The sequence below is a fragment of the Acanthaster planci genome, unplaced genomic scaffold (genome assembly GCF_054643075.1).
Source record: "Acanthaster planci isolate LZ-2023a unplaced genomic scaffold, COTS_SCS Contig30, whole genome shotgun sequence".
NCBI lineage: Eukaryota > Metazoa > Echinodermata > Asteroidea > Valvatida > Acanthasteridae > Acanthaster > Acanthaster planci.
This window is the reverse complement of record NW_028257654.1, coordinates 1-125,967: the sequence shown is the minus strand read 5'-3', so window position 1 is coordinate 125,967 and position 125,967 is coordinate 1. Positions and strand designations below refer to the sequence as shown.

The 125,967-nt window shown below is 41.8% G+C and overlaps 6 protein-coding genes, 2 long non-coding RNA genes and 1 pseudogene across 22 annotated transcripts; 3 read left to right on the top strand and 6 right to left on the bottom strand.

The window, feature by feature from the left end:
- The first annotated feature begins 3,054 nt into the window (after positions 1 to 3,054).
- On the top strand, positions 3,055 to 20,111 carry LOC147795436 (uncharacterized). The gene is made up of 6 exons (XM_087131919.1): positions 3,055 to 4,318; positions 5,738 to 5,838; positions 6,905 to 7,070; positions 8,243 to 8,453; positions 18,150 to 19,032; positions 19,718 to 20,111. The coding sequence occupies exons 1-6, from the start codon at positions 4,302 to 4,304 to the stop codon at positions 19,975 to 19,977; spliced, it is 1,638 nt and encodes a 545-aa protein (XP_086988045.1). The 5' UTR covers positions 3,055 to 4,301; the 3' UTR covers positions 19,978 to 20,111.
- A 2,477-nt stretch (positions 20,112 to 22,588) lies between these two features.
- On the top strand, positions 22,589 to 53,517 carry LOC110983333 (uncharacterized). 10 transcript variants are annotated; one of them, XM_087131915.1, is made up of 14 exons: positions 22,589 to 27,142; positions 41,706 to 41,768; positions 41,882 to 41,950; positions 42,068 to 42,130; positions 42,249 to 42,314; positions 42,434 to 42,499; positions 42,624 to 42,689; positions 42,808 to 42,873; positions 42,986 to 43,051; positions 43,164 to 43,232; positions 43,347 to 43,433; positions 43,550 to 43,627; positions 43,923 to 44,030; positions 53,382 to 53,517. In XM_087131915.1, exons 1-14 carry the CDS (start codon positions 25,633 to 25,635, stop codon positions 53,480 to 53,482), a joined length of 2,478 nt encoding a protein of 825 aa, XP_086988041.1. In that variant the 5' UTR covers positions 22,589 to 25,632; the 3' UTR covers positions 53,483 to 53,517. The 10 variants fall into 10 exon arrangements, with proteins under 10 accessions (XP_086988041.1, XP_086988040.1, XP_086988039.1 ...); XM_087131914.1 differs by having other exon boundaries at positions 43,550 to 43,636; XM_087131913.1 differs by lacking the exon at positions 53,382 to 53,517 and adding an exon at positions 45,765 to 47,219.
- Positions 38,301 to 53,448, bottom strand: LOC110983335 (uncharacterized). Of its 2 annotated transcripts, none has more exons than XR_015423909.1 (4): positions 52,464 to 53,448; positions 41,852 to 41,935; positions 39,851 to 41,604; positions 38,301 to 38,856 (listed from the first exon to the last, which is right to left on the bottom strand). It is a non-coding gene; the product is annotated as an uncharacterized LOC110983335 (long non-coding RNA). The 2 variants fall into 2 exon arrangements; XR_015423908.1 differs by having other exon boundaries at positions 39,851 to 39,953; positions 52,464 to 53,358.
- Positions 53,518 to 63,630: 10,113 nt separating the features above from the next.
- On the bottom strand, positions 63,631 to 71,582 carry LOC147795435 (uncharacterized). Its single transcript, XM_087131911.1, has 7 exons — positions 71,349 to 71,582; positions 70,509 to 70,580; positions 69,805 to 69,849; positions 68,244 to 68,297; positions 66,239 to 66,298; positions 65,819 to 65,927; positions 63,631 to 64,930 (listed from the first exon to the last, which is right to left on the bottom strand). Exons 1-7 carry the CDS (start codon positions 71,461 to 71,463, stop codon positions 64,915 to 64,917), a joined length of 471 nt encoding a protein of 156 aa, XP_086988037.1. The 5' UTR covers positions 71,464 to 71,582; the 3' UTR covers positions 63,631 to 64,914.
- On the bottom strand, positions 71,582 to 74,325 carry LOC147795434 (uncharacterized; annotated as a pseudogene).
- A 2,617-nt stretch (positions 74,326 to 76,942) lies between these two features.
- LOC147795433 (uncharacterized) lies at positions 76,943 to 84,722 on the bottom strand. The gene is made up of 3 exons (XM_087131912.1): positions 82,433 to 84,722; positions 80,561 to 80,685; positions 76,943 to 80,079 (listed from the first exon to the last, which is right to left on the bottom strand). Exon 1 carries the CDS (start codon positions 84,702 to 84,704, stop codon positions 82,446 to 82,448), a length of 2,259 nt encoding a protein of 752 aa, XP_086988038.1. The 5' UTR covers positions 84,705 to 84,722; the 3' UTR covers positions 76,943 to 80,079; positions 80,561 to 80,685; positions 82,433 to 82,445.
- A 4,771-nt stretch (positions 84,723 to 89,493) lies between these two features.
- LOC147795432 (uncharacterized) lies at positions 89,494 to 93,973 on the bottom strand. 4 transcript variants are annotated; one of them, XR_015423905.1, is made up of 4 exons: positions 93,834 to 93,967; positions 93,129 to 93,290; positions 92,491 to 92,684; positions 89,496 to 92,045 (listed from the first exon to the last, which is right to left on the bottom strand). XR_015423905.1 is itself a non-coding variant. In XM_087131910.1 (3 exons), the coding sequence occupies exons 1-3, from the start codon at positions 93,836 to 93,838 to the stop codon at positions 91,828 to 91,830; spliced, it is 414 nt and encodes a 137-aa protein (XP_086988036.1). In that variant the 5' UTR covers positions 93,839 to 93,973; the 3' UTR covers positions 89,494 to 91,827. The 4 variants fall into 4 exon arrangements, 2 of the variants coding, with proteins under 2 accessions (XP_086988036.1, XP_086988035.1); XM_087131910.1 differs by lacking the exon at positions 93,129 to 93,290 and having other exon boundaries at positions 89,494 to 92,042; positions 93,834 to 93,973; XR_015423904.1 differs by lacking the exon at positions 93,834 to 93,967 and having other exon boundaries at positions 89,495 to 92,045; positions 93,129 to 93,808.
- A 546-nt stretch (positions 93,974 to 94,519) lies between these two features.
- On the top strand, positions 94,520 to 98,502 carry LOC147795431 (uncharacterized). 2 transcript variants are annotated; one of them, XR_015423907.1, is made up of 2 exons: positions 94,520 to 95,089; positions 97,373 to 98,502. It is a non-coding gene; the product is annotated as an uncharacterized LOC147795431 (long non-coding RNA). The 2 variants fall into 2 exon arrangements; XR_015423906.1 differs by having other exon boundaries at positions 97,370 to 98,502.
- An 11,516-nt stretch (positions 98,503 to 110,018) lies between these two features.
- LOC147795430 (uncharacterized) lies at positions 110,019 to 112,102 on the bottom strand. Its single transcript, XM_087131908.1, has 3 exons — positions 112,081 to 112,102; positions 110,487 to 110,820; positions 110,019 to 110,367 (listed from the first exon to the last, which is right to left on the bottom strand). Exons 1-3 carry the CDS (start codon positions 112,100 to 112,102, stop codon positions 110,019 to 110,021), a joined length of 705 nt encoding a protein of 234 aa, XP_086988034.1.
- Between the last annotated feature and the right edge of the window lie 13,865 nt (positions 112,103 to 125,967).

The following is a 125,967-nucleotide window of genomic DNA, read 5'->3' as shown; positions in this document are numbered from 1 at the left end:
CCCTTGCACACGCATTATTTTTTTTCTGTGGGAGAGGCCAGGATGCGGTCCACCCAGCAGTTCCGAAGGTCTGATTGTTCGAAAATTCCTGCGCCACAATGCTTGATAGTTTGAATGTACAAATGTACCATAACGTGGGTTCATTAATCTGCCCCCCCAAAGATAATAATAAATAGGCCATGTTAGTCCAAACATTCTAGGTAATGATCCCAAAGTTCATTGGTTTAAAGGTTTCTGAAGGTTTGATGCAGTCCCGATTAGCTCCTCTTTGCATAAGGTTTGACTGTCGGAAAGAGATACAGGTTTTAACAGTCATTATTACTCATTAATCAAATTTCTTTATTCATAATCAATGATAATGTCCGACAGCCCGTATCGGTGATCAAGTAAAAAAAAATGTGTGTGCTATCTGCAGTGAGTAATTATACAGGAAAGGTTTCAAAAGGTTTTTTAAATCTAATTCCTACGAATTCGTTGATCCTGCGGATAAAATAAACCTGAATAAATTGTTCAGTAAAGAAAGGTACCCTAAAAGTAAACGAGAGTGTTCAATCCCCATCCGTTTTTCTCCACAGTGTGCAGTGTTTGCTTGCTTACTCGTTTCTCTCACGTCGTATTGTAATAATATTTGTACAAGATGACCCAATCTTCCCCAAGATGTTCGCTGCAGCCGCTTTAAAACCTTGAGTGGTATTCACAGCGACTTGTAATCGACGATGAATACCAAATTTATCTTCGTTATGAAGACGACACCCACAAGCCTCAGGAAGTGATCTGCGAACCATAAGAAAAGGAAGTGACAGGGCGGAACTTAAAATGAACATCAAGCAGACGGAAGGAACTATGACTGCAATGAGCTCCTGCACAAACATCATCATCCACACATTTAACAGCCTGCTAGGAAAAAAAATTCTCATCATACATGTAACTAACTTCATGCTTACACAGAACCCAGGAGAGGATCCAGGGGGTGTGGAAGACGCATGCCCCCCTTATAAATAAATTATTTAAAAACACACACACGCACACACAGGAACGGAGAAAAAAGAGGGGGCATGCTGCGTAAACTTGCACCACGAAACGCTTAACTCCCCTCCCCCCAAAATGCCCTGGACTCCCGTCGTAATGACTTGCGGGCATTTGACAATTGTTGCTTTCGTCCCCCCCCCCCCTTTGGAAAATCCGGGATTACCCTCTCCCCCTGGGGCTCACCCCTGGCACCGGCGTGTTGGCACACCAGATAATGCTGCCCAAGAGTAACAATATCTGAGACTGAATGTTGTAACATGCTGGAAGACTTTGCCGTCACGGTCCGGTGGTGACCATAGAAGAAAGGGGGCGGTACCGGACAACTTTATAACAATGTCAGTGGAAGCAGAAACAGCGAGGGGAGTGATAAGCAGGACTCATTAGCTTCGGTGAAATTTGCCAGACTCATCCTCATAAAATGGAGCGAAGAGAAGTTCACATTATTTCTAAAAAAAAGTCACGCTTTCAATAAATTCGTGGATCGTGACGTTATCCTCAAGCCATTTTCATGGGGTGGGGGCTAGTCCTTTAGCACTTTTTAACTTTTGTTACTGCTCGCTCTTTCACTTATTTTTGCATTTTGGCATGGGGATAGACGCAAGTTGGGGGGGGGCTACACGCCCTGTAGAACTACGTCTGGTAACGAGAGCGCAATGGAAGCAATTATTATCACAACGTCAGTTATGGAGAGTTAAGCAAAAAAGCACTAGAATTAAAGAACGCAGGAAACGAAAAAATGGAGTTGTGCTGGCCATCCAGAAACAAAGAAGGATAGACAAGTAGTGTAATGACGTCATATCAGGAAGAGCTGGCAGAAAGTGTTTCCAAGAGGAAATCCAAGTCCCCATCTGCCGGGCACCCCCTGAAAAGCAAACATATTCAGTGCCCCCTCGAAAACGTGTCCACCTCTTCTGAATTAAAAATCCTAGATCTCAAAGATGGAAAATCAATGAAAATTTTCTCCCAGCCAGTGGTTTTGGTTAATGTATTTTTCGAAGTAGTAGGCTTACATGCGTTGGCAGTCCTGTCAGTTATCCCGTCACTCGTACGGTCTATGTAGGATTCGTGCCTCTTATCTTACTTTTGTAAATTTAAAGTTAAGGGCTATGTCATTGTTGGTTTTTAATACAGACTGGGCAAATATGGATATACTGTTCATATTAAATGAAAACTCCTGAAGAAATTCACAGTTTCCAAATTTTGTATTACAAAATTAAGCTTCTGAGACACTACTACCCCATACGGGGTATGTGTATACCCCTTCTAGGTAGAATGAGCAACTGAATCATCTCCAACTTTTGTGATGAACAAAAAATAAAGCAGAATGTTAAGATTTCTTATGATTTCCAAAGACTAAAATATTTGAAATATCACTGAAAAGTGACAAATGTTAAAAGCCATAAATATGCCATCCTGGAGTAGGCGTAAGATTCCGCATGAATGGGATACGCATTACAGCCTGATGTACATCTTTATCATGATCATCGCCCTCATGGTGTCCCCCCCCCGCCCGTGGCCAGGCAAGTCATCCCCCACCTTTGCCATCCCCATCACCCCCGGCCCAATTTCAGCACAAATTTATTCCACTGACCCTGCTTCTTTCAGTGTGTCCGGTAAGACAGTTTTGGGATCAAGTACATGACATCCATCCGGGACAGTTAATTTGACCAACTGCAGACGGGTTGGAATTTAGACGAAATCGGTGTACACCTCATGTCTAACTTTGATCCTTTTGAAAAAAAAAAAACAAACAAATCTCCAGAGGCACGATTACGGCAATTGATTCATGTCCAGGTCCTTCGGAATGTTATTAAACCAAAAAGAGAACAAAAATATTACGGGCGTATGCACGGTGTTTCATCTGGTACATGTACTCCTGGGATAACGCTGGGATTTCACTGTGACCTCTGACCCATAACGTACGTTATCTAGTTCGTCGGCCGGAACTTGCTTACAATGTATAACATTTTTTGAGAACTTCGCATGCATAGCGCCTGCGAACGGCCGCATGGCGCGGCCTGGAATCGGGCCCAATTTAGGGTCTCGGTTTGTTGACCCTGTCTTTTTTACAGTCAATAAACGAACGATGCAGTTCCATCTGGGAAAGACTGCTCGGTTTATAACACATTTCCTAAATTTCTGGCTGTTTTCTTCTATTCAGCGTGAGCTAGCATGTTGAGGTGGTCCCTGCGTTAGAGGCTTCAAAATCTCACTACCGTATAAGTACCTACAGAGGCATGGGCCTAAATCCGAGTCCCGGGCTGGGATTGAGGGGGAAGGGATGTGTATTCCCCTTAATTGTAGGGGGGAATCGGCCCCTTCCTACCTCAATACACGAACGATGCAGTTCCATATGGGAAAGATTGTTCGGTTTATGACATTTCCTGAATTTCTGGCTGTTTTCTTCTATTCAACATAAGCTAGCATGTTGAGGTGGTCCCTTTAATTATGTACTGCGTTACTGGCTCCAAAACCTCACGACCGTACAAGTACCTACAGGCATGGGCCTAAATCCGAGTCCAGGGCTAGGATTGAGGGTGAGGGATGTGTATTCTCCCCTCCTTCCTCCATGATTGTTGGGGAATCGGCCCCCGCACACATATGTTTTTGTGATGAGTATCAAAAAGTAATTGTGAAGAAGTCGTCTGCTTTCCAAGGATAGCAAGTATTTAATACCTCATCAACACCACTTGAAAAGTTCAAGTAATTTCAAAAAGCCCTATGACAACTGTACGCTGTTCCCATTAAGCATGCAGTTAATACATCAATATCGTGGACGTTACCCCCTCCATAAAGATTCATGTAAGACTAAGAGTTTTGCAAGATCCCCCCAATCTCTCACTGTTTTAAAGTTAGTTTAATTTGACATCTGTTTAGATTTTAAGTTGTTTTAATTAATTCAACTTGATCAGTAGAATTTTTGAAAGTTTACTGCAGCTACATAACTGCAGAGCCCGCAGTTTGAAAATAATACCATGTAAGGAAATTTGAGAACCAGGGACTTCCAACGGGCAGTGGGTGTGTTCAGCCTAATTGGCCGAATTAGCTTTGGTTGCGTTAAATTACATGCACCTGTTACGGGCTTTGTTAACTTTCCCTTTGGGCTTACCTCCCTAAAAATGGATAGCGCCAACGGCTGGGGCGCGGCACAGACAGTGCCTATTGTATGTACACATCCATGTAAATTGTACATCTGGGATTATTATACCGTGCGTACCGTCACGGTAGCCCAAGGTCTAAAATTACACAATTTGTAGAGGAATAGTGGCGCCATGGATCGATGTCGCAGGTATGTACCGGTACATCATATAAATGTGTAACGTTAGCGCATATGCAAAATTTTTGAACGTAATCAACCAAAACAAGCAGGATCGGATTGCTGGTATAACTTGCAAAGTTATGATAATATTTTCTGTTACATTGTAATTTTACTTTGGAGATTTGAGAAGTTACCATGGGGCAACACGGTCAGTAACTTTACTACACTACCGTCTGTCATCCCGAAAGGAATGCCAAATAACATCAAAACTATACCTGAGAAACTATTGAAGTATTAATCTCATTAATATAGGGTAGGCTAATCAAAATAAAAATGGAATTGAAAGATTTGAAAACAAGATTGACAAGTTGTAAGTTGGTAGGAGGCGCAGAAAAACTGGTCTAATAGGGCCAATGACAGGATCAAATTGGAAAAGGATTAAATAACTATAAATCCGGGACGGGGGAAAAGGGGTGAATTTAAAATGAGGAAGTTGCTTTACAACACAACTTAAGCCATCATCACTTTGTGCTATGATTAATAAAAAACAGCAATTGAAAATGAATTAATGTGTCAACACATGCTGATGAGGGAGCAGTCTCAAAACTGCTTTTTTTCTTTCGGATCTGCGTGATGTACACTGAAATGATGCCTAAATCGACTTTTATATTGCAGTTTTTCGTTAAATATTTGAATCTGAGACATAATGAAAGGTTAACTGACCTCTTTTTAGGTAATGCATGCATTTGTGTAGGAAACTTTCAATGAGGTATAAAGAATACTATCACCATGTTACAATAGCACATGTTGTATTGCTACCTAAGTTCAATGCACCGATTGACCTTCAACAGTAGAACCGCTTTCCAAGTAATGAGCCTCACTTAAGGAATGACTAGTTGAACCACAAGGCCCTTGGGGAGGAAAGCAGGGCTGGACGGGATGGGTCGTGAGGCAGCCCACTGGCCTTATAAGGAAAAGTCAGTGTTCATTAATTTGACTAACCCTACCCTCAAATCCAAATGAACCAAACATATTCATGCACGCTGTATTAATATTCAAAGAATAGTAGCTAATACCTAATAAGGCAAGGAAACTTGTATGATGGATGAAAAATGGAATGTCCAGCAAATGTATAAAATCCCTATGAGTTCTGGCAATTGGGCAGAGAGCCGCACATCGAGCCAGCTGAATAAACCACATCAACTACAGTACAACTTTGTCTCAAGTCATCCTCTTGTGTCGATTCATATAACCTGTAGGGTTATAATACACTGTTGCACAGGTCAATATTAGATGCATTAGATATCTGACTGAACATGATGAGACTGTTTTTGTTGTTAAATGTTTGTTGTTAAATGTAGAAAGTTGCACTTTTTGTCTAGTTAATTAAATTTAGAAATACCTGCATGTAACTCTGTTAAACTCAACTATCTTTTTTTTCTGTGATAGAAAAACCAAAAAAGCATGCATGGATTTGAAAGAAGCTATTTCATCAGTGAATCTGCAAAAGGACCCTGATGGACTTGTTGAGAAAATGACAAGTTCAAAAGGTATACACCACATAGTATTCCAAGAAATAGAAATTTACATGAATGCATGGCCACACACTTGTGAGACTGAAGCCGAGGCACCCGTGTTTGGCAATGAAAAGATATTCCATAATGGCATAAGCAACACAGTTCACCAAATGAAAAAAAAAGTGCATTGTGTTCCTTTGGGGTGTCCGGGCAAATTGGTTCCCCAATTCCAGCATTTTTTGAAATTAAATTTTTCACTTTTCATTATTGGTAGCTGTATGAATTAAATGTGAATGAATGGCCTGGAAAAAGATGTTTTCTGCCAAAAATAATGTGGAACTGCATGTGCCAATACTTCCCCTGGATGTAAAAAAACAAATGATGTGCCATTTTCATTAACTTTTGTCACAAAGAAAGTGCACTGCTGAAGTTAGTAAAAGGTTGTCATGTCACCCTGGCAAGACACTGTTCAGCTTTGGGGTTGAGTGTTGAAATGTGAACACAAAATTTCTCCATCAAAAACCATTTTAAGTGAAAAAGGGTTACTTACACTGAAGTGCACTAAGAACAGGAAATTTAGGACGGCAAATATCCATAATGCTTTGTGCTTAATACCAATATACGCACATTATGTCCACTGTGAGAGTGCACCTCATAAGGATTTGCTAAAGATCACTGCACTGAACAAAACATGATTTCAGAGTGAAATGGAAAGTCTATCATCCAGCAGTTGAGTTAATAACTTCTCTACTTTTTCCATTGTCGTTAAAAATTTATCTTTTAAATTTTCGAATATTCAGTTTTACACAAAACTCATGAAAGGATACTGTTTCCCAGCGTTTCAAGTGAGCATAAAATTGCAGAACAGCTTACCATTCAAACATTCAGAATGCACTGAAGCTAATTCAAAGGGGAGGAGAGGGATACTACGGTTGGCGCTGAACCCTATGCCAAGGCTTCCTTCCTGCATTCAGACATTTTGATCAATTCTCTTCAAGTTCAAATTTTTGAACTTGGAGGACACTGATTTGCGCAATGTACATGAATATTATGTGTAAATGCAGTGCAGTAAAATACATTATTTTCTTGTATGCAACAGGCAGAGGTGTATTTGCCCGTCAAACATTTGAAAAAGACGATTTTCTCCTTATTTACCATGGGGAGAGAGTAACCGGAAAGGAGGGATTGCTGCGAGAGGAAAAAACACCAAGTGTGTTTCGCTTTTTCTTCACACATAACTTCAAAGGGAAAGAACTTAGATTGTGGTAAGTACAACTTCTCTCTGTTGTGGATAACGAGTGCAGTCATTATGACAGTGAGAGTAAATGTGAGCAAAATGGCAATCATTATCAAAGTCCATGGTAAGATGAGGCTTGTTTTCATTGGTCACCCATCCTGTGTTACTTAAACCAAATTGACTTCATTCTATTTGTTACAGGTAGATTTACTTTATACATGTACTTAGAATTTTATCTTACCCACTAAAACTTTGGGGTGCTTGAAGACAGTGTAATAAGTTGAAATAAAAGTTATTCAATCATGGTTGGAGATGAGAGGATGACATGCTTTGATGGCTTTTAATATGTAATTCCAAGAGTGCGCTTGCATGTTCTTACATGTAAAGACACAATTTGCTTGCTTTATCTCTACTGCTAATGGGACTTTTAAGGGTAGGCTCAACTTTTCCAAATCTCCCCTAAATGTCACACCAGTGAACATAATATTAAATTGTGACCATTCTGCAAAAAAATGCAATCCGATTTTTATAATTAATTCTAAATGTTCAGTTTTGAAATAATTTGGAGAATCTTTTTAGCTGCATGGGCTACACTACATGCACATGTACCATTGCAAATTATCAGTGCAGTCCGTGTTATATTATGTTCATAATTTGTGAAATGCCACCTTTCCCAACAGGAATCTTAGGCTACACCAAGTGCAATTAGCACTCACCCAAGCTTTTCAAGTGTAGAAATGAAAAAAGAACAGAGCACTTCCATTTCAGAGCTTACAGGCATGTTTGTCTGATTAAAGCTTTTTGGCATGTCTTTCACATTTTACAATTGTTCTTTTTGTCTAAAATTTGAATTTTTTACACAATAAGCTTAAAGGTTTAACAACCTACACACATTCTCAGTTTGTGATTTTGTGAGTTTGTCAAAGTACACTGTACCTCAGTTTGTTCATCAGACAGAACTTTGATGTGGTAGGGTGATGCAAAAATAAGTTTCACTTCAAATCACAACGTGGCCTTTAGTGTGTATCAATGTCACATGGGTAACAGGGGGTTGTTCACAACCACATTCCTCTATTTTTTATTTTACAGGGATAAAAAAATTTCATTTCTCTCCAACATTATTTACATGCACGCCCTTGTAATAGAATTGGCCCATGCATTGACCTACATGTAATTACATCTTCTTTTAATTTAATAAAGCATTGATGCTACAGAGGAACCACAAGAAGGGCTTAGATTGGGCAGGCTCGTCAACCACGGTGACAGATATTTAAGAAATGCTAAGATAAAAGTTATAGAGGTAGATGGCTCTCCATATCTAGCACTGTTTGCCACCAAAACCATTAGACGTGGGGAGGAGATTTTATATGATTACGGAGTTCCAGAGAAGGACTTGCCGTGGAACAAAAAGGTAGAGAGTTTTATGTATTCAATTCATTTACATGTACTTGATCTTACAATTATCACCAAATATATTATTTCTACTCATTGTGCAAATTGTGTGCATGCTAAAATTTGATTTTTTTTTCAGTATTCCCTGAGTGATAATTAACGCATCAAAAATTAAAAAAATGCTCTCAAAATGTTTGGACAATTTCCCATACTGGAATATATCCCAGTGGCTTTGCTTGTAACCTTGTGTAGTGCCTGACTGCAGTTTAACATTTCCTAGACACATTTCGCAGGTTATATCTACAGGTTTTTCTACTTATGGAAGATTGCTGCTGTTATTAAAGAAATGTTTGCCAACTGAGCTTCTTGGTAGCATTGCCCACGCCTTTATAATATCGCAGTTAGACTTTTGTAATTCCTTGTATTTTGTTCTTCCTCAATACGAGATAAGTCGCCCTCAGCAACTTCAGAATTAGGAAGCTAGATTCACGTACTAAAGTGAATGATTATCACATTTCCCCAGTTCAATGTACTATCTACATTGGCTCCTGATTCAGCAACGGATTAATTTAAACTTTTAATATTTGCTTCTAAGGCTGTTTGGGGCCCTATCCTGTTGATCTCAACCTTCCACTCAAACGATTTCAACGAAAAACAAGAGCCAGTTTAGCTCAAACAGTGGAATGGAAATAATCCAGAAACGTCACTGCTGGCAACAGCTTTGTAATTAGTGTCACATTACTCGGACACTCTCGATAGAAGCGACATTAAATTGATTGTACACGGACCATCGGTACCGATGGTCCGTGTACAAACCAGAATGGACCAATCAGGAAACAGCGCCCATGGCTTGTGTACTGCCAGAACGTAGCCAATTAGAGCGCACATGCTCACCTTGCATGCTCCACACCCGTTGGCCTTCCCACTCGAGAATTACAAGCACATAAACAGTGGCTGACCACAAGGTTTTATGAGCGCTGTGAGAGCATGTTGTTTTGTGATTGACCACTAATTGACCTTTAAAGTTCCAAGCTTTTCAAACCGGTGGTTGGGCATTGGGCATGTGCATTATCATATTCGTCTGGGAAAGCTATCTGCAGGTTATACTTCCCAAATTATGTAGAGGTCTACTGCCTGTATAATAAATAGTGTACATGTACATGTAGACAACACAAGAAACCAGTGTTCTAAAATGCGCAGTCGGAGCTCACAGAGAAAAATAATACAGTTTTTATTGAGTTTGAGAAAGCTCATCGTTTTCTGGGACAAGATAACCGAAGAAAAAACAAGGGTTGGGGTCCGTTCGAAAAGTTTCTGACTGAATAAAACCTTAAAGCGGGGCTGATATTCTTCCGATAACTCGTTTCATTTCCACAGTTTATTTCTGTTTACATATACATTTCAAAGTATGGTTACTTTTGTTCCAATGAACAAACCTGAAAAAAAAAAAACTTTATTTGGCCACTTTATTTGAAGCGATTTTGTCTCGAAACCAGAAAACAAAGGTCACCGCGGTTTGAGCGCTGTGTACATGTGACGTCATTGTTTGGAGTCGTGTGCAGACTAGTCTAGTGTCCAGTGCGCGTGTCAGCTCAGTGATAAACACAGCACAACATACAGTACATGTACAGTACGTGTACATACATGCGCTGCTCAGCATGCGTTCGTATGATGGCGGAATCGGATAGCGACAACTCTTGGGAGACTTACAGCGTTGATTCTGAAGGATATTCTGATTAAAGTAGCTCACCATCATCAAACGATAGCGATATAAAAAAATCCTATTAGCTTTCTTCGTGTGCACATGAGGCTAGAGGACACTTTGCTATATAAATTCGAGCCCAATTTTCGTACATCGCCGATTCGAATTTTGGGTGAAATTTCATGACTTTAAAATCGTTCACCAAGGATTCAACTTGATGTGTGATGAAGTTAATTCTATCAGTATTTAACCAACCAAATTCAGAGGTTTATAACAAAGAGGTTTGGTCACGCTATGCGGAGAAATTCAAGCGATCGTTCAAGTGCGTCACGGCGTTACGTGGGACTCACCGCACAGGTCACGGCAAGACGACTGAGTCTTTCTCACCCTATGCAAACCTTCCAAAAATTGATAAAAATCACAAGTGTTAGGCCTATGATATTAATGTATATGCCTACACGGGCCTTTTCTCTTTTGGTGAAGGCTCCCCCTGACTGTCGTCCACGCAACGCATTACTGAGCATTGGCAGTGGTACTAGGCGACGGACATGACGGACCCCCGGCCGATTTGGCTGGGTCACGGTGTGGTTCACGGCCGACCTCTGACGGCCCCGTTGTAGCGGCCGGTGATGGGACAACCAACCCCGACAATGTTGGGGATTTGAGGGTTGGGACCGATCCTTCCTTGAGTTTGAATCGTCCTTCGAGACCGAGGGGTTTTTCAGCTTGTAAGTCTTGTCCACGCAGTCTTCAGAGAAGTGTGCAGAACACACTTTTAAAATCCTCTGAAATCTTAAAATCGGACCTCGTGGTGTTAACACTGTCTGCGAGTAGCTGGATTTCGGGGGAAAGACAGCCAGAAGACGTCTCGGTTTTTATCCGCGTTTCTTGTACAGCCACCAACAACACAAGACACAGGCATATTCAGGATTTCGAAATTAGAATGACTCTTTAAACTAACATTTGACAGAAACAAGGTTTTGGAATGAAACAATCAACCGTATTACAGTACGAAGTTGCGAACTTTACATGCAGTCCGTTCATACCCGTACCCAGCTTGCTTGATACATGTTCACTTGGCATCGCCATGCTATTGAAAGGACTCCAAACAATGACGTGTCCGGGGTCAATGAATACATTATGACGTCACATTCGCGTTTTGTTTTAGCTTTGTTTTCAACGATGGAAGGGTCGGTTTTCGACGTTATTTTTCACGGCGGAATATGCCACATCGAGGTGAAATCGAATTGTAATTTAGTCTGTATACCAGGAATCATTGGGAAATAGGGAGTTTTGATAGATTGGAGCAGCAAAGCAGCTGCACTTTAATGTTCAGAGTCATATTATCAAATCTGGCAATTACATGAAAGCTTTGTCCTGTGACAGACGGTAATACACGTACACCTGTCATAAAAATGTGATTCTAAAATATAGTAACATTGAAGTTTGATCGAGCAACAATCTGGCTATGAATTTTAGTTCATTAAGAAATCCATTTGACATTGACGATGATGCTTGAAAAGCGCTGTTTCCCGTCTTATAAATGTGAACCCGTAACATGTCAATCCAATAAAACAAAATCTCAAGACCAAGGCTTAAAGTCGCCGTTATCAAAATACATGTACTCGATCTGCTTTTTTATTTTGCAACAAGCTCCAGCGAGTACTTTGAATTTTACAGCTGCAAATCAAAACATTTGGGAGGAGTGGCGTGCATTGCCAGAGGAAGAAAAGGAAAATTACAAAAAAACCAAACAAACAAACAAACAAACAAACACCCCAACACCCCAACAAACAAACAAACAAACAAACACCCCAACAAACAAACAAACAAACAAACAAACAAACAAACAAACAAAAAAGCTATAGCTGCTGAAAACTAAAGGACTGATGTTCCGGGTATGTATTTGGGTAACATTAAGTTGCAACAACGAAAGTGACGATCCAACAAAGCAAAAAAAACTGACTAACTGACAGACCAACAACCACCCGCTTAAAAGATAGTACCACATGCAGTCCCTTTAATTGTTCTTTTTCTCGACAAACGTGAAGACACAACATGCTGCAAATTGCGCCCGCACCCCTTCCCTTCCGCTCTCGCACCCCGCTTTTGACTTAACAAGACTCAAGACACTTCAAATTCGTGCCCGCATCCCACTTTTCCCTTCTCACGCTCCACTTTTGCCTTCTCGCACACACTTCCCCTTCTCGCAATTTTCCCTTCTCGCGCACCCCACTTTTCCATTCTCGCACCCTTCTTTTCCCTTCTCACACCCAACGTTTCCCTTCTCGCACCCCTCTTTTCCCTTCACGCACCCCTCTTTTCCCTTTACGCACCCCGCTTTTGACTTGACAAAACTGAAGGCTCAATACGCAGCCAATTTGCTCTCATGCCCCACTTTTTTTCTTTTCGCACCCCTCTTTTCCCTTTTCGTACCCCTCTTTTCCGCTCTTGCACTCCGCTTTTAACTCAACAAAATTGAATACTCCCCACACTGCAAATCCACATCCGCACCTCTCTTTTCCCTTCTCGCAACCCACTTTTCCCTTCTCGCACCCCTCTTTTCCGTTCTCGCCCCCCTTTTGACTCGACAAAACTGAATACTCTGCACACTGGAAATTCGTTCCTGTACCCCACATTTACCTTCTCGCACCCCACTTTTCCCTTCTTGCACCCCTCTTCTGACTCGACAAAACTGAAGGCTCAACACGCTGCAAATTGGGGCCCGCACCCCTCTTTTCCCTTCTCGCACCCCTCTTTTCCTTCTCGCACCCCACTGTTATTTCTCGCCCCCCTCTTTCCCGCTCTCCAACTCCGCTTTTGACTCGACACAATGGAATACCCCCGCACACTGTACATTTGTTCCTGCTCCCTTGCCCCCTTTTTTCTTTTCGCACCCCACTTTTCTCTTCTCGCACCCCATCTTTTCCTTTTGCACCCCTCTTTTCTGCTCTCGCTTTCCGCTTTTGACTCTCGCTCCCGTGCCCCACTGTTTTCCGCTCGCACCCCACTTTTCCCTTCTCGCACCCCTCTTTTGACTCGACAAAACTGAAGGCTCAACAAACCACAAATTCAATCCCTTGCCCCTTTTAAAAATCTTTTTGCACCCCTCTTTTCCCTTCTCGCACCCCACTTTTTCCTTTTCACACCCCTCTCGTTTTCCCTTCTCGCACCCCACTATTTCCTTTTTGCACCTCTCTTTTCCGCTCTCGCACTCCGCTTTTGACTCGACAAAACTGAATACTCCCCACACTGCAAATCCACGTCCGCACCTCTCTTTTCCCTTCTCGCATCCCACTTTTCCCTTCTCGCACCCCTCTTTTCCGTTCTGGCACCCCGCTTTTGACTCGACAAAACTGAATACTCCCCACACTGCAAATCCACGTCCGCACCCCTCTTTTCCCTTCTCGCACCCCACTTTTCCCTTCTCGCACTCTGCTTTTGACTTGACAAAACTGAATACTCCCCACACTGCAAATCCACGTCTGCACCTCTCTTTTCCCTTCTCGCACCCCACTTTTCCCTTCTCGCACCCCTCTTTTCCCTTCTCGCACCCCACTTTTTCCTTCTCGCACCCACTATTCCTTTTTGCACCTCTCTTTTCCGCTCTCGCACTCCGCTTTTGACTCGACAAAACTGAATACTCCCCACACTGCAAATCCACGTCCGCACCTCTCTTTTCCCTTCTCGCACCCCACTTTTCGCTTCTCGCACCCCTCTTTTCCGTTCTGGCACCCTGCTTTTGACTCGACAAAACTGAATACTCCCCACACTGCAAATCCACGTCCGCACCTCTCTTCTCCCTTCTCGCACCCCACTTTTCGCTTCTCGCACCCCTCTTTTCCGTTCTGGCACCCTGCTTTTGACTCGACAAAACTGAATACTCCCCACACTGCAAATCCACGTCCGCACCTCTCTTTTCCCTTCTCGCACCCCACTTTTCCCTTCTCGCACCCCTCTTTTCCGTTCTCGCACCCCTCTTTTGACTCGACAAAACTGACTACTCTGCACCCTCGAAATTCGCTCCTGTACCCCGCTATTACCTTCCCGCACCCCTCTTTTCCCTTCTCGCACCCAACTTTTCCCTTCTCGCATCCCTCTTTTCCCTTCTCGCATCCCACTTTTCCCTTCTCTCACCCCTCTTTTCCCTTCTCGCACTCTGCTTTTGACTTGACAAAACTGAATACTCCCCACACTGCAAATCCACGTCCGCACCTCTCTTTTCCCTTCTCGCAACCCACTTTTCCCTTCTCGCACCCCTCTTTTCCGTTCTCGCCCCCTTTTGACTCGACAAAACTGAATACTCTGCACACTGGAAATTCGTTCCTGTACCCCACATTTACCTTCTCGCACCCCACTTTTCCCTTCTTGCACCCCTCTTCTGACTCGACAAAACTGAAGGCTCAACACACTGCAAATTGGGGCCCGCACCCCTCTTTTCCCTTCTCGCACCCCTCTTTTCCGCTCTCGAACTCCACTTTTGACTCGACAAAATGGAATACCCCCGCACACTGCAAATTTGTTCCTGCTCCCTTGCCCCCTTTTTTCTTTTCGCACCCCACTTTTCTCTTCTCGCACCCCATCTTTTCCTTTTGCACCCCTCTTTTCCGCTCTCCCTCTCCGCTTTTGACTCTCGCTCCCGTGCCCCACTGTTTTCCGCTCGCCCCCCCCTTTTCCCTTCTCGCACCCCTCTTTTGACTCGACAAAACTGAAGGCTCAACACACTGCAAATCCACGTCCGCACCCCTCTTTTCCCTTCTTGCACCTCGCTTTTCCCTTCTCGCACCCCTCTTTTCCGTTCTCGCACCCCTCTTTTGAATTGACAAAACTGAATACTTTGCACCCTCGAAATTCGCTCCTGTACCCCGCTATTACCTTCCCGCACCCCTCTTTTCCCTTCTCGCACCCCTCTTTTCCCTTCTCGCACCCCACTTTTCCCTTCTGTCACCCCTCTTTTCCCTTCTCGCGCCCTACTTTTATTTCTCGCACCCCTCTTTTCCCTTCTCGCATTCTGCTTTTGACTTGACAAAACTGAATACTCCCCACACTGCAAATCCACGTCTGCACCTCTCTTTTCCCTTCTCGCACCCCACTTTTCCCTTCTCGCACCCCTCTTTTCCCTTCTCGCACCCCATTTTTCTCTTCTCGCACCCCTCTTTTCCCTTCTCGCACCCGCTTTGGACTCGACAAAACTGAATACTCTGCAGACTGGAAATTTGCTGCTGTACCCCACATTTCCCTTCTCGCACCGCACTTTTCCGTTCTCACACCCCTCTTTTGACTTCTCAAAACAGAAGGCACAACACATTGCAAATTCGCGCCCGCACCCTTCTTTTTCCTTCTCGCAACCTGCTTTTTAATCGACAAAACTGAGTCAACACACTGCAAATTTGCTTCCATGCCCCACTTTTTTTCTTTTTGCACCCCTCTTTTCCCTTCTCGCACCCCACTTTTCCCTTCTCGCACCCCACTTTTATTTCTTGCACCCCTCTTTTTCCTTCTCGCAGCCCGCTTTTTACTCGACAAAACTGAGTCAACACACTGCAAATTTGCTTCCATACCCCACTTTTTTCTTTTCGCACCCCAAGTTTCTTCTCGCACCCCTCTTTTCCCTTCTCGCACCCCACTTTTATTTCTTGCACCCTTCTTTTTCCTTCTCGCAACCTGCTTTTTAATCGACAAAACTGAGTCAACACACTGCAAATTTGCTTCCATGCCCCACTTTTTTTCTTTTTGCACCCCTCTTTTCCCTTCTCGCACCCCACTTTTCCCTTCTCGCACCCCACTTTTATTTCTTGCACCCCTCTTTTCCCTTCTCGCACCCCACTTTTCCCTTCTCGCACCCCACTTTTATTTCTCGCACCCCTCTTTTCCCTTCTCGCACCCCACTTTTATTTCTTGCACCCCTCTTTTTCCTTCCACACATGTACACGTAAACAGAGTGTAAACGTCATCATAGAGATCAGTACATAGGTCCATTCTCCGTGAAGGACACAGCCAAGTGGGTATTCTCGACGGGTGGATCCAGCCCCATTAAAATAAAGGAATATGATGGACAGGCCGGAACAAAACGGGGCCATGGAACCCTCACAAAAAAACAGCTCATACACATGAAAAACACTGGGGACATTTTGGTAAAGCAGTTCACATTGACTTCATTATTTCAGCACTGTCTTCAGGACAAATTTTACTGTGATTGTACAGTTGTACAGTACATGGACATGTGTATAATTAGCCTGGCACGTGCCTAGTGGAAACCAGTAGGTGATCAACTGATAATATTCAGATATCTCAACAGAATGAAAAACAAAAGACTAATGAAAGCCATCTAAAGATGTCCCCGAAGATGTTCCGAATAAAGAACGAAATTTTAAATCATCATGATTTTTATCAGTCTTTCTGGATTCTCATATTGAGTTGCCCAGTGGAATCAACAGAGTATACCTAGTTTGCAATGGTTCAGTTCCGTCATACAATACACTGTCCAGTTCAAAAATTGAAAGCCCACCCAGGAATATATTCTCGGGGAGCTGAGTTTTCAATATCGTTGCCTTAAAGCCAATTTAATAAGTGTGCATTACTCTATTTCGTTTTGCTACGACTTCCACCAGGCAGTTTGCAAATTTTCCCCACTGCACTGTTCTTTCTTTTTCCTTACTATTGCTGACTTTATGTTTTAATATTTGGGTGCTTGACAAACCCAGTCACCACCTTGAAGGTCAGTGCAGTGGTAAATCACGAAACCACATGCTGTCAGCGCTCGTAAAACCCTGTGGTCATCCCGCTGTTTATGTGCTTGCAATTCTGGATCTTGAAGGCCACTGTGGGCGTGGAGCAATGTGAGCATGTGCACTTTTATTGGCTACGTTCTGGCAAAACACAAGCCATGGGCGCTGTTTTCTTATTGGTCCATTCTGGTTTGTACACGGACCATCGGTACCGATGGTCCGTGTACAACCAATTTAATGTCGTTTCTATCGAGAGTGTCCAAGTAATGAGTACCCCTCAGCTTTGGAACAAATTGCTGGTGTCAATTAAGACAAGCTTTCACCGATTTTTAGACACATCTCAAAACCCATCTTTTTAAAGAACCCTTTGCTACGTTCTGCTAAAGTTGTAATGTGTATTTTTGTCCATTCTTTACAACAGGCATTTCACAATAGAGTGCCTCCAAGAGTTTGGTAGTGCGTTGCCAATCAAAATGTGCAAAACCTGTTGACCCAATGTGTGTTTGGCTTCTTGGAGGCGCGCTTGTGAATCGCCTGAATTATTCATTTTCTGTGTATGTTTTGATATTGTAAATGCTATTGTGTAACTGACTTAAGCAAATTTTTCACTGACTTTGTTCTGATCATTTGGTAGCCTTGGGCAGAGTTTTGACGTGTATTTTATCATTTACTTTTGATCTTGTATTTTCTTCTCGCATGTTTTAATGTTGTAAAGCACCACTGATAATCAAATTTAAAGTGACACTATATAAATGTAATTGTTACCAGTATTATTACACCATTAAATGTTTAAACATAATTTAGCCCACACTTCCAGTTGCTCCACGTACCGTGATGCTTTCAAAAATGCATAATTATATAGTGTATATAAAAACATTAAAGAGTCATACATTAAAATACAAGACACAAAATGCAGTATTTTTTATTCAGAATAGCAGATTTAGCAGACACGTTGGTACAACTGTGTCATTGAAAATTTAAACACAATCAATTGTATATAATGTAAAAAACTTACACAAAGTTCCGGTGGTAAATTCATGGTTTTCCTATATGTGACCAAGCAGTAAATGTTACGAAAATCAGATTACATTTTACAGGCACCGTGTACAATAAAAATGAATGCAAGACTGCATCAATCAAAATGCCACACCGTCAAATAGCTAATAAGGGGTGATTCTGTGTAAAAACGTTTGGGAAGATCTGTAAACTGATAGGAACTTTTTTCACACGTCTAAATGTGAAATGCCTCACCCTTACCATTTACCCTTACCCTTGTTGGCTATAGCTACCAGTACCTGCCCAGACCCATTCTACGGATGCCACCACTGAGGACTGTTGTGGAGATACGCGTACTGCACCTGAGGGTCAGTCTGGATATGCTGCAATTGAGGACCATTCTGGAGATTTTCCAGCTATAGCTCATTCTGGAAATGCTCTAACTGAGGCATACTCTGGAGGTGTTACAATTGCGGTCAACTGTGGAGGTGCTCCAGCAGAGGCCCATTCTAGAAATACCGCCGCTAAGGCCCAGTCTGAAGATACTCCAATTAAGGCCTGCTCCAGAAATCCTGCAGATGATGGTCAATCTGGAGATGCTGGAGCCAAGGCCTATTGCCACGATTATCCAAACGAGACCCACTCCGGAGATGCTGCTGCGGAGTCCCACCTTGGAGATGCTCCAATTGAGGCCTGCTCCAGAAATGTTGCAGTTGATGGCCAATCTGGAGATGCCAGTGCCAAAGCCTATTGTCAAGATGCTCCAAATGAAGCTCGGCCCAGGAATGGCGCAGCTGCTGAGCCCTATCATGCCTATTGTAGAAATACTTCCATTGTGACCAGTTCCAGAAATGTCAGTGATTCCCACTCAATAACTGCTGCTGCTAAGGACCACTCTGGGGATGATCCCAGTGAGGATTGCAAAAAGTCATACAGGGATGTTGTGTTACGTGATGACGATACAAGGGATGTAAAAATGCTGTCTGGAGACTCCAAGGATGTGCCCTCTGATAGTGAGTCTGGGAGTTTGTCCTGTGAGAGTAGCTCCAGAGAAGAGCTCTCTAACGGTAACTCAGAGGAAATCTCAGAGGAAATGCTGTCTGACAGTGATTCCAGGGGTGTGCTCTCTGATGTGGACTCAGAAAATTCTGCTTCTGTTGACCCAGTGGAAGGTATTATTTTTACTACATATTTCAGATGGTCAGGACAAAAGGCTTTATCTATGATTTGATTTCTTGTGTATTGAAAAATGTAAAATACTACTATTGCTGTTGGTGCATTTCAAGGAAGGAAGACAAGTTTAAAAGCTACAAGTACCTGTAATATAAAATTGACAGAGCCAGTAGGTTTCTTTGAAAGCCTTCCTGTCTTAGTTCGACAAATCCAGATGTGTACGTACAAGTGCCTCCAAAGAGAAGTAGATCAACTACACCGTAGCTCAATATGCAGGTTTCAGTGTATGGTACCGCTAATGCATGCAAATGTGTACGTTTGGAAATTAACATTCTGTGCACAGCCAACCCATGAACAGTACGTACTTGTACATATTGAATTAATGCAATTTCTGTGGCAATATTAAGTCTCGCAGACAAGGTTAATTGCTATATCCGTCAGTTTTCTGCTACCATGCACTCTTGGGATGAAAGTTATTTGTGGAACTCAATTGGTTGCCTACAGGTTGAAACTGAGGAATCGTATACACGTAATTATGCTGCACACGAAAGCTTACCCGAACAAGGACTGGTTAAAAAATTGGTTAGTCTGTGTCTGTGCCAGGATTTACATACTTAAGTACAAAAATTTCCAACTAGTGTCTATAGTCACATCATTCTATTCTTTTGCAATTCTTTTCTTCAGGATTTTTAACACAAAAAGGAGTCCATCAGGGCTGTCATGACCCCCCTAAGGCTTCCACAAGACCCGTTGAGTCCTACTTTGCAGATGCTGTCAATGAAGCTATCACATCTGCCACTAAGACCCGCTGTCAAGGTGCTCCAGTTGAGGCTTTCTCCAGAAACCCTGCTGCTGCTCTTACCCATGCAGAAATCTGTTCTCGAGATGTTGCTACTGAGACTTGCTCCGGTTCTGTGGACTCAGTTGTGGGTATGTGTATATAAACCACTGTCAAAATTGTTTTTGTTTTGTCATAGGCCTATGGTTGTTAGAAGTGATGAAATTGATTTCCAGAATGAAGATAAATCACATCATGGCTATAAAGACCATAACAAATATAATTGCTCATGCAAAGAACATACTATCAGTACCTAATCTGTTCTCAATAAAACATGCCTATGTTGGTAGTTAAAGTGTCAACAGGGTCACTTTTGACTATATTTTTCATTTTACCATCTGCTTGGTAAAACTCCTTGGGAAAAAATCCAGTGTAAACATGGCTTTGGTGGCCAATTATAAGTGGAACATATAAACAATGTCCAGATCAATTTTTCACTGGCCGTTGGACCAACGTGAGACCTGTACCCTGCCATTTTATTTGATAATTATAGGCAGTGTTTCTTAGAGATGTAATTAGTAGACATGTGTAATATTTTGTCATAGGCACTCCATACACATGTACTTGATGATATAAGAGGTCACGGATTGACCTCAACTCATCAAGCAACGCGTAACTGAATGCTGCACTATGGCATACTTCAATTCCTCTAACAAAACTGAACTACTTGTTGACGCTAGTCCGGTGGGATTGGGTGCCATGCTCACACAACGTGACTTTTGCAACAACACATCCGTTGTAGCTCTTGCCAGCAGAGCCCTCACCCCAGTTGAACAAAGGTACTCACAAACTGAACGCGAGGCACTAGCCATAATGTGGGCAGTCACCCACTTTCACCTGTACTTGTATGGTGGTTCATTTGAGGTCATCACCGATCACAAGCCCTTAGTGACATTGTTCAACAGTTGCAACTCCAAGCCTCCCCTCCGTCTCGAGCGATGGATTTTGAAACTTCAGGCCTATAACTACTCAGTTGTGTATCGTCCCGGCAAACACAACCCAGCTAATTATATGTCCAGACACCCGCAGAGAGTGAGCCAGTCTCCTTCAAGCAAACAAACAATCGCTGAAGCACACGTCAACTTCATAGCCGATCACTCAGTGCCGAAACATGTCACTCGCGCTGAAATCGCTGATGCTACTACCCGCGATCCGGCTCTCCAACTCTGCATGACAGCTGTCGAACACAGTAACTGGGATGAGCTAACGCAGACAAAGAACAGAAAACTGAGCTGACCAGTTTCCACAGTGTACCTGACGAACTCACAGTGTCTCAAGATTGCAAACTCCTCATGCGCGACCATCGCCTTGTCATACCCCAAACACTCCGTAAGTGAATCGTAGACATAGCGCAGGAAGGACACCAGGGCATCACCAAAACAAAAGCCCTCCTCCGCGAAAAAGTCTGGTTTCCGTCCATTGATCGCATAGCTAACGCAACAATCCGGGAATGTCTCCCCTGCCAAGCAAACACAATTGAACACACCAAAGAACCACTCAAGATGTCACCCCTCCCAACCAGAGCATGGTCAGAGATCAGTATTGATTTTGCTGATCTGCCCTCTGGAGAACATTTGCTGTTAGTCATAGATGACTATTCACGCTTCCCAGAAGTAGAAATTGTGTCATCAACATCAGTCCAGCAGGTGATCCCCAAGCTTGATCGCATCTTTTCCAGTTTAGGTATCCCAAACATCGTCCGCACTGACAATGGTCCGCCCCTCAACACTCGCGAATTTTCCAGCTTCGCCCAATATCTTGGATTCGAGCATCGTCAAGTTACCCCTCGTTGGCCCCAAGCAAACGGTGAAGTCGAGCTCTTCATGAAAACTCTCAAAAAAGCATACCGCTCTGCATTCACCGAAGGCAAACCATGGAAACAGGAGCTGTATAAATTTCTTCACAACTACCGTGCCACACCACATTCCACAACCGGTGTTTCACCTGCCAAACTTCTTTTCAGCAGATCATTCCAAACACGCTTACCTGAACCAGAGTTCACTCCGTTGCCACAACATACCCCTGTCCAAGAACGCGACCAACACAAGAAGTCCCAGATGAAAACCTATGCCGACAATTGCCGTACTACTCGAGTCAAAGACATTGACATTGGTGACCATGTTCTCGTCCGTCGTCATGGACATGTCCCCAAACACATGTCACCGTACATCCCGCAGCCCTACACTGTGACGAGCAAGCATGGATCCCTAATCACAGCCCAACGCAGCACGCACACGATCACACGCAACTCATCCTACTTCAAGAAATACACAGGACCGCTTCCACAACACCCTGACAGTGATGATGAAAGTGGCATTGTCACCCCCTCTCAGGATACATGTACACCACCCCAGCCAAACCAGCCCCGTCGCAATCCACCTCGCAATTGTCAGCCACCCCCACACCCACGTGACTTTGTTTCATAAATCAGGACACAACTCTGACAGCATGAACAGAAATAAGGAACACTTATGCTGTTATCCAGACTCTAATTTTTTTTTGGTTATCATCAAAATTGTTGTCACCCTTTATCCATACAGTTTGGCTTCATTGTTTTCATTTTTTGAAACATGTTAAAATTATGCAAAGTAGTTATTTCACTCACAATTATCCTCTCAGTCAAAACAAAAAAGGAGGAAAGGAAAGTATCCCAAAACAATGCTTTTCTCTTGATAAATTGCAAAGAATAAAAAAACAGTGGCTTTCTTTTGTTAAATTGCTTGTAAGAAAGTTGTGTTGCTAAATCTAAAAGTTGATTGAGATTGAAGTTGATTGAGATTGAGAAGGAAACAATCTCCCTCGTAATGTTATAAAAAGTTTGTTTCTATAACGGCTGACACAAAAAGACAAAACCAAAGAAAGGCTCTGACACAGGAAGTATTACATGTGATAGAACCCATACTTTCTCAGTTTAATGCTTCTTTATAAACACACTTGTTTGAATTATGGCCCAGTACTCCATTGCAAAACTTTAATTCAGTTTTTGGACTTTCAGCAAGCAAGGTGGAAAGGGTTGTAATATTGTGTCATACGCACTCCATACACATGTACTTGATGATATCATAGATCACAGATTGACCTCCACTCAGTCGTTCATTTCCAATGTTAAATACTACAACATGCAAACAACCTCTTGAATAGGCCTTTACTTTCAAATTTGAATAGAAAATTGAGCAATTTCTTTTCGTCTTGATGTTTAAAGATCCTGCAAATTTCAGCAATTGTGATGACGGCAGTGGAGATGAAGAGGCTGACGTAAGTTTTGCTTGTACATGTAGTTACCAGTATTTACCAAGCTTTTTGTTGGTAAAATTTCTTTTTGTTCGTGTGCAGTGTAGATACAGGTTTATCACGTTTTTTTCATTTATTTCTACTATTTCACATATTTTTAAGCATTCACAAGAGTGCAAAACTTAGTGTGAAAAGTGAATTTCCAAGAGAAACATTTTAACATAGTAAGACAAAGGACTTTTTTCTTTTAGTACAATTAAAATTTCCCCTTTTGTCAGAAGAAAAAAGAATCAGCCAAAAACCCCGCCTCCAAAAAAAATATGGATGCAATTTACAGTATACACAACTTGAATTACAAACCACCAAAATAACTTACATGTACATGATGTATAAACATGGTGTCCCAAGAATATCAAGGAAATGCTGTATTTTTTTCCAGGGGCATACGCGTTGCATTTTGTCTGAGTAGGTGAGATTCCTCGATCATCATTGGACCAATAAACCAGCAAAGGAAAAGGAGGAAAGACATCATATCTTGAAAATAGTTTGGGAAAAAGTTCCGCATGTGGTCATTTAAAACCGGGTGCACTCCGTATAAGACTTGTCTAAAAACTACCTGGTGTTTCTAAGTAAATATTTCAATATTTTAAGAATTAAATTGAACTTTTAGGAGACCGACACTTATGTTATCTTTTTCTGATGGCTATACCGCTGCAAGGGACAAATTTATGCCATTCATAAATGGAAAATTAATTCTGACAGAGCTTTGCATGTTTCAAGAGTATTTTATACAGCATACATGTACACCCGAGGAGCTATCTACAGCGAATGAGACAGCACTGGGGGAATATAAAAAAGCCGATCCTTAATTTGCAGTTCCACTCAAAAGCCACTGCTTGTGTTTACTTGACTTGAAACTAGACATACCCATGCAGTGACTGGGAAAGTTTAAGAGAATTTTGGTAAATATCAGCCATCAATGTATTTTATTTGCCGAGACTGGGATTTTGGTATTCTGGAAAAGGCGAAGGGCTGAAAGCTTAATCATGGCATTGTGCCTTTTTCATTTGTTGCGTAGTTCTATCTGAAGACAAATCCATTTTAAGATTGCAATTTACCTACTGGCGTGACTGGGATCATAAGCTGTTAATTGTTTCGAGTCAGATGTACATATAGACATCCTGTAAACCAGCTCGACATGAAGAAAAGAGTTCACTATTTTGCTTTATAATCCTATGAACCTAGCACTTGTAGGCCTACATGTGCACATTATCAGCAGGCTCGACCCTCTTAAAATCCACAAACAAAAAAGATCCACATGTACATCTTCAACAGCATACAAGTGATGTTTTTATTCCGTAGCTTAGAATTCAGCCAACATGCCTGTGACAATTTTAGTTGCTTTTCTGAAGACAAAAGTGACAAATACTTGAGAAATAGCTTATACCACGTATGCATGCATGTGTGATTATTAAATTATAGAAAAAATAATAGTAAATTAGCATGCATGCATCATTAAACTTATGTGTTTGTTGTTAGTAGAGTGTGCATTAGTACAGGTACTCGGGTAATAATTTAAGTATGTATTGTCTTTTATTCTCCCTTAATTTGCTTGAACAATAACCCAGTTTTGTTTGGTGCGCACTGATTTACTAAGTTTCATCCATGCTGACAAAGAAAAGGTTCAACTTACCAGTAGTTTTACATGTTTAAGCTAATAGTTGAGCATGTACATGTACATGTAAGCAACTATAAGAAAAACGTATACTTGTCACTGGCTGCATCACGAAGTGTACAGGTGTGTTTTTCGTGTACCATGAAGTGATGTACATGTATTAAGACTTTGTACACACGATGACAGTTTATGGTGCACCAACTGTCCATGACACGTCAGTTCATGTGCAGCCGGTGATGCACATGTATATAAACTGTTCTTTGCAGTTTGGAATGATTATACAGTGTCATTTCTGTGCAGTGCAAAAGTGGTATGTGACTGAAATATGTGTACTAAAGGATGCATGCATGCATATGCATGTACCTAAGTCAAATTTTGGACAGTAAAATGTTTGGAATGAAATGGAAAAAGGATTTAAACCATTACTTTGTATCATTGCCAGTATCCTTGTAGAAAAATTTCCCTCAATGAAACCGAAGGATACAACTTAATCTAAGGAAATATTAGGCCATGTGCCACTTTAATATACATATACATTTAAAATTGAAAGCTCACCAGGAGCATTGACTTCATCCACATGCAAGTGTACACATGTACATTGTATGTTCCATTGCAATGATGATGCCACAATGTCACAAACTTGTACCAGTTTTTATTTTCAAGAACTCAATGAGCACCTTTTACTGTTTGCTGTTATTCATGTAGGTTGAAGAACAACGAAAAGTACCAAAATTTCGGCCCAAACGTCCATGCCTATACTGTGGAGAACCACAGGCCCAACTCAGCCGCCATCTCAAAAGAAAGCACAGGGAGGAGCATGAAGTAAAGCTTGCACTGGAACTCCCTAGGGGAGAAATGTTGAAGGCCATGGCACAAATAAAAAAAGATGGGATTTTTCAGGAAAACATGAAGAGAATCAAGTCCAACTGCTCAAAGAAGCCAGGCGAACCATCACACCCTTTAATTAGGGAAAGACAACAGGGTTCTGCAGACACTGTGATGTGTGGAGAGTGCCGCGGCTTTTATAGTCAGACACGAATATGGCAGCACAAACAAATCTGTCATAGTACAGCCATTGTTAAGGTGTGTTCAGTGCCTGCCAAATCCCTGAAAAATACTTCCAACAGTGAGGATCAGAAATTTCAAGTTACAGTTCTTGATCGTTTTAGAAGTGATGCCATTGGAGAGGTTTGTAGAGAAGATACCATGATAAAAGAAGTTGGCAAAAAACTGTGGGCGAAGTCCATAAGAAGAGAAAAGTCGATAATTATGAATGACATGAGAAGGTTGGGCCATCTGGTTGTCAAGATGAGAGAATTGGCAGAAAAAGAAACACTCTGTGGGGAGGACGTGTTCAAAAGGCAGAATTACCACTTACTAGAACAGACCTTGGACACTCTTACAGAAAAACCTGATGATGGAGTAAAGGCAGGATTGAAGATAAGCCTTGGTTACTTGCTCAAAAAAGGTGCCAAAGTGATGAAGGCAGTGTACATCTTAAAAGATGACATGAAGGCAGCTGAGGAGATTGACAGATTCCTCTCTGTTCTGTATTTGAATTGGGAGTACTTGTTCAGCAGAAGCTCGTACATTATTGAAAGCAAGCGCCAGGCTGTATTGCGCAAGCCTCAACAAATGCCTTTTGAAGAAGACATAACTACACTACGAGAATTAACCATCAATTCCCTGCAGGAAATTGTTCGGGGACAGCATCCGTCAAATTGCAAGATCTTCAGAAAACTAAGAGCACTGATTGTAAGTCGGCTCACAGTTTTCAATGCAAGGAGAGGTGGTGAGCCATGCAGGCTTAAAATCACAGAGTGGGAAGATGCGGCAGATCAGAGATGGGTCGATCCAAATCTTGTTGAAGCCATCGATGATCCAATGGAAAAATATCTCCTCAGTTCTTTCAAGCTTGCATACCAGAGGGGCAAGGGCTCTCGAAAACTTGTACCTGTCCTAATACCACCTGACACTGTGCAACCAATCAAGCAACTAATGAAGATGCGGCATGCTGTGGGAGTGTCAGATGACAACAAGTATGTGTTCCCCTATACCCAAAGATCCCTAGAGCATGTCAATGGCTGGGCAGAGCTGAAGAAAGTGACAAAGATGATCCCAAATCTTAAGGATCCTGAAAAAGTGACTGCAACCAGATGTCGACATAGAGCTTCAACACTGTATGCCCTGTTGGACATTCCTGAGCGGGATCGTGAAATTTTCTATCGCCACATGGGGCATTCGTCGGAGATTAATGCCCATATATATCAGTGTCCATTGGCTGTAAAAGAGATCACTAAAGTTGGACGATACCTCTTGGATATAGATGGAGCTCCACACACATCTACTTGTGCTGGCACACAGGGTAAGTGTTGAATCTAACTAGTGTACATGTACTCCTGGTACATGAACAGATTGTCTTACTGAATGGTTCACTGAGTACATGAGCAGCATCTTAAATTGTTTCAAGTGATAATAAAGTTAGAATGTACTACACTGCTGTAACTCCGACCCAGTGTTTAAATCCAGTTCATTTTCAATTGGTAAAATTTCAAATACCTCTGCCTATAACTTTTGGTTGATGTTACATAATTGCCTTGCAACATGTACATTTGTAGCAGCACACCTCCATGTACATGTACGGTCATTGTTCTCACAGTAATTAACCAGCAGTGCTCTATAAAATATAGTCCTTATGCCTCAATAATCCAAATAAATGTACATTAACTTCCTGAAGGAATTAAGCATTCTAGTGAACGTACTGAAACTAAAAAAATCAAATTGTGACCTTACCCTTGAGCTCTCATGCTATATTGAGTAATAGGCTTTCCCAAAGACATGCAGAAGCCACATTTGGATAAAAGGGGATATATATACCTTTGACGTTTTTGCCTAAAATAAAACAGGCTCCAGTTCACCAAGAGTAATGCTGAACATAAATTTTAATTTGCTGGAGCCAATCTTAATTGCCCTGAAAGCCAAGATGTGAAAAGTACCAGGTATGCGTGCATGATTTTTTGTTTATTGGCCAGTTTGGGATATATGTTTTGATCTTGTTTATTAAATCAACATTAATATTGGGACTGCCTAAATTTCAGGATAGCCTGACAATGGTATACAGACTTGTAGCACTTATCGATAGGGGCCTGATGTGCACACAACAGTACATATTCATCCAACCACAGACCATTTACCCAGGGATGTGCAACTTAAGCTCAGAGCTGGTTCAGTGCGTGTTACGGCCGGCACAATATCAAAGCAGAAATTCAATTGGATTATCTCTAATAATGAAACATATATTCCTGTCTACCACTTGGTTTTCTTGTAATATTTTAAGTCAGGGCACACCCTTTCTAAAAATATGCTGCTCAATATATTTCATCTAGATACATTCTGAGAAAAGTGTACCACAAAATTGGGGAATTTTTCTCATTAAAACTTCATTTCTCCTTGAAATCGATAAATGAAGAAGATTTATTCGTCAAAGCGAATACATTTAAGCACCGCGTCGGCACGTCGTCTCGGCATAACCACGGCTGCACTGTACATGCTGCATGCTGCAACGCGTGTCATGTGGTCGCGAGCTTTTTCAAGAAAGTCAAGAGCGGCCTGCGGGGGTAAAAACAATCCGTAACAAGCATGGAACCAAGGTCGCACATGTGTTTGCACTGGGGCCGCTCGCGGTTGCATATTCCTGGGTAAATGATCCGTGATACAACATACAACATTGCTTTCCACTTCAAGATTGTGTAGTGGAGACAACTTTAACTTGGGTGATTTTTTTTATTAGTACTTGCAGCCTGTATTAAGATAGGGGTGGCACCCCTTAGTTTACCCAGTTGGAGTTGCAGTGTGTGCCCCCCCTGGTGTTTATTTCAAACTTAAGTCCATGTAGCATAGCTAAAGCTTCAGTAGCAGGTCAGCTGGCAGAGAGTAAACACTCATGTAACCTGGCATCCAAATCTGCCCTTGCTGTATTTAAGAATCGACCTGCAGTGGACTTGGTAAGTTTCTCCCCTTTTCCTTTTTTGTGAACATGATCATGTGCCGCTTTACTTTGTTTTGACATATTAAGGTTTAGCTCTATAGTCAAGTCAGCAGTTTTCCCTTGACAGAGATATATTTTTTTTTAGGCTCTCCTTTTGATCCATTTTTGGAGGTCTGAAGATACTTGCTGACTTTTCCCTAGAGATGCAGAAATAATCTGTAGTTTTGCAAGTGTTTTTTACTTTAATCTGAGGGCGTCATGTAACTTTTCATGTTTTTGCTGAGGCTTATCTTTTGAAACAGAGTGTATTGTTTTTTTAGTATCCGTGAAAAGTTTCCGCTCCTTTTTCAGTTGTTGATTATCCCAGGCACTTGTAACTTTTGGAGTTCATGGTTATTGGAAGTGTTCCTATTACATGTATTGCTTGTGGTTTTCCTTTTTTTTCTTTTTATCTTTTTGCTGGAAGTGCCATGAAGTTGTTCTTTATATAAGGTTGTTTTGTTTAGTAGACTAAGTTTTTTTTAGCTTCGGAAGTCAGATGATTGGAGTATGTAGGATCGAGAAGTTGGAAACTTTGTGCTGTTTAATACTTGAGATGCTTGGACACATTTTTTCTTTATCTTTTCCTATTTTTTTGTATTTTAGTTTGAAATTTTAGGCATGGAATACACTTGTTCATATTTCGACCATGTGATTTTTATCTTGTGTAAGGCCAGTTTCTTTGTTCTCTATTCCTTGCCACATGGTTGAGGCAGCAGCTCTTAGTTTATGACTAGGGAAGTAGGGATTACACATAGGATTAGAGTGTCCTGCCTTCCAAGAAGAGGCCAGAGTCTTTTGTTTACTACTTCTTAATTATTCATGAGCTGAGTGTCAGTAGCATTACCTACCCTCCTTCCTCCCATGCTAGAAGTTTATGACGGATTTAAGTTTTACCTTAAGTACATGTAGCATGGCTGTGCATTGCTAGGTTATTATATGAAGATGTTTTTTGTTGTTGCGTAACATTTCATTTATAAGTATCCATTTTTTTCTTTCTTTGCAGGTTGTTAAAGCTGTTTGTGTAATCGATTTGTACTTTTCTTGATACTGTGTTGGCTTTAAGGTTACAGTTTGAATATTGTTGGCTTATAGTTGTGGTTTGACTTGGCTTTGAGTTATAGTTTGAAAGTTGGTTTGCTTTTGGTTAGTTCCGTTGGTTTTGGTTTCTGGTCATGGTTTAAATTTTCCTTGGTTTGGCCCTTTTCTTTTGATTTTTGGTCTGGGTCTATAGGTCTTTTGAGTTGGTTTATGGTCATGTGAAGGTTGGTCATTATTTCGGTCCGTTGGTCTAACCGTCGAGGATTCTTTTTAGGAAGATTAATCACTGTATCTGACGCTTTCTCTTTGGAGTTATTTTTTATTTCTTGTTAATCTCTTGCCTTTTTTTTTGAATAAATCTCCTTTTGATTGGTTGTTCCGGAATTGAAGAAATTTTCTCTGTGTTATTTTTTTTACAAAGATCTCGCGCCTGTCTTTACCCGATCCCGGATTGTTTATCTTTTTGTGCTAATCCCCAGCGAAAGATTTTTTTGTATTTTGCAAGCGAGTTTCCCCCAGTGTCTAAAGTTTTCTTAGGTGTGTCATTTTTCCAGGCTACATTTTTTTCTCTCTTTTGGTGGAGAATCCGGGTAGGGACACTGTTTCTTTAGGAACTTAGCTAGATCTTGTCTTGTTTTTTTTTGGTCCATGGTTAAGTCTGGTCAAGCCAACACAGTATTTAGAGGGTACTTTGAAATTGCACAATGGCAGAGACGCCGAGTCCACCGAATCTAACTTTCATGATGCCACCCACACCACCCATGGAGACACCTTACTCAGCGGTGTCATCTACACCATGCCCAGCAGTGCAACCCCCACATCACCAGCTTACGCCACAACAACTCATCGGGTTCGATCCCATCTCCAGAGACACTAACCCAGTGAAGAGTAACTCCCCAAGGACGATCACAACCCACCAAATGAAAGGAGTACCGACATTCACCGGCCGGGAGAAGAGCATGCGGGTAGAAGACTGGATACGAGACATGCGCTACCTACTAGAGGCGAAAGGCAGTATTTCAGAACGGGTCCAATTCCATGAAGTGGTGCGAAACACAGGAGGGAGGGCGCGAGATGTGGTGTTGAATCTCGAGAGTCGCAACCCCTCAGGAGTGACAGCAGAGGCAGCATTTACCGAACTGTTGGAGGAGTTCGGTGAGGACAACCCAGCTTCTTCACCGATGACGCGATTCTATGCCAGAGTCCAGAAATCAGGCGAATCGGCAAGCGAGTACGCTATCGCACTGGAGGCACTGTTGAGGCGTATTGAGGAGAGGGGAAAACAGCAAGGGTACCACAATCTATTTGGCGACAACCGGGACAGCATCCTAACTACACAGTTCATGACGGGTTTACAGGATGACCGATGCAGACAGCGACTTGCACCAATGCGTCCTCGTGACATGAGCTTTAAAGAACTCCGTGCTGAGTTGAGAGTGGTGGCCGAGGAGAAGCACCAACAGGAAGAACGGATGAGACAGCACTATCAGCTGATGGCACACGTACCTACTAAGCCAGACACCCCAAGGAGCTCCACACCGTCCATGGCTGAAAGGCCAGACAACACACAGGAGAACCGAGATGCCAGCGTACAACTTGCCGATATCACCAAGCTCATGGAGAAGCAGGCCATCACACTGAACCAGGTCCTGGAAAATCAGATGCACTTAGGCCAACGTGTCGAGCGGTTGGAAAGAAACGCCCATGTGATGTCGCCAGGGAGACCCGATCAGTCAGGCGTGACCGTCCATCCTGCCCAGAGATATGACAAACCAAGGGTCTGTTTCAACTGCGGTAACCTAGGCCACTTTGCCCGTAGATGCCCACAGCCAAAGCGACAGATGCCTACCTCAGCACCGTTAAACTAGGGAAACCCCCTGATGTAGGGCGATCAGTGGGTTTTTCTACATTGTCTACAAGCCCGCCTCTTTCTATCCCAGAGATACCCTCAAAGGAACCAACACCACCAAGAGATGACCAAGAGAATGGTGAACTAATTGGGCCAGTGAGTGACGTGGAGATCCTAATGTCGGGGAAGAAGTGTTCCGTTCTGCTGGACACTGGGTCTCAGGTGAGCACCATAACCGATGCCTACGTGGCCAACCATCCACAACTACGAACACAAGTGCCCCAGCAAACTAGCGTCACTATCCAGGGAGCAGGAGGGCAGCCCGTGCCCCATAGTGGAGTCATCTTGGTGAATGTTGAAGTCTTGGGACGCGCTGTACCACGTGTACCAATGTTCATCGTCCCAGTTACAGAGTTTCGCGAGAAGATTCCTGGGCTGATAGGAACCAATGTTCTAAGGGCAAGCCGTGACGCTCTCCACACAAGGTATGGGAGAGGGTTTCTTGCTAAGGTGCAACAGATGTCAGAAACGTGGTATTCAGCCATACAGTGTGTTAACTCAGACGGGGTTGACCTGGCGAAGAAGAATGGCAAGTTCGGCAGTCTCAAGTACAGGGGTCGGAAACCGTTTGTGGTGAAGGCTGGAACAGAAGTCGACATCCCCACCGAGGCACCAAGGCACACACGATTAAGGTCATTTGAGGCGCTTGTAGAGGACACTGATAATGCACCATTCAGACAATCCTTGGCAGTCGGCAAAACCTACGTTGAAGTCCGCAATGGAAGAGTTCCGGTACGGGTGTGTAATCTGACCGCCAAGGATGTTGTAGTTAGACGAAATACCAGGTTAGCTGACTTGGTGATGGGCCAAATCATGTCGGCAGAATATGGGTCCGACACAGAGTCGCCAAATCCAGGTACACAGAGTGGACCGATGGCTAGCTGTTTTGAGTCGTCAACCAGTGAAAACTCCCCTGAAGCCTCCGGTGTTGATGTTGACCTGAGCTCTCTTTCAGCTGAGGATAGGCACAGGATGACTCGGCTACTCGAAGAAAATGCTGACATCTTCTCAAAGAACTCCCAAGACCTCGGGTTCACACAGACCATCGAACATGAAATTCCCTTAATTGATCCAACTCCTTTCAGACTTCCCTACCGGCGTATCCCACCCTCCCAGTTCCAAGAAGTACGAAACCACATCGAAGACCTCAAGACAGCCGGAGTGATACAACCAAGCACCAGCCCATTTGCATCCCCCATTGTAATCGTCAGGAAGAAGGACGGGAGCATTCGACTGTGCGTAGACTACCGGGCACTTAATGCCAGAACAGTGAGGGATGCCTACCCACTTCCCAGGATCGATGAAGCGCTAGACGCCCTGTGCCATGCAAAATATTTCTCCTGTCTAGACCTCACTTCAGGGTACCACCAAGTCAAAGTCGCCAGTAAGGACCAACCGAAGACAGCGTTCATTTCACCGATGGGACTGTACGAGTTCAACCGAATGCCATTTGGCCTGACCAACGCCCCTGCTACTTTCCAGAGGTTGATGGCTACTGTTTTCGGCGACATGAATTTTGACAGTGTTCTCCTTTACCTGGATGACATCATTGTCTTTAGTGCCACCGTAGAGGAACACGTAGCCCGACTCTCCAAGGTATTTTCACGGTTGAGAGAACACGGTCTAAAATTGAAGCCGTCTAAGTGCCACCTGCTCCGAAGCAGCGTGAAATATCTCGGCCATGTTGTGTCAGCAGACGGCATCTCTACTGATCCCGAGAAGATTTCAGCGGTGAAGAATTGGCCGGTACCCAAGTCCAAGCGTGATGCTCGGGGTTTTCTGGGGCTCACCGGTTACTACCGGAGGTTCGTCCGAAATTACTCTAAGGTAGCCGCTCCCTTGTTCGCACTAACTGGAGGAAAGCGAGGAAGTAAGGACCCCCCTTTTGAATGGTCACCAGAATGCCAAGCGTCTTTTGAGGCCCTCGTCGAGAAGCTAACATCAGCACCGATACTGGCCTACGCTGACTACAAGCAGCCCTTCGTAATTCAAACGGACGCCTCCCGAGAAGGACTAGGTGCAGTGCTGGCGCAGAAGCAGGGAGACCACGAGCGGGTAATCGGGTATGCCAGTAGAACACTCTCCCCAGCCGAGCAGAAATACCCAATTCACAAGCTCGAATTTAAAGCTTTGCACTGGGCCGTAACTTCCAAGTTCAGAGACTACCTGTACGGGAACAGTGTGACCGCAGTTACGGACAACAACCCTTTGACATATGTTCTTGACAAGGCGAAGTTGGACGCATCTAGCCAGAGGTGGGTGAGTGACTTGGCGGTATTTGATTTGGACATCATCTATCGCCCAGGCAAAAAGAATGCCAATGCAGATTCCTTGTCTCGCATTCCCAGCGCTGAAGTTACACAGATACTGGATGGTACCGACCGGAAGAAAGATGAGGGGAGCACCAAAGGGACAGGCGCTATCAAGGTCAGTAGTAATGTGGTCTCCGTCCAAACCCCAGTGATGACCGTGTCGACAGCCTCCCAGACAGAGTCCTGTAAAGGAAAGGACCAGAGCGTGGATTGTGGATGTGGAACCAGTTGTCTACAAGGCGTCAGTCTTCTCGAGGCTCAACAAGATGATGAGGTTATCAGTCGGGTTGTTGTCCTCAAGCAACAAAGTGTGGCGAAGCCCAGCAAGCGACAACTGTCCAAGGAGTCCAAGGAAGTTCGGCAAGTAGTGAGGGCCTGGGACAGGTTGATTGTTGCAGACGGCATGCTGTGGTACCAGAAGGTTCGTGAGGATGGTCAGGTGTGCCACCGGCAGGTTCTCCCCAGTAAAATGCGACGGGTGGTACTGCGTCATCTGCACGACGATATGGGTCACCTCGGGCTGGAAAAGGTTCTACCCCTTGTAAGCGATCGATACTACTGGCCAGGGTTGTATTCGAAGGTGAAGTGGTACATCAAGAAATGCAAAAGATGCGCATTACGGAAGATGCCGGAGACAAGACGGGCCGAACTTCATCCGATCCAGACAACCCGTCCCATGCAGCTAGTTTGTATCGACTTCTTGAGTCTTGAGCCATCGAAGGGAGGGATAGAGAATATCCTCGTCATCACTGATCATTTCACTCGCTATGCCCAAGCCTTTCCCACCAGGGACCAGCGTGCAACGACTGTGGCCAAAGTCCTGTGGCAGAAATACATCGTCCACTACGGCATACCCGAACGACTTCATTCAGACCAAGGACGGTGCTTTGAGTCGGCAGTGGTGCGGGAGCTCTGTCGCCTCTTGGGGACATCCAAGAGCAGGACCACTCCATACCACCCCCAGGGGAATGGGATGACCGAGCGTTTTAACCGTACCTTGTTGTCCATGCTTGGAACCCTGGAGTCGTCACAGAAGTTGGACTGGGCAATGCATGTACAAACCCTCACACATGCCTACAACAACACCCGGCACGAGTCCACGGGCTTTTCGCCGTACTACCTCATGTTTCTACGTCACCCCAAGCTACCCATAGATGTCTTAATACCTCCCCCAGATGAGTCCACTCCAAATGGTGCCGACCACCACTCTTACGTCAAGCAGCTGGAAGAAAACCTGCGTGAGGCGTACAACACTGTGAATCAGATGACAGAGAGAGCTTGCGCAAAGCAGAAGGCCACTTATGACCAAAAGGTGCGTGAGCAGCCATTGAAGGCTGGTGATAGAGTACTCGTCGCTAACAGAACCCCGAGAGGAAAGTCTAAGCTGAAGGACAAATGGGAAGCTGAACCACACATAGTCGTCAGGAAACTGCCTAACCTGCCAGTGTACATGGTGCGAGACTTGGTCGGTACGCGAACCAGGACAGTCCACAGAAACATGTTGTCAGTCTGCCCATTTGATCTGTCGGAAACTGAGGACAGCGTCGACCCTTCTGATGACGAGGTGCAGGGCCTCATCCCTTCTCCGCCAGGTGTGCGGCAATCGAGTAGCAGTGACCAGTCCGCAGTAGACACTGTGCCTAACTCTCCCTCTTCCACTAGTGAGGATGACGACTGCAGTGCAGATGGGAGAGACGAGATGCAAGAGCAGCCTCCATGGCCGCGTCGAATCATCAGGATGCCAGCAAGATATCTTGTCCCTTCCCCACCAGGCGTGCGGCGACCAAGGGTAAATGACCAGTCGGCAGTCAACACCGAGCCTAATTCTTCCCTTTCCTCTAGTGACGGTGACGACAGCAGTGCAGACGAGAGGGTCAAGACACAAGAACAGCCCCAACGGCCGAGACGAACCATCAGGCTACCAGCAAGATATAGGGACTAATAACTTCCCCTAGTAGTGGAACAGATGTCTCCAACACGATAAACAGTCTTGCCGTTTGCATGATATGATTTTTTTTCTTTACACCATTGCTGAGGACAGCAATGTATTTAATAGGGGGAGAGTGTAGTGGAGACAACTTTAACTTGGGTGATTTTTTTTATTAGTACTTGCAGCCTGTATTAAGATAGGGGTGGCACCCCTTAGTTTACCCAGTTGGAGTTGCAGTGTGTGCCCCCCCTGGTGTTTATTTCAAACTTAAGTCCATGTAGCATAGCTAAAGCTTCAGTAGCAGGTCAGCTGGCAGAGAGTAAACACTCATGTAACCTGGCATCCAAATCTGCCCTTGCTGTATTTAAGAATCGACCTGCAGTGGACTTGGTAAGTTTCTCCCCTTTTCCTTTTTTGTGAACATGATCATGTGCCGCTTTACTTTGTTTTGACATATTAAGGTTTAGCTCTATAGTCAAGTCAGCAGTTTTCCCTTGACAGAGATATATTTTTTTTTAGGCTCTCCTTTTGATCCATTTTTGGAGGTCTGAAGATACTTGCTGACTTTTCCCTAGAGATGCAGAAATAATCTGTAGTTTTGCAAGTGTTTTTTACTTTAATCTGAGGGCGTCATGTAACTTTTCATGTTTTTGCTGAGGCTTATCTTTTGAAACAGAGTGTATTGTTTTTTTAGTATCCGTGAAAAGTTTCCGCTCCTTTTTCAGTTGTTGATTATCCCAGGCACTTGTAACTTTTGGAGTTCATGGTTATTGGAAGTGTTCCTATTACATGTATTGCTTGTGGTTTTCCTTTTTTTTCTTTTTATCTTTTTGCTGGAAGTGCCATGAAGTTGTTCTTTATATAAGGTTGTTTTGTTTAGTAGACTAAGTTTTTTTTAGCTTCGGAAGTCAGATGATTGGAGTATGTAGGATCGAGAAGTTGGAAACTTTGTGCTGTTTAATACTTGAGATGCTTGGACACATTTTTTCTTTATCTTTTCCTATTTTTTTGTATTTTAGTTGGAAATTTTAGACATGGAATACATTTGTTCATATTTCGACCATGTGATTTTTATCTTGTGTAAGGCCAGTTTCTTTGTTCTCTATTCCTTGCCACATGGTTGAGGCAGCAGCTCTTAGTTTATGACTAGGGAAGTAGGGATTACACATAGGATTAGAGTGTCCTGCCTTCCAAGAAGAGGCCAGAGTCTTTTGTTTATTACTTCTTAATTATTCATGAGCTGAGTGTCAGTAGCATTACCTACCCTCCTTCCTCCCATGCTAGAAGTTTATGATGGATTTAAGTTTTACCTTAAGTACATGTAGCATGGCTGTGCATTGCTAGGTTATTATATGAAGATGTTTTTGTTGTTGCGTAACATTTCATTGATAAGTATCCATTTTTTTCTTTCTTTGCAGGTTGTTAAAGCTGTTTGTGTAATCGATTTGTACTTTTCTTGATACTGTGTTGGCTTTAAGGTTACAGTTTGAATATTGTTGGCTTATAGTTGTGGTTTGACTTGGCTTTGAGTTATAGTTTGAAAGTTGGTTTGCTTTTGGTTAGTTCCGTTGGTTTTGGTTTCTGGTCATGGTTTAAATTTTCCTTGGTTTGGCCCTTTTCTTTTGATTTTTGGTCTGGGTCTATAGGTCTTTTGAGTTGGTTTATGGTCATGTGAAGGTTGGTCATTATTTTGGTCCGTTGGTCTAACCGTCGAGGATTCTTTTTAGGAAGATTAATCACTGTATCTGACGCTTTCTCTTTGGAGTTATTTTTTATTTCTTGTTAATCTCTTGCCTTTTTTTTTGAATAAATCTCCTTTTGATTGGTTGTTCCGGAATTGAAGAAATTTTCTCTGTGTTATTTTTTTTACAAAGATCTCGCGCCTGTCTTTACCCGATCCCGGATTGTTTATCTTTTTGTGCTAATCCCCAGCGAAAGATTTTTTTGTATTTTGCAAGCGAGTTTCCCCCAGTGTCTAAAGTTTTCTTAGGTGTGTCATTTTTCCAGGCTACAATTGCACAATCACAAGGCTTTACAAGATGAGGTACAATAGTTAAACATGTGAAATAAGGCCAAGTGTGATTGCAGCACCCAAAATTATAAAATGGCAGCCAGCTTTTACAGCATGACAAGAAATTTGCAGATTACCAGGCTACTGTTTGTCCGTAGATTCCATGATGTTGGGTATAGCCCAAGGCTCTTGCATTTGTGATGAGCAGTGTACGTGCATATCCTCTGGGAATGGCATACATGATACAGGAATTTGAAAACTTTTTTATATACAGGTAGGGTCATTTCTGTGTTGGTGCTCCACATTGTCTCTGCAGACAGTGACAAAATTTGTAGAATGGCATGCATGCATGTCTATAGCTGTATGAGCAGTCATACAGCTGTATGTGAGATCTTCAAGTGTTCCCACATCTACTGATACAGCGCTGATCAATCCAGGCTTGGATTTGTTACCGGCATTTCAGGTACAACTATAGCACATGTAGCACTTTCGAGAGTTGTTAACTTCTGTGCTGATGAGGATCGATGTTTAAGTAAATCTTTTCAACTCTCAATCATCAGTGTACATTGTACCTGTATCATTGAAGCTTGCTACATGTACATCGTAGGGGTGGTGGTGTAACTTTGCCACTTCATCAGGACTTGGAGACTTTTGCAAAATTGATGCGATCTTCCTCTGAAAAGTTCCCATGCTGACCTTGAGGGGGATACAGCCCTTAAGTTATGGTGATGTACATGACGTACATGTGCATGTTCGATCCTCATGCTAGCGCTGTTCGGATTGTTGCTGCAATTACACTGACTGGGCCAGGGCTCGCTTGAACTCTCAGTGTGGTTTGATCTCTGTGGCCTGGAGAAGGATTATACACACATGGTACGTGTTCACATGTAGGTGCCATTTACACAGAACGTCTTTTATATTGTCATCTCTTTCCAGTGCTCTCATCTCGCTTTGAGTTACTCTGTGATATTGTTTAATAATGACTTAATTGAGCTCATGCATGTCTGTCTGTGGCATCACATAATATTATATCATGATATTGTACATGACGCGGATGGCGGGGAATTTTAATTAAGAATTTTAATTTTTTTAAAATGCTGTAAAACAGAAAGACTTTTCTTTTGTTTAAAACGGTTTTTGGGGTCTATCAGGCAATATGCAACTTTATCTAGGCTGGTTTCCTGATGTTTCACTTCACATTCATGTCATGGCTGGGAAATTGAAAACCATATTGTACAAAGGTAGAAATTGGAAATTCCTCCTTTTTTGTCAAAGTCCAAGTTGTATGCCTGGTCTCCTTTCTTTCTGAGAGAAATATATATATCTCCCAAACATGTGCCAAACCTCTCCCACTTGCTTCTGCATCAGTACATTCTTGCTTTATCTCCTTTTCGCTGTTGCAAAGTTGCATTTCACAATTCCATTAACAGCAATGAACCAGTTAAAAGCACACACATGCAGGTATATCTATCCAGTAACTGCTGCATACGTCATGTACATGGCATACAGTATTTCTTGTTATTTCAGCATATTTTTACATGTATTTGATCACCTCCACAGTGAAGGGACCCTCCTCATTTTACCCTCAAATATTTGTTCTGTCCAGTTTCTCCAAATGTGTTTCTACCAATGAAAAAACAGTGTGGGCAGTGTTGCTTACAAGAAAGCCCTTTTGCCATGTTTGAACCAATAGACTATGGCTATTGTGTGCAGCAATTATGAGCAAGCACAGGAACATCAACTGCTGAGCATTTTACATCAGGCCTAGTGTTATTTAAGCTGTGATTACAACGACAAATTTCTGAATATCGTGGGAATTACAATGCATGAAATTAACACTTACCAAGATGATTTGTATGTATCATGCCTGTAGGCCTACTCAGCTTGCCATGTCACAAAAGGCCTACACATGCACATGCACTAGTTCACAAATATGTATGGTGCTCCTAAAAGACCATTGACAAAGGAAATATTTGGATACTATTACTAAAATGGCCATGGCTGAATGTGTCATTATAGCATGCAAGATGTACTGAGCTTTGGGAAAGCCTGCTTGTCTGACCTGTCTAAATGGGAATTTAGATGTGGTCATGTAGTCTCTGAAATATCCCTTGATTCCCCATTTTGCTTTGCCATATGGCTATTATTACTGTGTCTATCAATATTCATACATATATAATAGCTATTTACCCGAAATTTCATAGATGATTAATATTTTCATCATTTAGTTCTAGTAACTGCTTAATTATGACTAATACCATGGACATAGGCTAGGTCTATTATCTCTGTGTCTCTGCTATTTCAGCGAAGCCACAGACCTAGCTCTACAATAGATTCGGATGCAGCTGGTCCCCTTGTCTACATTATTTTAATGTCTTCCTATTATTTCTACCCAACCGAGGCTCCACTACAGTCTCCATGTAGAAGTAAATCCCACAATGACACACCCTTGAATGAACGTGGTTGTTCAAAATCACCCAAAGTTTATTCCGAAAATTAGTCTATAAGAGACAGCGTCTCTGAAAGGGATAGAGCCATCACTTCTTATCCAAAAATTGAACTATCCACAAGCTTCTTTCTTTGAATGTCTTAATAGTTGAGGCAAAGTAAGATTGTGTTCACTATGACCACTCATTTTGGGGGGTTTCCTTAAGTATAATAAAAGTTTTACTGAAACATATCCCCCTACTATTTTAAACTTAAAGATTTAAAGCTCGTCCATGTCATCAAGTTTGTGATGTCATCTAAGGCAGAGCTTTAACATCGCAGCTGGTTTGTGCACAAAACGTAAGAATTTGTTTCTTTCTTAAAAGGAAAACTCCACCAATGAGTTAGACTTTCCAATACCTTTTTTAAGGTGACGACCATTTCCTTTGGCAAGATTTGTTTTTTTTTAATTTTGTAATGCTTAATGTTTCTGTGAGACACTTTTCCTGTTACGAGTTCAAGTTACAAAACATCACCTTCACAATTCATAGTTTAAGATACGACATTTTTTGAAAATTTAATTTTTACATCAGATCTTACAATTAACTTATATTATTTAAACTGTCAAACATGGATTTGAAATGCTGAAATTTCAAAATATTGATTGCTCAAAAAAACGTCTAGTGAGGCCTAGGTATCATGCACTACACCTAGAGCACAAAACCAAAATTTGCGGACCCACACCATACAGGTTTCACGCTATGCTTTCACAATCACATGCATTGGACTCCCCACACAGAGAGTGTTCTGGGAATCCCCCCCCCCGTAGAATCATCTTCCTACGTGTTTGAATACTCTCTTGCATTAGTCTTCAAAGTCTCTGTTCGATCTAAGACTCGCATGGAAAGCATTAACCCATCATGATCGTGCTGATCATTATTCTTCAGAAGTAACACGTCAGAAGAACCGTGGTCACAAGGAGTATCCCCTGACTTCCTGTCCTGGGAGATCAGATGGTATGCGTGTGAATCATATAATGGAAAACATTTTTTCCCCGGAAGTTTGTTTCAAGGTAGATCTGTATAGAGTGGAAAACCTTCACCCAAACTTTCTTCACAGAATTGACTCCTCAGGAGTGCCATCATAAGGAGTATCCCCTGAACTCTTCCCCTGACAGATCAGAAAGTATATGTGTGAATCATAATCTCACTGGAAGTTTTTCAAGGTAGATCTCTATATATTCATGAATGTGTTGTTTTTATTCTTTACAGAAGTGACCCCTTGGAAGCGCCGCAAGGAGCGTCACCCGACTTCCTTCCCTCAGAGATCAAAAGGTATACAAGTGACTTGAATGGAAATAATCTTTCACTGGATGTGTATTTTAAGCTCGATCATATGTACAGTGGAAAATATTTACCCATGACTGTGTTGATTTAATTCCTTACAGGAGTGATTCCGCAGAAATGCAGTCGCCATGCCAAGGAGCACCTAACTTCCTCCCCTGAGAGATTAAAAGGTATATGTGAGAATCATATTATAATGGAAACTAATTTTTCATGAAAAGTTTGTTGAAGGTAAATCTGTATACGGGGGCAAACACAACCCCAAGATTGTGCTGATTTATTCTTTACAGAAGTGACTCCTCGGAAGCGCAGTCACAAGCATCCCCTGGCTTCCTCCCCTGAGAGCTCAAAAGGTATACATGTGAATCATATAATGGAAACTAATGTTGCACTGGAAATTAATTTCAAGGTTGAGCATATATGTACATTGTAACGCATTTACCCATGATTGTGCTCATTTCAATTATACAGAATTGACCCCTCAGAAGCGTCGTCGCAAGGAGCATCCCCTGGCTTCCTTTCCTGAGAGCTCCAAAGGTACATGTATACGTGTGAATCATGTAATGGAAAGTACACTTTCATTGGAAGTTTAATTAAAGGTAGATGTGTATCCAGTGGAAAACATTAACCCATGATCTCACTGATTTATTTTTTAGAATTGACCACTCGGAAGCGTTGTCGCAAGGAGCATCCCCTGGCTTCCTCCCCTGGGAGCTCCAAAGGTATACGTGTGAATTATATAAGGGAAAATAGTCTTTCATCCAAAGTTTGTTTAAACGCAAATGTAGATGTGTATACAGTGGAAACATTAACCTACATGTATGATCTCGCTGATTTATTCTTTAGAATTGACCCCTCGGAAGCGCCCTTGCAAGGAGCATCCCCCGACGACTTCTCCTGAGCCCTCCAAAGGTATACGTGTAGATTATATAAGGAAAAAATAGTCTGTATCGGAAGTTTGTTTAAAGGTACATGTAGACATGTATACAGTGAAAACATTAACCCATAATTTCGCTGATGTATTCTTTAGAATTGGCCCGTCGGAAGCGCCGTTGCAAGGAGCATCCCCCAACTTCTTCTCCTGAGCACTTCAAAGGTATACATGTGAATTATATGAGGGAAAATAGTCTTTCATTAAAGTTTGTTTAAAGGTAGATCTGTATACAGTGGTAACATTAACCCCATGATGTTGCTGATTTATTCTTTAGAATTGACCCCTCGGAAGCGCCGTTGCAAGGAGCATCCCCCGACTTCTTCTCCTGAGCGCTCCAAAGGTATACGTGTGAATTTTATAAGGGAAAAAGTCTTTCATCGGAAGTTTCCTTTAAGGTAGATCTGTATACAGTGGAAACCATTAAGCCATGATCTCACTGATTTATTCTTTAGAAGAAACCCCTCAGAAGTGTTGTCGTCGAAAGGGACATTACCTGACTTCCTCCCCTGGGAGCTCGGAAGGTATATGTGTAAATCATATTATGGAAACTATTTTTCACTGGAAGTTTGTCTAAAAGTATATCTGCATACAGCAGAAAATATTTATTCATGATTGTGCCGATTTATCCTTTACAGAAATGACCCCTCGGAAGGCACGTCTTCTGAAGCTAATAAGGGAACTTAAGGCACAGTGTCAGACTTCCTCCCCTTCAAAATCCAGAGGTACATGTTTGGCACTTTTGATGGAAGACAGATTACTTTTAGCTTGATGTTTTGCGGCATAGTAACATCAGTGAACAATATAAAGCATTTTTGATGCACTATTTTATTCTTGGTAGAAGTGACACCTCACAAGCATTGTCCCAAAGTAGATCAACATCGCAAGGGCAGTCACCTGCATTTCTCTCATGATCAAAGTGAGAAAGGTAGATTGTTTCTCTTTGTTGTTTTAAGTTTTTAATTTGGGTCATCCAACTGGCCTAAGAGCTACATGTAGCTACCAGTACCCTAAATACAGGGCTATAAAAAGCCTCAGAAAACAATCTGTCGTTTATTCCAATAAACTGGGTCACTAAAAAAATTAGTGGTTAGAGTTACTTAACTTCTCTGTTGGCAGTAAATTTGAAACTGCATGAAAAACAGTGGCCCTATTAAAATACATGCTGAACTTCTGATGGCTGATTCCAGAACAGTATTCATTTGTTTTTACAGCAAGAACCTACTTCCAGTGGAATCAGAAGGATTTTGCCTATGTTCAACAGGAATTCAAGTCATATATAATGGATACTACATTTAGTGGGGCAAAGGGACCTCTGCCAGGTAAGAAAACCACACGTTCGTTGTATGTCATATGTTATCCATGATGATATCACCATGATGACATTCTTTACTTCATATGATGGTCAGTACATAGGGGCGGATCCAGGATTATCCAAAGGAGGGGTCATGAATTGTAGTAGTAATGGTAAATGCCTGCAAGTGTGGCACAAAGCCACACAAAGCATGGGGCCACTGGGCCTGCTCAATGAGGAATTTTAGGGTGGGGTTTCTTGACTAGGGTTTGCTGATTTAAATCATCGTAATTCAAATAACCAATTTAAATCACAGTTTAAATCAAATGATTTTCTTTTGAAAAAATCATTGATTTGAATCAACATATTTAATTTTTGGGGGAAAAGGGCAAACATGTTTCAATTTTTGAATTCCTTTATACTGATTGGAAATTTTTGCCGGTTTTGCAGTTTAATTCAACGAATACCCCCTCTGCAAGCCTTCCAGTTCCTGGTATTAAAGAAGTTTGAATGCACATCTGTTACACAAAATCTGGGTTGGCAAGACTTTTTGTTCAATTCAACCCACTTGATTTGATTTATTTCAGTTTTTTGTATTCAGTAAGTGAATTTGATGCAAAGGATTTATAATGATTTAATTTTACTTCATTTGAGTTTGACATGGTAAAGTATCAGTGTACAGTGTACATGTACATCTACCTTTTACATGTATATACATGTACAGGCACACATGGATTTTATTGAGATTAGAAATTTTAGTCCTGCAGTGTAACTAAAACCACTAAATAATCCTTAATAAATGCCCCTAATAAAATGATTTTTAATCAAGTCAAAGTCATTGCTCTGTGGAGCTGGATCGAAAAATAGAAAAAAGTAGGAACAAAACCAGACTGCTTTTTGCCACATAGAGCAAGCATTTCGTACCTACATAGCATGTAAAATAAATACATGTACATGTACCTGTTGTTCATGGTAGGTTTCTCATCATTAGTCACTTGATGCATGTATAAGTACCCTAGTAAGAAATTTTGTTGGACTCTGCCCAAACTAGAATTTCAGTTTAAAAACCTGGTATGCACTTTATCCTTGGTACATGTACTTGTCTCTGAAGGAAGTGTTTTCTCTGCAGGTACATGCACTGCTAGGTGCTATACTCCATACATTTCACCAAGGCTAAGACGTGGTTTGTGATTTAATCAAATTACTTGATTTAAATTCTTGAATTCAAATCCATTTTTAAAAAATTTTGTAACAATATAAATAAATAAAAGAAAACTATTACATGTGCAGCTAATTTGCTTGCTTAATTGAGCCAACTTGTCTCCAGTTTTATAAAACTACAAAAACTCATTCGAATAAAAAAGTCAGATTTTTAATTTTTTTCTTAAATAAAAAAAATCAACAATTCAGTTCTTGGCGCACTGTGGTACAATTTCAGGCAGTATGGACCCTCTTTTTCCTTCTCCCTCCCTCTGTTTTCTTCTTTTTTAATATTCATTTATTTGGGGAGGGGTTGACAAGGGGACATGCCCCCTGGATTTGCTCCTGGTGCACATCAAAAGTTTGCACTTACTCTCATTTGAACAAGCTTTTAAAGTGGGGTGAAGAACAAAAACCAGAATGAAAGAGATAACAAGGAAATATGACAGATTCCAAGTTTGATTTAACTCAGTTGGTAATTAGACCCAACAACTGCAGTGACTGTTTTTAAGTTGCATTTCACAGAAGTAGCCAAGTACTTTACTTAATTTTCATTCACTAGGTTCGAAGCAGATAGCGCATTTCCTCAAGAAGTTTCCACATGTGCTAAGTGACTTCAGAGGAACTTGGAAAGAGAAGAAACTTCTTGTGAAAACGAAAGTATTCAATGAGAGATCAAAAGCACGGAGAATGGCTGCAGAAAAGAGAGATGCAGAAAGGATTGCCATTGTCTAAGACTTGAAGTTGTGCTGAGTTGATAAGTTTGCTCTTAAACCACCCAAGTTACATGTAAATCACATGCTTAAAATCACATGATTTATATCAAATGATCTCGTGGCAAATCACTTTTTAAATCGATATTTTGCATTCTTTTAAAAAGGCTGAAAAATCATTTTGTTTTTCAATTTCTACCAGTTACTGATTCACAGAGTTACCTAGGTTTTGCAATTATATGTCAATCTGATTTAAATGATAAATCATAGACGGCTCCAAAACCTGAAACTGAGTTTACCCTATTGTACATGCTGTGCTCTTTAGAAATCCAGGACATTTCTTTTTAAAAAGAAGTGGTGTGTCCCACAAAATCAAGTCAAAAATACACATTTTCAACATAGTCCAATGTGGCTGCCAATTTTCCTGTCAAACTTAAGAAATAGTATATTTACCCAAACTTAATGCAGATATAATTGGTGACTCCATCTCAGATTTGCTAATTCTCAGTCTATCATTAGCACAGACTTATTGTCTTGCTCTATGTGGAAATCAGGCTTGACAAAATCTTGGGAAAAAAATCCAACATGACTGCCATATTCTTTCAAAAAGTATTTACAAATCTTTTTTCTACAATTAGTGATGATTTCGTGATTTAGTAGAAATTAAGCCAAGCGAAAGAAGAGCCTGCTGGAGGCAGTATTTTGTGTGCAGCACTGATTTTAAATATTTGTATAATTTTTCTCACAAAACTCCTGCAAACAGTGTACTTTACCATTGGTTAATCTACAAGTAGTAACAATAAGCCACTTGCGAGTTAAATTTGAATAAAATTTGGTACACACAGTTCTTTAAATTCACGTGAACATAACTCACGAGGTATAGCAGCAGTGGTTTTAGTATGGAGAATTCCAATTGTTATGTTCATGTGAATTTAAAGAACTCAGTGTACCAGATTTTATTCAAGTTTAACTTGCAAAAGGCTTATTTACCACATAAATCTCACGTGCGATAGCCATGTGTACAGAGTTCAGCATCTGAGCTTATATACAGTGTACATGTACATTGCCCCCGAATTGCCTCCATATTCCCCAACAATGGCATTATAACATCATGACTACAGTCATTTCTTCCATGGTAATATCAGGACCATGACTTGAAATAAAGACTTTATTTTGGTTCTGCTCTCTGCTCTGGCTTGCTCGTTGCTGAGGTAGCAAAGCATGAGTAAATTGTGTGTACACAGAATAAGACCACGTTAACTGTGAATGTTTGGATATAAAAAAAGAGAGTCAGATACTGAAAATACTGTTTAACAGTTGGTGGTCATCTATTTTTTCAGTGTTGTTGTCATTTGGACTGTACGTGCTACTAAAAAAACTTCGGACTGAACAGAATTTTCATTGATCAGTGTTGCCCGCAGTGAATTTGGTACAAGTCAGAAGTGCAACAAATCGTTTGTTTAAGCCAAAATTTCAGGCTTTAATTCATAGGAACAGAGAGGTCATGATGGGAGGATCTAGGAACAGCATGGGAATACATGCCTCATTTGGGAGTTTTTATAAAGTATAAACGAAGTGTTCATCCTGTAGCAGGGATGTAGGCTGGGGGTGTGGATGCAACCCACCCCCACCAGCAGAAGGGAGTTCTGCTTGAGGCTTTTATATTTTTAATTGTAAACCAAACAGCATTATACGTACATTGTATTACAGTGAAAGTGCATGGGGTTTTGATACACGATGACCAAAAGGAAAAATAGGAAATACATCTATCTGGGGCAATCTGCTTTTCATGTGCGGACTTGCCTTGGCCTTGTTTAAATGCTGGAAGTTGGAGTTCTGTTATCTTGAAAATTCTGCCCCCCATCCCAAACCCGTGTAGGGGAGTTCACATGCACGCACAGGGTGGTCATCCTTGTGAGGAATTTGATAGACACAGGGTGGTCATTCTAAGAGGGGCAGTTTTGTTAACGAACACGGTGGTCATTCTAAGGGGGGGATTTTGTAAACAAACGGGGGTCATTTTTAAAGAGGGAATAAGGAATTCTGTATACAAACAGTGTGGTCATCTAAAGGTGGAATTTTCATACACAAAAAAGGTGGACATCCTAAGGGAGAGTTTCTAAATACAAACAGGGTGGTCATATTCCAATAGGAAATTTTGTATACAAACACGATGGTCATCCTAAGGGGGAATTTTCATACACAAAAAAGTGGTCATCCTAAGGGAGAGTTTCTAAATACAAACAGAGTGGTCTTATTCCAATGGGGAATTTTGTATACAAACACGATGGTCATTCTAAGGGGGAATTTTCAAACACAAAAAAGTGGTCATCCTAAGGGAGAGTTTCTAAATACAAACAGGGTGGTCATATTCCAATAGGGAATTTTGTATACAAACAGGGTGGTCATACTAAGGGGGAATTTTTATACACAAAAAACTTGAGTGGTCATCCTAAGGGAGAGTTTCTAAATACAAACAGGGTGGTCATATTCCAATAGGGAATTCTGTATACAAACAGGGTGGTCATACTAAGGGGAAATTTTTATACAGAAACAAGGCGGTCATCCTAAGAAAGAGTTTCTAAATACAAACAGGAAGGTCATATTCCAATAGGGAATTTGTTGTATACAAATAGGGTGGTCATCCTTAAGGGGAATTTTCGTACATACACAAGTTGTCATCCTAAGGGAGAGTTTCTAAATACAAACAGGGTGGTCATATTCCAATAGGGAATTCTGTACACAAGTGGTGGTCATTCTGAGGGGGAATTTTTATACAGAAACAAGGCGGTCATCCTAAGAAAGAGTTTCTAAATACAAACAGGATGGTCATATTCCAATAGGGAATTTGTTGCATACAAACAGGGTGGTCATCCTTAGGGGGAATTTTATATACAAACAGTGGTAGTCATTTTAAAGGTCAATTTTTTGGAATACAAACAGGGTGGTCACCCTAAGAGGGAATTTTTATACAGAAACAAGGTGGTCATCCTAAGGGGGAATGTTTGTATACAAACAGTGGTGTTGGTGGGGGGGGGTCATATTCAAAGGGGAAATTTTTGTATCCAAACATGATGGTCACCCTAAGCGGGAATTTTTATACAGAAAAAAGGTGGTCATCATAAGGGAGAGTTTATAAATACCAACGAGGTAGTCATATTTCAATGGGAAATCTCAGATACAAACAGGGTGGTCATCTAAAGGGGGAATTTTCATACACAAAAAGGTGGTCATCCTAAGGGAGAGTTTCTAAATACAAACAGGGTGGTCATATTCCAATAGGGAATTTTGTATACAAACACGATGGTCATCCTAAGGGGGAATTTTCATACACAAAAAAGTGGTCATCCTAAGGGAAAGTTTCTAAATACAAACAGGGTGGTCATATTCCAATAGGGAATTTTGTATACAAACAGGGTGGTCATACTAAGGGGGAATTTTTATACACAAAAAACTTGAGTGGTCATCCTAAGGGAGAGTTTCTAAATACAAACAGGGTGGTCATATTCCAATAGGGAATTTTGTATACAAACAGGGTGGTCATTCTAAGGGGGAATTTTCATACACAAAAAAGTGGTCATCCTAAGGGAGAGTTTCTAAATACAAACAGGGTGGTCATATTCCAATAGGGAATTCTGTATACAAACAGGGTGGTCATACTAAGGGGGAATTTTTATACACAAAAAACTTGAGTGGTCATCCTAAGGGAGAGTTTCTAAATACAAACAGGGTGGTCATATTCCAATAGGGAATTTTGTATACAAACAGGGTGGTCATTCTAAGGGGGAATTTTCATACACAAAAAAGTGGTCATCCTAAGGGAGAGTTTCTAAATACAAACAGGGTGGTCATATTCCAATAGGGAATTCTGTATACAAACAGGGTGGTCATACTAAGGGGAAATTTTTATACAGAAACAAGGCGGTCATCCTAAGAAAGAGTTTCTAAATACAAACAGGAAGGTCATATTCCAATAGGGAATTTGTTGTATACAAATAGGGTGGTCATCCTTAGGGGGAATTTTCGTACATACACAAGTTGTCATCCTAAGGGAGAGTTTCTAAATACAAACAGGGTGGTCATATTCCAATAGGGAATTCTGTACACAAGTGGTGGTCATTCTGAGGGGGAATTTTTATACAGAAACAAGGCGGTCATCCTAAGAAAGAGTTTCTAAATACAAACAGGATGGTCATATTCCAATAGGGAATTTGTTGCATACAAACAGGATGGTCATCCTTAGGGGGAATTTTATATACAAACAGTGGTAGTCATTTTAAAGGTCAATTTTTTGGAATATAAACAGGGTGGTCACCCTAAGAGGGAATTTTTATACAGAAACAAGGTGGTCATCCTAAGGGGGAATGTTTGTATACAAACAGTGGTGTTGGTGGGGGGGGGGGTCATATTCAAAGGGGAAATTTTTGTATCCAAACATGATGGTCACCCTAAGCGGGAATTTTTATACAGAAAAAAGGTGGTCATCATAAGGGAGAGTTTCTAAATACCAACGAGGTAGTCATATTTCAATGGGAAATCTCGTATACAAACAGGGTGGTCATCTAAAGGGGGAATTTTCATACACAAAATGGTGGTCATCCTAAGGGAGAGTTTCTAAATACAAACAGGGTGGTCATATTCCAATAGGGAATTTTGTATACAAACACGATGGTCATCCTAAGGGGGAATTTTCAAACACAAAAAAGTGGTCATCCTAAGGGAGAGTTTCTAAATACAAACAGGGTGGTCATATTCCAATAGGGAATTTTGTATACAAACAGGGTGGTCATACTAAGGGGGAATTTTTATACACAAAAAACTTGTGTGGTCATCCTAAGGGAGAGTTTCTAAATACAAACAGGGTGGTCATATCCCAATAGGGAATTTTGTATACAAACAGGGTGGTCATTCTAAGGGGGAATTTTCATACACAAAAAACTTGAGTGGTCATCCTAAGGGAGAGTTTCTAAATACAAACAGGGTGGTCATATTCCAATACGGAATTCTGTACACAAACAAGGTGGTCATTCTGAGGGGGAATTTTTATACAGAAACAAGGCGGTCATCCTAAGAAAGAGTTTCTAAATACAAACAGGATGGTCATATTCCAATAGGGAATTTGTTGCATACAAACAGGGTGGTCATCCTTAGGGGGAATTTTATATACAAACAGTGGTAGTCATTTTAAAGGTCAATTTTTTGGAATACAAACAGGGTGGTCACCCTAAGAGGGAATTTTTATACAGAAACAAGGTGGTCATCCTAAGGGGGAATGTTTGTATACAAACAGTGGTGTTGGTGGGGGGTCGTATTCAAAGGGGAAATTTTTGTATCCAAACATGGTGGTCACCGTAAGCGGGAATTTTTATACAGAAAAAAGGTGGTCATCATAAGGGAGAGTTTCTAAATACCAACGAGGTAGTCATATTTCAATGGGAAATCTCGTATACAAACAGGGTGGTCATCTAAAGGGGGAATTTTCATACACAAAAAAGGTGGTCATCCTAAGGGAGAGTTTCTAAATACAAACAGGGTGGTCTTATTCCAATGGGGAATTTGGTATACAAACACGATGGTCATTCCAAGGGGGAATTTTCATACACAAAAAAGGTGGTCATCCTAGGGGAGAGTTTTTAAATACAAACAGGGTGGTCTTATTCCAATGGGGAATCATGTATACAAACAGGCTGGTCATCCTTAGGGGGAATTTTCATACACAAAAAAGGTGGACATCCTAAGGGAGAGTTTCTAAATACAAAGAGGGTGGTCATACTAAGGGGGAGTTTTTATATACAAACAGGGTGGTCATCCGAAGGGGGAAGTTTTAATATGAGCATGCTGGTCATCCTAATGGAGAACTTTGGTATACAAACAGGATGCTCATCCTAAGGGGGAGTTTTACATACAAAAAAGGTGGTCATCCAAAGGGGGAGTTATACTCACAGGGTGGTAATCCTAACGGGGAATTTTTTGTATAAAGAAGTTGGTTATCCAAACGGGGAACATTTATGTGTAAGGTCACAATACTGGTCAACTTTCATGATGCAAAAAATGAACTTCAATTTATCAGATGATGTAACCATTTTCAAGCTATGTTTGCTTGAGATTATAGTTGTACATGTATTTGAGAGATAAATAAAGATAAATAATTCAGTGTAAATGCGAGTCTTTAATTTTTATTCACGTTGAAGAGCAAATTTTAGTTCAAAATGGCGCCCAAAAATGGGACATTGCTTGAACAAAATTTAATGAACTCAACTACTTTATTTATAGCTCACGTATTTTATCACAATGGTCATATTTTTGAGTAAAGCAATGAAGTAATATTTTGGCCCTTTACAAAAAAAAAATAAATAAATCCACGCTCCAAAATGGCAGCTGAACCTGCGTTAACGTTCGTTTCACATCGTGTCCACCAGTACCACACCTACCATGACGAAAAGGGCCAGAATCATCATTTACAAGCCTCACCCTTACCTGTAAAAGCCATTTTTATTCGAAATGAGCTTAATAAACATCGTGTAAAATGTGTGACAGACCATAATTACCCTCGAGGATGAGAAAACATCAACACATCGATCGCTATAATTTTCGTGTCCACTTTGTAACTAACGGAAAATGTCCACATGTTTTAACTGGTGATCAACGCAGTCTGACTAGTGGTCGTACACGTGCAATGGTACCCTGCATGGATGACCTAAAGGTCAATTGTTTTAGGCTCGATTACGTCTTTTCCGGATTCCGAGATAAAGCTACTTTAAGCACCGGGTGATTTTTGGGCTTTGTAGCGGACCGCTTGGATGGTTTCGTGTGAATCGTGTCCATGTTTAACGAACGGAAGAAAAAAAATAGTAAACATCTGAAGTCCCTCTTGAAATTGCAAAACGACAAATAATTTACACTTTTTAAGCTAAAGTCCATCACAAAAATGAACAAACTTAAAGAATAGCCTTGCCAAGTTTACGAAATCATCAGTGTTTCACGTTGGTTACACACCGGCACTTTCGACTTCGCCCCATTCGTATTAAAATTCGCCCCATTTGTCATCCAATAGTATGAAGGCGAGTTCGCAGTGAATTAAAATTAAATGGAGCGAAGTTGATGTAACACGTAGGCAAGTGATGTTTACACAGATAGGGGAACTTGCCTTTGTGGAACCCCTGGGGTCTTGTTAGAGTTTTTTTTATGTTTCTACAAATCAAGCCACTGCCGACTATCCATTAAAATCTTCCCTTTTACAATGCCATCTGACCTCTTTTCACAAAAAAATACAGAAAATAAAATCTATTTAAGCTGATACAAACCTTTTGGCTGCTCTTTTTCCGGATATTGGCTGCTCTTTTCCTGATTGTTGGAGGGAAAGCTCTCGCGCGCAGCAACTTTCTCCGTTCGTTACAAAGAGACGCGAAAGCGGCGCTGCCGGTTATGTTCTATTTAAATTTTATTTTTCTTCTATCTTATTTCAGAAGCCAGAAAGGAGAAAAAGATTCAATGGTTGGATCAGATGATGCAAACCTTCCTGAAAACGCCAGCTCACTGCAGGGGATATAGTTGTAGTCGCATTTGAGGGTGCATGGTATCCAGGTGCCATCAAGCGCATCATTAGTGATGAACTGGCAGTTATATACTGCATGGATCGTCCAAATAAAAATAAGCAAAGTTTTGTTTGGGAAAAAGATCTGACCGTTAACAGGAAATTCATTCTGTGTGTTGTTAATCCAAGTTCACTTATTCTAGATCCATCTTTGCGTTACTTTCACTTGGACAGCAAAGAAGTACATGTAGGTAAAATTAATGCACTATACAGTGTCTATACTAATAAGTATTTTTAAACGTTTATTGCCAAAAGTAGTTTTGTCTAAGTATGTCATCAGAGGTTTGTCTAAGGTCTGTAGTCAAAAGTTCATCAGTTTTTCAGCAAAGATAAGTCACCCAGGTGGCACGAACTGAATAAATTCAATGAAATTCATTTAATGAGATGTGCCATGTTCTTCAGATGGGATCGTCAGTGTATAGCCTCCACAATGAAATACAGTTTTTAAGAAACAAGATTAGAATGAAAAATAAAATAGTCATTGACTCAATTTACTTGTTCCTCAGAATTGTTTAATGTTGTAAATGGTGCACATTTAAATATACATACATGTACTTAAGTTAACAATGTCAAAAGATTTCAACTTCTGTGAAGCTCACGTGCAACCTTCTTGCATGCATATAGGGCATCTAAAAATAGGATGAAGTGGCTTATCAGATATGTAGATCACAGAGATGCTCCCAAGAAATGAAAAAGCATGTGCATGTATTAACACCTGCACATAGTAACATAGGCAATTTTCTGAAGGTGAGGCAACTACCTTGAGGGCTCCAGTAAAGCGAGTCATAATAAACTGGTCACATGAAATGTTAGCTTTGATTCAAAATTTTTGGTGTCCGTGTCATTTTTGTAACTAACGTTAAACTACAGGACAAAGATCTTTGAAATTGAGGGTATCTGTTCTTTGGTTGTCAATGATAATGTCCTCTTTGAAGTACTTGCAAGCTTCACAACCAGCTGTTTTCCTCAAGTCATCAAACTGCAAATCATTTAAAATTGTGTGTGAAAAAGTACACTTGTTAACGTTAGTTACGGTGTCCACCTTATTAAGATATCGTAAAATTAGTAACAACATTTTTTTTAAAGATGACTTTCAGAAAGGAGGAAAAGCTTAACCACAACAATACAACTCCACATTGTTTTTCTTTGACTTTTATTATTGCATGGTTGACTGCAAAGTGGACACCGTAACCAACGTTAACTTATGAGGCCCCCCTCTACAGAAAGCACTGCATGGAAGAAATCTTCTTGGGCCGATTATCTTCCCATTGCTATTTTCTGATAGAGGGTGGTCCATTCTCATAATTTAAAAGTAAATTAAACACCTTTCACTAGATTGAATTTTTACCTATGTGTCCCATTTTTGTTAGCCAGTATTGTGTCCTTACACTTATACACAAACAAGGTGGTTATCCTAAGAGGGAATTTTTTCTTACAGTTCCGTCTGTGATTTTTATACTGGTAATTAACAGGGAGGTCATGCAACAAGAAGAAAGTGATGCGGGACAGTGAACACTTTAAGTACATGTACAGGTAACCTGGGCAATGTAAAAACAACACTAACCGCACACCGGAAAAAAGAATTCGGGTTTGTCAAGTTATTTTAATGGAGCCATGCAATATGATTAGTATTTGAAAATAACCATCCATACAAGTTGTGTAAAATATAAATGAATGCTGAGAACAATCTGTTTTTTCCTCATTAATTTAATTAAAACTGATAAAAAACTGCAGAAAGTATGCTTACACGTGAATATTTTGCATGAAGATTTTCCGGTGAAAGTCTCCAATTGAAGATAACAAGCCAAGCAATTACATAATGAAAAAGATTAATTTTTTTCCTGTGACTTGATTTATTTCAATGTATGTTTAGTTACTCCCATGTTACTTGAAACACTTTTGTTGTTTTTGTTGGTCGTTATACCTATAGACAACTGATATTTCGTTTAATTTTAGGACTACATCTTAGGACTACTGGGAAGAGCAGGAGAATATTGTGAATGGGGCCATCGTGGTCAAATATCAGAACTGAACAAAGAGAAGTACATGTGGATCTGTAGTTGTTTTTGAAAGAGTTCATTGAAAACTGTCCTACTCCCAAGTGGGGTCCTTATAAGATGGTAAACTTTGATTTTCTGCCTTGTTGAAAATGTGTGAAATTGATGAAAGTGCTGAGATTCTGATTCATCAATCCCAATTCTGTCCATCGAAAAGTAGATGAATAGTAACCATATAAAAGTTTGCAAAACTTGATGACTCTGCGCAAAATGTTAATGTCCTAAAGACAATATCATGGCCTGATGGCACACCGGCCTATAGCCAAGCATTAAAAAAGCATGCGGCCGTGTCGGCACAAGTGGACCAATGACTAATTACTGAGCGTCACATATCTGGTACTACGATTTCATGGAAACTGTAGACCGGATATAATATTGCGGCCGAGGAATCAGTTGTGAGCACGGGTGTGGTAACACAGCATGCTTTTTGTGAATGGTCCACTAGAGGCTGACGCACTATGACATCGTCTTCTGGACATTAAGATAGAGTTGTAATCGTTATTTGAAGAAGATGGTGGAATCGCAATGTTTATACGACTTTGTATGAAGGGAAAATTTATCTTTTTCATCCCAAATGTGAGAAAACCTTACCATGATAACCTTATTATCATTGATGATGTCCAAATGTTAAAAAAGGTGATTTGTAGGGTCCAAGTTACTCCGGCCATGGAGGTAGGAAATCATAGGACTTGCCTATTTTCCATGCTGACTTAGACGTTTTAGGAAAGAGGCCTAGGCCTGCGACAAGTGGGCCTATACGACTCCCATGACATGTTGTCACCTGGTTGTTGATTTCTCTGATTGTAAAAATTATGAATAACCTGTATGCCAAATGTGCCCTAAATGAAATCAATCAATTAATGTTAGCATAGTTAGGGCCTAACAAGTCCGACAAGTAGCAATGAATACTGGCTAAGCAGCCATGGCAGCTGACCGTGCTGACGGACATCCAACTCTAACTTGTCCAAGTCCAACATCGTGAAGATTGCTCAGTACTATGGTCGGCCTAGCTCTGGCCTAGGCATGCTAGGGCCTGACGTTATTGTTATTTGTGACTTGAGGGAAACTTGGAGCACAGAAAAGAATGTCATTGTTTTTCATGCCGGCCAATATTGGCTACTCATTACCTGACAATTAGTGACATGCCTGATTCCCAGAGAGGATCCAAACCTCCAGCCGAGACTGCCGGCAGAAGCACGTTAACGTTCAATGTAACCCTCATTGTAATATAATATAATATAATGCGTACTCGTAGTAGCGCCCTCAATAGATCGGTTGAGAATAGTTTTCTTAGAGGTCTTCCTATAGACCGATAAACCGTTTGGGAAGCGGTGAAACCGACTGAAAAAAGTAGATTTTGACTGATGCGCTAAGATGTCTTCAATTTTTGTTTAATTAAACTTCACAGTTGATAACAGAAATAGGGAGAAAAAATTTCAAAATTGATCAGTGCAATTCTTTGAAATAGCTGCTAAAGCGTTGGTAGACCTATGGTAGTAATTTCATGTGGTCTTCCTATCCGCGGAAAAACCGTTATATATATATATATGTATATATATGTATATATATGTATATGTGTGTATATGTATATATGTAACTAATAGGCCGACCAGACAAAAACCGCCATTATGACGCCCAGTACATTTTGGATCCATTTGTAAGTGTTAAGGGTTGCACTGCTAATATATTGGTATGCAATTCCTTTTTTGATGTCGCTCTTTCAATTCTACCCACAATTTGCTTGTTTTTTCAAATGCCCTAAAATTTTCACCTTTTTTAACCGCTTCACATACGGTTGTTTCGCTCTTGGGATAACCGTTACAAAAACTCAATATGCACAGCCTCTTGAGGACGTTCTTGCAAACTATACTTTTCCGCGCCACGTACGCCAGTGTCCCCGCTGGACAAAGTTGTTCACCAATACGCCGACCAGATTAATGCGCCGTTATGACGCTCGTCACCTTTTTGATACTTGTGTAACTCTTGTGGGTTGTACTGCTATACAATTACGTTTTTGATGTCGTTCTTTCATTTTACCCACATTTGGATTGTTTTTCCAATGCACTAAAGTTTAACATACGTTTTTTAACCGCTTTCACTCGTACGATAACCGTAACAAAAAAACACTGTGAACAGCCTCTTGAGGCGAGCTTACAATCCATATTTTTCCGGCGCCCGAAAAAAAAATTAAATTCGTCGTCGCCGAGTGTTTCTGCCCAACCTCAAGTCATGTATTTTCGTGATTTTCCAAAGTATAGGCAAGCGATAGATTTCAGCGCGCTTATGATTTGCGTCCTGCTTGTGACGCATTAGTGCTCTCAAACTGTGTTCCCTTTTTTTTCTCGTTAGTTCTTGGTCCTCTTTCCTTTCAGTGTTGCATCTTTATCGTATTTATTCTTCATGTTCTAGATTAAGTATGTAGGATATTTTTTAAAGAGTTGACTGTAAATTGCTTCATAGAATATTGTGGCTTGAATTATTCGACTATGCGTAAATTTTGCCCTTAAGTTTGGATTATAGTCGGGTGCCCCGCAGATCACGAAAAACTCTGTAGTTTTGAATAGGATCTGGAGGTCTGTGCATTTATGTATGTAGTTTTAGCCCGCGCCTAAACCTAGCTTGCACACACGAGCGTGTGGATTATAAATCTGGGCTAATGACGTGCTCATTGTGAGCGAACATCGAAAAATTGCAGAAAATGCAAGAAAATACAAGGCACTCTACTCAACCTCTCCCTGAAACAACTCCTGGTAGGCCTAGGCATAATTGGAATGTCATATCATAGTCTGGTGATGATCTCTCTGTATCGTTGCCATCAAACAGAGACAGTTTGTTTCTCCATGTTGATAATATTGAGTGGGAAACAAACCAGCAACAGCGTTCTGTTTGCATAGGATGTAGTCCACGACAAAAAAAATTAACTATGGAAAACATAATTTCATGCTGTATCTTGATACTCCCGGTTGGAAGCCTTCTTGTCATCATACTACTCCTGCAACAACTGCATGGTTGTCTCGACTCATACTACATTTACTAGTCATAGGTAAGTAGAGCAAATGTACGCCTACACAGTGTCATCAATACATGTAGTTCACCTGCATTGAACAAAAGTCATCCCCATTCATTAATTTTTTGAAAACCTGAATTAATGACCGAAGTCCACTTGATTCTGAGGACACTAAAGAAGATTATTTTTTTCATCAATATGAATTATAGGAGTTCAAAGTGCAGTCTGTGTTCAAATTATGTAATATTTCATGTGCATACCGATTGAAAAGTATAATTAATGACCAATTAAATTTTTTGCAATTATAGTGCAGTTAATTATTACGTTTTACAGACTTCCAAGCAGAAATTATTTTAGAAATTCATCACATAGGTGTATGTCTTTTTGTCAGTGAGATACAGATGCAGCCAAAACAGTTGGCACCAGTGAATGCAAGACAGATGAGGACTGAGGCTGAGAAGGAAGCTGTCTACTTTCAACTGGGGATTTTCCTAAAAGCACAAAAAAGTCCAGGAAAAGGACTGATCACCACAGCAATCAAAACTGCACTGCACATCTTCAAGTATAACACAGTATAGAAGTATCAAGACTTTGTCAGGAACCAAATTAGATAAAGATAAAGAACGATTTACATGCTTATCCACTTTGGGATGAAATTGCCCAGTTATTTAAGCCTTTGAATTGAGTAGTTTGTTGGCTTTTTTGGGGGTGGGGGAGAGAATAAGATGTTTGCAGAAGACACATAATGGTAGTAAGTTCTTGAGGAAGGGAAAGCTGCCCTTCAGTTTTGTATCCGTCATTTGTGGCTAATGCTCTTTATTTAACCACTTTCCTAGCTTGCAGCAATACTGTGACTGGTTTTCTATTTTTTCCAAGTCAGCAATAGACGGTTCAGATCCTGAAAGCAGTGCTGCAGGACTGTTGTATTTTCTCTCAAGCGTCCCTTTAACATTTCTATGGTAAAGATTTACCAATTGTACAAACGACTTGTTATAATAAGTGGTTCAAGTTCTGTTCAGTCAGGATATTTATTGTATGTTTCACTACCATTGGTATAGACTCTTCTGATTTTCATTTTCGAGGCAGATATATGCATAACATGCAGCAAGTGTAAATTAACCATCAGCAGCTGCAAAGTCAAATTTTAGATATAAGTTACATGGTAATTTTTGAGATGTGATCATTTATAAGCATTCTTTTCAAGTATTTTAATTGATATCTCCCATATTTCCTGTACATCCAAAACAGGTGAAAGTGCCCATCATCAAGTAACATACTGAAATGCCCATGGTCACTTGACAATACAGAGGAAAAGTTGACAAATAGTGTTCAAAAGACTATTGTTTTCATTTTTTAGCAAACATTGTTTGAAAATGTGTATTATATAGATACAATTCCAAGTGCTTATAGGTTATGAGAAGTTCCAGTTATTGACAAAATAATAGTGTTTTTTTAATTGTTTGACATCCAAGTCAATTCTGGAAACATGAGACCATGTTTATGTTTTGGAGGTTGAGGCACTGTCCAAGCTAGCATACTCTCAAATTCATTAAGCCAAACGCTATACATGTTCAGCACCTAAGGGTTGAGCAAAGTAAAACACTTTACTGCACTAGCTAAATTCTGAAAGTTTATTTTAGACAACGGTGGCAATTTTGTTTTCAAAAGTTATAAAATGCAGGGAATGGTTGAAGAGATAATTCCTTTTCTTTTTAATGGAAACCTTATGTTGAGGGTTGAAAATATATATTATGTGACTGGTGACTTCTGCCGATGTTACAAGTTTTACTTAAATAAACCATTTCGCATCATTTATGGGCTGTACGTGCCACCATAGGCATTCAGTGTTGGGCTTGACAATACAAACCCTTTCTTTTCAAACGTGCAAAGTGGACCCTTAGATAGAAAGTTAATTGTCATTTTCCTTCATTAAAAGAAAAAAAAATATTTTTTGGTGTTGCATCTCAAAGGAATTCCTGGACCTAAAGGCAGCTTAAGAAATCGTACACAAGTACGGTGACTACACTTCAGTGTTGACCAATCATTCATATTATGCGCTCTTGCATCGACTGATCGAGTAAAAACATGTCTTAATGCGACCAAGGGATAGCGGTCAACCGCACGAAATTCAGCTTGCTTAATATTGTTGAACTTAAATGCAGTCTTTTCAAGGAGGGGATACATCCCCTTTTAAAATTACAATTTCACAGTATAAATGTAAGCTCAATGCATAAGACCCCCTTAAGATGACTTAAAACATCAAAAACTTTTCATGTGTTGACCAACTTTGACCAAGACAGTTTGTACTGAAACACAAGGCAGTTTGTATTTGCCGCATTGTATAAATGTTCATAAGCTGTCTTGGGAGGCAGGGGGGCAGAGGTGGCATATGGACACTGAAGGAGGGATTCCAATTTGATTGCGGACCAAAAGAGAACAACCCACTGTTGAGGACAACATTTTATATTCTTTTTTTTAATCGTGAGAGTTATCTGAAACTCATGTCCAGTTTAACCCCATGATTGCACGGTTTGTCTCCTCTGTTGGTTAAAGAATTTCGCCAAACAGGCCTGTGCCTATACTAAAGTAACCCGTCAAATAAGACACTAGAGACTGCCTGGAGACACCTTCCAATAAACATCCCAAATTCCGAAAGAGGGCAGGGGAAGCGGTTCCTGGAGAGGGGGAGGGGCATATTCGTCAAATTTACATGAAAAAGTCCAGCTTGCTTTCACGTGAATGCACGTTTGTTTGCTGGGGATGTTGGGGCTGTTTGTTTTCAAATGAGAAGTGGGGGAAAAATATACAGCCTTTAAAATTTTACAGTTTAGTATAGGCTTAAAGTGTGGCTGCAGTGAATTTTTCTAAAATACAATTTTTCTTCGTTATATTGTGCTTCAATGTATGAAAACCCTCCATTTCCAATTTGTTTCAATGCATTAAAAATGCATGTTTTTAAACAAAATTATCCACACCTTCCCAGACAACTGAGGCCATTCAGGGGAAGACATGGTTCAGTGCGTAGGTGTTTCTGTTCAAATTGGAAACCCAGAATTTCTGGAAAGGTTAGCTCCGTGACCTTACCCGTCATTTGCCCCTCTATCTCTGTCGGTGCAAGAATATTGCTTAACAGGCGAATGCAATAGCACTTGAGTAACCCATCAATTAAGGGGGTAACACACACTACAGACCGCATGGTGACATTGTGAGAAATTTTGAAGGGGATAACCATCAGTTCCCAGGCAGTAGGCCATTTTCGCCAAATAGGTCACGAAAAAGCACAACTTGATAGCTCGGAGAAATGCATTCTTTATTGGGGTGCGGGGGTGTTTGTTTATTGTTCACATATGGGGGTTGGGGAGCAATACACTCCCTTTCAAAATTTCAGTTAAGTGGGCTTTAATGTATAACACCCCCTTAAGATGACCAATAACTGAAAAACTTGTACCGAGTAAAACCCGGACGTACGTTGACTACATCTTGCATTGAAACATCAGTTTTATTGAACAATGAAACATTTGAATAGATGTTTGTACATTTGTTTGTTTCCAAAAACGAGATGGGAATCAATACACTCCCTTTCAACATTTTACAGTTAAGTAGGCTTTATGTACATGTATAAGACCAGTAAGTGATGCTGCATTGGATGAAATTTTAGTGGAATCTCATTGGGGTGTGGCAAAGGGGCTTGAGTGTCAACTGTACGTCCTATGTCCAGTCCGTGTGTGTGTGGGGTTTAACAAAAATAGGGGGAAAAAGAATTGAAACTATTGGACTGGGTGTGTGTGTGTGGGGCAATAACAAGAAGTAGGAAGGTGCTTAACTTTGATATCTGGCAGCATGGGAACTTGCCATCAACTTTTGTGACAACCTTGAAATAACTTTTTCAACAGTAAAAAGATAGGTGGTAATGTCTGGTTTTGAGGCCTCGTTAATTAATGTTTATTGGTTCTTTTATTTTTACTCCCCTTCTATTCAAATTTGTATAATGTTTCAAAATACCGAATCTCACAGATCACTAAACAGTAAGAACATGACTAATATTCACATCTCTAATTGTGTTTCAGAAATTGAATGCTGGTTTCACAACAGGTAATACTTGAGTTTTTGTATACTGTAAAAAAGAAGGAACATACATGTAAGTAAAAAAATTTGGCGATTTTAAAAACATCTCATAATACATGTATGTCCTTTTGTCAGTTGGCCTTGTCAAAAGTATCCCATTAGTGCAATTGGAACACGGAATACATGAACACACACATGAATGTGGTGCATGCACAGAGTTTAGAACAGTCTGCTTCAAGTTGAGAACGGGACTTTTGCATCAAATTGTAGCAGCTTACATCCATTCAAATTTAGATTTCAGACACTGAGAACCAGACTGGAGCAACCAACATTTTAAAAATAACCTCATTAAAGAGTTTCTAGGGTGAAGATTTGCTGTGGCAGAATGCCCTAATATGTATGCTCACAATGTAGCATCAGCAGCAATCAACAAATTGATAATTATACTCTGGAAATGCTGAAGCAAACCTATAGATAGATCAAGTTTGAGAATTGCAAACTGTTTTTGGAATACACCACTAGTTTTGAACGTGTTCACAAAATTTCAAAATAGTAATGAATGGGGATGGCCGACAGGAGTGCACTGAAAACTTTTAGATACATTCTTCAACAGTCAAATTATGTTGGTTGGTATAACGTCTGGTTCCAACAACCTCATTTTTGAGTGTGTAGTCCTATTGGTTCTCTTATTTTACTCCCCATTCCAGTTGTATTTGTATGTTTCCAAATACTGAAAGTATATCACTAATATTCCTAGTAGTTGTTCCAGTAGTTGAATGCTGGTTTCATAACAGGCAATTATTAAGTTTTTGAATACCATAAAAAGAGGGAACAAAAATAAAACAAGTGATTTCTAGAATAACACTTAATACATCTTGTATCCCTTGAGTGCAAGTAGCACACAGAATAGTATTGCTTCCACGTTCCATGACATGAGGCCTAAGGCTAAGTGACATATGGGACACAGACACCCAACATTATTCCATGTTCTACTCACATTCATGAGATAACAAATTTATCTCTACTGAAGTAAACTTGATTTGCTGATGCACATACAGATCATGCTCATGCACAATGTTTTTAACAGTGCAGCAGCCTGGTAAACATGTACAATTAATAAGTAGCTGTCAAACACACTGTAAGCTAAGAAACCTGACATTTCAGCATACACACTGTACAATATGCTACCAATTTGCTTAACGATAATATTCAATATTTAACTTAAGACTGCAGTTACATATTCAGGGACCATTTCTTAAGTTATCAGATTACTGTAAAGTTATTAAATGAAGTTCACATACAATTCCGAACAACTGTCTACAGGGAACTGGGTTGGTAACAAACAAAAAGTTTGAAGTGGTAATCAACTTTGAATAATCAAAATCTATGGTTCAACCATTATACATCACTCTCCTACATTATCTGTGATTGAAACATCATTATTTCTTATACCATCTACAGAGACATGATTAAGATGCGTGCTGAAAATATAATTAGTTGAAATTAGGTTTCAGTTATCAAGAGCCTGTTACACTAAAGTAGATTTTGTTTAAAATACAACCATTCAGCATTATCAGTGACTGAAACATAACAATTCTTATGTCATCTACAGAGACTTGATTATTGCTGAAAATATAATTAGTTGAAATTACGTTTCAGTTATTAGGAGCCCTTTACACCAAGGTAGATTTTGTTTATAACACAATCATTCTGCCTTATCTGTGACCGAAACATAACAATTCTTATGTCATCTACAGAGACTTGATTAAAGATGCCTGCTTTCTGGGATGAGGATTTAACATATCCACTGGCCTTGATGCGTTAATGAATGCTTTGGTGCCATGAAAAGTTTAATGTTTTTAAGGCCAAAGTGGCCTTGCTCCTCAGATGACGAAATTCCTTCCCTGGTATTTGCAAACGAACAATGGGTTGATCTGTGATCGCAACACACCTGGCATACTGTATTGACTAGCTCAACATGGCGGCGCAGTGGCTTTATTCACAGAGCTACATGCCCTATGGAGATCAGTACTTTCATTTAAAAAGGAAAATTTTGGTTCATCCACCTGTTTTTCAAAAGCACCCTAAACTGGTGTGCTAATATGGAAATGTGCTAATTTGTAACAAAACGCTCTCTGTCCCTTTTTTCCAATTCTTGGTCTCTTTTTCTTTCTTTTCCTCTTTCGTTGAAAACTTTTGTCTTTATGAGAGCTATCTTCTCTGGTGTAGTGATCCCTGCTGGGTCAAGGATGTGGGGGAATTTACGAAGAAATTGCTTAACTTCGACCTTGCCTGGAATTGGAAGTAATAAAATAGGAAATGCAGTGTAACTCCTTTTGGCTCGGAATATATGCCACTTTCACCTCCTTGTACATTTACTGCTTTATGGACATGCTCAAAGTAAGCAAATGATCCACAGTGTATTTCCTCTAATAATTAGGAGCACCCAATTAGACAATATTCATGTATATAATTTTGGTGATTTTTTGCCCTGTGCACATGGGAATATTCATGTATTAGAGCACTAACTTGTCAAGTCCCTCATACAAATAACAAGTAGCCCGGGTGCAGCCATCTGTTTATCTCCTATGTGCTGATCAACGTTGCATGAATAAAGAAGTTAATTAAATCATTTGGAAACTACGTACATGAGAGGTCATGCATGTTAAAACCAGGGAATACTGAGTGACAAAGCAAGTCATAAGCATCCCACATGCATATAAAACATGTGCCTCATATACTGCAGACAGATACACAAAACACTCATTTTCATCTTTAGCATTTCTATCAGAATGATGACATGCGCACAGGAATAAATGTGAACATGTAGCTGTACTCGAGACGTACTACATTTATAAACCTTCCATAGGTTAGAGCGCAGGTTAGTGACAAATCACCGTTTCACCAGAACTTCAGTTTCTAAATGTATCACTGTTTTGAAGGTAATTTGTTTCTTTTGTACCAAAAAAGTAACTTAAGGTAAGACTGAACAATTTTTGCAGAATGATAGGAAAGTTACATGGATTTTTCCGAATGGTTAGGGAGGTATCCTTTTATGTCCTGATTTTATCATTTAAATACAGGGTTATGATCTTTAAGATCTTCAAAATAACTGGAACAAACATTTGAAAATAGCCTAGGCATAACGTTTTTCATTGCAAACATAGCAAATACACTTGCCTGGCAAAGACCCTTTTAGCCCCCGTATGCGTCTTGTCCATTATCCAGTCTTTGAAACCATTCCTGACACAAGCTGTGTCTCTTTCCTTCCACCTAGTATAACCTCTATCTGTGAAATAAACAAAAATCAGAATGAGCACGATCACACGTGTACTGTAATTTAATTACAGTATCAATGAGTGATGAAGTGGTTAAGTTAAACTACTACATGTACATGACATTCGTGTACATGTATTTATACTGGCTAGGGGTCTCATCATCAATGGTAACTGAGCCAAAGCTTCCTATTCACGATGTTTAACTTCTAAAAAAGTTACTGTAACCCTACTGTTCCCATCATGCACCACAACAAACATAAATTGCTATGTCAGTACATGGGTCTATTACTTGACATTACTGGTATGTAAACAAAATCCTTACCCTTTCGAGAAAAAATTAGAGAGTGCTTTGTCTTGGATTTTGAATGTGTGGAGGTCAAACCTGTAGAAAGAAATATGATTTCAGTAAGTGGAACTTGCAGTACTTTGCAGTGATGCAGTGAAACAACTATGAGCAGCGATACTGTCATGGCTTGTCAAAGATATCAAAGTTAGGTACATGTAGGTATACAAAGAACCATTTATTGTCACAGGTCTGTATTCTGCTTTGCAGTATATAAGTTCTGCAAAGGTTTCAATGATGCAATGGAACAATAAAGAATTAAGTGAAAATAGAGTGATGGATGAGGGTGGTGCCTGCATGGTGGGGTTTGCAGGGTCTATTCTACCATGAAGTACAATTCAAGTATAAGTCTAGGCAGTGTACTTCAACAAGAAAAACCACAACCAAAGTTTGGGGAGGGCTTGCTAGGGTTTCGTGCAGGTCTGCACAGTAGGTAGAGACTGTGTGGTCTGTGTTCTGCTATGTAGTAAAATGTATTTTAAATTTAGGTGGTGTTTTACCCTCCCGATGTGTACATCAGACAAAAACACACTTAACACCAAATTGCCCGCCACACGATACATAAATTAACGTCAGCAGAACACAAGTAAAAAGTCCTGCTGCAATAGGAAACAAGGAAAACAAACAAGAGGGTGATGGATGTTTCTAGGCCAGCCAAATCAGACCAAGGAGGCATCTGTCTGTATGAGATTTCCACAGTCACTTCAAACCCTCACATGGTCACTTAGCCATCACAGCATCACACACTTTAACACTTTTAAAGATACAAAAAAACTGAAGATTGACCTGAAAATTTCATTTTGACTTGAGCAAAGACATAATATAAGCAGCAAATACTTCCTAAAACCTTAACATTTCTTTCCAATACATACTTAACATCCCTCGGGAAGCTGCACTGGGATAACATTTACCATGTTACCATATTCGGTCACAACTTTCTGCCTTAACTACGTTAAAAAATATTGGTTCAGATTGATATGTTCTTAAGACATTCCCAGCAAAAGAAAAAATTAAATTGAAGCTTGTCAGTTTTTATTAGTTCTAATGGAATTAGAACTTGGATATTGGTTAAAGAAAAACAATAAATCAAAAGGCTGATGACTCCTTTTTCAAGGTGGAATTAGAGAGAGAGAACTACGATCACGCCTGCATGGATCACCCACATATTTATAACTCCGTGTTCATTCACTAGGGGCTGTGTAAATTCTGTCCTTATCAGAACCCTTGGCCGTGGAAGTTATTTTCTTGATGGTTTCTTTATATAAAAAAATCAACAAAAGAAGTAAGAAGAGTTGGCAGAACAAAAACGCAAACCACAAAAGGTAAAAATCATGTGAATAGTGCAGGTACTAGTGCTACACATGCCTGCAGCAACTACATGTAGCAAACACAATATGATGGCATGCACACATGGATGCCGGACTACCCTGTGTTTTATGTAACTCTGGGTCACTGCACTGGCTAAAACCTTCTAAACACTGTACTAAATGTTAAAACCGTTTTGATTAATTGCTAAACCCACCCTCTGAGGTGTTTTAAATCACCGTTTTAACTCTGAGATAAAACCAATTTGGTGTAACTTCGAAAGCATTTAGGGGTGTAACTACTGTTTAAGCAAATTTAAAACGGAGTCTGATCATAGCGACTCTATGTGCCACCCAGAGATAGATTGTAAAAACATCTAACTTTTCTCAAGAGCTTTAAAATTTCCCAAAATTCATGGATGGGACCCTCTACACCACTGAAGAGTATTAGAGGAATTCACCCGAAATTTGTGAATAGTATAAAATGTCTCACAACTTGAAAACTTAAGCAAAAATCAAAACCGTTTGAGCTAACCTGCAGATGGCCGGCAACTGGGTGGACGAATGGTCCAACAGATTGTCAGATAGACAAAAATTGGTGTTAGTACACATCAGACTCATTTGCATTTGCTTTAATTTGCAGCTCTCAAAAATGACAAATTTTATGTACATAGGCTTACCACTCGGTACAAATGTGACATGTTTCTTGGGTGTCTTGTATATTATCCTTGGTTCTGCGGATAAAAATTCCACAGAAATAAAGGAAGAAACTAGGAAAAATGCATATAAGATTACACATACAATTACAATTTAAAAGTGTTCTTCAAAGCAATTAATGCAATAGGTAACACAATGCCAATCAGGGGAAGTATTATAATTATGTAATGCAAAAAATAGTATCTATGCTTTAAAAAATAAGAAATGTTTGATACATTGCTTCATATTTACTTCATTGTTCTCTTACTTCAATGTTGTCGACTAATAAAAATGTGTTCAGTTATACCAACAAATTTGAAACACTGTAGGCAGATATCTTGTGATAAGTGAAACAATTGCATACAGTTACTTTTGGAAGGCGAGTTCCCATTGCTTTAAAGCAGAACACACGATGATTCAATGAGTAGGAGTCCCCATGGGAAATAACTCAACTTTGACAGCATCAAATGCCACACAACTGTGTTGGGAATGGTCAAAACTGAAAAAATCTCTCATATACATGTATATATCTGTGAATTAATTCACAAAATACATTTCATCTTTTGGTAGGAGTAGTTTCTGTTCTGTTGTTTATTAAATTTTTGTTCTCGGTCATTTATCAATTTTGATATCTTGTGTTTGTAGTAATCAAGTGTAGCAAGAGTAGCAGATCACTTCACCACAGCACAGTAGTTGTTGCTGACAAACGCAACAATCCATGCATAAGTTAACAGGCAAGCTTACACACGCTGCAGGCATCTCCTTTTTTTTCTCTACGAATATATAAAGGGAGGCTGCCTCGAAAATGTACACCAGCACTAAAGTTCTTTATCAAGTGCTGTATGTGACATGATCTTCAGGTTTTCATCAGTGGAACATTCATTTATCACGTTGGAGCTTTAGGAATGAAGGCTCAGCAAGACCACAATACATATGTGTTATGAATCCAACTCGAACAATCAGGAACAATTGCAGTGCTGGGATTAAATTTCCCAAGAACCAGACCAGTTTTTAAAGCATATATTTCAGCCGTCATATGCCAATGCTTGTAAACACTGTAAGCCCACCTTGTTATATATTCAATGCATTGGAATACACATCAACAGTGCACATTTGCTTCATCAAATGGGGAAACTTAAAAAATCAAAAATAGGAACAACATCAGAGCAGAAAGCACCATTCCATATGATAGAAGATCTTTCATTGTACGATAAAGGTAGACTCTCTTGTTAGGACAGATTAAACAATATATTTCTTTTAAAAACATTTGTGCTCAGACTGCATTAACATATCAAATTAACTGAATATATGTATTTTCAAACGTTTTTTGAACAAAGAAAGAATCATCAGAGCAAAAGCACAACTCCTCAAGATAGATGCGTTTCGTCACATGCCAACCTCAGGTACATGTATTAACATATTAAACACTATACATGTATTTAATGTTAATACTTAACAGAATAAATTTAAATTACAAACCCAAATCAATGTTTTAGTAAAATATCTATTTGATATCAGGTAGTGCTTGGCAAACAAATATCTTACCACTTGAGGAAGAGACCGCTGGATGCCTGCTATGTCTTGTTGATTCTGTAGAAACAAATGTTGATAATGGGTACATGTACAAGTAGGCAGTATAAAATGTTCCAGTGGTGCAGCAATGAATAGTTCAGTTGGTCTCATGTCAAATTATTTTCTGCAGGGGGAGGGCAAGAATCCTCTTCCGATCGATACACAAATTTTCGAGACTAAAAGTTTCGGACTGCCAGAACTCTACTCTTTATCAGTGAAATATTGGTGCTTTAAGAATGAAGGCTTGGCAAGACCACTTAGGTGTTATGAACGAAGCTCAAACAATCATGAACCAATTGCAGTGCTGAGAATTAAATCTCCCAAGAGCCAGACCAGTTTTTAAAGCATATATTTCAGCTGTCACATGCTAATGCTTGTAAACACGGTAAGCCAACCTTAATATACTTTACATGCACTAAAGTACACATCAACAGTGCACATTAATTTTGCTTCATCAAATGAGGCAAACTGAAAAAAAAAATAATACGAACAACATCAGAGCAGGAAGCACCATTCCATTAGATATGTCTTCCATTGTAAGAGAAAGGTAGACGCTCTTGTTCGGACAGATTAAACAATATCTATTTTAAAAACATATGTGAGCAGATTGCACTCATCAAATTAATTGAATACATGTGCATGTATTTTTAAAACAACAAAATTCCATGAAGACCCACCATCTGGTGACTCCGGCATGACATGTTGTTTCCTGGATCCATTGGCCCTGTCTGTTTTGACTGGTGTGGATTCTGAGGATTTCAACAGGAAGAGGGTGGCTTTAGAACCAACATGAAAATGCCACCAGACTGACAATAACTTTTACTGCCCCATCCTCCCAATCCTGGGAAGTTTCTGAGATGAGCGACTCTTCACTCCTCACATTTCATCATAAGAACCTTCAGTGTTCGCCAGACTCATTTTTGGGAGGCAGTTTGATGTCATAGGAAAAGTATGACTTCCTCAGATAGTATTATGTCATTGTGTCCAAAATATACATCTAAAAAAGGGGGTGTGGCAGAATTCCTGGGACCATGGGAAAATAGAAATATATTATCAGGATTTATCAGTTATGATCAGTGAGACCTTTTCAAAGTGTATTTTTTATTGTACATTTTAAACCGACTTACAAGATCGTATATACATATGTATATGGCAAACTTGCCTGACTTGGCATATACCATAATACATTGTGGAATATTGTAACTCTACAAGCCTTCCATGTTACACTATTTTGAGTGGACAGAAAGTTGAATGCATGCACGGGTAAAGATTCTCCAAGAATTGATAAGAAGAGCCTGCAACTTTATAAGATAGGTATTTTAACAGAGCTTTCACATGGTTTTCAATTTGTTTATGGTAAATTTGCAAGTAACAGCCAGTAATAAAAATTTTCTTAGAGTTCTAGGCTAAAAACTAGAATTAATCAGTGATGCAACATGAAAAGAATGGGGTTAGGGTTGGGATACTGATGGATCCATGTCAAATATTATCTGAAGGAACAAAGTACCAGCACTTACTGGACTGAGGAGTTGTGCCATCTATCTTTCTGAGATAGCTCCCAACTGACGTTATTTCCCTCACAGCAAGAGGGCACTGGTACACATTAGTATTGATCTCTTGTGAATGGCCCATGTGCTTTTGTAGAAGGTATTTCTGTCTTTCTCAGGGACATCTTGAAGGGCGTAGAGTGTTGAAGCGATATTTTGTCGCTGTCAGAAGCGACAGATTCTCAAAATGGCCTTCCATCATGTCAGTCACCTTCTTCAGTTCCGCCCATCCATTTACATGATTGCCAGACTTCTGAGTATACGGGAAGAGGTATATGTTCCAACACGCCAACTGATGATCTCATCTCCACAAGCTTGTCAATTGCTCGTGCTGTGTCATTGGGAATCAATACGGGAAAAAGCTTCCTGCTTCCCTTTCCTTTTTGATACGCCAGATTATACGAGTCAAGTAGGTACTTTTCGATGGGGTCTCTGTTTGCCTCTGCATGTTGAGGATCAACCCAGGCCTGACTGGCATCCTGCCACTCAGCGAGTGTCATCCTGCTTGGTTCACCTCCCCGATGTGCATTGAACACTGTCAACCTAGAGACTGCTAAGGCCCTTAGTTTGTTGAATACGTGGACATCAGACTTATCGCAGCTGTCAACAAGTTCTGCCATAGCAGTAACAGTGAAGCCCTTCAGCCGTTTAATATCACGTTCCAGTGGCATGGAGTGGGGCTTCCTGAGTACAGCCTGCCTGTTGCTTTCTACAAGAAACAAGCTTCTGCTGAACAAAAAATCCCAGTTGAGATCCAACAAAGCAAGAAAGCGATCAATTTCCTCGGCTTCCTCCAATCTATCCTCAATGATGTACACCCCTTTCATGACTTTTTGCTCCTTTCTTCAGAAGACAGCCCACACTTAGGCTTAATCCAGCTTTCACTTCTCCGTTGGGCTTCTCACTAAGGTCATCCAGGGCCAATTCTAGAGAAGCAAAGTTCCCACGTTTCAGCATGTCCTCGCCATTCAGACTGCAGTTCTCAGAAATATTTCTCATTTTCACAAGAAGGTTCCCCAATCTTCTCATATCATTCATTATGATTGACTTCTCCCTATTCACAGATCGACTCCACAGTTTCTTCCCTACCTGAATAATCATTGTATCGGTTCTGCAGATCTCCCCAACAGTGTCTGTCCTAAATTGATCAAGAATAGAAGACTGAAATTTGGCATCGATGTTATGGCTACCAGCATTCCTCAATGATGAAACTGGCACGGAAGATACTTTTCTAACAGCTGTGGAATGGCAGACTTGCTTGTGTCGCCATATACGTGACATACTATAAAAGCCATGACAACTTCCACACATAACTATTTCTGAAGTCCCTTGGTTTCTCTCCCTCATTAGTTCACATGAAGATCCCTCACTAGATTTCATCCTTCGTATGTTTTCTTTGTAAATCCCATTCTTTCGAATCTGGGACAGGGCCTCAAGCATTTCATTTTGAGGAAGTTTAAGCTCTGCTTTTACTTCTTCCTGCTCCGGGTGTTTCCTTCGCATGTGATGGGTAAGCTGCGACTGTGCCTCTCCACAGTAAACACAGGGCCTTTTTGGACATATTCTTTCATATGTTTTAACCTATAATGAGAATAAAGTTAAATACCGGTAGTGACTTTGCTGTGTGCATGTTGGTATCTTAAACCAGCACACCTGACTTTTAGTTTGAACTCCAGTACTAGCAATTTCCCAATTTCATAATCAAACATCACTGTGGTGTCAAATATATATGTAGACATGCCATTTGTTCAATGAACCATGTTGTGCAGGATCAGGAACTCACTATTACCTAGGGGTTAAATTCAGGCTCTACCTACATGTACATAAAAACATCAATACATGTATTTGTCTCCACAACAAATATGGAACAATGCTGCCACTAGCCTGTTAGCTCTCTCTAGACCTGACAGTAACTCGAGCAACACTGTCTAACAAACGTAGCATAAGTATTACAATATACCAATCCAGTAAGCTTGGCCCACAGGCATGTTGACTAATCAGAGCCACAAACCCAATTGCTTAATGTCATCAGTCCGCCATGATGGTTATCAACCTACCATATGGTTAGCACTACACATGCATCAAATTGTGCAAACGTACAACACAATTCCCTCATTGATATTTGATCAATGCTCACTGATATGACAGGAAAGCTGTAACTACATATTTCAATCGTGTTTAACTGATCCAGATGAGGTGGACAGTGGCCGTGAAAACAGGCGACAGAAGTTCATGATTATCGATCGTTGAGCCAGCTAGACATGTGCATCATGCATGCAGGGCAGGATTTATGGGATCAGTCCATTACAGTACCTAAGACTTTATTCCTGAGATCAAACAAAAAAACATGGGAAAAGCAAAAATGGGATGAAGAATAAAAAATGAAGTGATGGAATAAAGACAGGGCTCGGTTGGACAACAGGCATGCAAGCTCTTACATAACAGTAAATGCCTGTTTTGATTAATATACAGGTATAGGTACAGCACAGAGACGTTCCCAGCATGGAACACTAACAAATGAAACAGAGCTGTGCCATTAGCAATGGCAGATTGAGGATGGATTTGTAGTGGATGGCAGGCCAGTCTTACCATCTAATGCTACCTCTACGGCCTCACGGACCAACCATAAGGTCAACGGACAGACGGATGCATTTTATCATTTTCATCATTTGATTTTACAACGTCAGCACTAATTCATATGATCCGTGCTATTCTGGCTCAGCTGAATGAAATTTCCAAATGTTAACCCAAACCCTCCTCAATCCTTCACCTGTTGGAGGACTGAGGAGTGTTAGGGTTAAAACCTAGCAATGAAAGGACATGGAAAAGCAAAATGTAACAAAAGAAATCAAATAAGTGAATAAAGGCAGCAACAAAGTTAGCATACAGGAGCAAATTACACGTACATGTATGGGTGGATGAGGCATGTTTGCCGCTGGAGAAAACTCATGCGCCCCCCCAAATGGGGGTAATAATGTTCAAGTTAGTAAAACTGCAACGTTAGCAAACTGTAACACTCACAACTTCACAACACCGGCCAGAGTTACAATATTAATATAACAATATATAATTTTTCCTGTTACATACATGTACATGTATCATTATCAGTACATGTATGTGCATAACAAAGTAGTCCAAACAGACTTATAATCCCAAGAAATGGGATTACATGGTAAAACAGTCACACATACCTCTGATTTAGTATTCTTGGAACTCTCCTCTTCAAAACAATATAATGAATACTACTTTACTACAAATGATACATTGACAATGAATACAATCTAGGCACCTAAGAAGGTGGCCATAGCTGAAGAGGGGGGAGTGGAGAAGACTGTTTGCTCAATTACGTTTGAGTTAAAAAAAAGTTGAAATGCACACAAAATACCTAAGGTCTCTCAAGTACACTTTTTTGGCGGGGGGGAAATAAATGTTGAGTCACATTTCTGCATGAAAATTCCCACTGACAATGCATAAGACAATTTCTTAATGTAAAGCACTTTACTGTGATAATATTAAGGTTAGTACTGTGAACGAATTCTCTCAAGTTGGACATGTGTCATTCCATGAAGTTCGGGCACTGTTTGTGACGGCATCCCTTGATACATTGGTAACTTTTATTGCCCATTATTTTCACATTGCAACAGATTAAGACATACTATTGGGCGAAGATGAAGCACACCACTACAAGCACCAAGCAAAATTTAGAACATGTCAATTTAGAATCCATATGCAGGGAAAAAAGATTTTTATTTTCAATGATGTAACATGGGACGCGGTCACAAACTGTGCCCTAACTTCGTGGAATGACCCATATGCAGAAGAGTAATGTACACTATAAAGAAGTAAATTATCTTAAGTTGGAAATTTTTCTTAGTGTTGGTTCAGAGGTTACATGTGCTTCTGGTATTAACGTCTACTTAATCCAAGTGGAGGTGGAATACAAAAAGAATAATGTCACAGCGAGAACTCAATATTAAAAAGCACCAAATTTATCACTGTCTAAATGTAACAAATTACTACCGGTGCAATACTTTCTGACTCACATCAAAAGTATTTAGATGGCAACTTATTTAATACTACAGTGTAGGCCCTATTTCATCACTGACGACTGTTTCTTTTGGAACAGCAGTCAAATTTGCTCACTTTTATTAAATGTTATTAGTTTTTCCCTAATCTCCAGAAAGAAAAGACATTTTCAAGGTTCCCCTGATTTTCAAGGTTGCTGTGAACGTATATACGTGTACATGTATACTCAACCCTAACAGTCCTCAATCGTCCACCTGTCGAAGGATTGAGGACTGTTAGGGTTAACCTTGTTACACCTTATTATTCATGCAATACCTACTGTCATTGGTCAACATGGGCTTGCCATAAAGCATTGTATAGGCCACCACCTATTGGCTTATGTATTGCATCCATCAAGCTTGGAATTTCAATTCAATCAAACATTTATTAGTCACATACAAAATGCAGTTGCAATCAGAATACATGCACATGTACATGAAATAGAAAAGAGTCAAAATAGCAGACACGTTAGACCATTTCCAATTGATACATGTATAAAAAAATGAAAAAAGGTAGACAATACACACCGACTTAGGGACAAAAATAGAGAATCCATCCTACATGTACTTACAAATGATGAGACTACCCTGCCCCCAATATTACCAATCCGGTTTACATGGGGAAACGCATTCTACACATAGGAAAAGTGTGTCTAAATCATCACCCTTTTTTCCTTAAATCTACACGTCATGCAGAGCTTTACTGTAAATAAAAATTGGAATATATATCACATTACAATAACATGCACATACAGAAACAAGAATGAATGGCCAAGATTAATAAAAAAAATGTAACCACTGTAGCTGGAAAGCCTATTACATGTAATTACCGACTAGGATCTATGGTGAAGTTCTGCAAAATATGGATAAGTGATACTTTTATGTGTGTTCAGTTACAAAATCACATACCTTCCGCAGGTTCCAGAAAATCACAGTTGTGAGATGCTCTCAGACTTCTTGAAACACCTGTTGAGGTTATTTTGGTTGTTTCGTGGTCAGCCTTTATAATATGATACTCTCTAAGATATTAAAGTCAATAAAATAATTATGTGTTTTTTTTCTCCGTGGATTACATGTAGTGTCAACGGAATGTTAAACACCAGATTATCATGCTTTACTATGATACAGGAAACAGCTCATCAATCTGCCTGTGCTGTATCAGATCAATCCATACCTGACAAAAGTTATACAAAGCAATACTCGTACATGTACACCATTTGGAAATTTCCTTTAGCTGATGATTAACAACTTGCTGTCGGGTTCATTATAAATGTTGATGATGCTGGGCCGGGATAATTATCATATTTTATGTTTTCAAAATTCTTAAAAAAATAATCATTTCATTTAACGGACATTTACACCCACAGGCAGTGATCTTTAGGCACTACTCTAAATTGACAGCTGACCTTCAATGATGCCCGAGTATTTCAGCTGCGCCTGCAGCCTTGTAAAAACAGCCCAGCTTGCGCGGTGTTACGTAAGATTTTTTTGTTCCCGAAACCGTTAGCAGCGAACTGCTGACCTGTATTCAATGAGGACCCGATTGGCGTGCAGTAGTGCTGTGTGGCTGTCGCTGCGGTGGTGGAGAGCTTTTTTCCCCGGTGATAATTCGCTTGCTCTAAATGCCCCCAAACCGTGACAAAAAATGTCAGTAATTCCCAGAAGCTTGGTCTTTTGTTACAAGGCTCAACTCTTTTGTCCGGTTACGGAGTCCCCGGCTTCATTTATATAAAGCCTCGGTGCTCAAAAATGGGTCACCCGTCAGGAAGTGGTTAAAATTACGTTAAAACCTTGATAACTCAAACTCGGCTAAGTCAAAAGTCCGCTTTAACTCGAAGTGATGTTTCATTCCTGCTGAAAGAACAGGCATTCCTTTACAAACACAATTTCCTAAGTCAAATATTATCAGTGGCCGAAACCTTGCTTAAGTCTAAGATTTTGCGTTGCCAATCCAGAAAACCGCGTCAAATCACTTAAAAAAATACAATGTGGGACCACAAAACCACAGTTCGGAGTCATTGCTGCTGACGCTGCAATTCCACGCACCACACGGCATGCTTCACGCTGTGCTGTCACTGCAACCTAACCTCGTTCCCATGACAATCATCCGCCGCTACAAGATAGATCACGGAGACGAGGTTGCACCGCAACCACGTCAGCTTTGAGGCTAGCCTGATTGCTGCTGCAAAACCCATGAGTGGACAGGCTAGTCGCTGTCTTTTACGGTGGTCACGGGACCATGGAAAGTGATGTCACTGGAAAAACCCATTTGCAAGCAAAGCCGAAAACCCCCAGTAAAAAGCGTTTTAAAAACGATCGGCGAAAAGACGGAAGATATACTGCACGAAGGTACATGTACACCTTAGCGTCACAACTTGTTTATTTATTAGCAGAAACGAAACCTGTGCATACTACAACATAAAAATCATAAAAATCCATCTCTCAAATAAAAATCTTCACAAAATAATTTTTTATGAGAATGAAGTGTTCCATGATGATGAATAAAAAGTGGAAGATATCCAAAGTAATGCAACTGTGATGTACGCATGGTGTATACACGTATACGGTATGACCGTCGGACTTCTGATAAATATAAGTCCGGATAACTGGAATTTTCATTCATTCCCTTGAGTTTTGAGTTTTCAAGGTTTTAATGTAGTTTTCAAAACATTGAAACAGGAAACAACCGTTACCACTCTGATTTCATTTATCTGCTTTAATTAGTTCCTTGTTCAAAGGATGCAGGATGGTTTGAAAAATTGAGAAAGTAGACTTGAATGATGAATCCGTGATTTTGGATCAACAGTGCAGCATGCTCAACGAGGGAAGGAGGACCGGTAGTAAATGAGTTTGAATTTGGGGCAGATTAGTCACAAGCGTAACCAAACTGTCATGGGCATAGAGAACTTTGATGAGGAAATGAAGGTTCTTTTATAAAGTCTTTAAATAATTACTTGCTGAAAAAAATTTACCAGGTAACGGATCAAACACCAAACTTTCATCATTACTGTTTGACTCAGACACATAGACGTCCGAGTCATTTCTGTGCAGATCATCTATGACTCTAATAGCATCGTCAGAGCCACCTCCAGTCACATCTAAATGTATCTGGACCAACTGATTCTGCACCAATAGGATCACTTGAGTCACTTGAAACTGGATCATCTGGGTCACCTCCGCTGGGATCATCCGAGCCACCTGCAACGGGATCCGAGTCATCTCCAATGCGATCATCTGAGTCACTGACAACTGGATCCGAGTCATCTCCAGTGCAATCATCTGAGTCACTCAGAACTGGATCATCAGAATTATCTGAGTCACCTATGAGATCACATGAGTCATTTCCAACTGAAAAGTTAGTTATCCCCGACGGGATCACCAGTGAGGTCAGCAGAGTCACCTCTGACTGCAGGATTATCCTTAACGGGATCACCAGACCCATACGCTTTCGGGTCACCAGAGTTATCATTCACTGAAGGGTAATCCGTGACTGGATCACCACAGCAGTGCCCAGTGGGGTTACCAAAGTCACCTCTCACTGCTGAGTTATCAACCACGGGATGCCCGATGGGTTCACCAGAAACACCTCCGACTGCAACGCTACCCCACGCTGAATCAGCAGGGCGGACTCCATCTCTAGGCTAAATAAAATCAAGTCAATACTCAATATACAAAGTGTGTTTCACAAGGAAGGTAAACATGCTTTGAAGGACTGGTATGGCCATCAGTATTAACAAACTTATTGCTACTACATTTGTAACTTGACTCATTTCAAGAAGGAAAAATATGCCAGGTTAAAAGCAACCAGTATCTCTGGACAGTTTTGATATTGCAACAGGGACCAAACTCAATCGGAGCAAAGCAAACTCTAGAAGGCAGCAAACAGGACGATCTGAGGAAAACACTGAACCTGTCAGAAATCACTTTCAGCAGAATCCTAGAATTGTTAGTGACAGAAGAAATGGATTTCCAACTGCAACACTTAGTCGCATACAAGGCTTGACATCGAAGAGGTGAGTAATCAATGTTTCTGGCCAATGGGTGAAAATGGGCTTGGGACCAATCAAACGAAAGCACGACATAAACCTTTACCTGAGGACTTACTGTGACTTTTGTCCCAAGCCCAATTTGACCCATTGGTCAAAACCATTTATTACTCAGCCATCCATGACCGTATGTAAGTTTTAGGTAGTAATGCCAGCATAAATCCTTTTCAATTCTCCTTCTCTCTCTCTCCACACTGCAGCTAGGTGAATCTTTACACAATCTCTTGACATGTCATTATAAAGAGGAAGCCTGTAGCTTGAAGGTGCTACTAACCATTTTGGCGTAAACTAACACAATCTGCAGATAATTTAAGATAAAATTTTTGATACATACTGTACACTAAATTATCAATGATAAATGATTCAAAATGCAATATTAATTTTTTGTTCCATGGTAGTTTTGCTTCGGGAATGCCATAATCATAGAGCATCTCATCCTCTTCCTTGATTGTAGTGCTGGCAAAAAGGCAAAGGAAAGGGGACTCATCCACCTCGAGCACTGCCATTTTGGCATTCCTTTCCTTCAGGTTTCCATGGTTCACCAGTCTGCCAAGCTGGAAGCCATTTTGAGGTTCTTCAGATGCATCAATGCTGGATTTAACATTAAAATACACAATCAGTGACATAAAATCAACAAATATAATCAATTTTAATGTAAAAATAGCTGAAATATCAATTATTTATGATGAAACTTTAAATATCACTGTATCTTTTTGAATGCTCAAATGCTTTTAAGCTCATGCATGCAAAAAATGTGGGCTTATTTGTAGGGGATCCTTATGAAGCAATAGTCAGGCCAAAAGTAAGTCCGTATGCACGGAAATTCTACGGACTATATTCTCACAAATGTTTTTGAAGACCTTTACGTGACAGCGATACTGATCATGATGTCAAAACAGGAACATTTCCTCTGAAGATGTTACATCTGTGAAGTTTTAAACTGATTTCAAAAGATTAGTGTGAAAAACTATACACAGAAAAACACCATGTCAATAAATTAGACCACAAAATGCACTGATGCATTACCATGATCTTGTTAAAAAAATTACATCAGCACGAAATGTTTACATACCTTTTGAGATGACGTTCCTGACCACAAATGAGTCATCTGGATCTGTCCCCCGTCTTTTGGCCTCTATGGCCTGTTCTCTGGGATTGCAAGTATTTGCCTGTTCACGTCTCCTTGCTGAGCGTCTCCTTCAAACAAAGAGACAAACAAAGAGAACCGAGTTCAGCTCGTGTTGTTTGTATTGTGGCATTGCAAATTAATATTACGCCAATCAAATTTGTGGTTCTGCAGTATTCATAAATAAAGTTTACAACGTGACACATGGCAGGCGTGGATCCAGGGGAGGGGGCCTGGGGGGCACATCCCCCCTTTTCTTTCAGCCCGAAAAAATCCTATATAAACAGAACTCTGTTCAGTTCAGCATGAGTACATATTATTACTTACATGTAGTTGGTCAACAAAAGACCAGTCTCTACAGCCTACACTAACTTTTCACTCAACTGGTTGCCAACCATGCCTACAGAAAGGAAACCTTTGTATTGTAGCAACGGCCTAGCAATGGAATGCAAGCGTATGCATGATGCACTTGCCAGGTCACACGATCAACGATCATGGACTCCAGTCGCCTGTGTTCATGGCCAAGTTCCACACCTCATTTTCATAAGACGATCAGCAGGAAAACAACTAAAGTTTAGTCTTAGCCTTCCTGTTTTATTCATGATCATTGATGTTAAAGAATATTGCCAAAAGGTGAATTTGTTGTGCTTTGTGCAGTTTATCATATCATATCAAAGAGTTACATATAAAAAGTTCACTAGACACCCTGTGTACATGTACAAAGCCTATGAGACTGGTCTGAAAACTTATATATTTTTTCACTGATAAAATTGACTTTTACGACTTTCTGGGGGCTTATACATGTATAGGTTACTACAGGAGGCAATTAGTAAACTTGATCTTAATGGAACTTTTGCCCATTGAACATTATATTGTTGATTGACAACCATCATGGTGGATGCTGGAAGATCAATTACAAAATTGGTGATCATTCATCTCTCCATTCATTCATCATTCATTCATTTATTCATTCATACATATTTCTGCTTAATCTTAACATTAAGAAAATGTAATGACAATGAGAAGAATAGCTATTGGGGGATTGAGCGGTGGATGCCTCCTAAAAGCAAGCTTACGTGTCAAGACATCTGCACTAGTAAGCAGGAGGTCGTGGGTTCGAGTCCCACCCGAGTAAGCTTGTCAGGTTTTTTCGCAAGCTGTCGAACAAGCACTGAGCATACAGTGTTTATTAATATACGTTGGGTAAGGGCAAACCCGTTATATATAATTAACATCTCCCCAACGCAAAAAAAAAAAAAAATACATCTTGAAAATACATGGAGGTAGGAACTTCCATGGTTAACAATGCAATAAAATGTTACGTTCAACTATGAACATTTACATTGCTGGTTTTGTGATTCAATTTACTCTCAACCCAGAACAATACATTTGTATTATTGTATCATGTGTACTGAAGGGTGACAGAGAGGGGGAAAATTGGATGTTACATTTTGTATTGTAGGCAAGTATCGTCGAAGCAGAGCTGTGTCAAAACACGACAGCGATAGCGATGCATGGCTTATGCATGCAGCGCTGAGCGCCAGCACGTGTGTGTTATGTGTGTGTAGAGCCGACTGTGGGCACAAGTGCTCTGACCCAGGCTGTCTACATGTGTGACACAGGTGAGGCTGTGTTGATTCACCGGTAGGAGGGGCAATTTTGGAGTCAGTTGTTAGATGGCAAAATGGCACGTATCGACAAGATTAAACCTTATTTAGTGAGTTTACATGTACATGTATATTCCCATTTTGGAATATTTCCCATTTTGTAATTTCTACCTGATCAAGGAAAAGACAATTTGGGTCAGTTATAACTCACCCCCTTTCAAAAATCAACCACTGCGCATATGCCATTGAAAAGATGACGTCTTTCCCTCTAAGCTTGTTCCTGATTGGTTAATTTTGGATGGGGTTTCCAGGTAAAAATGGAATTTCAGGCGTCCACCAACACGGTAAACCTGGTCATCTTTGTCGAAGAACGGATCAAGCTTCAAGATGTTTGGATCCTGGAAGTTGATGCCTCTTTGTGCTTGTCTTATCCAGTACAACTCAGCCTCCCTGATCAGCTTTGAAGAGGGCCACTGTGAAATCTGCTGGGTTAACTGCTTGAGCCACTGCTTTTTCGGTATTTCTTTCAAGGAGAGTACTCTAGCTGTGACCATCTTTGGCCTGGACCAACTGGAGAACTCGGTAGCATCGACAATCGGAGCAGGGTTTGAGGTAGCATTGACTTTGAGCGCCAGTATCTTGGCATTCCGCACGTGGAACTTCTTACGCTCTTCATCTTTCAGATCTACTGGGATACTAGACGGCGTCTTGGGCCAGGACTGTGGGGGTAGCTTCAGGTATACCGGCCCATCAATGACTCGTTTCATGCCAGTAGCTGTTCCCCCTCTGGAAACAAGGTCGACGACATTCTGGTCGGATGGAACGTATGCGACGTCCTTGATTGGATCAAACTCCGTTGTTATCTCGCCTACACGGTAAGCAACAAAGGAACGGAAAGATTTGGACTGTCCTCTCAGCCAGCTTATAGCGGTCATGCTATCCGTCCAGATCTTCGAGTATGCCATGTAGAAACGAAGGGCTTTCTTGACAGAGAGCATCAATCTAGACAGTAGGAGAATGGCTTGAAGCTCCTTTCGGGGAATGCTTGTCTGCTTAAGTGGTGTAACTCTGGCTCGTGCGCAGACAAATGTCAGGTGTGCCTCAGTTTCTTCTGGGCGGGACCACCTCAGCCAAACTCCGATACCCATGGCATCTTCTAATGCATCGCTTGCGCCATGTAGGGACACTTCGGGCAAGGGCCTCATTCCCTTGTACTGCTCCGGAATCAGGCACCTAGGGATTTCAATGTTGGCTACTTCCTCAAGGTCTCTGTTGATCTCACTCAGCGCGGCACTTAAGTCGCCCTTTGGGTTGAGCGGGGTGTCCCAGTCAAGCTCCAACTGCCATAACTTCTGAAGGAGAATCTTCGGTCGAACATGGAGTCCCGACAGCATGCCGAAGACATCATAGTAGGAGGCAGTGTGTCTGAGGATGTTGCGTTTGGTAGGGACATCCTCGGCCGGCTTCACCTCTTTGACCTTCAAGGTGTCTTTCACAAGGTTCCACTTGGTGCCTAAAGCTGTGGCAACTTTAGCATCTTCAGTCTTGTCACATAGTTTTTCTATGTTTGATTGCCATTTCCTTATGGCAAAGTTGCCCTTCTTCAGGGTCTCGGTGAGTTTTAACTTGAGCTGTAGGCCTTCTTCAGTACTGACAACAGATTCGTTCAAGTCGTCCATGTAGAACTGGTCTGCGACCACTCGGTTCAGCTGTTTGTCGTCTGCAGCGTGTTCAGCTACTATATGCCTCAAGGTCACAATGGCAGCGGTTGGAGACGGTTTGTCTCCAAAGCTAACCGTCGTCAGCTCGTACACATGGATGGGTTGACAGGGGTTCTCTCGAAACACAAATCTGTGGAAGCGGGCATCTTCAGATTTGATCTTGATGGCTTGGAACATCTTGCTGATGTCAGCGATGAGACCAACCTCATTTTCTCGGAAGCGCAAGGCAACTTCAAACAGATCGGAGTTTATATTCTCACCCTTCACGAGATAATCATTGAGTGAATGGCCCTGATACTTTGCCTTCGCGTCGTACACCACTCTGACCGGAGTCGTCTTCGAGTCTTTGGTGACAGCAAAGTGGGGCAGGAACCACATCTTCTTGTCATTTTCTCTGTCTTGCTGCAGCTCCTCTTCCGTGATACGCCGGGAGACGCCTCTCTTCAACTGGTCTCTCATCTGTTGGCAGTAAGTTGCCCATTCCTCGGGTCTGTTGCGGAACTGATTCTCTAGACTCTTCAACCTCTTGACGGCATAGTCGTAGTTATTTGGCAGATCATCGGGCGGTTTCTTCCAGGGCAGTCGATTCTCGTATGAACCGTCTGGCAACTGAAAGACACTCTGCTGCATGGCCTCAGTTGCGTTCTTGTCGATGAGATCGGCAGAGCATCTACATCTCTTAGGTTCCAATCCTGCTGCTTCTAAAGCGAGGAACTCTTCTAGTGGACCAGTGGCCGAGACATTTACATAGTTTACCAACATAGCTGAGCTTGCTGACCGTCCCCCTTGAATGAACCAACCGAGCGGGCATCTAACTGCAACAGGTTCGTCAAAATTCTCACCACAGATGTAGTCCTCCCAGACCATCAGATGTATGTTATCGACACCCAGGAGTAGGTCGATAGTCTGCGATGGAGCAACTTGAATGTCGACCTGACACAAATGGTCGTACTGTCGGAGCTGATCTGGTAGAATTATTGGAGCTTTGCCACAAGGCTCGTCAATCTCTGTGACAGATAAAGGGGACGACCACCTTCCTTCAACGTCTTCAATGTGGCAGTCCAAAAGTCTCAGCTTTCTGGTTATCTTCTTCCCACCGACGAGACTAAGGTCGTGATCCTGGTAGAGGTCTCGCTCGGATTTTGGAAAGACCCCTTCTCTCAGCAGGGTAGCTTGACTGCCACCATCAAGCAGGATACGGACCAGATGACGAGTGTTTCCATGACGAAGATATCCCATGACAGTCGGTAAGGTGCCACGTAATTTTGCAGGATCATTGAGGGTGACTTGTCGACACATTGACAGAACCATTCGCGGGGTGGAAGGGTTCTGCATGGCCACTCAGCTGGCTCGGGGGATTTTTTCCCTTCCCACCGTACACAACAGGACAGATGGCTGAGAAGTGCGAGTCACTCCCACACGTCTGGATACGGCATGGAGACGCGAACTGACATGAGCTGGAATCGTACGGAGGTTTACCCGCCGCACAATTGTTGTGTCCACAACGGCTACAGATGTTGTACCTCTTCATGACCTCGTACTTTTCTTTCAATGGCAGACTTCTGAACTTGTTGCAGGTCTTCATATAGTGTGTGTTCGAGGTGGTGTGTAATGCGCACTTGGGTAATCCTGACTGCTTTCCCTTGTCTGTGTGGCTGTGCTTATTCCAATTCACTGTGGCCGAATTCGCAGACTTGACTGTTTTATTGTGCGCTACCGGATAGGTCGATGCACTCTCTGAACCAGCTGGTCTCGCTTTCTCCAGGAGTAGTTGCTGGCCATAGATCCATTTCACAAGGCCAGTGAGAGAATCCTCAGTGTGGTCATCCCTCACGCTCTTGCAGTAGGCAATTCGATGTTCCTCCGGTAACTTCTGGTTTATCTGACTTAACATGATCTTGCTATTCAGTTCTCCGGATAGTCCGATGGCCTCAGCATGGGTCTCAAATATCTGCAGGGCCTGAACGAAGCGGCTCATGGCAGGGAGATTGATTCTCCCCTTAATCTCGTACGTCTTCAGGTTATCCAAATCTCTCAGGAGGCTGTCCACAATTTTGTCAGAATCCCCGTAGCACTCATCAAGAACTTGCCATGCTTTCGCGACATCAATGCAACCCTTGACACGATTGCGTTCTTTGGCATTGACCATTGACTCCGTCAGTTGGTAGAAACGTTCGATCTCAGTTAGGCCTGCAGAACAATGGACAAACAATTCCTTGAATCGTTTGTATTCTCAGATGTTACTGTTGAAGGTAGGGAATTTCATTCTTGCCATCTTTGGGGTTGATGATGTAGGGTGAGGGGTGGCAGGTGCTGTTGGCGAGGTTGTACCGGATGTGGCTGGCACAGTTCCTGAACTCACAGGCTTTGCAGGATCACTGGATGTGGCTTGCTTCGTTCCCGTGCTCACAGGCTTTGTAGGGTCACTGGATGCGGCTTGCTCATTTCCCGTGCTCACAGGCTTTGTAGGGTCACTGGATGCGGTTTGCTCATTTCCCGTGCTCACAGGCTTTGTAGGGTTGCTGGATGCGGCTTGGTCCTTTCCCGTGCTCACAGGCTTTGTAGGGTCAGGAGAGGGTTTGTCTGGTACAGATGGTTGCGACAGACTGTCAACAACTTGTCGTGCACGGAGTAGAATCTGGACAAACTCTGATTCACAATCGCCCATCCATTTCTCCTCAGCTTCAAACTCTATCTGCTCTTCAATGGCCTCCATTAACTCGAAGTGTTTCTCCTCTATCTTCTCAAACTGCTTCTCAGCCTTGGATATGTATTTCCTCATCAGTTCCAGATCATTAACACCCTCTTTCATTAAGTCGTTTATCGTAGTCAGTGTTCTTGTCAGTTGACCCTTGGTGTTCCGTCTGGTTAACTTCAATTTGTTGACGTCAGCCATGTTGCAATATACAGACGCACAGATCGGGATACACGAAATTGTTGAAGATGTTACGAAATCAAAGAAATGAACACGTTGTTGCAATTGTTCCAAATGAGCTGAACTCCATTGTCATGTTGTTATTCAGACGACAACAGTAGTGTAGCCAAATGAAATTCAGTATTCAACAACTGTGTGATGATGGTCTGAAAAATAAAATAAAGGAAAATTACATGTAGATATAATCTAGATCGAGGAAAAAATATTGGGAAAACTGGGTAAATTAACAGATCACTGGGTACACGCAGTAAGATACAGCTTATTACCCACAAAATCAGTCCGAACCTCGTGGAGAAAGGTTCCTAAATTACTGCTAAATAATTCTTTTCATGGCTACGTGTGAAAGGAAAACTCTGAAGTACCCTGTCTATTCCTTGGAAAATATGAAACTTACTTAAAGTTCTGAAATCTAGGATCTGGTGGATAAATGCCATAAATACATGTGAATACTCAAAGACCAAAATTGCAACAGGCGACTTAGACGAGACTACGACAGGGCGGATAACAAGGAATGTAACGGAGAAAATATCACTCCGCCAGAGAACTTGTGCGAGACTGCGCTCCGCCAAAGTACATGGATAAATGTATCACAAAGTGACTAATTCGCGAGTAAAAAATAGGGCCTAAATCTAAACCATTGTATGACAACAAAGATGAGACAGGGAAGAAATACATTTCCCAAAGGTCAAAAACTGATGCACAATCTCTAGAAATACAGCTTAGGAAATCGAGGGGCTAAAGTTTATCGAACGCACAGCATCAAAAAAAAAAACTTCGCTAAACTACAATAAACAGGCATGCGCCAAGTCAGCTCCTCAGCACACGAGGAAAAATCTCACTGTGAGGCTAATTCTGACTTATATAGAAAAAAATCCTAATTACAGGAATCACGGAACACGTGTGGAAACAAAGGAATAAATTTCACATACCTTGGCAAAGAAAATCAGTTAGAAAATCACAATCTTAATGGAACTTTGCAACGTGACTCACGAATGAACTTTCGGGCTAGACCAAAGAAAAAAGTGGACTCCGCTCAAGTCTGAAATAGAGCTACGGGTATAGCGGGGCGCCCTCACTAGGACTGACAAGAAAAACAAATGCGCCGTGACAACAAGTGCTTTTGTTAATTAATGGCTGGGTGCCAACCTCGCGGGCGCGGATGTTTGATGTGCGCATGATCAGTAAAGGCAACGAGCTTGATCATTCACTTGGGTATTAAGTTGAACGCCTTGTTTTGTGCAAAACGGAAAGACTCGCCCTTTTGACCCTTCGTATTTGCTTTGCATAAATAATCTTTATTAAAAATGCAAGCTGGTATCCGGCTTTTATGATAGATAATCTGTCATTAAGAATGAAGACTATGAAAATTACATTTGCAAGTCATGGCTAGGCACTAAAGCGGAAATGTGGGAGGGTTACCTTTTGCATCCCCACGACTTGTAAGAGATTTAATTTTTTAAAAATTTTTTGCCTGCACTATCCGCAACAATACATTAATCTTCGTCCACTATTTAAATCATAATATGCAACAGCAATTGCTGATGCCCAAATTAGCAAAGACTAAAAACCCCACACTTTAAAAACGAATATCGCTCCTTTGGCTTTGTGTAGTATACAAAGTGTCCTGGTATTGGTTGCGCTTAAGGCTTGGCTTTCGGTACCGGAAGCACGCACAATACGCGTGCGTGACCTGTCAATCAATTTTCTTTGGCACTTTGTGGCCAGTCTTGTTTGGGCGTGCATTGAATTTAGCAGATGTACCTGTGCACGTGGAAGTCTTTGCACAGGCGTTCTTTCGAATGCTGGATATACAATGGACTGACAGTTCCGTGTCGGGAGTTTTTTTCATGGTAGCTTGGTGAGTTCCGTATATTTCTTTGAATTGTTGTTAATTGATATTCAATTTGATCGTAATCAGTAAGAGATTTGCTGCTGTTTTTGTGTTTTGGATTTAAATCACTCTGTTTAGAATAGCCTATTTTAATCTTTATTTTAATATTTATTCGTTGGCATTATGCAGGAATAGAGGCGCAAAAGTATTTTTTGTTCGAAACTTAGTCACTCCCTCTATACCATTACGTAGGTTCGTTGCTTTGAAGGTTTTCTACAGGATGTGTATACAAGGAAACGCCAGGCTTGCTGCACGTGTCTGAGAATTTCTAAACTTCATGCGTGCTCAGTCGATTTGCAGTTAATGAAGATTAGGCCTATGTTTCTATTTATATATTGGTTTAAGTAGACTCGGGCTTCAAGCAAAACGTAATTTCTGTCATTGGCTGAAGTAAAGTCAGTCATCAAAACTAATGACAATCCATACTAAATCATTAACAAGTAAGCCTACTTCTGATTTATTTTACTAGCCATGGTAACCCAAAGTTGACACAAACTCAAGACAGTCAAATGATCATCTCTTTGATACAGGTGTGGCTCTGAAAAGAGCCGTTTGGTGTAACTAGTGGCCTGGCGCCTTTCCCCGCCGTTCCAAAAAAACTGGGAGAACTTTCTGGAGGTAATTGATGTATTGCCTGCATTTGCTTGGCGTCATCTTGTTCCTCCAGAAGTCGCTGATGCCCCGGACAAGCTCCTCCTTCGTCGACGGCTTCACGTGCCTCCTCAAGTGGCCCTTAAGCTCTGCCCAAACTGATTCTATAGAATTGAGATCAGGACTTTCTGCAGGGGTGATCCACCAGTTAATGGCTAGCTCTTTCATTACGTGCTTCGCCTCCCCACAACAATGTATTGGACATTTGTCCTGCTGGAATCGATGACCCTCCGGAAAATATCTGGTCAGAAAAGGCATCAGCCAGTGACGGAGAATTGCGTTGGCATAAAATTTCCCGTCCATGATGCCATCGAAAATGCCAAAGCCAGTCGCCCCTCGCTTACGTATCCCTGCCCAGAAATGGACTTTCAGCGGATGCTTGGGTTTAACCTTCAGGACAACTGACATGTTCTTCTTTTGGAAGCACTTTCCCAGATAGCAAGCTTACGTTGGCCCAACGTAGGATTTAATCGTTGGCCCGACATCGGCGTGCCACATTGGCCCGATTTGGATTTGCTCATTGGCACACGGTTGGGCCAACATGTTGGGTTGACGTTGGGCCGATGACTTACACAGAATGACCGACCTTTGCCCATCGTTGGGCCAATGACAACATTTAATGGTTGGGCCAATGAGGAATCGGGGATTATTGGGTCGCAGTTGTGCCAACAGCATACCGATCATTACTACCGACGGCCAACATCTAGCCAAGGTTGGGCCAATACTAAACATGCACGGTTGGGCCAATTGTGTTGAGCCGATTGTTTGGTCTCAGTTGGGCCAATCACAGGCCAACATATATAGCCATCATCGGTTGCTGGATGGGCCAGGTAGGACGGTTAATTGTAGGGTTGTTCGGCGCGCGTCTTCTTGGAACCTGTCATTAAGATGATAATTACAAATGTTTTGATGGGGGGGTATTACCTATAATACGCTATAATAGAAAGAAAAGATACTGCATTTACTTCTTTCTGAGATTTTTTTTTACCATTACGGATTGATTGGTCCAATGATCAAAATAAGTTATAAATAAGTTTACTAAATGAGAGATTATACATCTGTGTTTCTCATGGTTGTTATACAGATAGTAAAATCATCATAGTATATAGACTTTAATCTAAATTATAGCTCTGATTGCATTAAAATTTTTAACCAATCTGCTAACATTTTTCTTACAAAATGATATTGCAGTCACAGAGTATTTGGAGGGCTGCCAAAAGTTAACTTTTGTATAGCAAAAACAGCAATGCAGTTTAAGTTATTCTATCTGCATTTGTTCTGAGATAAGTTTATAAAAACAATTACAAACAAAACAATTACAAAGTTTTAACACAAGAATTTTCCCTGAGATTGTTCAAAGCTCAAAGCGTCACAGTTATATTTCTTAATAACAACTATTAAAAATATTAACACTTTTAAACACCTTTAACAGTAAACGGCAAGTGAACAGCAATATTGCCACTAATTTAATAAAACAAATTGTTGTCACTTCAACAACTGAAAATGAATCTGAGCAATCTCTCACTTTGCCGAACAAATCTTTGGAACTTTGCTGTAATCATTATTTGGGTAATATAAAAACAAGCTTCATGGTTTCGGCATTATAAAACCAGGTTTTGTAGTCAAACTAATTATTAACTTCTGTGGGCTGTGGTAGTTCCTAAAAGCATCAAGTGTAAATAATTAAACAATGATAGACAATTAACTAATGAGTGTGTACGGCTATTGGAATACAGCAGATATATTTTTCAAGTTCCCTCTATTAACATCTCAGCAAGGGATTTATCAAGCATTGCTTGCAGAAGAGGAGCTTGGATTTCTCTGAAAAAGTACTTTGTGTTGAAGATCAAACACTTATGTTTATAGTTTGTTTTGCATTACCAGTTGCTCCACTTATTAAATGGTGTCACACAAAATTTAGTTTTCGAAAGTTTCCCACATCATGCAAAGTTTTACATTAAAATAACCTCCACAAGAATAAGTTCACAAAGGATGTTTTACAAATGGTAATTGTAGGCTACTTAGGTTGCAGCAGGCCTTAGTGTACTTGACTTTCACTCGGATTGGTAACTGGAAGTAAATCTCTCAGATGACACTTCAAGGTTTTATTGTAGATATTCACTTAATACCAGTGTTTCAAATGCCAAATGAAAACTAAATCAGGCTTTATGCACCAACCCACACTGGTCATCACACAATCGATTAAGAAGCAAGACGTTTACAATTTTGGGGTTCATTGCAAAAGAATCACAATTTCAACATATGGAATCCACTGAAAAATAACACAGTAACACTTTTTAAGATGTCATCTCAAAACACAACTATAATTTAACAAAGGCTTTTGAATGGTACTATATAAACTGTTTAAATGAAGAATACATCTTTTATGAAACACCACTAAACAACAATCATTCCTTGTCACTGTTGCTGCTGTATTCCTCGGTGGATAGTTCATCAAGGTTGGAAGGGCTCTTGCTTGCTGCAGGCTCAGCTACAGCTGCAGCGGCTGCTCGTCTTGCTACCCTGCCACCATCTTGGTCTTTTGAGTAGCGGAGCCACACTTTGATCACCTCGTCAATTTCGGCATTTGTGGCTGACTGCACGGATGGGTTTCTTCGAACAGCTCCTAGAAAACAATCCAGAAGATTTTTTTTGTCAATGTTAAGGTGAGCAAAGACACTCGAATGGCAGGATTTCAATAAGTTTGCCCCATGGGATTTAAAACATACAATTCAATTACTTACTGCCGATTTCGGTCTGTAACTACTTTAAATTACATACGGTTTTACACTGTTTACAAAGCAAATTAAGATCTGGAAGGGTTCACAATCAGTTAACCAATTTATGAACACGTATAGATTGAACCAATTTTGAAGGATCAGGATATGAAGTAAGCCTAAGTTGTTACTGAGATGGGCATGTCCCAAATTGTTTCATGTTGTGAGCAAATTAATTTCATGGCAAAAACGAAAAACCCACCTGCCCTGGCCTACTCCCCCAATCTCCCCACCTAAAAAAAGTAAACCAAAAATACTATTGTTTCCACTTGATAGGATGATTATAAAAAATACCTGTACAAACTGGAGCTGGCCACCGATTGATCAAGGATGAGGGTGGAGAAGGTAGGGCTTGAGCAGGCGTCTTTGGTGCCGAAGTTGCAGATAGATGTTGGCGCTTTTGCTGATTGCCTCTCTGGACGTTGCGTGATGAGCCTGAGCAGTCCTCGTCAGAAGAGGAATCGCTATCCTGGTAACGTGGGTTTGGCCTAGAAGATTTGGTCAACAAAAGTGAAACAGTCCATTGCGTCACATACTATCTCAACAATACAGCTCCAATTCAAAATAACTGACTCTTGGATGGAATTGATATTACTGTTCGATCATTAGGAAACCATAAAGCAACTCGTGTCTGGCCAGTGATGGTACTCTCAGATGTCCCAGTCCAGCAAACAGGACCTGGCTTGCGCTTTCCAAGCCAATTCAACCTGAGTACACAACTGTACAAATTCATACAGCAGTATCATGAACCATGAAAATGTTAAGTACCATCTGAAAATATTCATTTTCATTCTCAAGACTGTAAAGCAATAGAGCAATTTTACTTGCGCCATAGGTCATAACTTATATTCATTAATCGATTTGACTGAGACAACTCAAATTTAGTTGTCTCTAGCTTTCATAACCGATCTAAACACTGTTGGAATCAGTACCTTGACTGCCTCTTTGCAGGGATATGCTCAATCGCTCATTCGGCAAACTCACAGTCACTTCCAGTACTACTAGAATACTCATGGTTGTTCTCATGGAAATGGTACATTTGCATATCTTCAGGAAGCAACATAAGGTGATCAAATGATTGGTTACAGTCTGTGCTGCAAGCAGAAAAGAAGTCATCTGTGGCACTTGCAGGCTCATCAATCATGTCAACATTCTTCAAGTTTGAATGCTCTTCATCAGATAAACTTGCAGTCAGTGCTCTCACTGACTCATCGGAAACTAACGGTGAAACAGAGAGGCCTTGTTCCCCATTGTTCGGAAGTAGGCCTAGGCCCAAATGATCCCGACAATTTGGCCTAGGCCGCTTAGGAGTACTTTCAAAGATGTCATCTATGCTTTCTGAAACTCTATCTTTTAATTTCCTCCTCCTTGTCCAATAAGACAATGACTTGCCAATTTAAAATCCCCAAACTTTAGGCCTACTTTCTGACCACCGTTAAATACACGGTCAAAATTATTAGCCGAGTACTGTTACAGCCACAAGTCCAGCAAGATGAACGTCACGGAACTTGCACAATGTACATGTACTACATGTATCAATAATGTACATGTAGGGCCAACGAAGGCTCAGGCCTATACCATTTTTACTCGTCGTGATGAGGCTGAAAAAAAAAACGGGAAAACGTCTATATACAAACCTCATCTCAACAAACTGGCATGTACTTCAGCAGTATCGTTGACTTTGTTGAAGTATGTTCAGGTGATTGGTTGCACTCAAAGATGGATTCGATGCTATAAATCTTGCAGTTGCACTGGACGGCCGGCAGATAGATACTAGGACGTGTGCTGCATGTATGTACTGTATACACAGGCTAAAACACGTCTACAACGTGCGAACGATGCGCGCTACATTACATTGTGTACTACGTATACGACGAGTGTGTGCGTGTAGGAGTTATTTGGCCACTTGCCAGTAAACTGATGCGGACGCGCGAAATTTTGTGGTACATGTATTTTTATTTCATGTTTTTAAAGCACGGACAATATTATAAAATGTTTCTAAATTTATTGTTTAAGTTTTTAATTCATAAATATTTAAAAGGGGTAATTATTTTAATACAACCTAAGAAGCCATTTAATTATTTTTTTTAAAGTTTGACATTCATACAATTTTATTGTGTGATATGCGTCGTTGTTTTAGTACGATGCGAAGTGGAGTTGGGCCAACGTCGTGCCGATATGTGAATTGCCGTCAATTTCAGCAACATTGGGCCAACAACGGGCCAACGGTAAACTTTTTTTGCGAAGGTTAGGAAAACTTTCTGTTATTGGACCAACAATGGGCCAACATCTCTCAGCCAACACCGATATTTGGCCAATGAATCAACCATGAACCAATGTTGGCCCAACGTAAGCTTGCTATCTGGGTTCTGGCATGTCGCTCGATCTGGATGGAGCTCTCATCTGACCACACAACATCATTGAACGTGTCTTGCAAAGCAAGACACCGTTGCGCAAATTCTAACCGTTGTGGCCGGTTAGCCTCTCGGATGAGTTGACAGTACTGAGTGCCGAACGAAACCAACCCCAGATTCCTCCTGGCCCGCCGAATGCTGGACAGCCCAACAGTAACACCGGTTTCCCGGCGAAAGCTGTCCTGCAAGTCACGCGCGCTCTGCTCATTGTTGCGCTCAAGCTCTCGCCATCGATGATGTTTCGAATGTGCGTATTGATTTTGCTTTTGCGGCCAGAAATCGGCAGATCACCCAAACAAGAAGTCTCTCTCACCTTTTGCAAGACTTTTATAAAGGCCACTCTTGGAAACTGTCAAACCACTTTGAAGGAGTGTGGCTCTTATGGCATGTGCGGAGTGAGCACTCAGCTGAGCAATGCGACGGCGGGTGGCTTCACTGCACCGTGCCATGACGATCATGAACTAGCATGCAATGACGAGGTGAGTAAAAAATCTTCCTTTTTATACCTAGCATTATACCGATAAATTGTTAAGAAACACAAAAGCTTATCACGATCGGGTCTGGTCATGATGTCATAATTTAGCGCGTTTAGTGCGATTAAGATTTCGAAACGCGTTGAACGTGATAACGATTGACCTTGGTCGGGTCGAGGACCGGCAGCTGTTTCTACCCGGTCCCTACGTTTTGTTCACTTACTTGTACGTGCAATGTATGTGGCGCAATATTATCGGCTTTACGAGTACACGCCGTTTCTCGAAGCTGACGTTTTCCCGTTCATCAATCTTGAGTTTGTAAACTTTCCCAATGGTTTTCAGAATGTACTGAAATTTTACTATTATCTTATTGTTCGGATTTTCCAAAATTTGTTAAACATGCCGCTGTACGGTTTTCATAACTGTGAAATTGTTTACAAAGGTTTAAAGGGGTGTGGTATGAAGAAAACATCACCATCATGTAATTGAATTAATTATACGACGTTCCACAAATGGAAACTGTGCTACTAAGGTAAAAGGTACAGAACTTGATCCTACATGTAACTAAAGGTTTTTGCTCATTCCACAAGAAGATTCGGAGGTCAGAACAGAGTACTGATATGGTGACCTCATCTACACACGTGTTTGACGGTGTGCAGATTTATTATTATTATGCCGCCCACCCAGCCATCAGTTCACACTTCGATGAAACTCTGAAACTCCATTTATAGTTGAGTCATTAATAATTATTAGTAAAAAAGAATTATGTCTTAAAACAAGGGGGATTAACGGGTGGACATCAAACTGTTGTTGAGGAAGATCACAATGCTGAGAAACAGCCTCAGTATTGGATAATACTTTTTTATCTAGGGATGAATTTGAATTCGAAAAATTCTCCTGTTAAAAATTTTTCCTTAAATGAAATCAACTTCACACTAATACAATTTGTTTTCTACGTTACACCTAACACTCGGGTTTCTGTGACTTCAGTTCACAGTACTTTTGGTGAAATAATGTCAGCATATATTATTTACCTGCTTTTAGGTTTATCCGTTCATTAATGGTGACTCCTAACATCTCAAACGCTACAAATAAGAAAATTGGTGCCAGTTAAAGGATGTGATGTGATGCGATGTGAAATAAAGAGAACAAAATTTTGGTTTCTCAAAAACTACAGCATTCTGCGTGGAAATATTTTACTGACTAAGACTCTTATGTACTTTCTTTCAAGTAAGATATTTCAGGATGATACGGAAGTCAGATTTTCAGGATTTTACCGATGGTGTACACCACCTTTAAGGTTATATGTTGGCCATTACGTTGGAGTGGAAAAATTGCGTTTTTGACGTGTTTGTAAATGGGCATTGTGTGAGAACAGTTTATTCAATTTCAAGTTGGAGTCAAAGAGACTGAAGAATTACTCTAAACACTCCTAAAAGGTCAAGTTTATTTCTTAAATTCTCATCATGAAGCTGGTATTTTGTTTCGGAAAACGGGCTGATTTCTTGGAATGAACAATTTTAACTAAAAGCGGACATTACATTTCTGTAGCCTTTCCTTCCGGAGATGTTCCCGCCCAGCAGCATCAATCGCCTTGCAGGCCTTCTTTCATACTTCCCTTCGTCGAGGGTACAGCCGGTAGAAGTTTTCTTCTACCAGCTTGAGGCGGACGGGGTCAAGGCGGCCTTCCGCATCTGCACCAAGCACCCGAACCCCCTTCCTTCAAGTAGGGTGCGATGGTGGGCCAACTCCGCTTCACTGAAGAAGCTTGTTGCTAATTGAACCGCAAAATTATAGGGGGACCCCGACTTGTCGCTAAAGTCAGCTATCTGTACGAGACTAAGTCTATAATCAAAATTAGCTGGTGCCGGTTCTTGTTCGTCAGCAACAGGAGCACGGGGAACATCGACCCTCAATGATTCTTCAATAAGATCAAGTTGCTTTGAAATTTGGGCCAATGCTCCTGCGTGTTCCTGCTGCTGGCGAATTATCAGCAGCAGATTTATGTGAATTTGTCTTGGTAGCCCCTCCTGCTGCTCCCCTTGCTCCTCTCCGTCTCCCTCCTGTTCCATCTCCTTCCTGTTGCTTCTCGCCGTCTCCCTCCTCTTACTCCTCCTCCTCCTGCTTCCTCTGCTTTTCCTTCCCTTCTTTCCCCTCTTCCTCTTACCTGCTATCCTCTTGTTTCCCTCCTTCATAACCTAGGTCCCCAAATATATTTTTTAAAAACATCCCCCCAGTCGTCACCCAATTGAATAACTTCTCCCCCTTCTCGTCCCTCCCCACTAGCAGGCAGTGGTCGATCCTGCTGGTTATGGTTGCCAGCTTCCTCAACTTCACTGGATGGGAAGAGGCCAATGATTGAGGCAGGATTCTTGTTTCTCGTCCTCAGGGGCTCATTTGGCTAAAGAAAAGGACCAAAGAACTTTGTTACAGGTACATTTGTCGAAATTATCTGTTTCTTTTGTATGAAAACAGCCAGTTCTTAACTTGTTTGTCAAACAAATTCCAATGTAGTGAACAAATTGGCCAAGGATATTTGGTGATTTGTGTATAAGTATTGCATATGATTTTTAAGTACCCAGGAGATAAATACAGGAATTGTTGAATTGTTAACTTTACTTGTGGTTGGCAAAAAAACCCATAAATTTCAGATTTCCTCAACTGAAAAACCATGCCACGTTTCATGAGATAGGAAGTTTGTTTGAATACTTCATTAACTTTTTTCAATCTGATAATAAATGTTTGTTTTACATTTTTTTAAGATGACTTAAAATAAATATTCATGCATGATCACGTTTTCCTTGGATGTTCGCTTTTTTGTGGCAGCCGAAGTGGTCTGCTTCTGCAGTCTTGTCCAATACTGCCTGTCCTCTTCATTAAGAATGGTTCGATCATCTGTGTGTGAGGAAACAGAAGCAAACAGCTGGGCTTTTAATTGAAGAAGTGTACTTGTATTTCAACAAGTGTATGTGTCCCCCAAAGAAAAAAAGGCCTTATCCGACCCTACGTTTTGGGCTCTAACAAATTTAGAGTTAAAAATATTTTACTTAACCAACCAGCCTAATTTATTTTAGTGTAATAGGAAACACAACGAATTTTTGTGTGGCTTAATCTAGGAATGGCACTGAACCATTCCTCAGAGATTGTGTTCACTGTGGCACATCAAACACTTGGACAAAACTATTAGACTGAACTGTACAGAACTTTATTTTCCAATTGTGAAGTTAGTTCAGTGATGCTTAATGCAGATGAGACAACAAATTCAGTCAAATGAGTTTTATTTAAGGATGAAGTATGCAAGTGATGGAAAAATGAATGGCTTTGTTTTTGAAAGATGCATGCCATTGAATAATGACAAGAATTAAGAATAACAAGTTGTTGCGGGTATCCCTGGAAAATTAATAAAAAGTAATAGCCAATATGCTTGATGTCATATTCTTGTTTAATTGCTGAATCCAAAGTGTGATGATAATTTCACCTTATTCATTTCAAATCCACCTTTTGTAGTTTGCCTTTGTGTGGCTCAAGATCATACATTTACTTTTTGACTTTTAAAGAGGAGTTAGTTAAACTGGTCCTTTCTCCAGACATCTCATGTTGTATACGGTCAAAGCTAGGTCACTAAAATTAAAAAAAAAATCATTTTTTGTCTTTCTCATCGAACGTACCAGACATGCATAGGACTTTGGTGGCAAGCAGCTCGTCCCCCCAGTTTACATGTACAGTTGGTCGCTCCTATTTTGTGGAGGTCCATTAAAGATCAGCGACGTTGTTTTAGTGATTGCAGTAGTCCCGTCACAGTCGAGTACCACAAGGGACTCCTTTGGCACTATATTTAAAAAAATGAGAGTTTAATAGACATGTTGGAATATAACAAACAAAAAAGCCCGAACTAATACTGTTAAAGGTCTTAAATTTTTAATAATTGATGTGAGTAATAACGGCCTCAGTAATTTTGCTGTGAAGTTCTAGATAGCGTTTGACACATTTGCACTTATCAAGATGTATTTTTGTGTTGGGGAGATGTTAATTATATATAACAGGATTTGCCCTTACCCAACGTATATTAATATAAAAATATCTGCACTAGTAAGCAGGAGGTCGTGGGTTCGAGTCCAACCCGAGTTATATATATAGCCTATATATATATATACTCTTTAGGTTTAACCTTATCACGTACTAGCTAAAGCAAATGCTTTGGGAAATTTGCTTTCACTTTGGCGGAAAGAGACTTTCTAGGTTTTCCCTTAACTTTTTTTTCACTGGCCATCCGGACCAGTAATGTAGACTTTTCACTAGTCCGCCAGCATTTTCACTGGTCCGCATCCTTCCCCCTTATTTTTTAATGTAATTTTTTGTCTGTAGGTTGCTGACTTCAACTTCATAAATAACAGCGTGCACATGGTGCACCTTGCTGCGCGCTACCAGTGCACACACGCACTGTACATGCACACATTGTACATGTACATCATACATGTGTACACGTTTACGTACACGCGGCGTAAATGGACATGGAAATATACACGTACATGCCATGCGCCATGACCATGTCGATTGAGTACATGTCACAACCACCAATCACAGAACTGAATACCAGTAATTGCATATTAATGACGCACGGTAAACGCATTCACACCAATGGCAAAATTTATACTTCGTGACGTCACAAATACAGCAAGGTACATATTCATGAAGCTCACCTCGGCAATGCTGTGTATAAAAGCACGTGCAGCTTTGTCAGTGCGGTAGGTAGAACCGCCGTCAAAGCCTTTCGCGCTGTCAAGACGGGCCATCCATCGATGGTCAGTGAACGGCCGACAATTCAACGCAATGGCATGGGCGTTCTGGAATAGAAGTTTCAGACGATTCAGAGCGGCGATATTCATCGATTTCAGCATGACTTCCGCTGGGTTTGTACCGGGGGCACACTGTCTGGCTTTCTCCCGATCTACTGCGAGGCGGTGGTTGTCGCTGGTCGCGTGAGCGCGGATCGAATCGATCTTAAAGTTATCTGACCCTTTGTAGAAGACATTTTGCTTCTTTCCTCGGTCGCCCGTGACATTAGCAGCTCGGCATAACTTGCAGAACATGAGGCCAAGGTTGTCGTCATAAGAAAGCCACTTAAATTCTGACTCCCATTCCTTGCGGTAGGATCTTTGACGTTTAATTCGATCGTATTCCCGGTCACGATCTACACGATCACGCTTGGTGCTGGTAGATTTCCCAGCCCCAGGATCAGAAACAGAAGGGAAAAATCCCACATAACTTCCGACTTGTTCACGAACCTACTTGATCTGAACTTGCAAGACAACTAAATGTTTTCAGTTAATTAACGCTACTTCTTCGCTTCCCCCCCTGAGATAAGTACCAGCTGTACGCATTGTTACAAACTACAGTAAAATCCCAGAGTAAGGTCCGTGGCATAATAAATAGACACTTAAGAATACATTTTGTTACAAAACCTTATTATCCGACAGAACTAGAACTCCCTGACTTATGATACAGCAAGACTTGCACAGAACTGTTTATCATACTAGACGTTTTTATATGGATTAAACGGGTACACAAAACAACCGATCCAGACTTCGTTTGGGCTTTATTTTTTACTGTAGACTAGCTAACGACGTCGTCCTATTTCATGCAGTCGGTATTGTTTTTCCTTCACTAGACAGTCGGACTACCCAGATGACGGGTTTGACTGGTCCGCCGCGGTTTTTACTAGAATTTGTCTAGCAGACCAGCGCTAAGGTCGAACCCTGCAGTTTATACTGCTTTTTATGGCGGCGAAATTTAAGTTTCTAAGCGTCTCAATATATGCTACGTTTTAATTTTTCCAAAAGAATTGGACATGATACCTCCCTTTCTCTTTCAAATATTTTCTAAAGAATTCAACTCTTATATTTTTTATTAACATTAGCTCAGGATTATTAAAATTAAAGTACGTTTTATTTTTTGTCTTAGAACTGGTCTGAATAAAAAAGTAAATATATCGGCCAATGTGATGAACTGTAATAAGTGGATGTTCTCAAATTTTTTGCCTAGTTCATTTGACTAAAAAGGGGTGCATTTGGTGATAAAGGAAGGAAATGACGCTCACTGCTACGAAATTTATTTAAAGATAATGCCTGTATGTAGAGTAACAATTAAGAATGTTTTCAATGTAGATGTTCAAACTGAATCTGAATTCACCGTTGTTGCTTTGTTTGTTAAAACATCGATCTATTTTTAGCAACCTTACATGTGTATGTGAACCCCCCAGTCCTACTGCTACTATAAGCCAACTCATTTTGGTTGTCAAGAACTGTAATACAAATTTCATAACTGATCTGTGCATTACCTAGTGCCTCCGCTTGGCGTCCGTTGCGTCGACGGAACTACAAGTTCATGGAGGCCAGCAAATTGTTTGTAGGATATTAACCACTGATTTTTTCTAATTATTCGCCAAAACAAACTCGCTCCCCAAACAGTGACGTTCTGATGTTTGTCTGCTTTGCTAGCTGAGAGCTGAAGGCAAGTACCTGAGATCGGGAGCATGCTCTCGGCAATAATGTGAGAGCATTATGTAGGATTCAATATGAGCAACAACCTGCCCAGTGTAGTCTTCTTTGATCTCGTTGGATGGCACATGCTTCCCCCTCTGATCACCTTCACACTTAACAACAACACTGCTTTCATGTTTTACATGTTTAAGAGCTACCTGGACAACTCTATCATTATCATAGCCAATGGTATGCCAAAGAATACCATGCAAACTTTCTCCCAAGTTTCCAAATGAGTGTGTTCTCTGTATTTGATTTTTGTTGGGTGTTGGTAATAGTGTGCTTGAGAACTTTTGACATTTTGCACAAACCAGTCTATTCTGCTATTGTAGCTCACACTCCAGATTTGTACTCTTTGGTCATTGCCAAACTGTTCCTTACATTTTTCCTGCAGTCACATGGTGGCAGGATTGAATTTTTCTTAGCATTACTCTCGTCGGAGGATAGACTGCACTTTTGCTTCTTAGCTGCAACAGAACAAGCAAATAAATACAAATTAAATATTCCTGTGATAATACCTCTGATTCACCGAGTTTAAGTTTAATATTGGCAGTTAAGTACTTCAATAACTCCACTGCTAGATAATTACAAACCAATTTCATTTTCATTTTATCACAAATTAATTTCTGTAAATATGATGGTGTCTGATCATGGTCGCTTGCAGAGAAATTTTTCTTCTGGGCAACTTTGTTTTAAATTTACTTCTAATGTTGAGTGTCACAGACCACATCAGATAGGTACCTGGCTGGGCACTAATTCTGTTATCACCATGAATACCAGCTTGACCATCTGGAGCACCAACCCCTCCATGGGGAATTTTAGCTTGACCATCATCGGGGCATCGGCCTCTCCATTAGAAACATCAGCTGTCCTCACATAACTATTCGCAGGATTATCAAATTGACCAAAGGATACTTTTTTCTCAATTGATGGATATAGTTTGCTTACTCAATACTGTTCTTAAGTTCTTAGTATAAAAAAATGTGCATTCGGGCAAATTTGTTAAGGTTAAAAGTATTTAAAGTAATATCAAGGTATGCAGGGTTTATGATAATTTCTCTTACTGCCCATCTGTTATTTTTTACATTGACCGACTATAAAAAGTCATACTGTTGCCTATTCTGTCATTGTCAAGATACCTGAAGCTAGTGTAATTGTAAACATACCATTCTAGGATCTCTGTACCAGCAGCAGTAAGCCATCTAGATCAGACTTTGCTGGGTGTGCTGGGTGATGCTGATTGCTGGAATTGTCTGCTTCAAAATTAAGAACAAAAAACTTACGAGACAGTGCGTTAAAAATAAAAGAATCACACTTCAAGGCAAAACCTTGCTTGATCTTTATTTGTCAAAAGATAGTAATTTTGTGAAACATTCAAAGGAAATGCTGTTTGTTCTTGTGTTTGAATGTCATTTCAGAAAGAATTTTTGTAATTAACGGGCTTTGATGAAGATTTCTAACTTGCACTCATCCACAATGTAAACTTTATTTTCCATGGGCTCGACATCGTCAGGCAACATGGGCTCGGCCTGAAATGAAAAGGGAAAAATAATGAGACAGATTTTTTGAAATTGTAGTAAACGTTTTGTTAAGAAAATTTTGATACTCGGATTTTTCTGTGCATCTAATGACTTAGCTTAAACAGTGGAAGCATTACCTGATGGCACTAAGTCGGAAAAGACTGGACTGCAACGGTCATTATGAGATGGTGGTGAATCGGTTTGAGTGGTAGTGGGCACGGGTACATCCAGGGTAGTAACAGATAAATTTAAATGCTGTGGTATATATAAAGAGTCCAGGTTGGTTTTTGATGAATCCATATGCAGCAATGGTGAATTTAGGTCCAGCTGTGGTAAATCTGGCGGCAAAAATGGTGACTCCCGGCTGGGACTCACTGAATCTTGCTGTGTTGAAGCTCTGGCAGTGACAAACCTGGTTGCCGTGGTAATGACTCCACAGTTGATTATAATGAAGTAAGCAGCAAGGAAGGTGCATCCGTACAGGTACGATGGGCTGCATGCATATCCCTATGATGTGGAGAAGAATTCTTGTTACTAACGGAGGCTCTGGGTCTGTGACAGGTTGATTAGAGGGGACGTCAGCACACAGAAATTTCCCACTGAACTGTTCATCATTCTGGTTGGGTTGGCCATCTATATAAACCACAGAACGACCACTGTAATAAAATATGTACATGAACATCAAACAAATCAAACTATTAATGCCTCCACACCTACATTGCGTGGCAAAGTCAAAGTGGCAATGTCAAACTTATTCTACAACGCAGGTATTTGAAGGGGTGAACCGAAATGCTTAGTAGTGTCAAAGTAAATTAGCCTTATTGAAGTATCATTTCTTAGTTTTATAAAATCCACTCATTCAAAATTGTTTTCACGATTTTTTGGCAATAGGCCTATTATATGCACAGGCGTACACCGGATCTTAAGACGGGCAAACATAAACTACAAATACATTTTTTAGAGTAAATGTGATGCATTAGTACCATTGTCAATGAATGAAACAAAACAGTACATGTGGCCACAAAGGGTTTAAATCTAAATTTTCGAAAATATTTTTTATTTAAGTTTTTGCAATTTGGCAGGTTAACTTGCTTATGAGATGATTAGATGTTACTGGATTTGACAAGAAATAAAAAATCAAGACACGTAAATGATTGACTTTGTGTTTTTCCATTTAATCATGTTTTGGTTCTTAAATCTATACTCATGAAATGTATGTTAATACATACACTGTGCCCCCACACCACGTTTATCCTTGAAATAATTCACACAAATTTTGATTTCCAATGTTTCATACACCATTTTAATTAACAAGCTGGATCAATTAGGCCTGCTAATTTCAGTTGCGATTCCGATGTTGCCAGTTTCCGTGGGGTAGTATACACATTCCATGCAATAAATGAAAATAGACCTGTATTGTACATGCAACCGGAGCAATAAAGTCATTAAAACAATATATGTACATGCAATACACGTGCATCTTGGTTCATTTTGACACAGTTTCAAATCCAATCACATTTACATTTTATGATCCTAAGTTCATCTCACATTCTGGGTCGTTTTGGAAAGGAAAACACAGTAAATTCTTCAAAGTTACTGGAAAGTAAGTCGGCTTTGTAAGCACCAGCTGTGGTTTCATCCTTTAACAAACTGTAAAAAGTTAACTACTTGTAGGTGAACCAGTTCATTGCATGATTTTAAAACAGTTTGTCTGATTTTCTAAAATGTAGCTTAGTTTTCTTATTGTTGACACTTAAACATATTGAGGCAAGAATGAAGTTTACAGAAGTCCTAGAAAGAATGATTCCTTTATGTACAAGTAGGTCTACTGTGAGGATATTGGCATCCATTATGTCCTACGATCACAAACTGAAAATGAGGAGTGAATGCAGACACATCTCAACACAAAGGAACAATGGTGAAAAGAAAAAAAAATGTTTAATATTGAACACAATGGAAGGCATTTCTTTTCTCTTTATGCAGTTACGGGGGGATGGCGGATTAGGAGTGAACAATTTCAAAGTTGCCATCTCTCTAATCTTCCAGTTTGTACGAGTACACAGCTTCATTGTCATCATATGTGATGTTGAACCAGTGGGGAAACCCAGGAACCTGACTAATGACTTTACCCGTCTACATCTGTCCCTCCCCATCCTCAGACGCCAAGTAGTGACTAACAGTCTTACCGACTGCCAATGGAATTGTTACATTTAAGTCATCACATTTGGTTATTTGAACTGACCTCCCATCGGCTAAAAGAAGTTGCTGCATCAATAAACAAAAACATTGTATTGCTCTCTGTCACTTTTACACTGATTCATTTTTGCATCACTGCGTTCCTTGATTGCCATAACCCAGTATCAATTAGGATGTCAAGTCTTCCTTCTGCTTCAGTTGCCCACTCTTTTCTATGTGGTTTTTCTTCCCTTTTGACTTTTCACAAGTTCTTCATGGCGTAGTTTTTCTCTCTCTTTAATTTTTTTCTCTCTCTTCAATCTTTTGCTCCAGATCTTGAGTTGGGCTACCCATAAAACTGTTTACTAATTCTTGTCTAAGAACAATTCGTGTGTTCCTGAAGCACTATGTGAGTCTAGAAAATGCCTGCCACAGTCTGGACATCAAGGTCAGTGCTACATTGGCTTCAAGTGGCCAAAATCAGAACCTGCAGAAGAGCTTTAAGGAACACACTTTGAATATACAGAAAGCCCAGGAACTTGAAGAGGAAGGTGACTCTTGAAAGCACTACTCAGCCGCACTGGAAGATCAGCTGTCTGCAACCGTGCTTCAACCTGGACATACCCTATCCACAGTGCAGCGTTTGTCCTACGCCATCATAGAAAGCGTGGCCACATACAAAACAAAGGTACATGTATACATAGAGACTACCTGCATTTTACATCATGCTACCACAAAAGTAATGCCTTACGTGTAAATGTCCCATTTCTAAAGAGCACATCTCCCCAATACAAATACATTTACAGTACACATATTCCACACCAGTTATTTTATATATAATTATTGGCAAGTGGCATGAAGATGTAAGGTTTATCCAGACTGCAATTACTAATGAATAATAAAAAAATAAACATTCAGGGTGGTAGGTCCCTATATACTGAGATGCCAAACTGTAAAATCGTATTCAAATCAAAAATAGTGCCTTTATTGTTCATGAAGTGGATTATGCATGGTGAGCCACACAAAAATGTACTGTACAAGTGCAACACCCTACAGAACAAAGTAATATGTCCTATTGTCACACAATGTTCGATGGCCCCCGAAGTGATAAAGATAATTTCTGGATCTTTTTCAATGACTCTAGGCAACTACCTTTTTCAACTGAGAGAGGCATGTTCTCCAATAATTTTAAGAGAAAAAATACATTTTCCATTCAACACTGACAGCATACATGTATATGTAAATCTTACCTTAAACAGAAAACGGCTGCAGAAGCTATCAGGATGTAATGCAGCCTGAAGCTTTGCCAAGGCCCACTTAGAGCATAGCTGGACAGAAACCTGCAAATTTATGGATTGCGTCGCCAAGCCTACCATTCAAACGCATTTGTGGGGGATCATGTCCGCAAATGCTGCCAAGAAATAATTACTTTCAAACTGCACTATTCCATCCTTTGCCTCAGTCACATTATAATCTCACAGTTTCATCAAATCTGAACTTCTGGACTTACCTGTTACTAACTATCACAGTCCAAAGGAGGCAAGGTGGCTTTTATGACGTGAATTTACATAAATTGCAATTTCATAACAAGTTTCATACACGGTGTTATCTTTGTACATGTTGTCTACAGCAAAAAAAAATTCCGGAAACCGACTTCAAGTATGGTGCAGAATGCCAAAGACCTCTGCACTAATCCCAACATACAGGTTGATGGTGAGAACCTTGCACTCAAGTACGAACGACTCTTCGTTCTCTTTGCAAGATGCCACACCACATACAATCTGGCACGAAAAATGAGTGACAAGGAGGATAAAACTACTTGGTGAGTGCACATGTAATTCTGTATCATCCGACTCTCTTCAACAAGGATTTCATCTCTTTTGATTTGTTTGTGGTTCTCAGAAGAACCAGAGGTTGTTCTATTTTGAAACTTAAGGTACTTTGAAGTAATACTGTCAGGAAATCCATGGAAGAATTTATTTAAAACTTGATCAAACACTAAAATGGGAATGGATGGACATGTACACTGGATATAGCTTTGTTAACACACTGGTTAATTTGCACTAGGATGAAGTTCTGTTCGGTGCTTTCTCACTTCAGATGGAGACATCAAGGAATACATGCAGTTCTTCAGAACCACTTTCCCTAGTGACAGTGTGACCTCAAGATGCACCTGCTGGAGGAGCATATAGTGCCATGGATTTCCCGCTGGAAGGTTGGGCTCGGGTTCCATGGTGAGCAGGGAGGGGAGTCCATCCATGCCAGATTCAACAAAATCAGGAGTGATGTCCGGGGCTTGACTGATTACGTCAGCATCCTCAAATCCTTTATGTCAACACACTGGGTCAAGACCAACCCTGCATAAATACAAAAAGTTATAATATTACAGAAGGATGAAATGTATAGCACATTCCCAACATTAAGTATTACCATGTAAAGTTATCCAAGGAGGTTGACGTTTAATTGGATTGGCTTTTCAATTAGGCAAGCATACCCGCAGTTTGATTCATTATGAAGAACAAACCTATTTGACACTTAAGTTGGTCAAATTTGTGGAACACTAGGCCCGACATAAGAATAAAAGTTAAGAGATAAGCCTCTTCCAATTTTGCTTCTTCACCCAGCAAATACTGTTTTTCTGTCAATCAACACAGTACACAGACCTGATTAGTGCCATTCCCTGTGATAAATTCTATAGTTTATCTCATAGCCTTTATTAAAAAAGATCAAGCATTTCTGCTCCAAGAAGAAAGGATTTGCAGCCACAAATCTGCCTATAAGTTAGAGTTAGACGAGAGCAGTTAATGTAATTTATAATGCATGACATTGCCATTACATCGGGAAAAATGTTGCAACCGGACTTCACTTCAGGGTTTACACTCACTTTGCCCTATTTCCATGTCGCTCCTAACGACTTCACCCCTAGCCACGTCGTCCCATCCCCACTTCGCCCCATTTCCACTTTGCCACCTATTTTGAGTGTGTTACAAGCCTCTTAAAAACTGGTCGAGAGAGGAGTTCCACTAACGGCATGTAGTTATAGAAAATTTTACGGCATTAAATTAATGTCGCCTGCATTGCCCATTATGGTGAATTAATGCATATGGCTGGACTAGCATCAGGGTTATTTCTCATCCTCCAAGTTTATTTAAAAGCGACACACACAATTCTGTTCATATCGTTTGGGTAATTGTCGATGCAGCCAGACAGCCGTACTTGGGCGATCGGATAAAGCTCGATAAAACACAGAAAATACTGTAGCGTGTCCAACGGGTTGGGCTCCGACGCTAATATAGACACACACACAGCCACAGATCGCCGTTCTGGTCAAAAAATCTCTATTTTATTTCTCTAGCGTTTAACATTTCTGTGTTTTAGACAAGCTCTAGACACAGGCGCGAGGCGGGAAATCCGCGGGCCGTTCGCATACCAGCGGGGCCAGCCAACCAAGTAGATGCGCGTCCAAGCTGGCGCCCCCACCGGCCGGACCGTTCCACTGACGCTACACCACCCCCTCTGAGGACTCTTGTTTGTCCCCGAACGAGGCTGTGCAACCCGACGGGCCAGCCTGAGACCTTCCCGGTCGCCCCTGCGCAGCTTACATGGCAGTGGAATAACAAGTACATGTATTGTGGGTTCAAAAAGTCTTCTCCGCTACCATGAGGGGGGGGCAGTTCGGAGGAGACTCCGGTCGCCGTGGTCCCCCCCGCGCTTCTTCGTTGCTCTGGGGGACGGACTCCGGTGGGTGGTAGAGGGGGCTCCCGCTGGACCTCTGACCGCCACTGGCTGTGGTGAATCTCACAGAGGGGTGGGTCCATCATGGTGTCTGTGTCTCTGGTGGCCCGCTCCTCCAGTCGCAGGCGGATCCCCCCCCCCACATACGTCAGCCAGGAGCCGGGGGGCCGACTCCAGCGGCCCCTGCTCCAAACCAGGGCTGGGGGCTCTACCTCGGTCTGCGTCCCCGTCTCTACTGAGCGACGCAGGGGGACGGCGGCGGCCGCCACAGGGGCCCGGGGCCGCACTGGAAGGCGAATCCGACTGGTCTCGTCGTTCTGGCCAGCCCTGCGACCCCCACCTTCGGCGCCGAAAGGGCACTAGCGCGGGGGCTCACCCGCAGCAACTGACCGGGGGCGGTGACTGCTCCATGGGGATCTCGTCATCCCCCCCCCGTCACTGGCGAATACCTCCTGGACGTCAGGATCCTCCGCCCAGACCTGGCAGACGAGGACGTGGTCGCAGTGTCGGTGGTTACGATCCCGCATGTCCGAGCGGTAGAAGCAGTGGCCACACCCCCGCTCACAGGTGTAGCGCCAGGCGGCGAACAGCTCCGGACAAGCCGTCCTCAGGTGTCGCCGCAAGTTGGTCCGCTGGCGGAATTCCCGCCGACCATGGGGAACGGGCCAACCGGTCCATCCTTGGGAGAAAAATAGAGGGAGATTCAGGAGTTAGCGTGGAGCAGAATCGCGCCGGGCGCCAAACCTGCCGCCCACTGTAAGTCACACGCACGCCCCCGCCTCCAGCTCGCAGGGCGATGGCTCCGCCGGCACGCTGCCTCCCTGGCTGCCTATGTCCGAGTTCTCCCTGCTTGACACGCTGCCGCTCCGGCCCCAGGTGTCCCGACTTCGCCCTGTCAATAGGTTCCATTGCGGTCCCTTCGTCAACGAGGGGAGACTGCCCCCGCGGGCAGGACTGAAGGCCGGATCAGCTGGCTCTTGGCCCCCCTGCCTGCGCTGACGCCTCCTCAGCCAAGGCTCCGCAGGCTGCACGCTCCCACCATCCAAGCTGCACGTCGCCCAGGTAGCGCTTGAGCCAATTGCGATGCACGATCTGAGCCTTCGCTCGGGCGGTACGCTGCACTTTGCAGGTCACGTTGTTGAGGCGTTGTAGCACCGCGAAGGGTCCGTCCCACCACCACTGCAGCTTGGGGGAGCGGCTGACCTTCTTCTTTGGGGAAACAGCCTGGCCGGGCTCAAACACGCCCTCCTGGGCGCGACGGTCGTACTGCTGCTTCTGGTAGCTCTGAGTCCGCCTCAGGTTGTCGCCGGGCAAACTTGTGGGCCCGCGTGAGCTTTGCTCTCAGCTCGTCGATGTAATTTAGTACCTTGGTAATCTCCGTCCTTTCCTCCGGTGACCCCACAACGACGTCCAAGGGGAAGTCCCACCTCCCACCCGAGCATGTTCAGGGTGAGCCTTGTGCTATCGTGTTCAGAGGAGCAGTAGGCCATCAGGACGTAGGGAAGAAGTTCGTCCCAGTCGTCCTGATTCTCATCCACAGACATGCTCAGCGTAGTCTTCAAGGTGTGATTGAACCGTTCGACCATGCCGTCAGACTTGGGGTGGAACGGAGTCGTCCTGGTCTTGTGGATGCCCAACAGCTGGCAGACCCTGCGGAAAAGGCCCGCCTCGAACTCCCTTCCTTGATCCGTGTGGATCTTGAGGGGTGTTCCTAAGCGCGTGACCACCTGCTGCACGAGGGTCTTGGCCACAGTCTCGGCCGTCTGATCTGGAAGGGGAAACGCCTCCACCCATTTCGTGACGGATGTGATTTACCAGACCACTGCTTAATTTACAACTAGTCTGGCCAACAACTGGGGCATTGGTCATTTTTTTAGGAGATCCCATCATGCACTGGAAGAGGTTATTCAAAGTCATTCTACAAATTGTTAAAGAGGTGTTAAAGTTTTTTAAGGAGATTCTTGTACCCAGAATGCAATTGTACATACCAGCAATAAAGGCAGAGACCCCAAGAGTCAAGACTGGTGTCCTGACATATACGTCAGGAATAGCTACCAGGTCAAAGGTCAGTAGTACCGGAAATGTGTGTATTGTTTATGGCTATGTGTTAACATATAGGAATGAGTAATTCCCTCTTGGACCCGTTTAGGAAACCCGGAGATTTCCTGAACCAGCAGTGTTGCCATGGCAACGCGTCTGCGCATGCGTCATTGTGCTGTCACAATGGAGTCTATGACGTCATCGACATAATCAGTCAACTTTTGGTCTAGTTTTCTGTCACCTCTTCTTTTCAGATCTTACATGTGCGATTAACCGCACATGTAAGATCTGAAAAGAAGAGGTGACAGAACCGCACATGTAAGATCTGAAAAGAAGAGGTGACAGGAAACTAGACCAAAGTTGGTAGACTTATGATGAATATATATGAGCATGGTGCGTCTGCGTATAGAACAAACATTCTGACATGTATATAAAGGGGAACGTAGAGGGCGGTCACATTTTGCCTATTGACACCGTGCAGTGAGGACCTTGTCGTTTTGTGCTCTGGAGGATTTAACGTGCAGAGAATAGCTACCAGGTCAAAGGTCAGTAGTACCGGAAATGTGTGTATTGTTTATGGCCCATTGGTTTGTGTATACATCGAGAAAGAGCTGTGACGTCACTTCCGGATTCTAAAAATAGCCGGGTCTCCTAAACGCCCCCAATAGACGGAAAATCATTCCTATAAATAGATCATGACATCATACTTCCTAAACTATTTATAGATGCATAGATTGATTTCGGAGAACCTATGTATGGTTGCCATAGCAACCATGGATGCATTATGACGTCCTCAATGATGTCATAATGGATCTTAAATGTAAAATATACACGGGATGCGCGCGCTTGCGCTTCTATTTTTTAGGTGGCTACAATCGGTTACGATGGATACAACGTATCAAGTACATAAATTCATTGATGTTTTGTGTTACAGAAGGCTCAAGCAATGCTCAATGCGTATCTTCGAGTCAAACTCATAGACTGTTACCCGGCATCATCCAGAACCCCATACCCGCCAAACCTAAAGACAATTATCAGAACTTGTTTTATTACTCCGGCATTATTTATAGGAGTAATTGGCACGCAGACGCTCAATTGAGCGTCGTTGAACGAATTGTCAATGATTCTTGTATGGATTACCAGTGGCAATTATTTGAGCACGATCCAGCTTTGGGGGGTACCAAATGTAAACAGGAGGGACGTCATTACCACCTGTTAGTAGCCACCCATGCGGAGCAAAAAAATTGTTATCGGATGAAAAAGCTCAGTAGGGCTCTCAAGAGTCTCTGCATGGAAATTACCATGCAAGCCGTGAAAAACCCGGCATCCATAGTGAGTTATCTCTGCATACCCCCTAGAAAAAAAGTAGCGGAACACATGCCCATTCATTGGGATGATAGGGTGGCACTCTTCAAAATTGAGCCCACTGCACAAGAAATTGAAGAAATGCGACTCCGCAAAATTGCGGAGAGGGGTGCCATGCGACCCCCTAGACCAGATCCGGACCGTGCTCCTCCCCCAGAGGGATTAGATGAGATGACAGAGTTGGAACTCATCAAATATCTGATTGATAAATATCGGCCCAAGAGTTCTAATGACTTTATTTATAGAGCTATGAGGTTTGAGGGGTTTGTGGTGGCTGGAAAGTTGGAACGGGCCTACTTTACCCATAATTGGGACCTTAAATTTAGAAAGGCCCTGGCCTTGAGCCAAAATACCCTCAATGATGCAGACCTGTCAGAGTTGACTCGGAGGTGGAAAGAGGCTAACCCCATGGGAAGCTTCAAGTATCTCAGCATTGAAGAATCGGCACAAGTGATCAGAGATTGGTGCACGTATCAAGACCTACTTTTAGAGTTATTAGTGGAAGATGTAGCTCGCATCATTGATAAGCGATTACCTAAACTGAACACCTTGGCCTTGATTGGTGCTAGTAATGCAGGGAAAACCTGGCTGGCCAATAGTTTAGGGGAACTGTGTGTGCATACAGGGGAAATCACCTGTGGTAGCTCGGGATACGCCTTCTTATGGTCGGAATGCCCAGACAAACGCCTTATCATATTAAATGAGCCGTATCTCGATCAATCCATCATCGAGAAAGCCAAAATTGTCCTAGAGGGATCCGAAACCATGGTACCCGTAAAACATCAAAAAGAAGCGTTTCTGAGACGCACCCCCGTCATTGCCACCACCCACCATGATCTTTGGAAATGGGCCCCGTTGGAACAGGAGGCTATTGAAAATCGCTGTCTGATTTACCGCAGTTTGAAGGCGTGTCCTATGCTAGCACGTGTGACCAAGAAATGCCATCCTTGTGTGTGGGAGTATCTCATCAGTCAATTACATGATGATGACATTAGTATTAGAAACGAGACCAGTCGTGGGGAAGGAGCCAGTCAAACCAGTATCAGACATCCCCCCCAGCAGAGTCAGTTCGTCATGTACAAGCTCATCGGGAAGCGACAGTCCGATTCCTCCGACACCATCGGCTCCGATGAGAAACCCACCCCTGCACCTGTCGCCGGGCCACCAACGAGTCCTCAAGAAGAGGAAACTGTACAACAGTCAAACCGAGACAGACGCAACACCCACAGGCGTCTCCAAAACCCAGTCACCCAGCAAAGCCACCGTCCTAAGCCCACCACTACTGAGCCCACAGAGAAGTCCTGGAACCTTTGATTATGATACGTGGTCATGGAAGAGTGGAGTGGTACCCAAGATGGATGGCATTGAACGTCTCCATATAAGCACAGAGTCTATAGAGAGCAGCTAATTACCGGACACAGTACTCTTAACAACACCTGTCTTGGTAGAAGACACCTTTGACCCGCCCACGCCACACTATTCACCTGCTGAGTTGATTGACACCTACACCATCAAAGATTCCTTGGATCAAGAAGAGGAGGTCATTACAATCTCTTCTGACTCGAGCGACCCCGTCTCTGGTGATGTGAAACAGGCTATGGAAGAGGCACAGGAGGTGTTGGAGGCCATGACAGCAGAAGAGAGATACCCCCCCATCCACGTACGAAGTCTGGGACCAGCGTACACGTTCACCCACCGCCTGGGACAACATTGGTTGGGTGCGAGATCCACTGTATGGATACCAAGCTATTTACCACAATGATTTATAAATCTACTAAATTATTAACAAGTGTATAAGTTGTTTAGGAGATGTTATAACCCCCAAGTCTGTGTTAATTTCGGGGGGAGTACCACTGGATTGTAAAACAGATACAACACAACAATGAGAGACCCCCGGTCAGAACATATGTATTCCGGTGGGGATGGAACCCAAAACAGGTATCTGAGTGAGTTATTGAAAAAGATGGAGTTAGTCGGTGGGCGTGGTATATGGGTCACGTGACCCACGCGTACTTTAAGCGTGCGTTGGGGAACATCAATAGGCGCACATGCAACTCTATATAAATAAGCCTGTGTTTGTGTGGACTCTGTCAGAACATGCATCTCTTACGTGAGGTTCTCTGGTGTATGACGCTGGCGCAAACGGCGTGTCTTCTCGTGTTTCATGTCAAGCAGGTGGCGATACCTCTATTACGAATGTGTACTACGTCGTGGCAGCATTGACTCCCAACGGAGAAGGACCCGGACGAGAGGTGTATTGTAAAGACGAAGTGGACATACCACAAGATCCAAACGCACCCAGCAATGATGCCTGGGATAGAAATATGATGAAGTCGTGGCCGTTGACGTCAGGAGGACAAATAAATGTGTGTTACTTGGACGGAACATGTCATCCATTTTACGTGAAACGGAAAAGGTACATGTACTGTGATTACCAATGCAGTGTATGCAATCTGCATTACGATCCATCAACCAATACCATACAAACCGGTCACGTCCAAAAAACCAGATCCTACCTCCAGGGAGAAATCAATCGAAACCTCATTGACTACGGTGACCGGCTATGGGAAACCATCTATCGCAAAGATGAAAACACACCGCCTCCCAATGGATACGGCTATATAGAATGGTCCAGCGACGATCTAGGGCGATAGATGGAAGACAAGTTGGAAGTACTCAAGACGTCTTGGTACTATACAGAAGAGGCAGAACGGTTTCGTGACATCTATAGTGCACAAGGGGCACCATGGCAACCACTCACCTATATAACCTATTATACCGAAGACCCCGGAGAAGAGAGTCGAGACGCACCGGTGGATCCAGTCGAACCAGAAGCATCGGTAGATCCCGCACCCACAGACGGACCACGTGAGCATCACGGACCAATCCAGATCAGGACAGACCTGCACATGGGGAACCACCACCAGAGGAACTACCTCCAACGCCACCACCCACTCCCCCGCCAGATGAACCTGAGCCACTGCCACAACCAGATGGAGCTGGTGGACACGAGCCTGACGTACCGTCTGGAGGTGATACACGACCTGACAAGCGGCCTGGATCGCCGACTGGTGGAAGCACTAAACCTGGACCTGGGAGACCAAAGCGACCCCAAATTGAGAGCGACATGGCATCGAATGAGGCGAATGCTCCTGGGAGCCGAGAGCAGGGAGTTGGAGATAATCCTACTCAACACGATAGCGGTGCTGGAGGATCTGGACAAAGCGGCCACTATTTTGAAGACTTTCACGCACTACCTAGAGGTGACCAGAAATAACATGTGGTGCCTCAGGGTATGCTTTTTTGTGGGCTGAATGCCCCGATAAGCGGCTCATTGTTCTTAACGAGCCTTATCTGGACCAAGCCATTATCGAAAAAGCCAAGATAGTCCTAGAAGGTAGTGAAACTATGGTGCCAGTCAAACACCAAAAAGAGGCCTTCTTGCGTAGGACACCTGTTATTGCGACAGCAAACCACGAATTATGGAAGTGGGCTCCTTCAGAGCAGGGGGCTATAGAGAACAGGTGCCTACTATACAGGAACTTAAAGGCATGCCCAATGTTGGCAAAGGTAACTAAAAAGTGCCACCCGTGTGTGTGGAACTATTTAATTGAACATCCGCGGAGGGGATGCTAGAGGGGATGGCAGTTATGCTAGCAGTACTAGATCAGCACCCAGCAGAGCAGGAAGCAGTGCCTCATCATGCCGAACGTCGTCGGACAACGACAGCCCGATCCCGCCAACACCACCGGCCCCGAAGCGCCCGCCCCTGCACCTGAGCCTGGGACACGAAGTAAGCCTCAAGAGGAGAAGGCTATTCCAGACACAGACAGACGAAGCGTCAACCGGAATCTCTGCAACCCCACTTGCCACCAATATCACTTGCCCAAGCCCAAGCCCGCCGATCTTAAGCCCGAACGACCCTGGAGGCTTTGACTTTGATAATTGGTCATGGAGATCGGGGGCCATACCTACCATGCCGGGGGTAGAACAGATACACACGAGCACAGAGTCATTGGTAGGCAACACTCCTCTGGATGTCACTATGGTTACGGCAGAGACACAGATTGATCAACACGATGTCACTATGTTTACGGCATCACAAGACTTGTTTAGTCAACCCTACGGGACAGCAGCAGAGATCATCAACACCTACACCATCAAAGACAGTTTGTCGGATATCGAGAATGAAATCATCACCGTCGGCTCAGGGGAAGAGACTGAAAGCATGAACATTCGCCAGATTGTGGAAGAGGCCACTGCATTGAGGGAGGAGGTAGAAGCAGAGTACAACTACAAGGCACAGGATAAAGAGGAGCTGTAAATGAATTCGCCGTAATTAATGTTTATTTAATAAATTCATTTAGTAAAATTTGTAACCCCCATTTTTGTGTTAATTACGAGGGGAGTAGTTTTGTCATAGGGAAGGGATACACAACAATGCGAGACCCCCGGACAAAAAATGGAATAACCGGTGGGGATATAAACTGAAAATCGAGTCAGAGTGAGTCATTTCTGAGAATGCATTTGGCAAGAGAGGTTCTCTGGTGTATAACGCTTGCGCAGACCGCGTGTCTCTTGTGGCATGTCAATCAGGTGGCGATACCTATACTACGAGTGCTTACTGCGTACGTTGAGGGAATTAAGCAGAGTCATCCGAAGTGTGATGCCCAAACCAATTATCAAAGTCAAAGCCTCCAGGGTCGTTCGGGCTTAAGATCGGCGGGCTTGGGCTTGGGCAAGTGATATTGGTGGCAAGTGGGGTTGCAGAGATTCCGGTTGACGCTTCGTCTGTCTGTGTCTGGAATAGCCTTCTCCTCTTGAGGCTTACTTCGTGTCCCGGGCTCAGGTGCAGGGGCGGGCGCTTCGGGGCCGGTGGTGTTGGCGGGATCGGGCTGTCGTTGTCCGACGACGTTCGGCATGATGAGGCACTGCTTCCTGCTCTGCTGGGTGCTGATCTAATACTGCTAGCATAACTGCCATCCCCTCTAGCATCCCCTCCGCGGATGTTCAATTAAATAGTTCCACACACACGGGTGGCACTTTTTAGTTACCTTTGCCAACATTGGGCATGCCTTTAAGTTCCTGTATAGTAGGCACCTGTTCTCTATAGCCTCCTGCTCTGAAGGAGCCCACTTCCATAATTCGTGGTTTGCTGTCGCAATAACAGGTGTCCTACGCAAGAAGGCCTCTTTTTGGTGTTTGACTGGCACCATAGTTTCACTACCTTCTAGGACTATCTTGGCTTTTTCGATAATGGCTTGGTCCAGATAAGGCTCGTTAAGAACAATGAGCCGCTTATCGGGGCATTCAGCCCACAAAAAAGCATACCCTGAGGCACCACATGTTATTTCTCCCACATGAACACACAAGTCAGCTAAACTAGTGGCTAACCAAGTCTTGCCAGCATTACTGGCACCAATAAGTGCTAGTGTATTCATCTTTGGTAAAGTCATGTTGATTATTCTCTGAACGTCTTCTACCAGTAGTTCCATAGGGAGATCCTGGAAGGAGCACCAGTCTCGGATGACTTGCGCTGACTCATCTACACTCAGGTGTGCGTTGCTTCCATTTGGGTGAGCCTCAAACCATTTGGCCGTCAATTCACTTAGTTCAGCATCAATGATGGCGTTTTGGCTAAGAGCAAGTGCTTTGCGAAACTTAAGGTCCCAGTTGTGTGCAAAATAGGCTCTTTCCAATTTACCTGCTACTAGGTAATCTTCATACCTCATGGCACGATAAATAAAATCGTTGCTCGATCGTGGTTGGTACTTGTCAATAAGGTATTTGATTAACTGGATCTCAGTCATCTCATCGAGATCGGGTGGTGGTGGAGCCCTAGTTGGATCGGGTTTTGGGGGTCGCATTACACCCCTCTCCTTTTCTTTCCGTACCCTCATCTCCTCAATTTCCATTGGAGAGGGTTCAATTTTGAGTAGAGAACATCTGTCCTCAAATCGAGGTGGCATATGTTCGGCCACTTTTATCCTTGGGGGAATTCGTAAGTAACTTATGATTGATGCAGGATTTTTAACTGCTTGACACCTGATATCCATACACAAGCATTTAAGGACTTTACTCAGCTTTTTCAGACGATAATCATCCCTCTGTTCAGCATGTGTAGCTACTAGCAGATGATAGTGTCGTCCGGATTGCTTACATTTGGTACCCCCAAGACTAGGATCATGCTCAAAGAGCTGCCACTGATAATCCATTAGGGACTCTATACACACCCTCTCGACTACATTCAACATGGCATCTGCGTGCCAATTAGCACGGTATATAATTGCACTATAGTAATCGGTTTCCCTATAGTCAAATTTGCCCTTGGCCTGTATACATTCATTATCACTTGAACCCTTAGCCAGCCTATGATGCTGTATTTGGTTGAGTTGAGCTGTTGTAAAGACGAAGTGGACATACCACAAGATCCAAACGCACCCAGCAATGATGCCTGGGATAGAAATATGATGAAGTCGTGGCCGTTGACGTCAGGAGGACAAATAAATGTGTGTTACTTGGACAGAACATGTCATCCATTTTACGTGAAACGGAAAAGGTACATGTACTGTGATTACCAATGCAGTGTATGCAATCCGCATTACGATCCATCAACCAATACCATACAAACCGGTCACGTCCAAAAAACCAGATCCTACCTCCAGGGAGAAATCAATCGAAACCTCATTGACTACGGTGACCGGCTATGGGAAACCATCTATCGCAAAGATGAAAACACACCGCCTCCCAATGGATACGGCTATATAGAATGGTCCAGCGACGATCTAGGGCGATGGATGGAAGACAAGTTGGAAGTACTCAAGACGTCTTGGTACTATACAGAAGAGGCAGAACGGTTTCGTGACATCTATAGTGCACAAGGGGCACCATGGCAACCACTCACCTATATAACCTATTATACCGAAGACCCCGGAGAAGAGAGTCGAGACGCACCGGTGGACCCAGTCGAACCAGAAGCATCGGTAGATCCCGCACCCACAGACGGACCACGTGAGCATCACGGACCAATCCAGATCAGGACAGACCTGCACATGGGGAACCACCACCAGAGGAACTACCTCCAACGCCACCACCCACTCCCCCGCCAGATGAACCTGAGCCACCGCCACAACCAGATGGAGCTGGTGGACACGAGCCTGACGTACCGTCTGGAGGTGATACACGACCTGACAAGCGGCCTGGATCGCCGACTGGTGGAAGCACTAAACCTGGACCTGGGAGACCAAAGCGACCCCAAATTGAGAGCGACATGGCATCGAATGAGGCGAATGCTCCTGGGAGCCGAGAGCAGGGAGTTGGAGATAATCCTACTCAACACGATAGCGGTGCTGGAGGATCTGGACAAAGCGGCCACTATTTTGAAGACTTTCACGCACTACCTAGAGGTGACCAGGAACGAAGGGATAGCCGAAGGAGGTAAATTTGTACTGAATCATGGTATGCATTCGATTCCTTACCAATACCTGAGAGCCAGTATGACACCACATCAGTTTTGGATGATCAACATGTTACACGGAGCGTGGAGAATCGCCGAACAAGGATTTACCATTCACGACATTGTCCCCATGATTGACGAGATGGCTTCAGTAGGAGGAGCGGTCAAACTAGTGACCAATTTCTTGAGTCACCTGAATCATTACGAAGTGTTTATGGACGACGACGATTGGTGGGGAGGCAATCACCGACAGATACCCAGCGACAACGAACAACCCAACCTCAACTTTCAGGCCAGTGAATTACTACGTCGGGGACAGATGAAATTACCTCAAGTGACGAAGAATGTGGACCTGTACGTCAAAAACTACATATACGAACATACCATCAAAGATATCGACCAAAGGGTGTTGGATGAAATTGAGAAATGGGCAGTAGTGAATCTACGCCGTGGACATACCAAATATTTCAACCAAGACGTGGGAACACCCCTGACGCACAAATGGACCAACTCCAACTCAGGCTATTGGCCAACGGCGCTTCCAAAGAAGTTTATGCAAATGGAGGAGGCTTTAAAAGCGACCAACATTGACGAGTTTGTACGCAGAACACTTCACACAGCCGAGCCATACGGTGACGATCTGAGCAACTTTCTACCCAACTATCACTTGCACACACGATGGATACCGGGACGAGCCAATCCGGGCCTACTCTACGTCAAACCAGCAGGCGCAGACGGAGAAGAATGGACCGTCGAAAGGTTTTGGTACTATACCGAAGAAGCAGAACGGTTTCAAGATATATATAGCGCTCAGGGAGCACCGTGGCAACCACTGACTTATCGGACCTATTACACCGAAGACCCCGGAGAAGAGGTAGAGATGTACCCTTAGATCCGGTAGAACCGGAAGCATTGGTGGACCCTGCACCTACAGATGAACCACGTGAGCATCACAGACCACAACCTGATCAAGACAGACCTACGCATGCGCCAGAGGAATCAGACGTACCCCCACCACCACCAGATGATCTACTCCCGACGCTGCCAGACACGCCACCGCCAGATGAACCCGAACCACCGATGGAACCAGATGTCCCACCAGAACCGCCTGGGTCAGGTGTTCAACCGGATAAAAGGCCTCTTGATCCGACGGGTGGAGGGACGAGAACCGGACCGGGACAGCCTAAGCGACCTCGACCTGATCCCGACATGGCAAGTAGTGAAGCTCATGCGCCTGGAAACAGAGCACAGGGTGTTGGAGATGATCCTGATCTCCACGATAGCGGTGCTGGAGGATCTGGACAAGGAAGTCACTATTTTAAAAAGGCGTTTACCCACTACCTCGAAGTCACCCGAAACGAAGGCATCACCAAATCCGGAGGAAAATGGGTGCTCAACCACGGCATGCACTCCATCCCCTATCAATACCTGAGGGCCAGCATGACGCCGCATCAATTTGGAATGATCAATATATTGCACGGGGCGTGGCGAGTCGCCGAACAGGGATTCATCATACACGACATTGTACCCATGATTGACGAAGTGACGTCAGTAGGAGGAGCGGTAAAACTGGTGACCAATTTTCTAAGCCACCTCAATCATTACGAGGTCTTTATGGATGATGACGATTGGTGGGGTGATTACCACCGACAGATACCAGGTGACGACGAACAGCCCAACCTCAACTTTCAGGCGAGTGAACTACTTCGCAGAAGCCAGATGAAACTCCCACAGGTCACCAAAGACGTAGACCTATACGTCAAAAACTACATGTACGTACATACCATCAAAGACATTGACGCGGGGGTGTTGGGTGAGATTGAAAAATAGGCAGTAGTCAATCTCAGGCGTGGTCATACCAAATACTTTAACCAAGACGTGTCAACACCCCTGACGCACAAATGGGTTAACCCCAACCCTGGCTATTGGCCCACGGCCCTTCCAAAGACGTTTATGCAAATGGAAGCAGCTTTAAAAGCGACCAACGTGGACGAGTTTGTCCGCAGAACACTCCACAGCGCTGAACTGTATGGAGACGATCTCAGTAATTTCCTGCCCAACTATAGACTGCATACAAGATGGATACCGGGGAGAGCCAACCCGGGGTTGCTGTACGTCAAACCCGCCGGCGCCGACGGAGAAGAATGGACCGTCGAAAAATTTCAGGGCAAGGGACTGGCCAGCTTCAAGGGACCCATAATGAAGGGGAGTCCGGAAGTCTTGATGAAACTGCCAGTGTATCTCGACGCCAGCGACAACCCAATACCTATTTTGTGCAAGCTCCAGATCACTTACTGGGTGAAGATAGAGACCATGGCTCACGGTCAGGACATCAACGATTGGATGGCTCCTCACTTTGGGGTGAGCAGGAACACCGAGGACAGTCAGGGGCAACAAACGATGACGGGTACTATTCCGACCGCGGAGCAGCAGCTAGCCGGATCGGTGAACATGGTTCGGGGAGGAGAACTCAACAAGAACAGCCTCGACGACCTGGTAGATTCAAAAGTTTTTTAGGAGATTACTTTACCCGGAATGCAATACGAAAAAGGTCAATAACCGAGAGAAGATCTACTAAATTATTATATAGATTCAAGAGTTTTTTAGGAGATTACTCTACCCAGAATGCACTGCGATAGAAGTCAATGACCTAGAATAAATCTACAAAATTATTGTAAATATACAAGGAGTTTTACTTTACTTTACCCAGAATGCAATTGTAACCAAAAGTAATAAAAGCATATACCTATGCAAGAATATATAGCTATGATTATCCGTCTTACGGTCCGTTTAGACGTCCTGTAGATTTTATGATGTCAGACTCGCAGTTGCCATGGCAACGCGTCTGAGCATGCGCCATTGTGACGACACAATCACTCTGTGACGTCATCAACACGATCAGCCAACTTGTGGTCTAGTTTCCTGACTCTTCTTCTTTTCTCTCAATACAACTGCGGTTAAAAAATAGAACTGTTACACAGAAGCACCGAATCGGTAGAGAGCAGTTCCCTTCCAGATACTATTCCGGTAGGGGATATCAGCCCGCCTACAACACCTGTACTGGTAGAAGAAACATTTGATCCACCCACTCCCCACTACTCACCGGCAGAAATCATAGAGACGTACACCCTATGATTTCTGCCGGTACCGGAAGCCAAGCCTTAAGCGCAACCAATACCAGGACACTTTAAAAATTAAAATAAAATAAAACAAAATTGACTTCTTGGTCAGTTGCATGGTTGCTCAGAAGAGCTCTTGACTTCTAAAAACCCAGGGTTTGAGTCTACATGTACATGCAGTTATATGGGAGGGGGTAGTCTCCAAGAGGATGTTCGAGATTTACCTTCTAACTTAAGCTTTTAAGTGTCCGCTGAACTGATCAAGCTTACGATCATAATGATAAATGCCCCTGGCCCTCGTAGGAAAACAATACGCTGCCCCTCCGTTACTTGTTAAATGCCGATTATGGCACAATTGTGGGTGGCCCTTTAAAAAGGACCCGACCCAACGTATAATCCAAGGGGATACGAACATACCGGTGGAAGGTTTAGTTTAGCGAAATCCATTCCACCCAGTTTTTGTCTTAACGAAAACGGATGGTTGGTATTTGCCAAGTTCGGCATAACCGTACAGGGAATCGCACGTGCAATTTTTCGTTCACTTCAGTATTTCACGCAAGACGAAGACAATTTGAGTCATCACCACAACCATGAGTCCCCTTTTTGCTTACTCCAAGAAACGTGTTAGGCATCTTGAACATGGAAAGAGATTGTAGCCAGAAAAAATCGAGTTCTCTTCACCAAAGAAAGCTGTGGAGCGGAGTTCCCGCCTTGCAATTTACTTCGGACGCCTATATCACAGAACATAACCCTCAGTTGTCCTGTGGGTCATTGCATATAACAACAGAGTATACCGGTATCATTAAGTCAGTATTATCCCACAGTATTTAAAATGTTATGTGATTTTGGGCTTCACGGCTCCAATCTAGCGGAATCTCGTCCCATCTCATCTCTCCTCCCAACTGAATTTCCATATCAATTAGCAAGATTATATCTTTGACGGTTGATGCCAAAATTTTGAAGGAAATACTTTGGCACTCGAAACTTTTTCTTACTAGAATTGTCGACGCGCACCCTTCCTTGCCTAATAAGCCCTTGCTCTCTTCTACATGCTACAGATATGGATCAAATAGAATTTACTTCAATGCACCGCCTTCAGCTGATAATGGTAACGAAACCTGCCAATATTTACAAATTAGTGGAAAAACCACAACTTCTCCGGCAGCAGCGAGCTGTGTCCGATTTTTTTTCTAAATTTAATTCCCCAGAAGGCTGAATATTTTTATGGCATTACCGCATTACTGTAACTCTCTAACCATTAAATATTTAAACTAGTGACTGATGCACAGCTCGAGTAGTTTTGGACCTATTTATTAGTCTATTATTGGGGGTACCTCAACTAGGTCCATTGACACCTTGTTGGAGATCCTTACCATTATCCCCAAGGTGTCAACTATCATCAGGTGATTAGAAGAGGTACTCTTGCCAATAGAGAAGGCTAACTGCCTTCGGAAATTCGAAGTGGGTGTCAACTGTGTCAATAAACCACATGATCGAGTCGGGGCACTTGAAACCGAGATAACGCATTCAACTCGAGCGACGGAACTGCATCATACGGATGACAGAAATTATAATGATAAATAGACTAACAAAAAGGTCTTTTCTGCTAATAGAAATGGGTAAGTACCATTTCATCGGGTTACGTTATCCATCTTTTGCTGGCAATGGCCATGAGGACAAAAACTGTAAACTTTAAAAAATAAACAACAAATTATTTGCATCTGACTTGACGTGTCATACAGTCTTGATTTTCCTTAAACAGTTAAAAACTGTTACGCGACGCGGTCACACGATTAACACGCATCGGTAGGCAATACGGGCGTAGGCAATACAGTCTTTTCAAATTCCATACGCTGTAATAATTAACTGACGTAAAAGCACATAATTAAACATGGTAACTCTGGCCTGGAGATTTTACAGAATTGTTTACTCAATTAGCGTTATGTAGAAAGTCTGTGTAGGACTGATGAAAATTAAACGGGAGTGCAAATAATCAATTATGGGCAATACATGTAAGTAACTTTTAAAATATAAGTAAAGAAAACGTGAAGGAAAACCCTGAACAGTGAACAGGTTAATATCAATGTGTACCCCAGGAAATGGCAATTTATGAAAACTGTGAGCAACAAGTAACAGGATAAGAAAAAAAGAAAACTAGAGAGAAGTGTTTGTAAACAAGTACAAACACAGCTGTTTCGGAACTGTTTTATCAACAAAATAAGTATTGTTGATCAAAGCTCTCAAACTAACCCAAATGCTGGCTTGAAAATGTGTACAAAGTCAAGGGGCTGAAATATATATTGAAAAAACCAGAGTAAATCACATGATGACGTCATCATGACGTCATTTATTTAGAATAAATTCTGTATCAAGGTCTTTGTTGGCTGTCACTTTGAAAACGATCAAACATTCGAAAGGGTTAAAAATTGTGCCTTGAAAACGGGTGTAGCCCAGCCCAAAATATACATAGCGCCCTCAAGCGACCACTGAGAGAGAGGCAGAAAAAGCTCATGGATGCAGCCATCTTTTTCCTTCGGAAAGCGACCGGCAGGAAAACAAAAGGGGCCTAAAATTGTAATTTAATGGCCAAAATCACTTCCTATATTACGCATTCCTGAGTTTAATAATCATTGCTTCCAGGGATACTGCAAGTAGCTACTGGCTCTCAGGTAAGGCCAAACTTTGATGATAGAAAAATAGTCGTTTGGGAGCCATGTGCTTGTACCATAACAGTTCAGTGCTATGCATACATTACTCAACCTAGGGGGATTTTGTCAATAAGCCTGTAATTGAAATCTGAAAGTAAAACCATCATATTTGCGAACAATATAGGTCTGTAACAGGGGGAAATTTAATATTTGTAAGCCTACTTATGGGACTTAACTATCTGGATGAGAAAACCAATAATGTTTGTGGGGGATATTTTGCATATACA

Bases quoted from the DNA above. Each gene is read 5' to 3' on its own strand.
- LOC147795436 (XM_087131919.1), top strand. The intron at 7,071-8,242 runs GTAAGTACAACT...AATTTAATAAAG, and splicing joins GGGAAAGAACTTAGATTGTG to CATTGATGCTACAGAGGAAC. The intron at 8,454-18,149 runs GTAGAGAGTTTT...TGTTGGCTATAG, and splicing joins ACTTGCCGTGGAACAAAAAG to CTACCAGTACCTGCCCAGAC.
- LOC110983333 (XM_022242519.2), top strand. From the start codon at position 25,633: ATGTTGAAGGCCATGGCACAAATAAAAAAAGATGGGATTTTTCAGGAA. The intron at 27,143-41,705 runs GTAAGTGTTGAA...TATTCTTTACAG, and splicing joins TACTTGTGCTGGCACACAGG to AAGTGACCCCTTGGAAGCGC. The intron at 42,131-42,248 runs GTATACATGTGA...TCAATTATACAG, and splicing joins CTCCCCTGAGAGCTCAAAAG to AATTGACCCCTCAGAAGCGT.
- LOC147795435 (XM_087131911.1), bottom strand. From the start codon at position 71,463: ATGGGCCATTCACAAGAGATCAATACTAATGTGTACCAGTGCCCTCTT. The intron at 69,850-70,508 runs GTGGGTCTTCAT...TTGTTTCTACAG, and splicing joins CATGCCGGAGTCACCAGATG to AATCAACAAGACATAGCAGG. The intron at 65,928-66,238 runs GTAAGGATTTTG...TTTATTTCACAG, and splicing joins TCTAATTTTTTCTCGAAAGG to ATAGAGGTTATACTAGGTGG.
- LOC147795433 (XM_087131912.1), bottom strand. From the start codon at position 84,704: ATGTTGGTAAACTATGTAAATGTCTCGGCCACTGGTCCACTAGAAGAG.
- LOC147795432 (XM_087131909.1), bottom strand. The intron at 92,046-92,490 runs GTATTTTTTATA...ATTGTTTTCTAG, and splicing joins GCCAGCTCCAGTTTGTACAG to GAGCTGTTCGAAGAAACCCA.
- LOC147795430 (XM_087131908.1), bottom strand. From the start codon at position 112,102: ATGGGGTTCTGGATGATGCCGG. The intron at 110,821-112,080 runs GTAACAGTCTAT...TTCCCCTTCCAG, and splicing joins GGGGTTCTGGATGATGCCGG to ATCAGACGGCCGAGACTGTG. The intron at 110,368-110,486 runs GTGGGAGGTGGG...CGGGCCCACAAG, and splicing joins CTCACCCTGAACATGCTCGG to TTTGCCCGGCGACAACCTGA.